This window comes from Ischnura elegans, chromosome 5, assembly GCF_921293095.1.
Source record: "Ischnura elegans chromosome 5, ioIscEleg1.1, whole genome shotgun sequence".
In the NCBI taxonomy this organism is placed as follows: Eukaryota; Metazoa; Arthropoda; class Insecta; order Odonata; family Coenagrionidae; genus Ischnura; species Ischnura elegans.
In genome coordinates this window covers 31,929,541-32,073,719 of record NC_060250.1, presented here as the reverse complement: position 1 = coordinate 32,073,719, position 144,179 = coordinate 31,929,541, and the positions used below count along the sequence as shown (strand labels likewise).

The window sequence follows — 144,179 nt, the reverse complement described above, 5'->3', positions numbered from 1 at the left end:
TCAGGAGACGCTCGAATTGGCCAATTTTTAGGAGATCAAGTACGATTTATGACCCGAGTGCCCTCGATGAGATATGTAAAGAGAGCACTTCAATTTCGGAATAATATGAACCCCACTCAGGTCGAAATTAAGCGATCCTTTAGGCGTCGCCTTCGATGTTAAGGAATAAACGAAATGTCCACATCCATACCGTAATTTTGACTACAATTAAAAAATTTTTTATTAAGTATTTCTTCAGATTTTGTCATTCGCAAAATATAGCTCCCAAATATCTGTAAAACATAATGTTCACGAATACGATTCAAACATTCGTGCCTACTTCCGATTATGATGATGCGAAATGTATTTGCAGGAACGTGTCGAGCCATTAAAATGGAATTGTAGAAACTTCCAGTTTCAGTGGTATATAACATATTTTCACTGATATATTTTTAAAATTCGAAGCTCTTCCAGTTCGAGAGAACGATAATAGTAGGTAGTTTAAAAATTTTCAAATTTTACATATTTTCCTTATCACAATGAGTAAATACGGCTAATTTGAAATATCTCACTGGCAATTATGCTCATAAATACATTAAGCTCCCAAGTTTTACCTCAGTTCTGTGATATTCAACTTTTATTCACGAGTGCGCAGCGAATTGGTGAAGTTAATTTAATGTTTCACATTTGAAATTGGAACCATTAACAGCAAATGTTTAAGTTATGGAGGAATATATATTTCCCTGTCTTCACCCCTTCGTGAAAACATGCCTGATGAGCGGAGACAGGGCGAGGGGCCAAGGACTACAAAGGTTGCGGGCGACAGGGAGGAGGTTGAGGGTATTTTTATTCCGATGCGCTCTGTTGACACAAGGCGGCAGCCACTCTATTTGCGAGGGCTCTTCTCTCTTCCGATGTCCGATGCAGGACGGGAAGAGGTCGGGGGAGGATGACTCAAGACGAGTAGGAAGTGGAAGAAGACTGGGGATCACAAACAAGGACGACAATCACTCGACCTCTCATCGAATTGGTGGCCCATATATTCGGGTTGAGAAAGATTATCGGTTGAGGGTGTGTACCTACTCATGGTGAGTAAACCTGGGACATGAGGATTGCAATTAGCAGGCAAACGCTGCCCCTGCGCGGAAGGTCAGTCTCAAGATGATGACATCTCGGAGCAAAGGACGTGTTTACAAAGATTCGTGCACATCGTTCGGCCCTTATTGCGACGGGAGATAGTTATGAGTCACTCTGGCAAACGGGAGTTAATCGACATAGCAACCACGCGATCGATTTCCATGCATCACGCTCGACGTGAATACAAGCATACGAGCGTGATGCGCCCGCTCCCAGCGAGCTTCCCCCGCTCTTTTCAATGCAGGTCCACAGAGGGATAGGCGCGTTTCTAATGTTAAAATATAGAAAAAAAGGCAGGGTCTTATGTACAAATCTAATTGGAATATTCATGTAAAAATTGAGGTCAGAGGACCTCTTTAAACACAACATTGAAAGTAATTACACTATCCTCTGTTAAACGCACATGATGACTCATACTTACGTATCAACAGGAGACTTGAATGTGGAATCAGCCGCATTTTGATAAAAGTTATTTAAAGAATGCGAGATATTGTTGCAAATGAACAAATGTATCAGTTTGTGCGCCGTTAACGTCAGGAATTTTTACCGGTTTTTGTTTTTTTTGTTTTCTTTTGTTTTTTTTTAATTATTTAAAAACCAATTTTAGGAAACAATAGCAATATTTAGGAAGTAAGATATACCGTCGCATGTTCTCTGATAAATTCTGTGCATTTTGGTACCTCATTTGTAGAGCTTGGTTGCGTATAAGTTGAGAAAAAGGTATCTATACAGTAGAAATAATATAGAAGATTAGAAACCCAAATCATTTACAAGGATAATTCAATGGAATTAGAAAACATAAAACATAGACGTTAGCATGGCTTTATATTTTAAAAAATACCGAGAAACAACGATAAGGAAAAAATTTTCCGACGAATTAAAAATTCAAATCCTGGGTAAAGATCTTAGGATGTTGGCACTCACGAGCTGGGATCGAGTAAATCCGTTTGATTGGGAGTACCGTAAATTATTTCATCGCATACATTAATGATATTTTATTTCACTAATGCTATTTTATTTCACCCAACTCTCCGTTTACTATTCATAAGAGGATTTTATAAGCGATAGAATATACGAATACTGAGATGAGAACGCACCCGCAACAATGGACTCCACATTCGTAGACGGTGTCGTATTCCATATTATTTCCATATTCCTTCTATCAGCGGCGTAACTAGAAATGTGCTTGGGGGGGATGAAGAGGCCTAGGGGGTGATTCCCCCTCCAGGTAACGGGGGTTCCGGGAAAACTTTTGAAAAATGACATGCGAGGAAATACATTTTACATCATTATGGCACTTAAAACTTAACTTTAAGCAGATGCAGTTATTATTCGTCAAAACTACACATTGATTTTAAATAATTCATTTATTTCTTTGAGGCTTTGGGGGGGATCTATCCCCTCATCCCCCATAGTCACGCCACTGCCCTCTACCCTATCTCTCGCTCTTTTTGATAAAACTCGCTGTCGTACTTCGAAGACTGCGCTAATAAGATTAGATCACCCGAAGATTGACAATAAGATGGTCCATGAAATTATAATGCGATAAAAAAACGCTTTCTTTGTTTCCACAGACGGTATAATAATCTCGGAATGCATTATATTAAGAATAGCATAAGAAATCATTGCCTAATTTGCAAGCTATTTCCGTGTTTTCTAAATAAGGGATGTTTAAAACTCAATGCAATCGATACGTATTAATAATAATCGATCACCAGACGTAACCACACAAACGACCAAGAGGAAGACAAACGTGGAAGGGAAAAGAAATGCGAACTCCAAGGACAGCGCCATCACGATGCGATCATTCCATTCCCAAAGAACGCCGAAGCCCAAAAATGGAACAACTCTCTTGCTTCCTCAGACCGCACACACAAACATCACCTGACGTTATGAGAAGGACCCCATCAATGCAAAAACATCTTGAATCTAGTCATAGAGCTATTGATTATTTTATATTTCAATTTATTTATATTTTTACCTATAAGAAATCATTTCATACTTAGGAATTAGCTTTAAAGTTTATCTTACTGCCCAAAATTATGTATACTAACCTTTTATTTATTCCCAGTTGCTTGCACGACACAAAAATGTTTTCTACAATTAATTATATTTTGATTGAGCGGATAATTGAAACTTGGACGCTTATGCTTGGCATAATGAGATGCCAATCAAACGATCCCTAATAACAAGTATCACAAACCAGAAACATAATTGCGATTTAAGCTTTCATTACAAATTGCGCTTGATCTTACTCCATTACATTACCCTGCAATAAGATATAATATCAGTAGTTTCAGAGTGTTCAAAAATTTAAGTGTTATTAAAATAAAATCCTAATGGAAACTGGACATGCGGTGTTCTTCACAAGACAACAATAACGTTATTTTGATTTTGTGCCAAGCACAGGCCCACCAAATTAATCTCTCGTGACCAATAGAGCATACTGTTTGATATACGTGACATGAATTTTCATAAAAATGAAGTATTTCCACTAAATACGATCTCAAACACGTTGTAAAATAGCCATGAATTCTACACGGTGATTTTTTATAAGATACCCATCGAAACTTACCACCATTCACAAAAGGGAAGAAAAAGTAATCAGTAATGAAACTACAACACATTCAGTAAGTAGCATACGCAGAGTCAAGTCTAATTTTTTTTACATATAAAACAAAAATAATTATATAAATCCCATAAGATAAGGTGAACCCATTTTTCCATAATATAAACGAATCCCATTCCGTAAAAAGACGAATGATTCGAAGAGCAATTGCTTAGCAGTGACGGGGCAGCCAGAAGATATGAATGCCTGGATCAGCTTTTCAAAATGTTAACAACTTCGAAGAGGCATCATGGAGGAAACGCTGAGGCTCATTATGGACGCTTTTTCCTCGAAATAATTTGAGCTTTTCCACGACTCTTGAGTTTCTTGCGTTTGCACAGAATTTTGACCCGTTGAATCACAGCCCCGCGGTCTTGGGGGAAAGTTTTCATAGAAATTCCAATCTCCTCAGGCAGTTCCGGGAGAGCGGTTTGCCTATCCGGAGGATCGTATAAACATGGACCTTATCTAGCGACTCGCCAAGGGAGATGCAGCGCCAACCTATGGGTTTTCTCAAACCATCCTCGCATTTCTAATTTATAGTATAGGTGATAACTTTAAATGGACGTCTATTTATGTAAAAAGTATAAGTGATAACTTTAAGGAGTCACCCGTAATGCGCAAATAGGGTAGTTTCCTTCATCAAAAAAACGAAATGTATTGATTGCGATTCCTTACCCACCATTAGTGTATTCATAATATACAAATTATTTGGTTTTAGAAATGCCGGTTTAGACGAATGGTAATGTTCAATTTATCCTCATTTGAAAAAGGCCAGATTGGCGCCCATGCGATTCCACTCTTCGTGAAGTCACAGGGACCTATTTCTATACGAGTAGATAGGAGTTTTACATCGTCTGAGATTACCAATGCATGCATGAGTCACAGAGCTCAGGGAAACATCTCTTAATAATCACTTATTAAAATTGTCTAAGGTCGGAAAGTTTCCTTCGTTTGATAAGGTAGTAATAATCCATATTAAAGCCAAGCGCTACCAGCTAGCAGAGTACTCAGCTACCTGCTAGCAGCCTGCGTCGTATCAGCGCTCAAGCCTCGCCTCAAGGTCACCTCACAGGGCGGCAGCGGGAACCAGAAATACGTCACACGGACTTTTTCCCATCACTCCTACTTAGCCGTCGCGTTTCCGCGCGCTTGAAAATTTTCACTTTTCGTTTAATCGCAAGAAATAGATATCGTCATTCAAAAATGTAAGAGCGTGAAATGCGTACTCCAGGAGTAATAATCTTTCGATTGAGGCAATAAAAAAAGTAATAGGAAACAACCCTATTGTTTTTGCGCTTTACTCTCCGGCTGTGGCGCAGTGCGCACGACTTGGATTACTAGTCGCATAATACGCTAAGCAGTCCAGACCATCTTGTCCGGCATAGTCCACAAATTACCGCCCAGGGAAATGATGCCTCGGGAGCATAACTGGCTTAAGCCCTCGGTCTGAAATCGGGGTTGGGGGGGCTGGCTTCGCATCCCAGTTTATGCGAATCATTTTTTTCGATCTGGAATTTTCACTAAAATTTCTAGCTCACCCCGTCATTATGTAGTTATTTGAAGGAAGCAATCTACAGCTTAGGTTATAGGCGCCGTAGGGAAGGAAGGGTGAAGAGAAACTCGACGTCAGCATTAGCCTGCTCTTAATGAAAGGCGCCGAGGGGACCACTGATTGTATCGTCCCATCCGACGCACCGAGTGCTCTACTTGAAGTGTCCTCCACTAAGCACTCAAGCTGAGATCGGGCAGTCTCTGACAACTGTCTGACTCCTTCGAGATTTGAAACCGGGCCCATAGGGAGGGAACGGTTAAGAGTAGTCTCTAGGCACCACATGACTCCTAGGGCTAGAAAAATAGTGTAAATTACATATATTTTCGACCTTTATGATGGCTGGCCGTATATAAAAGTAAAAGATGCTGCAAAAATGGGCTCCACTCCTTTGAGATAAGCGCGCGAGCTAGCCTCTTCGTAATCAAGGGGTCAGGGTTGACGAATCGGTCAGTAATTATAAGTTTCCCGAATAATTTCGGGCTTGGTGCGATCAATGGTACTAGATTATCGGTACCCCTACTACGTTCAATAAATTTTTACATCTTCGCGATTTGTGTACCTTATGCAGATAACTTTATATATCATTTCTAAAATTAATATCTATAAATGTCTCGCAACTCATGAAAAATAAAATATACATTCTTATTTCCCGTAGGATTTCAAATTGCTATATTATCTACGTCAGCCCGAGACCCATGGCTGAGATATAATAGAATACATATCGAAAACGGAACAAATAAAGAAAGAGAGAGGACGAATTTCGCTTGAACGGGGTTACATGGACAGTCCATTAGGAGTGTGCAAAATGTACTAGAAAGGAGGGATTAATGTAATCAGTTAGTATTCGGGTAACCAGATGAATACTCTAGTTATATAGAAGGTCCTCTGCATGAATTTTGAGAGTTTTTATCGGGAGGAGGAGGAAAGATATTATTTCCTTCTCTCTCCACTTTCTCCTTCCCTCACGTTCCCAAAAGAAGACGATCAGAATGACGGCAAAACGTCATTGATAGGCTGCACTGCGAAACGACATTGGTACATTCTACAGTGAAACGTCATCACTTTAACGCTCAACCGCCTAAATCGCGCTGCGATTATAATGTATCCATGAATAATAGATGCTATATTTTTCTGCAGGCAATACTAACAAAAGATCCACCAGCAGTGCTGAATGAAAACATTGTTTTTTTAATTATATTCACAGCATACATTAAATGTATCTCATTCAGTAGAAATGCCTCCATGAGATGTATTTGCAGCATCACATCGTCGACTAAATGAGAAGGTAACAACGTGAACGTTTCAGCGGTGGTGCTAAACGACTTTCAGCGCCTTCGAGGATAGGCCGCACACCTCTCAGCTTATTGCCCCCTTTAACAACCTACCTTCCTACGCTCTTAAGTCGAAATACGGCAAACGCCTAAAGATTTTCACGGAGACAATAAGCTACAGTCACGGTATAGGTAATTAAAAACTCGTTTATACATCCAGATCCAGGAAAGGGCGATATATCTGTGGGAGGAATGCCGGTTTTCCCGAACCGCTCACCCTCCCCCTCGAAAAAAAGAGGAGAAGAAGCCACGGTTGATTTTCGCTTTTGTTTCCTCTCGACGATGGTCGTAGTGGTGGTGGTGGTGGTGCCACAAGGCCAACCGTCATTTGTTTTTATTTTTTAGTTCGCGTGTCTCGAGAGGCAGGGCGCCACCATGCGTCGCGAAAAACCCTTCGAAATCCAGTTCCCACTCCATCTGAGATTGGCGCGAGAGGCGACTGCGGGCTAAAGCGGGCTGCTTCGCATTTATCCAGGTAAGTGACATTTCCATACTTTCGGACCGTCAGCAGTGCACGGTGTGTAGCAACAGTATCGTTAAGAGTGTGAAAGTGGGGATTGACTTAAGAGTGTCATTCGAGCCTTCGAGAAAAATATCAGTTCCCCAGAGCGAACGGGAGTGATGCTGAGCGTGTGCTACAGACGTGGTGACTTCCGTAAGTGAAGCGACATCATTTTCTCCACAACAGATGCGGCTTGGACAATCGTTCAAAAAGTAACGAAACATTCATAAATTCGCAAGGTTAAGTCTTCATCCAACTGTGGTTGATTATTTCTCGTTTTTATATTCACAAACACGCAAGTTATATCATTTTTATACCGCGATTTAAATTCATGCGTAGAATGTAAGAAGAAGCTGGTGATACTCCTCCTTTAACAGCTTTACTTTCTACTAACATCAATTTGTCGACAGGCGAGGGCCAATAATTAAACTGAAATAATGCTTTCTTCACCCTTCCAAACAAAACTATCTCTCACAGTAGTACTCGACATAAAGTAGGTAAGTTACTCTTTCATCGCTTGTACGTCTTACCATACCGCTCACTTCCATCCCACTGACTTTCACCAGACCGGATTCAAAAGGTTCAGTGACACCGCGATCAGGACCTTATGAGCTCTATCGCTATTAAAAGTTGTTCCGTCTTTAGTCGTCTAGCAGTCAATATTTAGAAACAACTGGATCTTTCGTCAGTTTCAAGTTTAACTCCAGGAACGCGAAGGGAAGTGCATTGTAAAAATTTAAATATTATTAATAAATTGTGAATAATGGGCCACACTCCACAGCTCAGAAATAAGGCGAATAAACAGTTACGAATGTCACATGTGCAAACGTCATCACAGAGACTTATCCAACTCATGCTTCTATATAAAAGATACTACAAGATCTTAAAAATACAAAAATTAATATTTGCCATTACTTATAAATTTTTCACACGAGGAAACAATTAATTCCGACACAGTAAATGTTATTGTCAATTGATGAAAAAATAATGTAATATTTATTAATTAAAAAAAATTATTGATTCATAGTAATATTGTCTACATTTATCGCACTTAAAACCTAATTATATCAAGAAAAGGACCGGCGCGCCGGCGGCGACGGTATACCTGCATGAAAATAGCTAAAATTGGGTGTATTTAATACTATGCTCTCGATTAAATAACCCGTATTTCGAGGAAACTCTCTTGAACAGTGACCGATGAATAATTCATATTTTTCTTAGAAAAAAACACACAGTAAGAGAGGTGTTAAAGAAGGCCTCCACTCATTGCATCGCCTGAGGTGGGAATATTGAATTCTATCTCCGTAGTGAGACATGAAATATAAGCGTTCAAAATTCGGCTTCTCAAGTTTGATATGAACTCTGACTCCATGATTTAAGCACATCTTAAATGAACTTTTTCGCAGATCTGAAAATTATAGAATTCGAATACATGGCGGTAAAACATGCAAACAGAAACTGATTTTGAGTCAAGGACAGCGACTTTTAAATAGGCTAATACTTACTGAAGATAATTTTTAATGGTGGCATTGGCATGCTGGAATTCTCAGTTAGATCAAATAACAGTTCTTGTGACGGTGATAAATACCAAGATAGTCACCGCGACGGTAAAATTGGTACAAGCGGTAATAAAAAACAATACGACAAAGCAACGATTATTAAAATGTAGAAGTAGAGGACATATATGACCATACCAATAGTTCATCATATTTCCAAAAGAATATTATCCATGATAGATCATCTATTCTTGAAATTGCATGCGTAATTTTTTGCTGAATTATGTGCGCGATGAAGTAAAGGAATCTGCTTGAATCCAAAGCTAATAGTTCCTGTGTGAGTGTGGTTTGAATGGGAACCCGGAATTTTTATTCATCCGCAGTCTTTAAAGCACATTCATAAGGAAAAGAACCATCCAAAAGATGGTAAAATTTTGGATGTTTTGTATGAGACCTAATTGAATAGGATAGAAATCATCACCTTTCGTCCAATGTACAATTATTAATGTCCGATTATTTCGGATGAGGATGTCTTGCGACAAAAAAAATTAACATTTCAAATATTTACTGTGTATGTCCACCTCGGGAAAGTCAATCACTAATTTTTTAGTGATCTTAGGCCCCTTTCAGACGCAACGGCTTTTCGCCGGCCGCCGTCCACGGCACCGCGCCGTGAAATTCAGGCAGCTTTCAGACGAGACGACTTTCCGCCGGTCGCCGTTCACGGCGCGGCGCTCCGTGAAATACAGAGAACAGTACGGCAAGCAATCGGCACGGCCATCAGCGACATTTAGTCAATAGTTCTTGAGTCGTTATCATGAATAGGTGCGAATTTTAAAATAATAATTTAAATTATTATTTTAAATGTTTATCTATAGTGCTGATATAAATTTTATTTATGATGCTTATATATAAAATTTAAATTAGGGAACCTCGATACAAATATGAAATCTGTAACTAGCCAATGAGTGACTCATTTGATAGGTTATTATTATTTAATTTCTTTTTAAAATCATTTATTCAAGCATTATTTTTTTAGACAAAGGAAACATAAAATTTCATTACTAAAGAAAGATAATGTAATAGATCTTAACACTTTCATGTGAGCTGGGGAGTGCATCATAATGATTTTTCATTCAGTCCGATTTTAGAATTTTTTATTGTTCACTTCTCAAAACATTATCTATCAGAAATTCTTTCCAGTACTTTCAAATAATTAAAAAAATCAAACAGGAAGAAAAAATACAAAGAATATTTATAAAATACAAAAAAATATTGATAAAGTTGAAACCTTTCGCTGCATCCCAAATCCCAAAACACTATACCACTTCTCTCACAGAATAAGTTGACTGGTTTGAAGGCGTAGAATTAAGTGATGCTGGAAAACGCTGTTGATCCTGCGAGAGGAGAAGAAACTGCTCGCAACTGCTGTATCCTCTCCAGAATGTTCAATACCTCGATTTGGGAGTTAACTGTTTCCACATCATTGAGGTTATGCATGCTTGGTAGAGTTCCTTTAAAAAGTTTAAATGACTAGGCTCCTCTTTTCCTCAGGCTCCACTTTTATGTCCATGTAGGATTATAAAAAAAGGATCACCGAGTTACCTCGAGATATTTACACCACATATGCAACAAAACCTATAGAGAGTGATACCAAAAGTCCACCATGCCATAGCGACCACCCGCGACGCCGAAGTAATGATCGATTTTTCGAACGTGCGGCACAGTTCGGAGCTTTCAGCTGGCCACGGGGAATACAATGCTCGACGGATGTTGGAAAGTGAATTTTTTAGCAAGTTAATTACGTATAAGATATAATTTATTTAGTGCCACATTCAATTTACATTTCACATAACCTAATTCCTTCGTTATATTTATCGATATTTATCGTCGATACGATACAAATTGTATGACTCGTCTTCGACTGTATTTTTCGTCGAAACTTTGTGTTTACTTGGGATTACAAGAAAAGGATCACCGTGCTATCTCAAGATATTTACATTAAATTACCTCAAACAATTTAGAGTGTCCATCAAAAGAAATCAAATACGACCATGAGAATCAACTAAAAATTAAAATCGATGTTTTTGCCGCGCGCGCAGTCCGCGGCAGCTCCCCGATGGCATGGAATGTCTTGACTCGGGGTAATTTACGATTTATATGTACATCAAGTCATATAGACTATTTTTGCGCACATCGTTGGTCTTATTATTTACTTAATAGCATACACATATTTTAGCCTTTTTTCTCTATTTCTCCGTTTAAATAAATGATTAACTCTAGATAGGTTGATAGCTGTTGGACATATCGCACACGTAATTGCATGACTTGGAATCGGTAGAAAAGCGTCAGCGTCCACTATTAAATCTCCCATATCGTTCAAAAACACAATTTAAAATATGGGAACAATGAAATATTATTCATGTCCGCATTTCTTCGCTGATCACGCTACTCTGAATTCTATAGAACTACACGGCGGACGGCATAAATCGACGCGTCTGAACAGTCCAATACACCACAGTGTTTATTTCACGCCGTGGACGGCGTACGCCGGGCCGGATTGAAATGGGTGCCGTGGATACCACGGCGGCCGTCCACGGCGTCGTGTCGTCCACGGCGTGATTCGACTCGTCTGAAGACACCCATTGCTACCTGTGGTTATTTAAAGGCATTGCGCCGTGCCGTGGACGGCGACCGGCGAAAAGCCGTCACGTCTGAAAGGGGCCTTACAGGAATTCAATCATAATTATTGATGTACTAGTGCTCTAGCTGCTTTTACAATCAATTAACTCAATCATTTTGGTAGAAATATTACAGATATGCAATAAATATTTAGTTTAGAAAGTGGCTCATTTTTTCATTGTTGAAATGCCTAAAATAATTAGTAACTAAAAAAAACAAAACCAACATTATTGGGGGCCGGTAAGTTAACTTATGTCATGGTAGAAAGAAATAAAATGAAACCAACATATTTTTAAAAAATTAAAACGACTATATGATCACAGATACTGATAACACCCTCGAACTATAAATATCTTAACTAAACAAAAGTATTTCCAGATCGTAAAAAACTCCTAATCACAGTTCGGGAAAAACACTTAAGTTCATTCTGTCGACTAAAATGGATTCGATAATAGGGACGCCTCTAAGCACTCAAAAAGTCGAATCCGTAAGTCTTTCTGAGAAATCATTCAAATTCAATAATTCAAATCCTTGTTAATTATATACTATATTCGCACATACTACCCTACAATTTCGAAGAAATGCTAAGTTTGTCGATAATATTGAAATTGTTAGAAGAATTTGAATATCAATGTTAAATTTAAAAGGGTAAAAATTATACCACGGACATTAACTCTCCCTTAGGCTTTGACGCTAACATAAGTTCTGGGAATAACACTCAAAATCACTATACTCACTATTTTTTGGTAGCGCCGATTAACAGATTTGACTCAACAAAATAATCAGCATAACATAAAACTGATGACTCCTTAGGGATCTGAAACTATCAAGCAATCAATAAGTTATGGTATGTAGAAGATGAAATACGTTTTAGAACGAGATTTAGAGGCAAGCTTCTTTCCCAAGGCCTGTTGAGAAAATTACGGTGAAAATTACGATGGCCAACATGAGATTCATCCAATGTTTTGCCTCATCAGCACAGATTTTCCTTCAAAAGCCATATTTTTCCTTGCGAATAATTCTTTCGAAGTCGTGTATCTATAGTGGTCACGAAACAAATCCGCCTTATCTTTTTCATCATTTTAATACCTCAATATCCGATTTTGATGCCCGCGGCAATCGCAGGATTCGAAATGACGACAAATTCCTGAATAAACATTTTAAAAATCCATCAAAAGTGCTTAGAAGCAGCTCGGTGCTCTATGGATAACCCTCCTCATTGATGGTCGGGGAGGTTATAGTTTTAGAGCAGCCTTATACACGTGTAAACAGAGTTTTTATTACGATGACTTGATGAATATTGAGCACTCAAGCATGTGTTTTTTTTCACCAAAAGATGCGATATTTTAACGTCTACAGAAACTCTTGGAAACACATCCTTGCACTAAAAGCTTTAATTAACATGAGCTGTTCCGCCCTCGGGATCAGCCTCGGTGAGGCAATAGGAACCCGCTTCTGATGCGGGCAATCAAGGCTAGAGAAATATAAGTCACCGTTCCACAGAATTTTTAGGCGCAGTGGTGGCTTCCACTATGGGCGCCTTCGGGCAGAACATGCTGGAAACGGGATGATTGGGCGTTGAAATCAAGCCATATGGATTCCCCACACTTAGGGCGGGAAAATGTTTAGCGGCAGCCTAGAACATGCGGGTCTTGCGAAAGAGCATTTGGGAATAACGTAAGGGACACATGTAAACATAGCGTCTCCGACCCGATTGTCACCACAAATGATCACCTCTGCGAGAGGAAACTTTTTCCCAGCTGTTATCGCTTCCACTTCTATGAACAGACCTTGTTTTTAACTTGCGTTAAAACAACATATGCCGTGCTCGGCAGGTAATAGAAATTCCTAAAAGATCATTCGCTATCTCGGTGGCACTTTTGATGGGATTTTTTTCACGTTTATTAACGTATTGTCTGCTTTTCCGGATCCTACCATTGCCGCGGGCTTCCAAGGTGGATATTACAAAGATGAAAAAGATATCTTCGATTTGTTTCGTGACCACTGTTGATACACGACATCGAAATAACTATTCTCAAATAAAACCTTCTCGGATTTGGCACCGGGTAAGGCTGTTTAAGGCCTTACCCAGAGACAAACCCGAGAAAACGTTATAAATAGAACTGCCTACTGATGCAAAGAATCGTCTCCAAATTTTACTCATTAATCCAACCACTGCATGCACTACATTAAGAAAGATCTTCATACAATCGCGTCGGGTAACATGCTATTCTAGAACGAGTTAAGTTTTAGCTAAAACTACGCTCTTTTTGAATGCTTTATAATTAGGAAAATGGAAAAGGCCACCCTTAGCAGCCACTCATTCCATTCATCTAACCATTAAATCAGTACAAATATAAAATCTGAGACATCTTTTTCCACAGTCAACAGCGGTTCTCTCAGCACAAATTAATTATAATGGACATTAAAATTATTTTTGCCACAACTACAAATCCTCAGGAGATTGTTTATACCTGAATGACGTTCATGTATTCTCCCTTTCCAGGATACAGAGCTGGCTTGACTAGCGATGGGTGAATCCAGGCTAAAAATCCTGGCGAAGCTCTCGATAGTGTTCCTTTGGGTGAGCTCGATTCATGCAGCATGTGATGTTGAATTGAGCGTGGAGTTCGAAACGGCAACAATTTTCGAGAATGGCACCGCTTGGGACGGCACCAACCTCTACCCCAATGGTACATACTGGACTGAGTAAGTCATGCGGCCATAATTATTACCTACTTGCCCATTATGCCTAAATTTAATCCACGATGCTCAAAGAAAGGAGAACTCTGGAGCAGATCAATAACTATCAACAGTGATAAATGCAATTAAAATAAGTGTATAAACAATTCATCAGCTTTACAATGGTAGCATTCAATTTTTACCGAATATCGCATAAACAGGGAGCCATGGGCGGTGTTTGAGGGGGTGGCGGGCAGGGAGAGCCTGGCCTCCCCCATTCGAAACGGTAATTTGTCCGAAAAAAAGTACGAAGCATGTGCATTCAAGTGCAATTAAAACAAAAACATCAAAAGTTAAAAATAAGGAAAAAACATCATTTTCCAGGGGAGGACCCCGGGGACCCCACGTTTCACTCGGGAGTTTTTCATAGCCCCTACACTCCCGGCAGGATTGATAAGCTCCCCCTCCCAACGCAAAACTCTAAAATCCGCCCATGCAGGGAGCCTAGTGGACACAGCACTCGCATAGAAGCTCTGATCGAGGGGTTCCGGGTTCAGAGCCAAAGTGAAGCCTTCGGAAACCCGAAATTAAAATCCTTGAAGTGCGAGGTGGCCCAGGGAAAGGAACTGGCATACCTACCCTAAATGTGTGATTTCACATGCCTGTGGCTTAATACGAGGTGAGCTCTATCCTCACCTATCCAGATCAACCTTCCGGTAAAATAATTGCGTTAGACAGTGGTAGCATAAACATTTTTCGGGTGGGCCAGCGCAAACCTTCGACTTAAGTCACGAAGTTCATGCATTATAATTGGTTTTTATGTAATATGTTTAATATCATCACCTGTAAGATGTATTTTTTGGCAAAACACGGCAATATTGTTCACCTGGAATCATTTACATTCCACGCGATTCACCTAAGCTATAATATTTTTAATATTGAGCAATCACACTGGCTGAAACACTAGAGTCGCATTTAGGATGAAAGGAGGGACTACGGACTAACCTAACCCCGGGCAGGATAAAATATCAACACTGCATTACTGGGCGAATTATCGAAAAACTTCTTAAATTATCTTTCTCGTGGTTCTTTTTTTTTCTTTCGAGGTCGAATCTTTTGAGATAATTATTAATTCTTGAAGTTCGGAAGCCGATCCTCAGGAGTTACGTCACCACGGCCTTCACCTAAGAAACGGCCAACACCTGTTATCCTGAATTTTTAATTTTCTACATTCCAAAATGAAAGAAAATTTGTCCCAATTCTTCGACCAATTTTCACTCTAGCGCGAAAAGCCTCGCAAATAGTTCCAAAAAAATCTAGACTTGAAACTGATGAAAGCACACAAATAGTAGTTTCAAAGAAATAACAATACTAGTCGTCAAGTAACTGGAGGATGAACCAGCTGAAGAAACACACAGACGGGTCAATCTCAGAATAACCGCTAAGTTTTCCTCCTTACGAGTTCTGATGCCTCTCACGGTGTTTTTGCACGTATGAGACGAAACAGGTTTCGCGGAAATAAAACGATTTTTAGTGAAACATTTGTTTCGCTTATCACGACCCAAGTAGCGCATGATTAATGCATCGGTGATAAATCAAAATAATTGTGAGCACATGTTCAAAATTTCATGTAAGATCGCTATTTGTACATAAGTTACAATGTTACATTCAAAGGTCGAGAAAATGTCTTCAACCCTTTGAGTTTGCTTATAAACGCGGCCATTCCATGTTAAAGCAGTCAATCAATAGATTTTCAAAGGTTCAAAAATTTAACTCATTAATATACCTACATTTATAGATGCAAAAGATGATTTTTCAAAACAGTTAACTCCGACGAAAGGTTTTTTAGCTCCTACAAATTTTGCGATGGAAAGACATAGATTCAAGATATATTCCCAATGAGTGCGTGGCTCAAAAGCATTTTATGCTTCCATTCCAGGTTTCTCTCCTGAAGCACGTGAAATGATTTTATCTCAACATATTAGCCATAGAATAATTGCACATTTAAGACACATTCTCATTTTACAGTACAAACTTGAAATACAACACTTTGATGAGAAAGAATATTTACTGTGACGTCTACTTTCACGTCAAGGCCATTTCGATTTTTTAGGTTACGAAAATTTTAAAGACAGGAAAACTTTTCCAATATAAGAGAGAAAATTTACTGCCACATAACGTCCCTAAATGTAGATGAAAAATGAATGTGAACGGTATTTAACATGAATTTCTCGCAAAGTTAAGCTTGGAGAAGTTGACTTCGTTTTGGATGAAATCACAGAAAAATAAAAAAATCAGGAAAAGAATTACTGGAGGTATTCTAAATGAAAGATATCAGGCGGAGAGCCTCAAAGGAAATATCCACGGACCGAAAATGATTTGACTACAATACCCGTTATTCAGAGCACCATTAAAACAGCAGAGCGCGTGTGGACCGTACGTGAGAGGGCAAACCAGCGCTACTGATCACGTCGAATTCAATCTTCAACGGCGACGATCACAACTTTCATTTTTTTCAATCAACAGAAAGTGGATTCTTTTAAAAGAAGAATTCGAGAAGAAGGAAAAAAACACTGAACCTAATTTTTATGCGGACTGTTCCATCTACCAACCCTGTCTCTTGGCAAGTCGAGACCGATCACCCTCCCCCTAAAAGGTTGTCAATCATAGCAGGAATACTAGGTTTTGAGATTTTACTGTGGATTTTACTTGGCGTTGGTATGATCCCTTTCTTTGAAAGTATTTACTGGGTGCTGATTAGCAGGATTACATCCATTTTATCAGCAGAGACTGGGTAGTTTTAAGAAGGAGGCGTTCGCATAATTGGCTCCTGCTAAACCCAAGCGATTACTTTAGTTAGCCTACGAGGTCCTATAGCTAAGACTTCGTTTTTTAGTTACGCATTGACCACTTGATTACTTAAAATTCTCAAAGTTACATCTTTTGATTACGGAAATAATAGGTATATCGATTTCACAAATAAGAAATACAATTTTTACACCATCATCTGAAGCTTCAGGTCTAACTTAACTTATGATCATTCCACTATCAAGCATGAAGTTGAAGTACTTTTTTTTTAATTATACGCCTATGCAAATCAAAATGTTGAAAAATTAATGCACTCTTATAATTTATTTGACCCACTTATTTCCTTTCAAAAGCTAACTTAGCCAATAAATGACGTGGTGAGCATTACGAAATTTAATATATGGAGATAACCACCCATATGGAGATAACTAATGGAAAATTCGATCGAATCGTTGATATCTATTTTCCAGCATATTACTAAAGACTGATCGAGTGCTTCCTAATAATGTGTTTCATGCAAATGATATTTAGAAGGAAAATGCGCGTTTTTCGTAGCATATACTTTCCCTGCTTTGAATAAAAAATACGATGGAAAAATGGTCGACTACCGCGAAAGTTATCTTACTCTTTACTTATAACCTTAGTCAACAAAGATGGAAATATATATCATATTATCAGTGGAAATAACGCATTCTTTAAGCTTTGCGGTCACAAGAAAGGTCGGATAATCATTTCATCGCAAGTAAACTTTCCGCTCTGATAATGAGGTCGACGAGAAATAATTAATGGAGGTACAAAATGAAACACATACAGTAATTCACTATTTTCTCACACTCCAGATTTTCACTTCTCGAGGGCTGAATTAATGAATCTCATTTCGTTTGAGACCAATGTTTTCTTTCCAAAGCAAACATTGTTATGCTAATCTCCCGGAACTTCCCAATTATAGGCTATTTGTACGATTTAACTGAAATAATATTTTGAACCATTGCTCATAACTTAATTAGGACCATTTTAAAATTATACGTTATGAATTATCTCCCATTAAACTGAAAAATTTTACCTAGAAGTATTTTTCACGACCCAAAGCCCTCCTTAGTAATAATTTCTTTCTACTCTAGAATTTATCAGCGTTTCATTTCTGCGTCACGTCGTAATTCGCAATAAAATAAATTCAGCGATCGCTTTCCCTATATGAAAGTCACTGCGTAAGAAAAAAATTTCAAGCGCCCCACATTACCCGAGGAGGGTATTAATCTGGTGTTAATCATGTTTGTTTTAGACATATTCTTTTTTACTATGATCCAAAATCCGTGTTCACTTTTATGAGTGACTGCTGTTGCCCGAGTAATCGAAAGAAAAGTTAACAGGACACAAATAGCTCTAAGTTCCCCATATTTTCTGGTTCTATTAGAAAACATGAAGTTCCATCTTGCGTTACAACTACAACACTAACAAAAGTATAATAATATGAAAGATTGTCACCTTCAATGTCTTCTAGTGAGGGAGGAAATATTCACCAATGCACTGAAAATTACAGAACTCGGACGACGACAATCACTCACGAAAGTGAACTCAAATTGTGGATCATAGTAAAAAAATATTCCAAAAACACTCATGATGAATGACCTCCTTATACCCTCCCGTGTAATGTGGAGCTCTCGTAAGGTTTTTATTAGGCAGTGACTTCCATATGGGGAAAACGATCACTGGATTTATTTTACTGCGAACTACGGCGTGTCGTGACGCAGAGACGAAACGCTGAAAAATTCTCGGATCGAAAGAAATTTTTACTAAGGAGGGATTTGAGTTGCGAGGAATATTTCTAGATAAAATTGTTCAGTTAATGGGAGAGATATTGTTAAGTATACTTTTAGAAGGATTCTAATTAAGTTGTAAGCAATGGATCGAAATGTTATAGCATACAATAACCATTTTCTTCTTTCCCTTCAACAGTTTCGAAGACGGCAGCGTCAACGCGACTAATGTCACCAGGGGTTGTCCTTGCACCCTCGAGAAGCCATGCCTGCGGAAGTGCTGCCCGTACAACCAGCAGATGGTGGACTTGGAGTGCGCCGAGGACACGAACGGAGAGTACGAGGGACAGTGGTTTCGACCCGAAGTCTCGGATGACGGCAACGTGACCCGGGAGGTCGAAGACGCGGGACACTTCCACGTGATAGTGTCGCGGCCCTGCAGTGGCTACAGCATGCACCCTGACGTCGAGAGCCGTTCCGCCTTTTACATCAGGGACTCCGACGGCAAACTCTGCCTCTTGGGAGAGGAGGACAGGAACAAGACGTGCTTGGATACTAAGGATTTCTGTCTGGATTACGTCCCGGATTCCGGCGTTTACCTTCCTTTCGTGTGTCCCGAGTCCGAGGTCGACTCGGTCGAGGTGAAGAAGGAAGAATTTATCACTCTATACGAGCCTATCTTCGATTACGCTTTCACGGCTGCGATTTCGGTGTCGACGATATTCTTAGCCGTGACTTTCCTAGTGTACGCGTTCATACCGGAATTGAGGACTCTGCCTGGGAAGTGTCATATGTGTCACGTGTTCTCGGTCTTCGCTTACAATGCGGTTCATTTGGTGTTTTCAGTGATGAATACAGTGCTGATTCGGCACCCATGGATTACGTGCTATATAATCGGTGAGTTATTTTTACGTAATGAATTAGATCGTAATTAATTAATACCACAGTGACCCTACATGAGGGAGGTTTCATTGCTAACGCAACGTAAACATGATATGATGGACAGAGCTCTCAGGAAAATTAGGATTTAGGACCTTAGTTTTTACGCTTATTTTTACCATTCCAGCAGGAAGCACGTTGTTAGGTTTAAGGTAAAAATATAGGAAACTTTTCGGCATTATTTGTTAAAAAGCTGAGATATAAACATGCGGAAGTGGGACGCATATTATTTTTTATGAATTCGTTTTATATAAAGCTATTTTGTGAGGCAATTATCTTCCTTAAAATTCAGTACGCTCGTAAAAAGCTCTGAAAATAAATATATGTGTGTTAATGGCGGTTCATTTACATATTTCAGCCTGGTTTGCAAAACTATATCATGAACTGGAAAACTTGGCAGGAAAGTCATATTTGTCAAGTCATTTTTACTGATTTTCAAATATTTTATCAGCTTTCCCATTGAGGTTAACGGGCTTGAAAAAGATACAGTCAAAAAGCCGCCAATCCCCTAATTGGAAGCAGTTCATTAGTGACGTGGGTAGATATAAACCGCTTGCAATCCAAAATTGAGAACCAGCTGCGAGCGGATGGAAATGTGTAACACTTCACTTAACGACATGTGGAGTTATTAAGTGGAGTTTCATATTAGACATATGAAAATAACCAAATATTTTAAATAGAAAAATCATTCGCCAAATTTTACGAGATTTTACAATATACCAGGAGGCTAAAAACAACTTTTTTAAATAACTCATTACACTTTACATTACTTTTATTTTAGTATTGCAAACTGTCAACGTTGAGCTTAAGACCCGCTTTTTCACTTTGAGACACCTAACTTTACAACAATTTATCGCTTATGCATATCGGGTTATCGCTTCATCAGTCAAAATGAAATGCCCGTAGATGCCTTCCATGAAGTATCTTAGACGTGTTGACAAATGCAATAATTTTCGTCTTCTTCACAATTACACGGTGTGTGAGAAGCTTTTGCAGAAGAATTAAGAGAGTAATTATCTTCAGGGCGATTTCCAGTCATTACGATGGCAGAAAATATGTATTGTTCTCTCCAGAAAGTCAAATACGATTAGCTCAACATTCATCGCATACACAGAATGTGACTTACATCTTCAGACATAATATCTACCTACAAACAAAGGCAAATTCCCACAGCTACAGCATTGCATGAATCCATTTACATCCTAAGAAGTCTCGCCCAAAATTGCAAACGTGAACACATCGAAAGAATAAAAAAATCACTAAACCTTGAAAAAAAACACTCTTTGCCATTAATTATTCATAGCTCGACCAAGAGGAGAAGTGATTTTAAGTGCAATGAGTTCTTTAAGACAGTTGTTTATGGCCTCCTGTAAGTTTGGAAAATCTCGTAAAAAGTTGCGAAGGATTTTACTATTCAAAAAATTTGGTTGTTTTCATGTGTCTAAAATTAAATTCCACTAAATAACTCCACTTGTCGTTAAGTGAAGTGATATTTTAAATCAAAGATGATATACGTCACACTAAACACTAAAGAGAAGCAGATTATAAATCGCTAGTAGTCATTATTCAATTTAGTCTTACTTAATCTGAAGGTTAAGGAGCCGATGACATTCAAAGTCACTATTCACTCATCAAAATTATGTAGGAGTAAAATGAATGGGAACTCTTATAGAAAATAATTTAGTACCGATCAAGGTATTTTTACTCGAGTAACAGGTGATATTTCCCATTTCATTTAGTTTATAATTAAAATGGTTGCTTTCGTTGCCAAAACAATAGAAAAAAGGAAGCCTTTTTCGAGATCACTTAAAATCTTTCACGAAATTTTCAATCGAGGGAATGGCATGCCTTGTAATCTGAATGATATAATTTTTAACACATGCTAAAAAGGTTTGCTGAGATCCTCTTAAATATGAGATTAGACAATAATAGTAAAAGAATCACATCCAAATGAACTAATTTCAGTTCTCAATTTCAGATATACCAAACTACTTCTTCTACTTCACTTCATTTTCCTGGTTGAATGTCATTTGCTACGACATATGCATGGCCTTTATGTAAGTATGACACAAAAAGTTAATAGTGACATTTATTTTAATAACATGTTAATAAGAGTACGAATGAACTGCTTTAACTGCTGACTCATTCGGCATCAAATTTTAATTCATTCCAAATATTTAAGCTGGAAATTTGCAAAAACATTGAATCCAGTGGTCAATTCAAATTCTGAGGTCAACTCCAGTCCGAGTCGACGAGGTCGACATTCCGCCTTAGAGTACTTATTTTCTATGAGAATCTCCTCTGTAAATAGAAGCAAATGTTTTAAAAAAATAATTCAAGAATCAGATGACCTATTGTTAATAGTGTAAATTTAAACCAACGTACTTTCATTCGATTAAAAGATTAGTAAATCATCATCAACTGGTTTTCCGCCCACTAGCAGGCCCCAAATACCAAAGTTAACTCCACCTCCTATTGTCACGTACCTTCTCCTAGGCTCCCTCATGCCATCTTTTTAACCTCACTCCGTCTGCCAATTTCAGCCTTCCTCATACTCTTCTCTTTTCTCCTTCCAATGCTCCCTCGACTGATGTATTGAAAATCCCATTCCCTCTTAAAATATGCCTGATCCGACTCCCCTCTCTTTTTTGTATAGATCTCAAAAATGTCCCTTCCTCCCCAACTCTTTGAAGCACCTCCTCATTCCGCATTAGGATATGAATAATATTTTTTATCGTTGCCATCACCTTGTCCAACAAATTCCATATATTCTACCCTACAAGCTTGATTATATTATGCAGCAATAAGAAATTGCTCCGCGATTGGATCTCTAATTCCAAGTGTAAAAAAATAAGTATTTTATTTCTCAATGTAAAAACTCATAAGACTCGATTAATTTTAAAATGAGGCAAGAACTGATAAAAAAATATGCAAGAAATCACATGACAATCAAAGGACGAAGAAAGCTGCCATCGCTCAGGAAAGGAAGCTAATGCCTTCGCATTCAGCGTATCATCAGTACGGAGGAACATTTTTTAAATTTATCCTTCTAATCCCTATCTAGGATCTAGGCCGCTGCACAACTCGGTATTTTATTCAATCACAGCGATGAACGGAACGCACGGTTGAATTACCGCAACAAATCACGACCACAAAACCACTCCATTTAATAAACCACACAATTTCAAGATATATCACTTTTCAGCGGTTTCTAGCGTCTGATTTAAGCGATGCCGCCAAAGTCGTTCATCATTGTATCACTTTTTCAGTTAAATGAGGCTGATCAATGTAGAACACTTACTATTTTCCACAACTCATCTTTCCTTGCGTTAATTATTTATTTTTCAATAATGTAATCCGTTAAATAATGGAGGAGCTTTGATCGGGAAAAATCCATGGGGATAGGAAAACCGAAGGAGGACGGATCAATGCTTATGTTGATTTAACTGTGGTTTGAGGGGTTGGACAAGTAGAGAAAATGGAAAGGTCCAAAGTAAGAGAGGAAAGGGAATGAAATAGTATGGTGAATGAAGGGATGCACGTTGGAGAAAGATAAAAAATTACTCATGAGAATCAAGCTTACTAAATTCAGGCCGATGGACTATCTTAAGAATAATAAATCGAAAAGTACAACTCTGCAAGTTAAGAAATAAATTAATAAATAATGTTGGAAAAAGCATAGCATGCAAAATTTTACACAGCATAAATTCCTGAAAATACTATCATTTGCGTCAAAAAATTCTCAGTTTTTACTATAGCATTTACATGGGAATCAGGTCGTATAACCATATATTTAAGTGCCAATGCGGGAATTAATAATGGAAAAAAATTAAATGTTATTAAATGACGAACGAATGCTTGTCTCTTCTAGATGGTAAACATTTTTATAGTTATTCGTTCAAGCTACTTAAAAGGACAGTGCAAGATTTAATCTAAACCAGTTGACAAAACAGAAAGCTATAAAGTATGTACAAAAATAACGTCGAGATCATGCGGCTGTATTTCAAAGGTACCTTATGATTGAGCATTGAAAAGAAAACGGCATTTGGAAAAATAGTTAATTCCAAGAAATTTCATGACAATAACCTTTCGCAGAGATCCTTCTCATGGTTGCTATATCAATTATGCTCGAAATCGAAAAGTGTTACCCCAGAGAATCTAGGCTGTGCCGACTACCTCGTAAAACTAGCAGAATAAGAAACGCACGGACACGACATTTAAAATCTCACCTTTTAAAGTTACATTCACCCCTAGTGCACATGATTTTCCACCACTCGTATTTCCAAGAGCTGTTGGATGAAAGCTATATAGAAATGAGTCCACTTACATATCTCCAGAAACTCCACATCCATGTAATTTTCAATACATATAAAGACGTCATTTGTGACGCGTGGTCTGGGTGATTTACAGGTTATTTTTACGAGAGGTGCCCACATTATGCGAAGCAAATTATGACAGCGAGCAAAGGAAATGCAGCACTCATATTCATTTCAATTACACAAGGGTAAACTGGGCATCATAGGTAAAATCATCGTGATGATAGGATTTTACAAACCCCACGTGAGCAGGGCATAACCTCAAGATGACATACGTAATACATAATTTGACAATATTCCTTTGTAGTCCATTTATTATTATAGTTAACAACTAAACTCAACTAAACTTGAATAATTATGATCCACACCAATTGATGGCATATATCGCATGTATATTCAATCACAGCACAAAATTCTCATCAGATTGATTTCATACGATTTACGATAGTCATCACTTCTCCCGATACACAAAACTATTTTCCTTGCCACTGGATAATTTTCAGAGTAATTTGAGATGCTTTTCGAGTACTGAAAATCCTAATCCTAACAATATAAGAAATACGCCATTTAAAGATGTGAACCAACAGACGATCTTTTACAGTTGTTTCAAAAACGTGTTACACAAAATTAAGTTTTAGTGATTACACGTAAGGCGTAATACAAAAAAAGCAATAGAATCAAAAAAATAACGTTCCTCAAGGCCGTTTCACACGGGGCACGTTATTGACCAGGTTAGCACTGAAAATGTTGTTGAAATTACGAGAATGCGAGCTCGGAATTAGAGCAGGCTGTTTTGCAATATCGTACCCATGCATTCTCGCATGCGTTCTAGCAATAGGGTGGTTTCCTACTATTTTTTTATTGCCTAAATAGAAAGATTATTACTCCTGGAGTACGTATTTCACGCTTTTAGATTTTTAAATGACGATATCTATTTATCGCGATTAAATGAAAAGTGAAAAATTTCAAACGCGACGGCTAAGTATGAATGCTGGGAAAAACTCCGTGTGACGTCGTTCTGGTTCCCGCTGCCGCAAGTGAGGTGACCTTGGGGCGAGGCTTTGAGCGCTGATACGACGCAGGATGCTAGCAGGTAGCAGAGTACCCTGCTAGCTGGTAGCGCTTGGCTTAAATAAGGATTATTAATACCTTATCAAGCGAAGAAAACTTTCCGACCTTAGCCAGTTGTAATAGGTGATTATTAAGACATGTTTCCCTGAGCTCTGTGCCTCATGCGTGCATTGGTAATCTCAGGCGATGTAAAACTCCTATCTACTCGTATAGAAACTAGGTCCCTGTGACGTCACGCATGCATGGATAAAATTGACCATGGCCATTCGTCCAAACCGGTATTTCTAAAACCAAATAATTTGTATATTATGAATACACTAATGGTGGGTAACGAATCGCAATCAATGCCTTTCGTTTTCTTTGATGAAGGAAACTACCCTATTCACCGCTTTACACGACGCAATTTTGACTGCGCCTTTATATATACGTCAGATTCCGCACTGACGTACGTACGTTTGGAAATATTCATTTGCGTTCAATTGAAAAGTGACAAATTCCAATTGAAGGCATCGAAATTCATTGGATATGAAGAAATTCAATTGTAAATTGGCACATTCAATTGAATTAAATTGAAATTTTCAATTGAATCGGCATATTTTTTCCAATAGGGATTCCCCGTGTTAAACGACCTTAAGAGCTTCCCTTGCAACAAAAGTTTGCCATGATGCTGGAGTAAAGGTCTTTGGACCTTTTCTGTCTATGTGGATAAAAAATTGAGGAAGAAGCAACAACCCATAGACGCTAGCATCATCGAGTGACTCATTGTCAGTCCTCCACTACAAGCTAATTTTATCGTCTTTGTTGAAAATGGGATACGACTATGCAGTCCATTCTTATATTAGTCTATGAACAAATGAACACGTCCGGGCTCTGAAGAGTAAAGCTTAAGAAGATGGAATTCGAGTCCACAACCTTCGGGGACAGTGGCGCAGCGAGGGGGGGTTTTGGGGGTTAAAACCCCCCCAGAGCTCAGAGAAATTTTTTAATTAAATCCATTTTACTTAATGGATTAGTATTACTTTGATAAAAGTCTTAGGATTAATCAAATATCCCTCAGAAAGCAGTAAAACTCGCCATTTGGAACCATTAATCTTAAAAATTTTCTGGAGGAAGGCCCCCGCAACACCCACTTACCCTGGAGGGTATGCAATACCCCAACACCCCAAAGTATTAGTTGCGCCTAAAACCCCCCCCTAGCCTTAACTTTTGGCTGCGCCCATGCCCGGGGAAACCAATCCGTCGCGACAGAGATCGTCTTACAATTGACTAAAACATAACATTTGCATGTAAAATATTAATTCAACTTCTAGGAGTTGGCATGAAAAAAATCATCATCGATTGTTAAAAAAAACCGAAAATCGGTGTTTACGTAGCTCTCTACTCAGCCATTCGAGAATACGAAATGGATATTATTAGTGTTTACAATGTGCAAATGTATATACGTAAATAAAAAAACAGCTGTAATAGGGTTGTTCACCATATTTTTTTTATTTAAGAAATCGAAAGATCGTGCTTCAGAAGGAGCAATGACAATAATATTATGCTATTTTCTTCATTGTACATGTTTAGAGAAGGCTTTAAACAGTGACAAATTTTACGTTACGCCAAAAAGCCCTACTTCCATCTTGAATTGATGTGTGACGTCACAAGCCTGTAGATGCCCTACTGCAGTGTTATTTAAGTGGCTCAGCAGGGTTATTCCACTTTTTTTTAAAGATCTCCAGCGTCTGCCGCCAGATCAGTGTTTAAAGAAAATCCAATTATATCCTTTAATAAGAGTAATAATAAGCAAAATTACCCTTACTTGTACATATTTATTGCTCATCATATCATAATAGCACTACAACGTACAGATTTCACGAGTTGTCTTTTTGATACATATAATCAGTATATTCCGAATCAACTGATTCAATGAAAAACTTGACTCACAATAAATATAAAACACTAATAAAACATGGTAATCGGTTTCCCAATCACTCTGCACACGCTAAAAGAATTTGCACTCCTTGAAGTTCGAAAGATTCTCCACACCTCACTTCTCACTCATCACTAACGACTTAGAATCAGTTTACGTTATTTCACATTGACATTTCGAGGACAATGAAATGAATAGGCTGAAACAAATAGCTAAACCGGTTATTGTAACATCAAAAAACTTCGAATTTCACTATTACTCTTACCGTAACCAAAATATGACCAAAACAAAAACAAACAACAGCGCAACGAAATTCGTGAAATGTAAACACTCGTGAATGCTCAAAATGAATAGGTAATAAAATCAAACGGAACTTAGAAGCGAACAAACGATTGAAAATTAATATGCGTTCGATGTATCCCTAAAGCACAACTAGATCAAATATGAAACATATCCCCTAGGCAATAGTTAGATACCTTAGATCGAAATGCATAGGGTTGATTGAACTAGCATGGAAGAAATAAATAATTTCGTCGAAGCAGTTACATTCACAACTCACTTCACTCTTTACTTCATCGTCTATATGCAATCATTCACTTAAGGGTACATTAAGGGCACAAATTGTGTTCACTTGCACTAGAGGCACAATGAAAGTTCACAGCACGTAGTTTCCTAGCAAATGCAGTTATACAAAACTTTCAATTCCTGTCAACGCTACATACGTTGCCTGCCTAACTTGAAGAATGGATTTCATGTCGCCTTGATCCATCCGGAAGCTTCATGCACAACATAGGCCATTTCAAAATAAGGAAAAACCTTGGCAAATGTCCAGTCGGCATGCAGAGTACTCAGCTTGGCATCGAGCGATCGAGGGTACAGGCCAGCCGTACAGGCTTGTGTCGTCATCACCTCTATTTCAAGATGGCCGACCGTTTTTGGCGGCGTTTAAAATTGTTCGAATTTTGATTGCTAATAATTCCATCATTACTTTTTCAACGCATCTGTCATTCATCCCAATCGAAATGAAATTACATCAGAAGTGATATACATTCGTTTTTTTAGACCGTTCTGATAGGCTTGAACAACCCTATTTAAGAAAATTTATGATGAACTGTTTATTCTTTCACAGCGAACTGAGGCCAATAGCCTCACCGATTCGACAGCACGAGTTCAAAAGATTTGTTTTCTACTCGGTGTACGCATGGAGTGCACCTCTCATAGTATTCTCGGCCTGCGTGCTTTTGGAACATTTGACGCTGACGGAGGCAAATCCATTCCTGAGACTGGGCAACCTCTGTTCCGAACCGAGTAAGTATCCTTGCGACTTAGAGTCCCATAAAGACTGGGAAAGTAATGAGTCGTCGGTCACGCATGGTTGAGCGCAAGATTTCTAGTCTCAAGAGAAATTTTTAACCCTTTTCAGCACTATTTCAACACTGCCGACAGTTGCACACAACGCAAAAACACAATGGAAAAAAATACTTGTGAATGAGTGAGATATGCAAATGTTCATAGAAGACAAAAAGATAGCTTCAGGGACAAAAGGTTTCCTCCAGTATTTATCCATTTCTGATTCCAGCCGCGACACAAAAAATTAACGACAAAAAGTTTTACAAAATCACATCCGTTAACCAAAAAAAGATAACTTTCTCTTCAATTTGATAATATATTGACAAATACTCCCAATATCTAAGACGTAAATGTGCTAAAAAAAATACGTGAAGTAGGTTCGTTTATGTTGAACTTAAAAAGTTTTACATATTTTCTATACCTGATCTACTCTAAAAATTTCACCAATATCCACCATTCATGATGAATGCTGGAGACTAAAAGAGGCCCATGTGACAGCTAAAATGCTGGATATAATTTCCATTAGTTTCAATCAAGAACCAGAATGTATATAACTTTCATGAATTTCAAATTTAACATGCATAAATTCTGGTAAAAGAATAAAATATCAGGCCAGTTATCTTATCCAAATATCAGTCCTAATGTGTACAAAACACCTATATCATGGTTTAGATAACGAAGAAGAAATACCTCAACTACTTCACATTTAGCAATAGTCACCACTCACCATAGTGCGTTTTAATTAGTTCAATTTTTTAAAGTAATCCAGTTCGACAATTCAGTCGCACTTAAATTTCAGAGTAACTTTCATATTTTAGGAACTGCATCAACTAAAATTACATTAAGTAATTGTAGGGTACGGTACAGATGCAAATCTCAAGAAAACGTTTGAAAATTAAGTTATTTGTTCGCCTAGAGCTCACCAAATGTTAATTTATACAATTATACAACACATTAAATCTACAGATCAAGAGCTATAAATTTAATTCCTTAAAATTTAATCAAACTCGCTTAGGTGTTATTAACAGCAAGTAATTAAATGGTTCGTTTGGAAACTGCGCCTAAATATCTTTAGCCGCTGAAAGTGACGAAAGACAATATGATAAATCAAAGAATTACATGGAACTGGGAACGGTGAACGTCGTGTAAGTACTCTGAATTATTAAAATAAAATCCGAGATAAAAAAATAAAATCTATTCCAAATATTAACTCTCATGCAAGTGTTTCCATTTCAACTTCAATCCTATTTGAGTCATAGTTACACCCTAATAACATCCATTTATATAATTAGGTAATGATATATTTAATATAATATAAATTGAATGGGTACTTCCGAAAACTTTTGGGAAACTTTCAGTGTTTTATCACACACTGGTGGCACAGAAAATGTAAAATATGGGAGAGATCGAAGAACAATATGTTTCATGTCCGTTCATTCCCATGTTCTTTTTCATTTCAGCGATCAGCTACTCGTGGCTCTATCACATCGCTCCCATGTCATTCCTCATGGTGTGTAACGTGATCCTGTTCGTCATCACCGCAGTCAACTTGTACCGAGCCAAGCGCTCCACGGCAGTGCTCGCGGAGAGCGGGAACAGACGCAGCCAGGACGAGAACCGAAGGCAAAGGTAAACCAACCCCGTCCATGCGAATCAGACGCGCTAGATTCCAAGACGCTATTCAATAAAGAATATTCGCCAAGGATACTCTTTTAAGTTCAGTAAACCCATTTTTAAACCTTTTAGCTCCACCTACTTGGATTGGCCCCGGCGAAAAATGCCAAAGGTATTACAATAAAATGTAAAACCTTAGATTACAAATTTCGGTTATGTCATTTTCTAGTATAAAAATATAGTACAATGTTGTTTTTTAAATTTTACTTTCTAAACATTAACTGTATAATTAATCCTGATTTTTCATTCGTGAGTTATTGGTGTATAATAATTAATTTGAACAATCAATTACCTCAAAGCCGATTTTATGCCTCTTGGCGCTTTTCGGCTGTGCAGTAGAAGCCGATATATCGACCAGCGTCACTAAGAGGGTTAAATAGCTTTTCGGAGAGTTCGACGTGCGATGGATTCAGCATGCGATCTGAGCCGAATTTGCGCACGCTTTTTAAAATTTCAAATGTCGCCAAATTTGTTTTTGCTCGCATATTATGCGATTAATGGTATACTTCTACGGCCTGCTTGTTAACGAAACACTTTTATAGCATCGCAAAATTTACGTGCGCTGATTCTCTGTAAACTGATTACTCGTCCGGAAATAATGCAGATTCAACGTACAACGGAATTCGCCTGACGTTCGATATTACGGAACAAATTAATATCGTTTAGCGAGGGTGCACTGAACACTAGGGTAATGATTTATTTATTTCAAGAATAAACGTGAATTATTAATTACCTTCGATAGATATACAGTACCTGCTGCCCGAAAAAATAGTATAAATGATTTATTCATTTCCAGTTCTCATTGATACAGCATAGGGAGCATATCCTGATACCTACTGTCCTATGGGCCTAAGAACCGATGAGTGAGCGACATCGAAAACTAGTGTCCACCGCATTTCCATTTTGTACCATTTCCGTACATTTCTACTCATTTACATACCACTTACAACTGTTTCCGTGCATTTCTGGCTATCCTGGAAGTTATTCCCATTTCACGACAGATTTTCAATAAGCTAAAGCTATTTCAAAGATTCGCAGTCTCTTCGCTCAGTTTAGCCCCAAGGGATGCTCACTTCATAGGCTTTATCGTGTTCTTGTTTGTAAATGTAACCCCATGGTCAGCGCCGGATCCAGGATAGGGACAGGGGGTCTCGGTGGGAGGCCTGGGGGGTAACCTTCCAGCATTAGTGGGGGTCCGAACAAAATTACCATTTTATCTAGCGTAAATTGGATACCCAATTCCTGGCCCCTCTACGGATCCGTCACTGTCTCAGGTCCTTATTTAACACAAAAGAATGTCTATTGCGTCATTATTTCAGCAACCTACTGACTAAGATGAATGTTTACACAAGTTGGATCATATACTGGCGTTCACTAAATGGAAAACACGTGTATGGACAAAAGTTGAAAAATGATATCAAATTTTCGTTAACCTGGTTTTCACAAAATTTACCTTGCTTTACCTCAATTGAAGCCGCTTGTCCATATAACAGTTGGACGTTAAATCAACCGCCTATGAGATTATCGAAGACACTAATCACTAATATTATAACATATCCGCAGGCTGGAATTTTCACTCCGCAAACCGGCCAGTAGCGAGCAATTTTCCTTACCGCTCGCCTCGCGACCCAAATGATACCGGAACCCACTGGATAAATGTCCCAGTTTTCTCAGGTTAACTAACAACATGCGGCAGGTGGGAAAGAGGATAATTCTTAGAGCACTTCAGATTAAAGTGGAGATTAATGAAAAAAACACATGTTCGCGAATTATTTTAGTAGTGTTAGCTTTACAGATTAAGCGAAACGACAATATAGTTTTGAAAAGACCTGCAGGACTTACAGGAAACCTTTTTGCGTCAGCTAAATCAAATTTCGATTCTGGTATCATTAAATTACTTAGGTAGCTTATTTAATCTTGCCGCAGAAGCAACACACTACAGTAAAAAATACACAGTACGTCGAAATATAAATGATTCGTTTGCCTGGATAATCAACACTCCCACCTTTTATATGGTAAGAATGGCATAATTTTTTATTTCCGAAAGAATTTTTTAGAATAAGTAAGAATGATGGTGATTTTATAACTTACATTCATCTGAGGTACCCGCATATGAATGTAAGTTATAAAAAGTAACTTTCAATTACGGCGATGAGTTAGAAAAGGCAAATTCTAATTAATAGTTTTCTTAGACGATCTTTAAAACCAAGCTCTAGGCTGGAGTCATTTTAACAAACCAAAGAAAGTACAACCATTAGAATGAATGCAATTATTATGTTTCAACTATTATTGAATTTAAAAAAGTATAATTTTCTGGAATGAAGCTTACAAAAGATAAGAAAGCAATAATGCTGGTTACAAAATAGACCAACAATAAATTAAATAAAAAGATTTCTTTGGAGCTATATAGTGAGCTTTAAATCGAAATAAAAGTATTTTTCACGAATGCACTCTCATTTATGTTTATTCAACGTAAGAAACGGTGATCAAATTGCTAAATATAAATTGGTAAATGTATCGCCACGATCGTGGTAAATGCATTGATACAATCAGCCCAACCAGAAATTCTATTCGTCATGACATACCGTCCCTTGCATAGTTCACATAATTACCATTTCTGGCACAATGACCAAATGCTCTTTATTCATCTTTCTGGTAAAATATTTTTGGAGATAAATCTAATCGAAAACGATGAAAAAGGAAAATGAATTTCCTCCGTTAAAACATACAATCGATGCACGAACTTCACCCATATTTTCTTATATTTCAGATTCAAGATGTACCTCAAACTTCTCATAGTTATGGGCCTCAACTGGTCACTGGAACCGGTCTACTGGTCGTTGCACAGCTGGGTATCTAACGGTTTTACTCCTCAACTCTGGCGAGTACTGCATATAATGGTGATAATCATCTACCTACAAGGCTTCTTCATCTTCCTAATTTTTGTTTACAACGACAGAGTCATCAAACTCATAAAAATCAGGCTCGTTCGACTGAAAAGGTCGAAGAGGGCAATGGAATTCTGGAGTAACCTGAATTGCTGCATTGGGAATGAGTCCAGCAATAACAGCAGCCAAAGCAACGTTGTAATGAGATGGTGATTGCACCATAGACAGCGAAAACATGTGAACTGTGTTAACAAAATGAGTGAGCGGCTTAGTGGGGAGAGGAGTGCTTTTTTCCCCATCTTATCATTAGCATATAGTGATGACCGTGACGCCATTGTTCTCACTTGAAGATAGTTCATCGTTTCATGTGCCGCGAAATGAATGAGAAACGTTTTGCCGGGAACGGCATCAATTTTAAAACTCTAAATGATCCTCAATGGAACCTTATGGACCTCTACCGAAGGATGACGGAATATGGCAATTTTCCTATGGTAAAGTTGTCAATTGTGAATGACTGATGTAAACTATTATATTAATTTCAGTTCCCTGATTTTTTTAAGTTATGAAAACACTGTCCAAATATTTTATACTCATATGTGTAAATAGATACGTGTGTATTTGAATATTTTAATGGTTATACAATATACAAAAAAAACTCAGCTTAATATTTAAGCCCTATCAGCCATAAAAACCGCTCGATGGCACCTTCCAATTTCTAGAGGTGTTGTTTTCACACAGACGCGAAGAGAAGAGACACGAGTTCTCCATTGGTTAACTTCTTAAGAAGGTTGTAATTGTAAAGAAGGTTATAAACCCTGCTGGGTAATTACGCGCAGGAAATAGTCCATTTAGAAATGGAATGCTACGTCGTGGATTCTAAGCGCGTAAAACAACCCAGTTCATGCCTCTTCAATCATCATTTATTTGCTCAGAATTCAAATACAAGTAAGTAATGTTTTTTCTTTCGGAAACGGTCGATTCTGCCAAAAAATAGACTTTTTGAGTGAAAATTTTCAAATTTAGGACACGATATCTCTCTGCAATCCTCTTTCTGCAGTAATACAGCCCCGTTACGAGTCATTCTACTTCGGAGGGGGTGGATAAAAAATAATTGATTTGCGGAAAATATCCGACAGGCAACAATAATTTCATGGAATCATTGAAGGATGAAATCCTTGATAATTTTCGACAGTTACATTTAGGAAACAAGGCCTTCTAGAAATTAAATGGTGTCAGTAAGGAATATCTAAATGGTGAATTGAGAAAGAGAACGACTGCCGAAGTCTCCAAATATTGGACTCGAACGTCAAATCCACCATATTTTTAAAAAGAGGTTGCCGTTAAAGATAACTCTTGATAATGATGTGAAAACATTGAAACCGGTTGAGCAAATTAAAAAGTGTGGAAAATTACTACCGCTGTTCGTATCATTACTATCGATTAATTTCCAAAAAGTGAACTCGTCGACGATCAATCTGAAGTTACCGTATTAAGAGATGCTATCCGTTTACCGCTCATTCCGTATTCATGGGGAGTTGACTCAATAGAACAAGAAAGGCGCTAAAAAAATCAGTTCCTTACGAATGAAAAACCTCAGGAGAGAAAGTACGCTATGAGAAAAATTTCTTCAAAATCACTATGAGGCAGCAGGCAATTTTCTCGAAATTACTGAGAAAATTACCCTTAGAATGTATTCCATCGCGATGTATTCTCTCGGACAGTAAAATTGTTATTTCATTCCTCCTTGTCATGCTGAGTATACTTTATACATCATTAATTATAAGGGCGAGTTACTTTCATTATTGAGTGTGTAACTTGGGTATAGGTATAAGTGTAGAATTTTCGAAAATTAACGAGGGGAATAAACAATTTTCATTCAAAGTATTCCACGTCGCTTTGGAGAACTCTGAAAAGTACAATACGGATACTCTTTTAGAGAAAATTGCCAGAATGATTCCAGAATTTTAGATGCTTATGAGAATTCTCGATTCCCATTCTCGATCTGCAGTTCCTTCGGCATCTAAGGGAAGCCCCCAGTTTTTCGGGGATCCACTTTACTTTTTTCCAACATTTTAACCGAGGCAAGAGGAACTCGGGAGAAGAGTCAGCTCAGCCAATCAGGTGGCCAGAATACTATAATTATTGAGAGATCACATTCAATTCCTATATCTTCTGGAACTGAAGCTAAAAAAAACAACTGCAAATCAGGGAGATAACTTTTTTTCACTCTCACTCAGCGACAAATCACAAAGGTTGGTTTGAATAGGTGAGGGCACAGCTCACCCGAGACTAAGCTACAAGCGGGTGATTACACATATTCAGGGTGGCGGGTCCATTTCCTTTCGATGGGCGACTTCGCACTTTTACCAAAGAATTTTAATTTAAGCTCAAGTCAGGGATTGCACGAAATCTCATGTAATGAATGTGACACTAGCAATAGTAAGAGACAGGGGCGCAGCGAGGAATTCAGGCTGGGGAGGGTTTAGTTGCAACAACCGGGGTGTGTGGGGGTATGGAATACCCACCAGGATAAGCGGTAGGTGCGATATTAATGAATTGCGGAATTTTAAGATAAATGGTTCAAAATTGTGAGTTTTACGGCTTTCTGAGGGATATTTTACTAATACTTACACTATTCTATTCGTAATATCAATCCAATTAAGTAAAATGGATTAAACTTAAATATTTCTTTGAGCTCTGGGGGGGTTTTAACCCCCAAAACCCCACCCCCATCGCTGCGCCACTGCTCAGAGACGTAGAACGATGGACTCAAAAAAGGCCGACAGGAATGCGATGGATAGCATAAACCATGGTATTAACCTTGCTCAATATTCTAAACAAAATTGATTCGATGAGCGGGAGCGCTGTTAAGTTTCAAGCACAAGCTCACTGATAGGACGGCTTATCTAGACGATCATAGAATATATAACCCCAGCTTCCTTAAATTATTGCGAAAGATTTGAAGGTAAAAAAATTACGAACACGTTTTTTAAAAATACGTAGGCAAATACGAGATCTCCAGACCAAAAACCCCTGGAATATCTGCAATGACGTCGCTAACGCAATGAGGGTTGCTAGAACTGCTGGGGGATGAGGAACGAAATATTATGTACGAGTCGACTTGAACTTTTACTTCACCAATTAAAAACACACACCACTTTGATTATAACGCTATTAAAAACGAAAACTAAAATAAAAAAATTCAATTCCCCATTTAATCGAAGCAATGGCCTCATATATCCTGAGTTGTATATAAAAATATCAATGGTACCCGAGTTTATAATCACAAATCTTGGTATTCAGCTTATTAAAAACACTTGTCCGTTTCCACACTCTATTATTTTCACCGACCATGGTTTCGGCAACTTGTGCCATTATCAAGGTACAAGTTGCCGAAACCATGGTCGGTGAAAATAAAAGAGTGCGGAAACAGACAAGTGTTTTTAATACGCTGAATATCAAAGATTTCCACCGCATCACGCCGGACACTGTATCTTTTATACAAATCTTGGTATTCATTTTCAGGATTTTTTTCTGAAAAAACCTCAGAAGCATGAACAAGCCATCTCAGGCCAACCAATGGCCTTCACAAGTTCCAAATCATCTGCATTACTATCTAACACACCTATCTGTTCAATACCACTCATACACACAAATAGTTTCTCAAACAAATGACGCAGTCATTCTTAGGTCTATTCTAGTACTTTTTATTTTTCAAAACTCAGGATAGAATATTTAATTCTTCAGGGCTATGAAAAAAAATAAATAAAAAAGAAAATAGAACAAAGGAAAAAAAGCGATTGTCACATTCCATTCAGATCTATGAGTATTTCTATTTTTAATCGGTTACAAAATTTCACTGTCACAATTTGCAGGATTGAAGTTGATATCCCATCAGTGAGTAGTAATGGAGCTGTCAGGATTTCTTTTATCTTCATTTCTCATTTCCTCTAATAATACAGATGAACTTTGATCATTTTAAATGTCCACAAAAATTTTTTCTCTTGGCTATATTTTCTGTTACACAATTCAATTCATATTGTTTGTGGAAGGAGATATCTATTACGGTAATGTTGGCAAAATTGAAATGCAAAACAATCTATGATTCCATGATCATAGAACTCGAGTTATTAGGTTAAGAACTTTAAAAAATACGCCAGGAAAACATCTTTTTCTTTAAATAGTTTCATACTTCCCTTTTAATTAAATTATGTTTCAGTTTCAGATGACAAGATGCCTGAGAACAAGATGAAGATATGCTGGGGGAGCACATATTCTTTGGCAGTAGTAACCATTAAAAAATACAACAAAGATGTTTTTAAATACCAGATTGCCCTCCAAGAATATTTATGGAGAAAAATGGCTCAATAATAACTGATTTCACCACAGTATAGTGAATAATTTTTCCAGAGTACCCTATGTTAGGAAGGGTTTTTTCACATTCAAAATTAACACTAGGTGCATTCTAATGAAATCAGGCAGATCTTCATGGCCCCAAAATAATCTAATCCTGAAGAATTTGAGTTTTCCCCAGCATATAGTTTGAAGGAATAATTCTTGGGTTTCACATCAGGTGTGGTTTTGGGTAAATAATTTGTCCCAATGTTTCCAAGGCCGGGTCTACCATTTTCTTCAGGGGAAGAAAGTGGAGCCAAATTCTTCATGGCCATTTATTTATAACTAATCCTATTGGTTTTCGAACTGATGTGCAAAAAACATACGAATAATATTTCAACCACGTGATTAGTACAGTTTCATCACAAACTAAATACCGATTAATAGCATATTACATCGCAAATCCAATCATGGCAATTAAAATAAAAAACACATTGAGAAATGAAAAAAATGCACACAGTTAAATTCCAATTGCTGACTGTTAAGAAGTCCCTAAGACCAAAACTATGAACTTAATGGAGGTTATTATGACCAAAATAGGGACAGAATAAAAATTTTGTAGTTACTAAGGCCATTAAAGTGGCGAGAAAAAATCATTAAGGTTAAATAAGTATTGCCAACAGAAAAGTGAATTAACTCGACTCACTTGATGCAGGAGAGTAAATCCATGGATGAACAACTATGTAGACCATGTTTTCCTTAAGAACAGAACCAGAGGATAAACCTTTGATGATTATTTCTACCTGATTGAGGGGCAAACCTGTATATAAAGTAAAATTCTACTGACAAGAACATAAATTGTAAAATAAACAGAAATATAACCAGAAATATAACAAGAATAACCAAACATAATCTATTCATACCCTGCATGTTAATTATTTTTAAGTTTTAATGTGGTTTCAGTTCATGATAGTAATTCCAAAAAATTGATAGTTTGAGGCGTGGCTTGGTGAAGTTTCGCAATTTTAAATTTCACAGGTCTGATGACATCTCACAGCGACGAAACTGGTCGTTAGTAAAGTCATATGTGAAATTCTAAAAGTGTTTTATTTAAAATGAAGAAATTTCACCAAGTTACGCCTTAAACCATCAATTTTTTGGAATAATTGTCATAACTGAAACAACATTAAAGCTTAAAAGTAACTGAGGCGTTCAATCTCGATTATTAAGCGAGGCAAGCAATTATTTAATTACATATTTATCATGCAGTGAACTTGTCCATATTCACAGAAAACTCTTTTAACATGCTGAATGTAGGCCAAGGGCTATCACTGCAGGTCTGCTCAATTTCCTCAGTATGCCAACACAGCAGCTGGTGGGTACAAATGACTGGCATTACGGGTACAAAGATTAAATGATAGTTCTTCCTCTTTTCATCAGGGAAATACTTAATGGAGCACTGATGAATAAAAAGAGATGCAGTCAACCAACCATGTATGAAAAGTGATTTATTTTGAGCAGAGAAAATATCTCTGCATTTTGACAGAATTGATTCTCAAAATGCCATTGTCAAGTGGAAGTCGACATTTATTCATTGGGGTTCCATCCATTCTGCACAATACAATAGGGTGACAGTGTTGTTCCTCCATCATTAATGAATATTCTTCCAAAGGGACAACTTTTCTCCTTACCTATATCTCTCAAACAGGAGATGGAGATGGAAATGCATCATATTGCAATGTGGATGAATGAATCATTTGAGTACATACAGTCCTAATTGACTCCTTCTCTATCAAGCAGATCTGAAAACTAATGCCGCCCTTATATTTTATCACTCTTTGATCACTCCATTAAAAATACCTGACCAGCATCAATCCACTCATATATATCACCAAAGATAAAAGTGACTCCTGAGTGGACAAATAATATTTGAAAAATTAGTAATGAATGCATGCTGCTACAGCAATCATTTCACATGAAATGAAGAGATGGCTGACTTTAAGTGACAATCCTGACAGCTGCTAAAATTATCTATAATTTACATCCACAGTCTTAAACGCATGAGATAAGAAGGGCCACAAAGTCATTTCAGGCGTCTAAACCACCTGATTCCTCAGCTACTTCAATTACACAGGGTAACAAAAATGAGTCATTCATTCACAATTTCATGCCAACTAACTGGATATTGTACGTGCCTTAGTAAATTTGAGAAACACTCAAGAGTGAAAAAATATTAGAAAATAGCAAAAAAAATATTGGAATTTGGAACTCGGTCCTACAAAAACATTTCATCGTTAAAACATAAACATTTCTTCTATTCACACACATGAAATATCTCACTCTAGGCCACTTCTCAATTCTTTTACCGACTTTGATATGGCACTTGCAGCCACATCATACACCATTGTAGCGTATAATGCAGATGTACATCATGGCATACGAAGTAAATACATACATTCACAACCAGGAATCAGCTTTAAATAATGAAGAACAGCAAAGGAGAATTGGTTAATAAATTTATTTAACAATGAGTACATGAAGCAAAACATGCTCCCAGCCTCTATAGTAAGTTGTACAATTGCAAGAGTGATCTTAAATTAACAGAAATAATTTGGAAAACTAAAAGTAAATAACTGTAATGGAATTAATATTCCTCCTATATACATCTTAAGTTCGTAACACAATTTATATTGAATTTATACAACATGAAAATTGTATTTTAAGCAAAAAGAGATTTTTAAGAGTACAAAAAGGTATCATACCAAAGAATTAAAACACAACATAGAAATACTCTCAAAATATGTGATTAGATGTTTTCTATGGATATGTCCGTATTGTTCATTGTACAAGAATGTAATTTATAATATTGTTTATCCGATACAAGGACAGGAATGTATAATTACCAAGTGATTATCCTCAAGAAGACACCAACTGCTCAAGTATAATGAGAAGTTACTAACTAAATAACATGTGATAATAATGTACACAAAGGTAAAAACAAAATTCACAGGCACAAATGTAAGAGTTTTCTTTTTTTCTGAGCCAGGGCATTTCCTCATTTGATTTTCCTCAGTTGACATACCAAACTTGAAGTATATAACACTCCATCAGAATTAGATACACTAACAACTTAGACAGCGGAACTCTTGGCTTTAGAATTAAAACTGGTCATAAAAAATCCACATTTTTTTATAAGTCAGTCATTGAAACAGCAAAAATGTAATGATTAAAATATGATATACTCAATATATGTACATATGATTTTATTTAGTAATAATAATGATTGCACCTTGAGTAACAAAAAAAAACTAACACTATACTTGAAATATTACTGATAACCACAAATAAATTACATAGGCTGATATTAACAGCCAATAAATGCTTTCTGGAGAAATTTTTTGAACAGCAAATAATTCTAATCTTCTTATTTATCACAGTAAAACATGAATCTAACACTAAATAGCAGTTTTATCATATCACAGTCTGCCATTAATAATGATAGTAATGAGAATTTCAAGTAAAATAGAACTTCTTTAAGCTTTTCCATCCATGCATACCAGATGTTTTTACACACCTATTAAGCTACAAACAATATCTCACTTCGCATAAGCAGCACACACAGAATCAATGCCTCTATGCAATAAGCAGTCACTGTCACCATAGTGCTCAAGTTTGCGTATATAATCATAAACCATTCTGCAGAATATTCACCATCATAATAATATCATGTATGATGTCACATTTGAAGTGAATTATGTAATGAAATATCACATGTGATACTTATTAGGAATTGTGTTTTCAGGATTGAGCAATATTTTAACCTTCTCGGATTACGCAATGTTTAGAATGTTGATCATTTTATCGGCATTTTCAAAAAGGTCATCTACTTCCATAGAAAAAACTAGAGGAAATTTTTCAGGGATCAATGAATGTTATAAAGGCTATTTAATAATGACATTATAAAATTTTAAAATTTATCCAAAACTACTCGACTTATAAGTACAAAAAATATCTTTCCTGAGTTATTATAACATATGAAAAACACTGACAACGGTACTCGGCTGTACACACTAACAATGTAAGACAAAATTTATAAAAAACCATCATTAAAATTCTTTTAAAAATTATGTATGTAATTGATATTCCTGGCATATAATTACCATTAGATATTCTAATAACTGGTCCAACATTATTGTCTTCATGCTACATGAAAGGTTAAAAGTTTGATTCAAATGCTTCCCTCTTTAAAAATACTATTTCTCATTCCTGTGCTGTCATTGATCAAGATTTGCAAGTTCCATGTTGTCAGAGTCTATTGTTCTTCTTTCTGATGAACTTTCCCTCTTCCTCAGTTCGGGATTGTCCATTATGGTAATTCTAGCAAACTCTTTAGAGCACTGAGGGCAATCCTGGATGGCTTCCCTGAGGTCGAGAAGAAAAACAAGGTGAGCAAAGTTGAACACAGAGCCTTTCATTTAACTGTATCCTTTCAACGATGATAATATCATTTACCACTCAAGCAGTTGCTCTGGTGCACTGAGTGTGCCAGTGGATATACTTATATTCTTAACTTTTTATGCTAGTTCCATAACATCCCGTGTTTCACAAATCTATGAAAAATAATGTTTTCAATATACCCATCATTTTTCACATCCATAGTACATATTTCAATTATGGTAATAAGGATGACTTTATGAAAACTCAGTCCCAATGGCACATTGAGTATGCCACATGACTTCTTGTGTGATAATATTGAATATTCTTTCGAAGCATTTCGTCTCTTTACAATAATCACACTAACATTTTCTACAACATTTACGTCTGTTATACAAAAACACAATGATTAAGATAATGTTTTCAATCCTTTGTTGCAATGGTGCACCATTGTGATTGCTACAGTAACAAACTTTGAATCTTTTTCATCCAACTTTTTCTAGCCATGCAACATTGATAATAATGTTTTACTGGCATTATTTGGGTTTCGTACCCGTGCCTGTGTAATTCAAATTGTACGGGCAAAGAAAAATTTTTTTTTACCAAATTTCAATGGCACAAGGAGTTCCTTTGGACTAAAAAAATTATAAATAGGGAGAAATGCACCAATCAATTTTAGTTCTATGTAGTCTGCCCAATTGGAAGGATAAATGATATTGACATATTCAACCATCAGGAACACCTATGATAACTCACTGAATACACATGCATATTCATTTAAGAAAATAACAGCCACAAACTTAAAAACTTACTGAATCAGGGAGAAGAGATGCTCCTTGTGCCTAGATTCAACTGTAATCTCTTCTTTCAGCCTATCAATGTCAGACTCTTTTTCCTTCAGTTGATGCTTGAGTTGAAATATTGTGTCCTCCATTGCATCAAGCATAGCCTTCACAAATAAAAAAGCAAAACATATTAATGCAGTGAAAAAAATAGCAACTCCATTTAATAAGTATGGATGGAGACAAGAGGACTCATATGGAGATAAAAATATTAACTAAAAATAACATTTGACAACAGATAGCTTCCAGCGATATTTCAACAGAAAACAATAGCCCCAAATAAACATCTGGAAGGTGGGAAATCAGCAAATGTATATCATAGTTGCCTCTCCATTCGATGTTTCCACAGCCGAAAACAACATTTGAAATGAAATACAATCGTGGAGCCACTTCAATTACATAATTTTCAACTACAAAGATTGATGAAATTACATCAGTCAATTTAGGGGTTAGATCAATTCCAGGGGCCACCACAGATTTATGAACAAGATCCTAAATCAATCACTGTGAGGATTATTCAGTAAATAATTCATCCAGATTTGAAACCATGGCTTCATATTGTATTCAGCAGAGGCGACTGACAGATAATGTCATTTGTGCCATGAAAGCATGTTAAAAATGGTAGGCTGCAGGGAAAGCCGACATCAGCTTTATCCTGCATTTAATGAAAGTGACTTGTGGGCATCAGCATAACATCCCATACGATGGTCATGGACCCTTTCAAAAGACTATAACGTTATAGTTAATGAGAATCATCTGAATGAGAGTTAGAATACAGTCCTGTAAAGCACAAAAACTGCTATTGTATGCATTATTATGTTATGAATGTGATATTCAGCTGTTTGCATGTTGATTGATGTGTGCTGGGTGCTGTTACCAAGCACATTTGGTGATTCATTTGTTCCTTTAGGCATACAATGTTTCTTTTTTAAGAATAAAAAGTACAGTTCCTGTCTTGCCTCGAAATGACTCAGTTGAGTCTTTCATCGTATCCTCCCAGAAAAAGTAAAAATTCAAAGGACCAAATAAAAATTTGGGAAATTCTACACACTAAGTCTATGAATACCCTAAAGACAAAAATTACAACAACTAAACCAAAACTGCAGTTCACATACCCTGGTTTCCTCAACACTGTCATTATATGACGGAGGGTCATCTAAGCAAAAGAAATCTCTCGTGCATTGTGCTTTCAGCAACTCCTCCTGACTGAGCAAGGAATCAATGAAATTCTGAAGGCCTACCACTCTTTCATCTAAGAATGTTGGGTCAAAGTTATCACCAAACCATCTTTTTCTCGGGAGTGGCAGTTTTACTCCAGGATAAAGGCCTCTTAACTGTAAAATACAAAACACAATTTACGTACAGATTTCATAGATGAGGGTATGAAAGTTTTAGATTCACAGAGTGCAAAATGTGATTAATACCTTGGAATAAAGTCTAAAAAAATCTGTGTATCTTCTATACACAAACCACATATCACCAGTGCTCATATTTTCTATTCGAAGTTTGAATACCTGCAAAAAATGAGTCACCCACGATTATGAATTTCTTATGCTTTAAAAAGAGTACCTTAATACATACATATGTTATAGGATTAGTGAATATGAAAAAGAAATAGTTAGGAAAACTTGAAAATAAGTAAATAATCCTAATACAGTGATAAACTATCATAAGAGATTGTCACTTATATGCTACAAAAATCTCTATTAACAAGTATAAAGGCCGTTTTACACGGTCTACGGAATTGCGCAGTCTGACGTACGTTTGAAGGCGCATTCAAAATTGCGTCGTGTAAAGTGGTGAATTGCTAGAACACATGCGAGAATGCGTGACGGCAAAATAGCCCCTGTTCTAATTTCGTTCATGCATTCGCGCAAATCCACACCATTTTAGAAATTAATTCAGCTCTAACCTGCACAATTCCGTGTACCGTGTAAAACGGCCTTAACATCCTCATCAGAGCTGACTCAAAAGAAATTCTGAAGGAAATGCAAAAATGACCACATTGTTGCAAATGTCTGTTGAAAAGGTTAGGAAAAACTTATGACTCTTCCACAAAAATAATTTTAGTTAAACATGGCATGGATCAACTGATTAAGTACTTGAGGAATATTCCTTCCCTACACTTATGCTTACACACAATATTCATAACAAATTCTTGCATACTTCACCCCATCTTCAGGCAATTCTGTGGAGGCTTGATCATCTAATCAAGAAATGTGATAATCTCCTACTGCAAAATTTTAGCAAATACTCATGAAATAAAAGAAAACTCAACTACATGATATTCTCACCCATGAGATATTTCAATAATTTACAAGGAAACAAAAATAGCAGGAGAATAAATTAAATGAACTTCCCAAAAATATACACTAACTGAGACGCTTTTACTTGAGCATTCCATTGTATGCAAAGGAATTGTCATATTATAAAGACCGATTCTGACCATTTTACTCTGCCAAAATGGCCATACCACATCCACCTAATCAGGATACCAACTTCCTGCCCACTGAAATGGGGGTGAGTCAGGGGAAAAATCTGGAGGCACTGGCTCAAAACAATCATGGCCTAGTGATCACTGGAAATTTTTGAGGGTAAAGAGGACCTGTATCCAGTACTACTGGCACTTCGCTCTCGGGCCAATTCTAGCTCACATTTGCCCAATCAACTATGGATAAGAAAATACACTTCCATGATGTATAACGAAATGAATTAGATAATCATTTCGAATTTGCGAGAACAAATGTACAACAAAGTTTGTTGTCAGGTTTCAGTAAGTCGATGAATACATTATCTATCTATATCTCTAGGTCCTTTAGCATTTTGTTGACATTTAACTGACTGCATAACTAAACTGGCTGAAAATACAAATGGCATTAGAAGAAACATTTGACGGGAGCTCTACATTGTAATGAATTTTTAGGGCCAAAATAATGATGAAACCGACAAGAAAAGAGAAAATAGACTGTACAGCATCAGAAAGAACATGTAAAAGTATTTTTTGGAGAGTATTAAAAACATGTAAGGACAAAAAATAAATAATTCAACCTTTTGGCCATTGTGGAGCATGTATGGATAAAACCTGGCCTCAAAATAGTTTTCAAGGGAGCAAAAATAGTGTGGAAAGAGAAATGTTACCATGCAAGACTAATACATGGATCCAAAGGTGCAGCAAGTCATGGGGTTCAAACACAGCCAAAGGTGTTCGAAAGATGGATATCCCCTCAAAATGAGCCCCCAACATTTTTTTTTTCTGGCTATGGCCCAACAAGAAGACACTGCAATTGCGAAATCGACTAAAATTATGGAACAAGAAGTGGGATATCTGCTGTGCCATGCACGGTAGAGAGCCTACAGTAAAATCACCAATAAATCAGCAGACAAAAGTGAGAATATATTTGTGGTATGAATGTGGCTGGAAATGCAATTAAATACCTTGAATCAGAAGATACTAAACTGGCAAAACAGGTGTGCGTTATATAGGTGCAAGTATAAATATAATGATGAGAAACCAGAAATCTTGGGAGAACAAAGGACAAGAATACATGGCCAGAATGAATAATGGGGAGGGTCTGTAAACTTTCAAGATATATGGTGACAAGGGGCACATTCAGTGGCAGCGAGCACACAGAGCTCAGCATGGGAGCACACCGCAATGTAATAGATTCTCAGCCTCCTTGCGTGGAAAGGTTGAAAGAATGCTATGGAAGGGCTTTTGATTCATGTAGAAACACACTACTGGCCACCCAGAATTGATATTTGAACTCCTGTTGATCATCGATTCGTATTCAGCCAAGTAACAGCTGAAAAGACACAGCAAATGACTGAGCGCTCACACTAAGCTGCTTCGCAGCACTTACATTCGGGGGAAACTCCACAGCTGTTTTGGAAGTGCTCAAAGCCCTCATTCCCCCTGAATAGGCACTATGGATTCTTGAAGAGAGCATAAGTGATTCATAACATGAAGATAACAACAAGTTAAATCACTAAATATACTGGAAAATGGACGATTTCATTTTCACTGAACACTATTAGAAAAGGGCTTCAGATTAATCATTCAAAATGAGCTTTTCATGACTTAGTGAGGAGGGTGGCAGGACCTGACTACCTGTAAAGGTCTACCTGTCCAGCATCTTTATAATGAACAGTATCAACTAACAAAGAGATTTTAGGGGGCCTCTCCTACCCTCTCCTTCACCCACTAGCCTTTTGTATGGCACTTTCTCTATGAGCTAAGTGTCTTTAGATGCATAGTTTCCTCATTTATAAATAAAAATGAGTGGTTTTATAAAAAGGACCCATGCCATGAAGAGAAAATTCCTCATTAAAACATTCCTTGTCAAAAAGCACTCATATGACCAATTATATACATGTCAATAATTGCGTACTCTCCTTATTATCAAAATCACATTTATGTTAGTGAGTTAAAGACACTCTCAGACGGAAAAGCAATAACTGATGTTGGAAAAAAGCTCGAAGCATGCAGAAATCATAATACATTCCTAATAATATTCCGGCATTAACTGGTATTCAATAAATTACTTCGAGTAAACTTATTCACTAAAATGTGACCCAAAAACTTTCTTTTGCCTTTGAGGTATTTCCTCCATAAGAGATTAAGAATAAACTATAATTGAGGAAGCAGAAAATTATTTTGACGTGTATCATTCTCACCGTAAATCGAGCTCTCTCTTCCATAACTTCATAACCAACGATTGGTATAAGAAGTTGAGGCTGAGAACTTTCATTATCTATTGAGCCTAAGTCCACACTTTCAGTACCATTGGATGGTTTTATCCGACTGTAATGAAGAAAAAAGGCTTAAAATAACATTACACATAACTACAACATGATTATAGACTTTAAAGAAAACCTCTAACCTTAGGTCAGGAATTTCTTCTGGAAGTTCTGCCATTATTGTAGTTACTTGAGTTTATGATCATGAAGGTTATCCGTTAGAAGAATCGGAGACACCGTTGACACAATGATTCATACAGGCAACTTCACTTGTGTGCATTAATCACGATATCACTGCAGACGCCTTCGACTCTAAGTGAATTATTTTGCTAATGGGTCCACGAAAAACCTTTCCAATTGTTGGCATAATCCACAGATATCCATTCGCATGCGATGAGAATTAAAATTTATCGACCACAACAGACGGCACTGAATAAAAACTCATTAGCCGTCATACCTTCTCAGATTCATACAAATAAGTGTTGCGTTATTATTTAGAGCTAGACTTCCAAATTTCAAACCGAAAAAAATTATGAAAACGGAAAATCAAAGCGAAAATGAGAAAAAAACTTTCAACTGGAAAACTAGGGCTTCCGCATTGAGGCTACCCGTTAGCTGAAGGTTACATGAAAACGATCAACTAATAGAAGCATACACTTTACTTGCGAATTCATAGTCACCTTCATAAGACATTATTCATTTCACGGAGAAATATCATTACATAGCATACATGGTCAAATACGTAAACATTAGGGTCTGGCTAAAATTTGTCAGTGCTCGGTTCGCTTGGTCTGTTATGGCAACCGCCATGCCATCTATCCGCAACGAACGTAATTTCATCGAAAATTTTGTTTGTGTGGTGTGGTTGGTGTGGTTTGTAGTGATGGGCAAAGTCGATCATTTTAGTGATTCAATCATTTTGACTCGAGTCACATAAGTGATTCAATCAATTGATTCAATCATTATGATCGAAAAGACTCAAATGAATCAAGATCGAAAAGACTCAAAGGAATCAAGATCGAAAAGACTCAAAGGAGTCATGATTGAAAAGACTCAAAAGGAATCATGATCGAAAAGACTCAAAAGGAATCATGATCGAAAAGACTCAATCAATGGATGTAATAAATCACTTTGAATAATCGAATAAATACTGCCTCATCTGCGAAGAGCATGGGTAACGCTGATTGCTATCCATATTATCATTTCATATACTATTTTGATTATGAATTCCTAGATGAGTATATTAGATTGATAAAATGAAGGAAGTAGTGTCATGAAAATATTTAGGAAGGCAAAACTGCCACAGTTTCTCAACACTAATAAAATATAATTTCTAACTACGTATCTCAAAATATACCACAAAATACACCACACACTATGCATGAATCTGATCTGCAGGATAATTTTATGAACGGCACAATAAAATGTAACCAGCTTAAATTATACTTCTTAACGTTCTCCTACAGGAGTCATCTTAATATTTTTCTTTTACGTGTATTGGTGTTATTAATACTGATAACCGCTGGAAAACATTTAAGAAAAAGATTATACAAGTATTCAGTTCTTCATAACATAGTATTTAATTTTCTCACAACTATTTCTGCCGAAATAGATCAAGCATCGATCGTTCGACATTTTGAAACAAACCGGAAACCGGGATGATTGATATGAAACCGGAAGTTGGAGTGATTGATGATTGATGATCGACTTGTTTAACGAAATGAATCATGAGTCATTTGATTCACCTAGTGATTCAATCTTTTTGATCGAATCGTTCATGATCGACCCATCACTAGTGGTTTGTGTACTTCCATGACGCGAGAGCTGCGTGGTCGTAGTGTTTACATCAGTATAATTTATAAGTGACGATTACGAACGCAGACAATGCAGAGTTATTCTTGTATGGGATGCTTCAATAATCACGCAAAAACAATTCTTTGAGGATATTCAGAGGTGCTGAAAGACTATTTTGCCGCCTGCGTTCAGCGGCATCACAAGCATCGAAGTGGCAATGGAATAGGAGAGAGAAAAGAAGTAGTGTTAAAAAGTTCAATCGGTATTTACCGATCTTAACCTCAGCTCTGTATATTCATAAACAATGGTGTACATACATTTCCCAACAAACCTGACTGAGGAGGAGATGATGCTTCAGACTAAGTACCAGAAGTTAAAGAAAAAGGTGACTTAGTGAATGCTGTCATTTACATACTTGCGTTTGACGAGTTAGTACTTCATTAGCATTGACATTTGCTCCTAATTATTTGCAGAAAAAAGCCTTGGTCGCTTTGAAAAGCCCTCGACCCGAGCCTGAGAGAGCACCTCCTCCAAAACGCCCCGCTGAAGCAAGGGATGCCCGAGAAGTTGCTAAGAAATTATTGAAGTCCGGTGCAATAGCAGCAATAACAAAAAGCCCAAGTAAAGCAGATCAGGTGGGTTTCAAAAGACCTCGTGGAACGAAGCGTAAGCTTTCTGGTAGTGAAAGAACGATCAGTGGCTATCAGCCATTCTCTGCTACTCATCCTGAAGACAATGAACCAGACACAAGGCCAAGAATGAAGGTGAGTGCGTTATTTTTTCCCCTGTGGATGAGTATTATTGGTTGGAGGTGACATTTGTCTGTCCTTTCTTCAGAATCTCTACGAAAGTTTTGTATCAGCCCGCGATCGAGAGGAAAGAGGTTTGAGTGAGAACCGTGACGGCCGCAATGACAAACCTAGACAAGGGAATACTATTTTTGTGTCTGGATACAAGATAACTGAAGACTTCTTGAAAAAAGCCTTCAGCACGGTTGGGAATATAGTTAATATATCAATGGAGATAGAGAAAAAGTGAGTACTTACATGTATCATTGGCATCTATTATTGCACAGTTTAAGTAATTGTTATGGTCACAATCATAAATTGGTCAAGAATAATACAATTCATTAAATGCTTTGAAGTGGTGGACTGCTGGGAATTATGTCATGCTCAGGGTTGAATGACACAACCCTCGCAAGTGGTGAAATATATTATCCACTTCATTGCCATCCTTAAGTGTGTGAAATCTGATCGTGATTTTGTGTAAGGTTGGGAAATAATTTTTGTTCTCAAGCATGGTTTTACTCTACCCTACAACTATTTCATTATCTATTAGTTTTATGTGTATTTGTGTAACCCTTCACATAACCACATGCTGCCTCCATCCAGTATGGCTAAGTTGATGAAAAACCGGATTAATTTTTCATGCTCTTGCCCCTCTACTTATACCTTATTTCTTGTATACTATCTTCTATCCTTCCGAATGCTCATGTCCCATTGCTTTATATCTGTAAAGGCAGTGCAACCTCTGTTCAAAGACAAAGCTGGCTTAAGGACAGATATCAATTCCCCGGCAGAAGGATATCCATCCTCCACTACTCCTCTCCCACTTACGGACAGTTTCTAGACACAAATTTACTCTTTACACGGACTCCATCGCCATGGGTTTTCTGACCAACCCTAAAAAAATTGAGTCTTTTTAAATAAAATATTCATTCAGCTGGCCTACATGATAATACTTGCAGGGTGAAATTAAGAGTTGTTATGGGGTTTTCTTTAGGACACCTCTCATTTATGGACACATTTTCGAGGACCGAAAGTGGGTAAGTCTTCAACTTCAGGGCACAGAGACCTTTCTTGTGGTATTGTGCAAACTCCATGGTTAACCCTAATTGCCACTTGCAAAGGTTATAAGATTATCATGGTGAAGGTATGAATGCATGGTGATGAATGATGACCATTGTTATCCCACCTCACTTGTGCCTAAAATTGCTTAGTTTGGGTATTCTTGAAAACAAGTCTATGAGTGTGTCTAGCTTATTTCCCAATTAGAGAGGAATTTAAAATCATTTGACCACGAAGGGAACAATGGACCTTTGGCTTTCCAATAAAATTGTCATGGAATATATGGATCCTGGATAGCACATAGGCTTGTGCAGTGGCCCAGAAAGCTAAAGGTTTGTGGTTTGATTGCCAGTCGAGGGGAGTTTTTTCCACGGCAATTAGTATGAATCTTAAGATTGGTTTGGTGCATCTCTCCTCTCAGTTGATCTTATCACACCTTCATATTTTGTCTTTTTCACATCCTTCTTCACCTTTTACACCATCATCATCATTAGTCAACAATCCTAAGATTGGTTTGATGTAGCTCTCCATTCTTCTCTCGTATCGGTTAGCCTTTTCATAGTGACCTATTTCTTCTTTTATACATCCCTAATAACCTGTCTTTATGTAACTCATTCAGGGCCAATAATTGCCCTTCTTCTCTTCCACCTGTCCTACGATAGTTTTCATCAGGTCATCATGGCTCATAATGTTACCAGTTCCAAGTATTTTATTCGTGGTCTTACCTTTCCATTCTTGCCTTCCACCTGTTTATCAACGACTATCTTCATCAGGCCATCGTATCTTAAGATGTGGCTGATTAGGTTATTTCATCTTCTAATCAAGGTTTTCAATAGGTTTCTCTTCTTTTCTACTTGTCTTAAGGCTTCCTTATTACTTGGTCGATCCATTTGAACCTACATTCCTCCATAGCTCCACAATTCAAAATCTTGTACCGTAGATTTCTCCTCTGCTTTCACTGTCCATGCCTCTCCTCCTAATAGAAGGATACTCTTGTATGTAGTGCAAGTTCTGATAAATTGATTCCTTACTTCTATGCTTAAATTTCCCTCGGCAAGTAGATCTTTTGGTCAAATACTCTCTTTACCTGGGCAATTCTGTGGATAGTTTCTTGATAGTCTCTTTTTTGCTCCTTCCATCACCAGCTATCCTGCTTCCCAAGTAACAGAATTATTCTACCTAAAGGAAGAGCTTCCAGTTTTTATTTCCCTATTTTAATGTTAGCCTTGACTTCTTCTCTTTTAATTGTTACTATTATCTTAGTTTTCTTGATGTGTACTTATTTTCACCTGATGCCTCAATTCATCCTATATTTTGGCTTCTACTTTTCCATCAACAAAAGTGTTAACCTCTTAAAGGTAGACTCACCATCCTCTACCTGGTAGATACAATCAGTGGCTTTAAGCTTAGCCAGGAAAAACATGGTGTTTTATTTGGTTGAAATGTATGTTTGAGCTCTGTGAGGAAGGCACTTTCAGTGCTGCATTCTTTACTTAAAGTAAATTATCATAAGCATCTTCATAGTTTAGCAGGTAAATTTTGTTATTACAAAGGCTGAGACCATGCAGATTGAGAGCATACAGCTCAAAGAATACCTTCTCAAAGGTTTTTTTACTCAATTTTCCTTTTCTTACATTTTCCCTCAATTTGTTTCAGTCGAGGATTCATCACTTTTGACAAGATGGAGGCATCGGACAAGGCTATAAGTGAGGTGAGTGAAGACCTTTTGGCATGTGTTTTCTGACAAATTGAGATTTGGACTTGCCCCATTTCAATTTAATTATTTCTCTATATGTAGTGTAACAATAACTAAGGGAAATGTGACGGATAAAAAGTGAAACCAGCAAAGGTGAAGGAAATAATGGTGTTAGTCCTCACGGACCTAAGGATTAACTCTGTAATTTCATACGTAATGTATTTATCAACATGACCAGTTTTCTTACAGAGCAGCCTCCTGAGGTGCACTTTTATAATTTTTTTCTGGAAAATTTTCATGCATAATTTTTGTGGAAATTGTTGGGGAAGTAATGGTGTTGTGTAGGTATTTTTTTAGATAATCCATGGAGTAGAAATTGGCTAGGATTTGTAATGATGTACTGCCTACAGCAGTGGGGGGTGGGTGAGCAGTTGCAGTCACAACATGTGTTTTGGAGGCAAAAACACATGTTGTTTGTGTGTTTCGGAAAGGACACAGGCAGTGTAGAAGGGGAATGGGATATGAAAGTTTGCTGAAATCTTTGAGGTTCAGTAAATATTGCTTAGTGGAAAATGAAAAGTGTGGCCTATTATTATCATAGGTACAAAATTCCACAAAGTTAACTCGCCAGGGATAAAATTTATTAGCACACTGTGCGTAACAAGTTTTGCTGCTATCGTTATTTTCAACCTCAGCCAAAACAGCAGTGTCTAATCTGTTGTGGCCTCGGAAACTGGGGATGCATCAACACAGGTGAACAAAATTACCTGAGATGTCTGTTTCAATTTGTGTGTATCACGGCAATGCACTGGCTCAAATGCTAGCAAGCCTGGTATTGCTTGGTAGTAAGTGTGAGTGTAGCAGTTGAAAGGTAAAATAAATGATGCAAAATACTAGTACATATGAAGTAACATTCCTGTGGGTCAGAAATGTTGACGATGTTTTGATGCTATGCAAGCTTGTGGAGTGGGTTGCAGATTAGTAATTATAATAAAATAAATTAACGCTTTAACCAGGTGCAGTGTGTTAATAATTGTGGTGGTACAATGTAAAATCCAACATTATCAAAATTGTGCTATTAAAATTTGTGAATGTTTCTCTATGTTCCTTTGAGTGAAGTAGGTATTATCCTTAGTAATTGTTGTTTTAGAATATCCTAAATTTTAATGTGTTGCTCTCTTCTTTCAGATGGATGGGACCATAGTGTCAGGCATTCAGTTAAAAGTCTCTCTTGCTAGAAGACAACCTGTTATTGAGCCAATCAATGACGCATCATCCTCAGCAATTTGGTCTACTATAGGTAATATATTTTTGTGCTCAACCATAAGGCTCAAGTATTCAGGAATGAATAAGAATCAATTTTAAACAAAAGAAAAGAGATACTATTTTCACGAATCTAAGACAAGATTTTTCCCCTCCAACGTTTGCAGAAAATAGGGTTCGTCTTACAATGGATATTAAACTCTCGACTTCAGTTATGGGTTGCATAGCCTAAATTTGGATGCTTGAGTTTGCTGTCAGATTCATTACAAAAAACAATGTTAAAATTAGCTATACCTCAATGTTGCTAATTTAATTTTGCATATACGTATGAAAGCAAAACATATCTTACATTTGTTGTTGGCAGATATAGATTTTGCCAGCATGGCAATGTAAAATTCCAGAAAAGGGTATGTCATCGTCTTATCTCACTGTTCCTGATGCTAGAAATTCATATAAGTAAGAAGGTGCTTTATGTTGATTTTAAGTTAGCATCAGTAAAAGTGTGAGTTCCCTTGGTTAGTTTGCTGTCAAATGAATTAGGATGCAGGAAAAAGCTGACATCATGGATTGAATTGTGAACCTTAGAGCAAAACATCGACGGATCCTCTTAAGCCATGATAACCTAAGGCCAAAATTTGAGCCTTTTGGTAAAAACCTTGCATCTTAAGGATTTCACCGTAAGTTTCGAGGTACTTGTGAAAAGGAAACCAAAAACTGTAGTTGCTATAACTATAGTTCTAACCGTTATTCAAATCTCTTCATTTATTTTAACTGTAATCTCACTATATTGAAATAATATTTTAATGAATGGAGCTTCTGAGGTATAGATGCTTAAGCACTTAGAAATTATTTTCAAGCCTTATGGGGCCTGATTAATCTGGACATGGTTCATCATTGGAGTATTGATGTTATTTCTGCGTAATCTATGCAAAAGGGTCTCAAGGAAAAAGTAATAATTTTATGATGAACTATTATAGTTTCCCTTCTTTTGATTCTCTAATATTCTGTGCAGAGATGGGTTGAATAGCAAATTTCTCCAACTCGAATATCGAATTCGATTATTAAATCATTGCTCGAATACCTCGAATACTAGAATTTCGCAAAGCATATTAAACGTATGTTTCTTCTTCTATTTCTCTTGATGAATGTATAAATAAAAAGGTTTACAGTGGAACCTCGATCTATCATTTTTCAAGTGGATGAACAGAAAAAAAACTATGATTGCGGGAATGTTTGACTAGGTTGCAGGAAACTCAGGATTTTGGCGAGTCATTGTGATTTCCTTTTAAGGATTCAAACAGGAATTAACTGAATAATTGAATATTTTAATTTTATGGAAACAATTTGGGCATATAGTTGATTCAACTAACATCTCTCAAATATCCTAAGGGGCACACCACCTTGCGAAAAAATGATTTCATGCCGTCTCGGAATTTACTCTGCTTCGATGGATTTCTGTCTTATATACAGTGGAACCTCGTTAAAGCGAGTACGGGCTATAGCGACACTCCCGCTATAACGAGAGATAGCCGATGCACCGCCAATTGACCCTATAATAAGCGTGTTAAATAATTCGTTTTTACGAGACCCTTTTGGTGTTGGCTCTCGCCATAGCGAGGGTTTCAACACTGGAAAAACTTACATCAAGACTCCTTAATCTCTGTAATTGCTAGCGATCTGTTATAAATTAAGTTAATGGAGTGCTCAGTCACAAATTTATGTGGTAAACTGTCGTTCGATAAATAAGTGGTTTATTTTGGTGAAAATATTGTGGCATTAGCATTCGCGAATGCTTCATCTTCTTTTGTTCCTCGGGCGGCAGAAAGCAGTCGGCAGCATACCCGCACGTCCGTGAGGTGCGTTAATAGAAAGCATTTGATGGCAGAACAACATGGCCAAAAAAACACCAAACACGTCTAAGCGAGAAAATAAAAATAAAGGAGTAATATGAGAATGTCGAAATTAATTTCTCTTCCTATTCGCTCAGCAAAATTAAAAAAAGCAAAAGCGCCCAAGGAATGCAGACGATGAAGAGTTGTGAGGAGCTTTGTTCGGGTGGTTTTGCCCATTCAAATCTGCGGGAACTTCTGAGAAAGGGGCCACGCCCAAGCCTAAAGCGGAGTATTTCAGGGATAGATTGCGAATGGAGAATTTTAAGAGTGCGGAAGGTTGATTATACTAATGCAAAGCACCAAATCCTCTCATAATTGCTGGTGATGCCTGCGGTGTAAACCCGAAGTCGTGGAAGAAAGGACTCCGATCATAAGTATCTTTAGAAGTATTCCCCGCGTCATATAACATAGACGAAACGGAACTTTTTTACATACAACTCCCCGACAAAACCCTTGCAGTATGAGGTATTTCTTGCAATGATGCCTCTAAAGGTAGGTAGTGCGCCTTAGCGATGATGTAGGATGTACGAAGCAGTGATACTCAGCGTGAATTGTCCGGATGGACGTATTTATTCTCCGTTGCGGATTTACAAGGGTGAACTATTCGCGTCAGTGGTCGGAGTCGTACTGGCGCTCTCTTTTGTCACGTGGGTGGCCGAGCATCCCCTGGTGGCCGCTGGAAGAACTCACAGAACAGCTAACTCTCGTTTGGAGTGACGTGGTAAACTTGGTGTATTATTTCAAATACGTCGCGAGCGTAACACACAAAAAGAAACTTTTTTCAACAACGGCAATTTTAATCACATCATTTTTCAAGCTTAGCAAACTTTTTACCATAGACTATGAAGGTATTATATTATCTGATAGAAAAAGTCTTCCAAGGCGGGAACGTTATGCAACCTTCCACCGTTTTCGCCTGTAGAAACAAATGTAATGCGTTATTTCACTTCACTGCCGCTTAACGTACAGAAACAATAAACATACACCAATGGAAAAATTTGAGGCATTAAATAACCGCGATACTGTTTTATCAGTTAATTTTTGAATTTTCAGTGGAAAATACCAAATTAATAGAATGATCACGCAAATGAACTAATTAAGTGCATAGAAAAATGGCTTCGTCGGTTGTGCATTGGCATAATGATTGACGAAACAATGCTTTAGATGATTTTTATTCAGTGCGGCGCTTATAAATTGTTTGAATAGTTAGTCGTTGTTTGAGTAAGGAAATTTAGTGATGCAAAAAAACATCGCCTTTCGTCTGGATTTATGCTTACGTTTATCGGATAGATGTTTATCTGTCGCCGCACCACTCCTGTTCTTGTATATCTGTTCGTAACAGGTATATTGGCTATTATTTGCTTCACCTCCGGTAAAGCGACAATTCGCTATAGCGAGTGTTTATTAGTGCACCGTGGGGTGTCGTTATATCGAGGTTGCACTGTATGCATGCTTATCTACCAAACGCCATTTCAGCGGGACACCCATCTGACACTCGGCTTCATCCAACTTCTTATTTTCAACAGGTAGCTCGCTTTACCACCATTCCTACTATCAAGTGCTAGCGGACAATCCAAGGCGTTTTGCAAAATACACACGCTTCTCCACCAGATTTTCTTCTTCAATTATTTTCAGTCCATCTTGGGAAGTTCTCACAAGATAAGCGGATGAATTCGAATTGCTAGCAGGGAGAAACCAAATATCCTGAGAAAATATCCCTTCGACTGTGACAATAGATATTTATAGCATAACTCATAAATTGTAACTTGATATTTTTTTTGGAAAAAGTACTGCATCAACTTCCGAGAATCTCAGCTGCAAGAATATCGAGTTTCACCAGAATGCTAAGTCTTCGTCATATTTTGACATTAATTTCCTTGCGTAAAATGCTTAAATAAAGTTAGAAATATGTCGTGTTTGGTCTTATTCTTTTTTAAATTACGCGCACATTACTAATATTTGAATCCATTGAAGGTGTAATATAAGATGCAGAAAGTCATTGTTAGACACCTTTTGGGTTATTAGATGACTCATGCAGCAGTTGACCTCCAGAAATGGGGAACTTCGAAGCAGGTAGGCAGAAAAAGGTCAGTGGGGGAGAAAGAGGGAAGGGTAAGACATGATTCTATTATTCTCCTGTAACTTTGATATTTTCTTTTGAAGCCGAACTCTTTCCACCGCTCTAATCTGCGAATTTGATGTAGTTAGTCAACTTGCCTAAAACGGTGCTGCATGCACTAAACGACTAGAGTTCTCTACATTTTCCGAGTCAACTAACAGCAACGTGCGTGCGATGGGATATGATGCGAAATTCAAAGTATTCGAGATTGTACCTTTAGCATAATTATTCGAGATCTTTAATATCGAATACGTTCTTGTATTCGAGTATTCGCAGAAACTATTCGCACATCTCTAATTCTGTGCTATGTTTTCTAATCAAGGTTCTCTTTTTTTCAGCTGCAAGCCATTCCCAAAAAGGTGGACATAAGGACAAAAGAGATCTGATTGGATATGAGGAATTGAACATTTTTGACTGAATATAATTACAGTAATGTGAGCAGATACCATTTCTATGATGGGCGGTGGGTCAGGCCTTACATGTGATTGTGCGGAAAGTTGATTCATTGCTCCTCCAAATGAAGTACCGAAAAGACATTTAATTCACATTATCTTAAATGCTATCTGATATATCATAACCCATGTAGTTATACTTCCTTTTCCAACTGTATAAACTATAAAATGAAAAAAATTACCTTTATTACTGTTATTTTGTTTATGAAAAATAAATACTGTCATATATAAAAAAGAAGCATCTTTTAAGTAATGTGTTATCAATGCATTCATTCAGTTTTTCCTTGAGATATTCTGACTTTAAGGTTTCTCAGACTATCTTCTTTTATTGCTCTCCTTATTTCTTTGAAAAATTCAAGGTAATGATGCAAATTATGCCTGAAAAGGATAATGATGTCAATATTTTTCATAAGAAAATTCATCATACAAGGCTAAATGTTTTAAGAGAACATAATGCTAAGAAAGAAAGGTAGGAAAAGATAAGGAGAGAGAAAGACCATAAAAAAGGAAAATAATTGAAGCAATATTATCGGTGTGGTTTAATGCAAGGACAAAGAAGAACAAAGCATGACCACTTGATATACATAATTAAAATGTAGGAGTTCAAAAAAATAAATCAAACTACATAATCTATATTGTATATATGTTACTTTTGAAGGACACCACAGGTGATATAAATATAAATAAATGGCCACAAAAACATAGACACAATTTAAAGAGAACTCCATGTGAGTTCTCTTTTATTTGTGTCTATGTTTTTGTGGCCTATCATGGCATTTATGTATTTATATATAAAGAACGGCTGCACCGATTTTAATGAAATTAGGATATTTGGATTTGTCTCCGTCCCAGATAACATATAAAACATTAAAAAATAGGAAAAGTTCGCAAAAAACTCATCTTTACCTTAGGGATGCTTATAGGAGTAGTTAACACAGCAAAAATTGTTAATTCGGTCAAAACTACAAATTAAATAACTATATAATTATACAGTAAAACCCCTTATTTACACTTTTCTAGGGACCCAAGAAAAAAAGTGTAAATTGTGGGAAATAGAGAATTTTCACTTTTATTCACATACTGGCTTTGGAAATGTTAATTTTTCAATTGTTCACTAAGCATTATTCCATAACATTGCTTCCCTCCGAAGCACAGCTGGCAACAAAAATTAAAATATAATCCTGTTTTGTCTGCATTAAAAACATCTTTTGGGCTGTAACCTTCCAGAAGTCTAATATATATTCAGATTCTTTCCACTGAGTTGCTGTCTCTAAGTTAACATCTTTGCTTTCACCACTCACCATCTTGTATACAAGACTGTACCTATTTTTGAATCTATCCAACAAACCATTATAGATGCCGTGGAATCTTTGATTCCCAATCTTCTGGGGAAATACTTTTTCTCAAGGGCCTTTGGGCCTGTTTACACGATACATTAATGTCTGCTTGCATGAATGATTTTTGTGGACCGGAACGGGACAGGAAATGTACGAATGTAGGCAGGGGCAGATCCAGGATTTTTCTTTCTGGGAGGAGCACAGAGGGTCTGACAGGCAAAAGATCTTGTATTAATTGAGATTAAAAACAAGATATAACATATAACAATGACTTTACTAAATTCTCTTTATTTTTATATCAAAGTTATTCTCATTGAATTAAATGATTGAGCCTCCTTGAGTAAAACACAAAATAAAGCGAACGTAATGATGACCATCAGGAACGGATCCAGGATTTCTTTCTGGGGGGCACAAGCAAGGACATATCCAGGATTTTGTTCTGGAGGGGGGCACAATGATACCACGTTATACAAAACGAACGCAATGATAACTGGACCGTATTAAAAATCTTGCATATTTTTAAAGTGTCTGGGAGGGCACATGCCCCCCCATAGATCCTCCTGTGATAACCGTATTCAAATTTTGTCTATTTTTTAAGCATCTGGGTGGGGCACAGACCCCTAAATACGGCTATGAATGCATGAACCAATTTTAACAGGTTCTATTTTCTGTTCATGCATACGCACAAGTTGGGTGAATTATACACGGTGCATTTTCATGTTCATAATTTAGACATTAACTTGTACGGGTTAATTTACTATGTAAACAGGCCTTTAGATGACACCATTTGCAGGAACATTTGATGATCTTGCACCTAAAAATTACTCTTTTAGAATTCGTTCTATTTCTTCTTACCTAGAATTCTTCACATATACTCTCTTTTCTGATAAATTTCCGCACTGGTTTGCATATTTTACAATGGCATCGCGATTTTTCACCACGAATTTGTTTGAATCGATGCGTTTTCCGGTGTGGGAATCAACTAGCTCTAAAATTTTCATTTTCTCGTCAATTAAAAATGTCCGTTTTTCACCTCGAATTTCCATTTTCAAGCAGGATAAATTCTATTTCCCGTACTAATTGAGGATAACTTGCCAACACACGAGTGTCTGAACTACTCCTCGGCGTTCAAGTGCGTAGTACAAACGGTCGTGCGACTTCATAATTTTTTAAAGTTACAGTTGTTTGCGATACGCTGCTATGTGAATGGGATAATTCAAGTTTAAATAAGTTTTTTTAAGTATTTAATTAACCCATCTACGCTACGCAACTGTTGAATGAAGTCAGCGCAAATGATAACAAGTTTTATAGTTCCGGCATTTATCACGTTTCAGCACGTCTGGTTTTCTCTTAAACTCTCGTATCAAATTATAGGCTACATAATTATTGTCAACATTGCTTCAGGAGTTCTTGCATTGGATACATAGCTCGATTGCTCAAAACACCTACTTTCATATCGTGAATCTTTCCGCCGCTGACAAAAAACGAGATGACGTAGTTCGACTTTCCGACGTTAGTGGCGTTCTGTCCCGCCACATTCAAATTCTTCCCGAAAATAGTTGTCATTCGCGTCTCTTTCTCTTGGATTTTTAAATACAAATGCGCGAAAGGAAGCCGAAAGATAGTTTTTACGAGCTGATATGCACGATTTATTGTTTTAGTAGGCAAATAATTTTTTTTAGCCGGCACGTCGTGATGCACATGGCGGGAAAACGAAAAAAACACGGCGTAAATACAGGGTTCTATTTACATTGGAGAGATAGGAAATATGACGGGACCCAGAAAAAAACTTGCAATTTGCGGGAAAACGTAAATTCCGATAACGCAAATACGGGGTTCTACTGTATTACTATACTAAATAGCTGATAATGAATGTGATTCATGCGACTATACTCAAAGGAAAATTCAAAGATAAGGAAGTTCTCATTCAGAAGATTCTATGATCCCAACTTCTATGCCCTTATGAGATTAAACGAATTCAATATCCAATTCGCGTTGCATTCGTGATGATGATTAACAAATCACAAGGTCAATCTTTCAGTGTTTGTGCTCATATGCTCGTGAAAAACCCATGCTATTATGCGTAGTATGTTCACGAATTGGTGAACCATCCACTTAATCTCTTTCATTGCTTCTCTATATTTATTTCGATTCATCCGCTACATCTTGCGCCCGATTAAAAACAAAAACTGTCACATATCAGAATGAGCTTCACCAAAGAGATTAAACCTGAATGTGTAGGGTACACCGCGGCACGTTTATGCAGTGCACTTCTCCGAACCGAATTATAACTAGTGCACCACGAGTCATGACATATTAATGTTGCTCCATAGGGGCTACCCATTTACACGAGATTTTAAGCGTCAGTCAAGTATTGGTCTAGCATGGCGTAAACTTGCCCAAAGAACGGGTTTGACTTTATAAACTGCTTTATAATACCACAATGTTTTAAATTTCCTAACATAGAAATCAGATAATTCATTGAAAAAATCCGCGTATACATGCCTTGGTCTTCGTCCCCAGTGTCGTTTGAATAAAGAAAATATCTTTCTAACAAGCCATTTTAAAACTAATATTTGTATTTTTATTGAATTTTTTATTATTTTATTACAATAAGATAAAAATTATTAAAATCAGTACAGCCGCTCTAGATCAATAAATGGTGTAACTAAACTTCAGTGATTATTAGGCGGTACGAAGTTTGCCGGGCCAGTTAGTTAGGAATAAAACAGAAGAGTTTTACATAGGGAATACTTACATCATCAATAAAACCCGAGCAAGTAACTCCTTATTAGTGATGAGGTGATGGATATACGCTCTAGTATGCTGACTGCAACAGTAGCAAGAACAGTCTTTTAAAAGTGGTCCAAAATCATCAGCATACCTGTGAATTCAGCCAAAGCGAATGTTATTATTGCAGGCCTAATAAGGAGTCAGCTTCAAAGGAGAAACGCCCACAATACTCACTTTTTGTTTTCCAGATTAATTTCATACATATATTCTTTCAATGAGGAATCATTATCAGATTTCAGATGAGCAGAATCCAATTCATTCATTCCATTCTCACCCAAACTAGAGGGACAGCCCTTTGATTCTTCCCTGCAATTATATATTTTTAATAAATGATATTATTATGTGCAATATACAGGCCTGGTTACATGGTACACCTACAAGTTAATGTATGTTAGCTTTGGTAGAATGGAACATGTACGAATACATGAATCAAATTAGAACAAGTTCTATTTATTTTCTGTTCATGCATTTGTACATTAACTTGTACGTGTTAACATACCATGTAACCAGGCCTTTAGAAATTCAACTGGAGTCAAGGTTCAGTGGAATAGGACTTAAGTTCGTAGGTTTCAGATTGAGCATAAGTTTAGGCACTGAATCCATTAGTTTTGTCCACATAAGGCAATAAGAGACAGACACTGACAACAATACTCAGAAAAATATTGCAGCCACATACACCAATTTACATCTGGATACATGTAAATCTACATTGTTATGCTTTAGTAGCCCTATTGCCACTACAGCAACTTGGGTGACTACAAACTGTCCATTTCAATAGTACGGCAACTCAAGTTTGAAAGCTTGTATCACAGGAACAGTATGTAACACAATAGCCATTTTGAGTTTCAACACATCAAATTTCCATTGGATTGATTCCTTTCATCCTGAGTGGAGTAGTGTTTCCTATTCTGAGTGGGAAACATATCCCACACAACACAAAATATCCAATGGATATCCATAATGTCCACCACATATCCACATCCATGGGAGATGTCTAATATAGTATATACAATGGATATCCATGGCTGGATATCCATCAAGAGTACAACAATGATCATACAATGGATATCTATGGCTGGATATCCATGTGTGAATATCCATCAGAGTACATCCATGGATTTTCATTAGACTTTCTATGATAGAAATATATTATTGAAATTACGGCATATACATATATATTATGTCTATGTATATTATTTCTACCGTATACATACATTTTTCTCAACTTATACACAACCAAACTCTACAAATGAGGTACCAAAATGCACAGAATTTATCAGAGATCATGCGACGGCATATCTTACTTCCTAAATATTGCTATTGTTTCCAAAAATTGGTTTTTAAATAATAAAAAAAAAACAAAAACTGGTAAATATTCCTAACGTTATACATTAGACATCCAATGGATATCTAATGAATATCCATCGAGAATTCTGTGGATATTTAGTGGATGTCCAGTGGATATCCAAATGTGTCCATATGTGTGTAGACAAAAAAAAGTCTAGTAAACTGATACCCCAGCAATAATGTTTCTACCTGTAGGATTAATGGTAGTACAGTAGATTCCCGTTAATTGGGACATATCGGGACTTGCGCACTTTGCCCCAATTAAGCGGCTGCCCCAATTAGGCGAACTCTCGTATATGGGCATGAAAACCTTTGAAATGGTAGAAAGAAGACTAAAGAACGTTTATAATGCAACCTAAGTTTATTAAACCATTACTTTGATTAATAAATCAGCGAGTTTAGTTAAATTATTATAATTTTTAAGAATTATAATAATTTAGTTAAAAATATTTTTCACAGCCTCCGGCGACACCGAATGAATGTCTTTTACTTAATCCTATTAAAGGAAAGTCCTATCCTCTTGCAGATAGTATAACAATAAGAGCTTTCAAAATAGGGAAAAAATAGGAACATTTGTGAAAAATAAGAGAAAATCAAAGGGGAAAATATAAAAAATAGTATTCTGAAAACAAAAAATTTTAATTTCGTCGCTAGTATAGAGTCTATGTCGCCGACTCATGGCCCAATAAAGCGGCTTGCTGTCCCAACTAAGCGGAGGATACTCTAGGATATTGGACTCTATTGGGTTCTGTTCTTCAAGATCTGCCCCAAGTAACCAGTGGACCCATTAAACGGAATCTACTGTATTTTAAGTGTAGTATCCTTTGAGTTATACTTACCATTCGACAGTGTCAAGAGGTGTGCCTACCATGCAGGATATTAAGCCAAAGAAGTACATAGTATGAAGTGATGTAACAAATGGTTTTGAGAAAAAGACGCGAAGAGCGTGTCAGATGCAACCGAAACTATAGAGCGTTCCACATTTAGTTGACAGTATGGGCTCTTATGGAGAATCGTTTCCCATGTTAATCTCCATAAGACCAGGAGCGCGGTGTTGTCAATAACATGGCGAAAATTAATGTTGCGTTATGCACTGATTAAAAATTGCATTCTAATGTAGAAAGAGATGCTGCATTCATTGAAGTCAATAGTTTTTCGATAAAAATTAGAACAAAAGCTATAAAAAACATTTCCTTAAATTTCCGTCAGGACGTGTATTTTTTTACTTTATCTTCTTCTCGCAGTTTCTGCCTGACCGTTGTCTGTATTGGCTTGAATCTTTTGCACAAACTTTTTCACACAATTTTCTCTTTGAAGGTATTCACCAATTGTACAAATATTGAGTTAAAATGTTGTTATGCCGACGTAACACCCTTTAGGACAAGAAAAGTTTGATTTTTGCAAGGTAAAAAGTAGTCGCTTACTAACTTACGTTTATTACGTTGTAGGTCCCTATATGCTGCGTATAAAATATGAAGAAAACTACAAAGTTATTTTTGCTGAAAAAATTATTAGCTTACATCAATTCTGAAGCGAGTTACAATGTTTTGATCTTAAGAAAAAATATTACGGCGCCGCTGGGCCGGGCGTCTTGCCTTTTCTTGCGCGCAGAGGGAAAATTCTAGGGCGGAAAAGAAGTTTTTGTCAATGCATACTATGAAATGTATTTATCTATTCGTTTGACATCCTAAACAGAGAATACTCATACGTCGTAGCAGTGTTTTTATCTGAATACATAGATACACGAAAGTAAGCAAGCGGCTTGGAAATAAGACGCTCATACGTCGTAGCAGTGTTTTTATCTGAATACATAGATACACGAAAGTAAGCAAGCGGCTTGGAAATAAGACGCTTTCGCCTTGGGTGTTTCGGTCCCATCGCGGAAACCAAGAAAGAGAATATCTCATAATCTGTGCGAAACACTACCCTATCCAGTGCAAGCCTTTTACAAAAGGGGGCTTGGGTTTTTTCTGAGTTCCTTTCATAGGGTACCATAAAACCTGCACCAGAATCGACCCTAGCCGAAGGGGCCGAGGGAAGAATTTACGAAGGCGTTCAGTTTGTCATTGCATTTTTTTTGGAATGAACAAGTGTTGTGTGGTCTGCTGAATTTGAGAATTGTGAAGTGTGTTTTACACTTATCTCTGCTGTAACACGCCCAATCAATATGTCCGATACAAAGAAGAGGAGAAAATGAGAGAAGCTCATAAGCCGCGAAAGACAGTTGGTGCTCAAAGTCTTCTCGTACTTCAGGAAATCTCTCAGCATTCGTGAGGCCTGCCGAAAAGCTTCGAAGGCTACTGGGTGCTCGGAGTCCACTGTTTACAGACTGAGAAAGGAAAGCTCCCGTGGTCCATTGGTAAATCCTTCAAAAACTAAAGAAATTAGACAGCCTTACAAAAATTCGAGAGCAGTGATTTTCGACGATTTTGTGAGATCGGGAATTAGAAGGAAGGTACATGAATCCTTCGTGAAAAATATTCCTCTGACTTTAAAATCCATCTTAAACTCGGTAAATATGGATAGTATTCTCCCAGATTACAAAAGAACAACACTATATCTTCTTCTTTTGGACATAGGCTTCGATTACGAACGCAAGGGGAAAAGAATCATCCTTACCGAAAGGGATGATATTATTCGTTGGTGGCACAATTAATTATTTAAGACAGCTAAAAAAAATATCGCGAACACAGGACGAGTGTATTCACAGGCGAATGTTGGATTAATTTTGGAAAAATAGTGAACATTAGTTTGCGAAACAAACAATTAGAAAATCCGCGTCAAGCTTTCCTTGCTGGACTAAATACTGGGCTTGGCCCCCACTTCCCGAGGATGTCGATTTGCAATTATACACACAGGAACGGAAAATGGGTTCATAAAAGGAGCATCGTATGTGTTTCTGTATAAAAAGAACTCAATGGATGAGCATGAAGAAGCGGGTGGCGAGTGTTACGAGAGATGGTTTGAGCACTCACTTCTTGCAAACTTATCCGAAGGATCAATTAAAGTGGTAGATAATGCCTCTTATTACTCAAGGAAATTGGAATCCTTGCCTACTACTAGGTGGAGGAAAAAGAACATTAAGGAAATTAGCTTTGAAGATGTCAGCTTGAAAAGAGATCTTTAATTTACAATAAACCAAGTACGGGAAATTTTTGAAAAATTAAAGATTGATGATGTCTTATACAACATCGCCTTTCATGTAATACTAGCCATAGCCAAAAAATATTGCATAATATGGAAGGAATAGAAATTTTGTCTCATTCAGGAGTGGCGATAATTTTTATTATCCTTCAATTTATTGTTATTTTTTTACATTACAGATTATTCATTATTCAGCTTGTGCATTGAATAAGTACATACATAAAATAACAAAAGACTTTTCCTTATATATTGCAGCAAAGGTATTGTAATTTACGCTAAAAAATTCCTTAATTTACGCCGTCTTTCGTGCGATCCCTAACTCCTTTTTGAACTAAACCGTTTTGGCGCCATATTATGTGTGGTTGCATACGCTGTTAGGATGCCTGCCGGCAGAGCGGAAGCTTGGCAACACTGTTTTCCATAAGGCCCGTACTGTCAACTAAATGTGGAACGCTCTATAGTACTACGGGGTTTAAAATTTTGGCAAAATGGTTCTAATTCTTGCTGCCCAAAAAAAGGAAAGCGGTAGAATGCGGAAATTAAAGTACTATTAGCCTAATATCACACACGGTAAAGGTGGTACTGAGGATTTTAAACAGACAAATGGAGGCGAGGGCAAACGAACATTAGGGTAACGATTAGTTTTATTTCAGGAAAGGAAAGTCAATCCTAGATGCAATAGTGGTAATGACTAATGAGGTCCCTGGTTTAGAGGTAACTACAATACAACAAGGATATGCATCCCTGTTTTGTGGATTTTGAAAAAGCAATTGATAGAGTAGACTGGATAAAGTTAATGGAGACCCTTAAGAAAATAGGCATACTTTGGAGGGATAGGCAACTCAGTCGCAAAATGTATATCGCCCAGACTGCTCAAGTGAGGATGGCAGATAAAATCACAGTGAGCTAGCATTGGCTGGAGAATGAGGCATGGCTGTCCATTATCGCAATTGCTTTTTAACCTGAATACTGAGGAGATGGTAATAGAGGTGTTAGATGAGTTGGAAGCTGGAATTATGTGGGGGGAATGATGTGTAGTTCGCGGATGATCAGACATTGATTAGCCAGTCAGTGAGAGGACTGCAGGCTCTAGTTTTCCACTGGCATTGAGAGGAATATGGCATGAGGAATAATAATATGAAGACCAAAGTTATGCATTTTGTAATAATTGTAGCCTAGGAATATGAGATTCGACTTAAAGTAGGTGGTAAAATACTAAGTTGGTAGAGCAATCCAACTAATTGGGCAACACATAGGAAGGAAATGGATCCAGCAGTAATAACATCAGAGAGAGAAATTCATTAGCAAAGGAGGCACTCATGAATAGGAAGCACACATGAGCTGATGAGAGAGTCGTTATGTAGGAATTTAGAGAAGAGTCTGATCTGGAGTGTAGCACTTTACATGCGGAAACATGGACACTTAGGAAGTAGGATGAGAAAAGACGGGAGACTTTTGATAAGTGGGTATGGAGAAGAATTCAGAGGGTGAACAGAGAGGAGGACAAATGGAAAGAGAGGAGGAGGAACAAAGAAGTGCTTGACATGGTGGGAGAGGAGGGACAGCTTCTAGATGGGATAAGGAGGAGATGGAAGGGTTGGTTGCATAAAGAGAGTAACAGTCCACACTAACTTTTTCTATAAATGTCCCAAAGCTGTGAAGATAATTCTTTGGGAACTGCTTAATTATAATTTATTGCTGATTTTTTCTATAATCTTGTCTTTAGCCATACCTGTTGTCATCATATTTGCTATGGAAAAGCATCTTGCAAAGAAGTTTTCCCTCCAATCACTCCCCTCCTTTTAGCCCTGCCCACTCATCCGCAAAGATATTTGGAACCAAGTATACTTCAAATTAAAATTATGAACAAGAACCACACGCACCATAAAATTTTAACATGGTGCTCCCTGTCTGGCTCACCAATAACTAGTAGCCACATCTATTTTTAGGATCTTTCATGTGTTTTCAATGAAATTCTGTCAAAACTCCTATTACTCACCCTGGCTTAAAGCAGAAAGTCAAAGCTGCACCTCTTTCTGTGACTATAAAGGGGAATGAAGAATCAAAGGCATCTATCCCTTCTTCAACTAGATGTAGGACTGCTTCAGGGCTCCAGCATCCATGTACAACACGGAACTTATCCTCTGGAAGTACTTTCTGTAAGAAAATACCACAATTACTGAAAGTGAGTCAAATAAGAAAAATATTTGAAAATGGCAAGGATACAATTGACATGGATACTTACAATTGTTTCTTTTATTACAGGCTTTGCCTTCTCATATTCAAAGAATTCAACCTCTTCACCATTTCCATGCAATCCATCAATGACATATCCATCAACGTCACTTGCTGAAACATCCTTAGCAAAGCTAACTCTTGAACTGATGTCATAGCCTCCTTGCAGTAGTGCCAGAAATGCACTATTTTTCAAAACCTGCAATTGCAATAGATCTTCAATGAAATAAGCAAATGAAACCGGTACTATTCATTAACAGAGGTAAAAGCTTATGTATCTCTCTTTTTATGCAACTTAAATTACTGATGAAAGGTGAATGATGCCATTAGCTTAAAATTATGAATAACCATTTACCCTAATAATAACTCACATTACCCGTGATAATAATTAATATTTTTCATGGAGCCGAATCCACCTTTGGCTGAAAAGGAGCTACCCACCAGAGTAGGGAAAATGGACACTTCTCTTGATTCATTCCATCTCCCATTCCCCCATCTGTATAATTAATTTCCTCCTTCCCTCTCTTCCAACCAAATACATAATCCCTATCTACCAAGCGGAGACTCCCAGCCCAACCTAAACCAAACTTTTCCGACTTCATCTGTTTGTACATATTTTTAACTAACAGTAATTTTTAAGACAAAATGTGAACTGATTTGAGGCATTTAAAAGTGATCTCAAGGGACTTCATTCTTTCAGTAAAGATATGTATAACGAACATACATGTTAACATGGGTAGCTTCTATACAAAATTAGCAGAGAGCTACTAAATGAAATGCTTGGTTTTTAGTTTCTCTTTCTCTACCTTCTGCTGGCTGAATTCTTTCCATACTTTTCATCAGTGTCATCAACCATTGCTCCTCTACCAACTCCACCTCCTACTTTCGTCTCTCTATTCACTCCGCTACACATTCTTTTTGAATTTCTGCAGAATTTCTTTGTGGTAATAGCTCTCATGTTACATAAAGTACATAAAATAGTACATGTACCTTACTTGTCATCATGCTTGAAGTTATTTTTAAAATAATTTTCCTTATTTTTCAGTTTTGAGGGATTACTTATAGTCAAATGATGGTTGATATAATTACTGAGGAAATGCAATTGAAATATATATTATTTTAAAATCAATTTAGCCACTAAAAGGAAATATATATTCAAATTAACGTTTGAAGCCGGCAAAATTTTTGAGTCTGGTGGGTTTTTCGTGCTCTAATTGGTCTGTTTATATGAAGGCATTGTCTTAGCCATAGATTTTCTCTAATTAACTTCCATTTTCAGTATCGTAATATATAAATATGCATCCATTGTTAAATATCATTCATTATCCCAGTTTTGCAATGAATTAGTCTCCATTAACATTTATTTTGCCTGATTTTTTGCAAAATTTTAAACTTAAAGAGCCCTGTGAACTGTGGCTCCAGTGGTTAATATTATCCGGTTTCAAAAAAATTTGGCATGCAAAATCCAGATACCATTTCTCAATTTTCCCATGCAGGACACTTTTGATCCAGGAAAAATGCCTTTATCGGCTTACACAATGACGCAGCCCTTGGGCCATCTCCAGAGACAGGGATAAATAAAAAAATTAATGTTACAGCTAGGAACACTTTTGGTAGCATTTTTGTAACAGATACGAATTCCCTCAAAATTACAAAGATGCATATATACACTACATATTTTACACTGAACCTCTTTCATAGAATATAAAGGGAGCATTAAAATATTATTACCTCCGATTTTTTGTGTCTATCCAAGCACTTATGAAACATATCAAGGGATCTTTTCATGCTTTTCAGTATTCTTTTGTTGGTGCTGTTTATGTCAGTTTCCCCATCTCCTAAGCACTGGTACATATCAGGGAGAAAAGATTCCATTATATCCATATATCTGTAATAAGAACGGAGTCCTCACTGTAGTAGAATATCAAATAAAAGAGTGTAACTTCAGGTAAGGGTAACACCTACAATATTTATTCTGGATATGAACTGATTATTTTAGGATGGAACAGAAAAGTTCAAAACAGAGCAAGAAAACATTTTCCTTCATCTCTTTCACAACAAAAAAAAAAAACTAAGTTCACTGACTCTTGATAATATCTCTGAGGAGAATAATTTAATAGGGACTGTTGAATAAGAGGCCCATCAGATACCATCCTTATGCCTTGTAATGCCAGCTGTTGACCTTTGGCATGAGGGATACTAAAAGGAAAAATTTAAAAAGTTGCGATCAAAAATTCCATGATTGCATTTTTAAGGGACACCCTTGTACTAGTTGAACTTTGGCATGATGGATAATTCTTTCGCCTTGCCAAACTGCCCCAGCCCAAAAATCCCCTGACAACCATATATACCGTATAAGCGCGTGTAAGAGGCGCACCTTTTTTCCCAAACATTGCAGCCGAAAATGGGGGTGCGCCTCTTACACAAACTTCTTATCTTCCCCCCCTCCCCTACCCGGTCGCAAGTCCAAGGGGAACTGAGGGGCCTTGGTTTACAGCGTGAGTCAGTCATCTGAAATCCTGCGTCAAAATCAAGCGGCAGGTAGGGGAGTTTCTCCCTTAGTGACGTATTTTTAAAATGCTCCTGTTTGAATTTCTTGTAAGCATCGCGCCGTCACGTCGGTACCCCAGAGGTGAACATTGAAAAGATCGCGCGGGGTGATTCGCTCCGGAATGCGCGCTAAATTTACTGTCACGAGTGGGCATCCCGCGGCATTTATACTGCATATCGTAATCGCTTATCAAACGTATAGAAACGCGTAGTTTTGAAGGACATACCTGATTCGTCAACATCTGTCTTGCCGAGCAATTTCCATTACGCTGAGCACCTGATTTTTCAAAAATTATCTTCAGACGCTAATATGAGGATTTATGCAACTGAAAATTATATTGGTGTCAAAACCTGCGGTTTAAAAAATTCGAACGAGTGTGTTCATTGTTGGACTAGCGCTGAAGGAGAGGTCGAGGGGAAGGAGCGCGCTCCATATTTCAAGCTACGAGGCTATGAGCGAAGGAGCAAGGGAAGAATACGTCCGATCTTGCATGTGACGTCGTTGCCTTTAAAGTGAAGAGGCGAAGGCACAGCAATGCGATATACGCAGTTTGCGTTGCCTGAAGTTTCCAGTCCGTCTCGTCTTGTTTGAATGCGCTTATGCTACGCTTGTTTCTTCCGAAATTGCGCTGTTAGGACTAAGTTGAATATTTGTAGCCTTGTTTTAGATATAAATCTTTGTGTCAATTAATTAGAGCTCAAAAAACTTAAATGCTGTCAGATATACGTCGCGTTAGGTCTAATTCTTTTTACAACCTCGTGCGTGTCATACAATTGCTGAAAGATATCGAGATATATTTTCGAGCTCAGAAGGTGACTCACCTAGCATTTGACCTCCAGAAACTCGGAGAATTGAACCTGGTAGACCGAAAAAGGTCAGTTGGTGAGATGGGGTAGGGATGAAACGCGTTTCCATTGATCCCCTATAACTTGATAATTTCCTATTTTCCTATAGAGTCCCGGAAAGGAAAAAAACGGCCCCTTGCACACACACCGAATTTGGGCGGCCGATATTTTACCGGCGAAGCGATGCACTCACGCCGGATTTTACCGGTCAAACGATAAGTTGCTATGTTTTTTAGCCGGCGACGGCGATCCACAGTGACAATGGCCGGCAGCTAACCGGCATTTAGCCGGTGCCGGCGCGTGTTCGGTACGTGTGCAAGCTCCAATGCTCTCCCATTGTTCACTATTGGAATGTGGACGGCCGATATTTTACCGGCCGTCCAAAATCGGTGTGTGTGCAAGGGGCCTTAAATCTACGACGTGGTTATTATCCTACGGCGCTGAGATTACCCCGATTGTTGTCCAATCTCTTGGGAAGGTTCATGCTATGTGCCTGTCGTGTTTTGCCTTAAAATTTTCCACGGCTGCAATTCTATTGCAATACTCCTGCGAGAGCTTTTAAACAAAATTGTTCGTGAGTAGGACAAGCAACGTAGAGCGATGACGTATGCGAAGAAAGGATCGGAACTCTTTCTACTCCCTCTTATGCCGCTATTACCGCCGCAGTTATCAAAATTTCCTCTTTCAAATAGTACTGAAAGAGGAAATTTCGATAACTGTCGAAATTCCAGGCATACGTCTGCAACACCGCACGATAGGATTAAAAAAATACCGTCAACTTTTTTTCTTTATAGCTTCCTTCCTCAAAATAGGGGTGCGCCTCTTACACGTGTGCGCCTCTTACACAAGCTTATACGGTACTATCAATTCTAGTTCAAAGAAGCTAACTGTCCAAGGTGGCCCTACAATCACTACCCCTATGAAAAAATTGTATAAACCTGTTTCAAAATTTTATACATTCTTATACATTGCCATATACAATTTTTTCATAGGGGTAGAGATAGCTTGGTGGCAGGGGGGTTATGACCTCGCCTGCCAAACTGAAAGTTGTAGGTTCGAGTCCCGCCTGGATAAGCAGCACTTATCCAGGGCATGGGCGTTAGTTGATGTCCCTCCTCGTTGATTCCCCATTGTAAAGGCCGTAAAAGTGCTGTTTACGGGGAGATGAAAAAAAAATAAATAAAATATTAAAATATATCAGAGTTTGCCAAGGATTGCCTATTTAGTCACTTCCTGAAGAAAATAAACTTGTAGGATTCTACAGATCCAACGGTGGTCAAAGTAAATAACCACTTAGGGAATAGTTGACTCTGTTTATGCATGTAATACCATTTACCACCCTCCCAGGCAAGATCAACTGGGTCATTCATCAAATAGTGTTAGTGACTGACATTGAGCCTCCTCACATAACAGACACCACTAACAACACACAGTGATTTCCTTTTTCCTGATCCCTATTTTTTTTGAAATCAATCCTTTTTTAAGGTATCCTAACATTTACTATTCAAAATCCTTAAAATAGCCTGCTTGCCCTGTGATATTTCCTTATCAATCCATCAATGCTATCTTAGTATAGTGAAATTTTTTATACTTGCCACTCATATTTGATTTCTGCAGTGATTTAAGGGGCACCTTGAAAGCAGCAGATACAGTAGAAAAGGAAAGTAACAAAGATGAGGAATGAATATGGGATATGGAGTACACAGAAATGATCTAAATAGGAAAAAAAAACAGAAGAGCATTAATGACCACACAAAAGGAGTTGTGGTTTGGGTAAATAGTTTGAAAGAGATGCACATATTTCCAAAAGGCTCTTTCATTTGCTCAAAGAAAATCAATAAAGATACATAAGACTTTCTCTTCCACCAAGTTGGAGAATTGGTGTGCCTCCTATCGCCCAAGTAATTTGAGAGAGCCTATTATGAAGAATTATCACCAAAATAATGCTTTCAGGAGTTTACTCCACTCACTTTACTCCCAAGTATCATTTCCATTAAGATAAGGTTTACCTTTCAGGATCCACTGGCTCCCTTCCACTTCTTGACCAAATGGATACTTTGTCTAATTCATTATATCCGACAGGAGAAGAATTAGCAGGATCCTGAACTGTACAGTAGATTGGATTATTCTGTAACAAGCAAGGTAATTTTTTTCAGCACATCAAATAGGCCATGACTCTCAACTCCACAAACAGTAGCATGAAAAATGTAAAATACTAATAATAAAATGTAAAATTGTAACAAAATTATTTCAGTTACCATTGTATGATTTGTATGTGTATTTTTTGTGAGTTTATGTTCCCACCTGGGAGTCTAAGTGATTCCCAATAACTCCTATACAGGGTGTCTTTGTGTGTGTGAGGTGAATTTTTGGAATAAGAAAGGTGACGAGAGAATATGACTTGGTGGGAAGGAGAACAGTTGATGAGACAGTGGGAGACGGTCGAGACAGAGACTGAGGAGCAGTGGTTACGAGAAAGTGGCCGGGAGAGAGATCTTCAACAGTGAACGACTAGTGTAGCTGGCTTCCTTTACACGGAGTGATGCAGTTCTTCCGTGGGCATTTCACCGGTTTAAGTAAGCATAGAAAATTCCGAACCATAGAAAATTGGACAGTGATGTGGCACTGTCCGGCACACTCGTATCTCCTGATTGCTAAGCTATTGGGGGGGGCATCCTCCTGAGCAGGGGCAACCGTTACAATATATTACCAATATATTTACATACCGCCCAAATCACTCAAATAGAAAAGAACAGAGCGAGATACACTAAGTAATCACAAATTCAGGGTTTAAAAATATAAATACAACACCATAGTTTGGAAAGAAATCAATTAAGTGCAATATTTCACTTTGAAGGTCAAATGAGAAGAACTTTTATGTGCTCAAGATCATAAAACATCGAAAAAGTAATCCAGAATAAATGGATGCTGACTACAGGAAAATATAAAAATGTAGTCACTTCTGGTATACATTCACTGGGCATTAAATACTTGAGTTAGCCCACACGTTACGCTAGGATCAGTGGCAAAGTGACGGGTTAGGGGGGATAAATCCCCCTCCCAGAGCTCAGCAAAATTTTTCTTATAAAAATATTTGAGTGCTGAAAATTTTGCAACTAATATTAGGGGGATGGATGAATCATAAAGTAAACATCAAACTATTCAAAGAGCCTCGTTGGACAGTTTGTAGGCCGAGAGGGTGGCGGGTACGGGTCTATTATTATTATAGAAAACATTAATTTTAATCCATTTTACTTAATTGGATTGATGTTAGGTACTTATAGAATCAGGGGCGCAGCCAGGAATTAAGGCTGGGGGGGGTTTGGTGCGACTAATACCAGGAAGTTTTGGTGTGTGGAATACTCACCAGGATAAGCGGTAGGTGCGTGATTAATAAATTGCGGAATTTTAAGATAAATGGTTCAAAATGGTGAGTTTTACGCCTTTCTGAGGGATATTTTGTTAATACTTACACTATTCTATTAGTAATATCAATCCAATTAAGTAAAATGGATTAAACTTAAGCATTTCTCTGAGCTCTGGGGGGGGGGGGGAGGGTTTTAACCCCCAACACCCCCTCCCCTCACTGCGCCACTGTATAGAATAATGTAAGGATTTATAAAATATCCCTCAGGAACATACAAGAATTGCCATGAGAAAAAATTCCCCTGGACCGGGAATCGAACCACGGACCTTTGGCTTTCCGCGCAGACCACTACGCTATCCAGGTTCTTTAATTCTCATGGCAATTATACCGAGGCTCATGGTACTAGGTGTTAGGCCCTCGCGGTCCATCAAGGATGGCAACGCGAGGGAGAGAGGACTTCCAAGAAGCCACAACCGGTTGAGAGCCTCAAACCTGCGCTAAAGCCGCGCAAAGCGGTATGTGTAATATTTCTAACCCTGCCGCGTGAACGGCGGTGAAACATACAAGAATTGCCATGAGAAAAAATTCCCCTGGATTTACCGTCACTGGATTGAAAAATTCCCCTGGATTTTTCTCATGGCAATTCTTGTATGTTTCACCGCCGTTCACGCGGCAGGGTTAGAAATATTACACATACCGCTTTGCGCGGCTTTAGCGCAGGTTTGAGGCTCTCAACCGGTTGTGGCTTCTTGGAAGTCCTCTCTCCCTCGCGTTGCCATCCTTGATGGACCGCGAGGGCCTAACACCTAGTACCATGAGCCTCGGTATAATTGCCATGAGAATTAAAGAACCTGGATAGCGTAGTGGTCTGCGCAGTGGCCCGGAAAGCCAAAGGTCCGTGGTTCGATTCCCGGTCCAGGGGAATTTTTTCTCATGGCAATTCTTGTATGTTTCACCGCCGTTCACGCGGCAGGGTTAGAAATATTACACATCCCTCAGGAAGCCATAAAACTCACCATTTATCTTAAAAATTTTCTGGGGGAGGGCTCCCGCACCTCCTACTTACCCTGGTGGGTATTCCATACCCCCCAAGCCCCCAAGTATTAGCTGCATTTCAAATCCCCCCTAGCCTTAATTCCTAGCTGAGCCCCTGGTTAGGATGACATGAAAATTTTACAAATAATCCTGGCCTGTCCTCCACGTCTCATTACAATATGACCCAAACATCATATAACAGGAATGGTCCATTCAATAGCAATTTTATTATTAATATTCATTACAGTTATGAAATGTGACACCAAATATCTCATGGATCGCACTTTCAAATGATAAACCTTAGTTTAGAAACTATTTTCCCTGCATTTTTTTATGCAAAATGATTTGATGAGCAAGTATCTTGAACTATCACTTGAACTTAGCAAGGGTAGGTGACATGAACAGTTTAAAAGCCCGCTATACATGGTGAATAATCATGCAAATGATCATACTGAATGACCATTCTAGCATTCACAAATTCTTCTGCTAATCACAGCAAATGATTTCATTCCCATGATCATTCACCGTGTATAGCGGCCTTAAGAAACATAGAGTTGAATGGATAAAGGGTCCTTGGAGACTACTTCCAGCACATCTTATGTTAGATGAGGTAATGAATGTAATTTCATGTCATAGAGTAGATTCAATCATTTGAACCCATTTAACATAATTAACATCGTACAACACATTACATGTACAAAAGTATGGTTGGTACAATAATAGTAGCGAAACTTCTCACATAATAAGAAGGAAATGACCATAAAGTATAACCGTAATACAAATTATAAAAGAACGGCACTTGAAATCAAGAATATGATTGTCATGGAATATTGAAACAAAATAAAAACGTCTCATAAGGGCAATGTATTCTTACTTTCATTCCAATGAAATCTCCAATTCCACGCTTGAACTCTTGCAAAGGTATGTGGCATGAAATAGTTGAAGAAAGAGGGAGTTGGATGCATAGTGGGTCCTTGGAGACTAATTCCAACACATCTAATGTTAGGTGAGGTATACATCCCCCCTGGTTAAAAAGCGAAACAATAATAAGAAACAAACAGACAGCGAAATTAAAATTAAAAGGATAAATCAGCAGTCAATATTTATCGTAATTCTGAGCCTTGTCTATATACCTTGGAATGTAATAATAACACTGGTGTCTCCAAACATATATCTGGGATCCTCCTAAAACAGCTTAAAGAGCCCAAACGAGCTCTTGAAGTATTTGAAACTGCACTAATTGCAAATCTCATCTCATATGCGTCCAACTAATATAATAATAAATATTTTCCGTATTATACTAAACACTTCGTAATTACTTGCCGTGTGAGCGCATTAGGGCAATTTCAGTTTCCAAATAGCGGGCATGTGGTCGATAGTCGATATACTGTATATCGATTACAATACCAGGCGATCTATTCTCTCGATCTGAGGTCGGAAGAAAGGTCGGACCCAGGGCCTTGGTCGGACCTCGGACTCGTGAGGAAAAAGTGGCGGAAAGCCGATCAGAATGGTCGAACAAACCAGCGAATCGTTTCTTCACTTAGTACATTCGAAAAATTATTTATATTTAAAGATTAAACAGGGAAAACTCAACGCTGCAACTAAATGCATACTTGCCTTAGCGAAACTAAGAAGAAAATCCCCACATTTGCTTACAAATAAACTTTAGAATGCATACCATGGAAGAAGTACTTCAAACCCATAACTTTTCCATTGCTGAAATGAATCACTAAGGCCAATCCTACACAATTATGTATGAAATATTTTCATAGAAAATAATATGGAAATAATAATCAAAAGGTTAAATAGTTAGAAATGATTCGTAGCCCTTAAGATGGAGTGGCGGTCCACGTCCTGACTGCTGGCACCGGTTGGCACGATCAAAACGACTGGCTAGGCTATGAATATGATTCCTCATCTATACGTGGTTTCAGTGGGCTAGTACCGAGGTGAAAAAGTCAAAATAATGACGCCCTGCAAAGGTGTTAACATTTTTTAACTTAATAGGTATTTAAATTAATGATTGTTTCGCGAATTTATAATTTCATCGGGAGACGAAATGCTTGAGTTTTGAATTATCATTATAAAATACAACTTCTTTCATTGCCATAATGTTTCTTTGATCATAAAAAACATTAATTTTCATCATTTACATTACGATTTATGCACATATTTCCTCAAAATAAATTTATTCTATTGCACTTATGCCTTAGTGCCATATTAACAACATAAAAGTTAATATCCTACAACACTGTCGTAAACCGATGCTTGATTGGTTAAAGTACTAATATTTCCACAATATATATGCTTTTAATTAAAAACGAAACGAATTACAAATTGGAAGAAAACATACCTTTGCATTTCTGCTCCGTTTACATTTTCAAATTGTTGCCAAAATGATGTTGCCAAGTCTCAAATTTTGTTTTCCATTTTTAATTATTTTTGAAGTATTTAAAATCCTTTTAAAGCAAAATGGTCGTCAATTTGTTATAATTTTTCTTACCGTACCAATATTTTGGAAAATCGACTATTTTGGTGCAATAAATCTGACAACACTGAGCAACCTTATGTCACTACTTCCGTCTACTTTGGAGAAATGGTCATCATGGCAGGAATGGATGAGCACGAAAGGAAAATTGTAATAGAATTTTGTCACTTGCTGGAGAAATCTAAACAACTATTTAACGGACTCAGGTATTTAACGTTTGTACATCCTCATGAATTTTCCCTTTCGCATATTGTCTCCGTTTTCGGATTTTCAGTGTGTCAATGAATATTTTTCACAGCGGCTTCTTTTGGGTTTTTCTATCAGTCATTCGGGTTATTTATGCAGATAATCTTTGTTTTTTGTGTTTGTGTGTGAGCCAAACTCAGATTTATGCAGTGAAATATTGTTTTTCCCTTGATTCATGTATAAATTGCGTGTTTTTCGTCCTAGTATTTGATGGTTTTATGTTAGCTCTTTAGTACAGTATCGGTGTTGTTATTTACACACATAAGCCTAACCTGCGGGTGTAATTGATGGAGTTTCGTTGACTATTTTACAACACAAGAAATTTTCATCTTCCGTTTTTCCGCAATAAATATTGGAAATATTTTCGCCCTTGTCTTCAGCTAGACAAATGAATTGAACTCCGTTTGGCCAATTGAAACTCATGTATATTTATTTAATTTCAGAGATTTGCCGCAGTATGGCCATAAACAATGGCAAGCCTACTTCGGAAGAACGTTTGATGTTTATACCAAACTATGGAAATTTCAGCAGCAACATAGGTGAACATATTTTTATGCTCTTCGTATTTATACTAGTAGTAATTGCACTATAAATCCTATTTCTCTTGTCGTTGCATGCTGTGGTTTTGTTTAGTTTTCCAATTTTGATATATATCGCTGTACTCAATGTCATGCTACTGTTAGTAAACACACCTTTTTTGTTAAATTCGTTGTTTTTAGTAGTATGCTGTCTTATAATCGGTGCCCATTTATTAATTTACTCATATTCTGTTTTTGCGTCGTTTTAATTGTAACCCGAACCGTCATTGTGGCTATTTTAGTGGTGTATTAATTTGCTTGAGCTAATGACCTATATTTTCGATTTTATTATTGACATTTTTTTATTCTTGCTGGAATGCCAAGTACGTAAATACAAATTTATTGCACTCATTATAACGGGTTTTTAATTGATAAAAGAAGGAAAAAATGATACATTTATTGGTAGAGACTTGCGAGTTGTTGAATTTTGTGGGGAAATTTTATAATTTCAAATATTTTTCCTTACTTTAAAGGCATTGCTGACGTTTGTATATTTATTTGTTTTTCATAATATTGTTACTAGCATTATCATTTGATGGCAAACTTAAAATTTGTTCAGGTTGTTGTGTAGATAGGAAATTTTCTTCACTTTTCATGTTCATAGTAGAACGTTGCATTGTAGTAATTTTCAAGGTATTTTTGGCTCTGTGATTCATGAGCTTGTGACAATAAGTGCCTTGTTCAATTTAAGAGCTTATCAATTAATAATTAGTATTTTATAGATAGCAGCAGTTTCAATTGGCCTCATCCTCCCCCTTTTCAGTTTGATGTTGAAGAGAATATAATATTTGCAATCAGCTCTGACTTTTGGGATCAATTTGTGTCTCGTACCCTTGTGCTCTCATTCATTGCTGGACTTAGTAAATACATTTCTCCTTGGTCCTTACATATTTTAACCCTAGACATGTAAAACAGGTGTAATGGTAAAACACATTGATACGAAGTACTTGGCATTAATGTCTCTATATTTCTCGGAATCTGCTTTACTATCTCTTAAATTGCTAATTTTTTGGAATCTATTCTTAATTCTGGAATATCAATGTATTATTTTTAATTTAGCGTTCGATTTTCATTGCTTAGTTTTCTAATGCTAAAAATGATTTTCATTTGGGTAGTATGATCACGGCATTAAATAGTACATGTTATATTGCTAATGATTGAATATATACCATCACTCCATTGAAAGTATGTAATGTACATCATATCTTTCATATGTTTTGAATAGGATTTAGATAAATGTAATTCAGTGCCAATTCTTTTTCATTTGAGTTCCGATTCTGGTTTCTAGCTGAAGAACAGGTTGAACTGAGAACCAAAGTGGCCCATCTTATTGATTATTTTTTCTTTTGTTTACCAAGTAATACTTCACAATTTGCAGATAGTTATACACAGATAATTAACTTTACCGTCAATGGCCTTGTATGCTTTTTAGTTTGTTAGCTTAATTTTCCTTGTCCTTTTTCTCAACAATATGCTACCCTATCTTGTAGAACTAACAATTGAGTCATTTTAAATAGTTCATCCATTAAGGTGTGATTTTATTTCAATTTTAGCTTCTTTTTCTTGTACATGATATTATCATTTATTTTGTATAGCATATTTGGTTGATTCATACACTGTACACATCTAGGATAACCAAAATTGAAAAAAAATTTATATATATTCCTGGTGTTGGGCAAAAAATAAAAAATGGACAACTTGGTGACAAATGTTTTGTGTTTCACATGTGCAAAAGTCAAGTGATTGCCTTATACTGTATTTCGACAATGTAGTAGCAGTTTCGTCTTTCATTATTTACTTCCATTCTTAAAAAAATTTCTTTAAACTCATGTAATGCCTCCTTTGTCTAATACAGGCAATTTTTCAATTTTTAATTCTACTTGTCATAGCAGATTAGGGATGGCCACTATGGGAATTTAGTTCTTGTGATTGTTTTTATTCCCTTCAGAGCAAAATTCAAAAAATATTTCTCATACAATGCCTGAGGTAGCTCGGGCAGAAAAATTTCACTCACAAAGAACATTCATGAAGTGTATTCCGCTTTTTTCTAAATGTAGTTTAGTAAAGTGTATCTTGACAAATTGCTTAAGTTACCTGTCCTTGTGTTTATGAGTCAAGATATTACCTTCCTAAGTTCAATGACCACAACCTATTTTTGGTGAGGGGCCTTTGACTCTCAGGCCCATAAGGAAGCATCGTTGGCAGCAGGTCATGAAGGAATGCTCGTGGGCGATCCAGGCTTAAGTGAATAGTTAGCAAATGCTGACGATAAGGCTGCATGTAATTCAAGGCTTATGATAAAGTTTGCTAGCATTACCTTTTGTGTATATTTTTAATAAAATTTCCTATAACAGTACCACAATTCACAAAAAAACAAGAATTTGGGATGCATTTTTCCCATTTAACTGTGTAAAATTGTTATTTTTGAGTATTTTTCACCCTTTCAATAGGTAGTAGAAGCTATGTAGCTTATAAATTAATTGATATGAGGATAGTCTTACTATAAATCCAATGTTCTGAACAAATAGTGCTATCTTTAACATAATCAAAACTATATCTCAAAAATGCAGTGCGTTAGTGCATGTGTTTATACATTTCAGAACCTAAAATATTGAAAGGGGATATAATTGTTCGTAAGATTTCACCAGCATCTTGTGAAAAGCCCTTCAAGAATGGTGGCAATAGAGTTTAATAACTCTTCCCTGTTGCCCCTCAAGTATTGCTCTCCTGCAAACAAAGAGAAGCAAATATGTTTTTCCATGAAGTGAGCGACACTTGGAACTAAATCAAAAATCAGCAATTGGTAGCTTCATTGAGTACTGAACTGTGGAAAACAAACTATTATATTCTATGGGCAGTGAAATCCTAATCCTATGTCTGATAAAATTTGTTTGCTCTCCATGCCAAGTCAAACACAATATTAATGCCACTTTTGTTGCTACCTACTCCACTATCATTAGGGCCCATACTGACAATAAAAAAGTATAAGTAACAGATGGTCAGTATGTCAGAACCTGTATCTCCACTCCTTTTTACCCTCTTTATTGTTGGCATTGTGGATAAAATAAGATCCTTCCCTCTGGGATATCATCCACAGTTGCAGTGCTCTCCTCGATGCGGAAGACATAAAACTTTTCCTGAAAATTAAAAGTATGGGCAACTGTGCAGATTTGCAAGGTGCTCTTTTCTCAGTCGAAAACCTTTCCGGTAATTGCCAGCTACTCATCAATCCAAATAATCTGCTGCCATTTCTTTCAGCCATCACTTTTGACTTGTGTCTAACATTTGGCATCTCACAACATTTAACAACACGCTAATAGGGTGAGAGCAATTGCATGAATGATATATCAGATGATGGAGATTACTGAGCTATGCTATGCCCTTAAATCTGTTTTTATTGGATGTGTTCAACCCATCCTTGAGTATTGCTCTCCCATCTAGTCAACCACTTCCCCTACCACTCTAAAAATCTCAGCTTTCCTCTTAACTTCTTTTTATATTTTGTGCACCAGCTCGTACCATACCACAAGCTCTTCTCTCGTAAGGATATATTTCTTTAGCTCGGCCTACCTTCTCCCATCTATCGCCAAATCTCATCTTCTCTCAAGTTTCTTCTCTCAATTATCGTTGAGTCTTTCCGCTGATCTGATCTCCTTTCCTTTGTTGCACTGCTTATTGAAGCCTGCAGAACCTGCTGTACAAAAACTGTACACTAACCTTAATTCCTAAATTGTCAGTCAATTCTCAGCTATCCCTATTTTACAGTTTACCTACACTTCTTGACACCTTCGTTGTCACATCCCTAGACCCTTGACTTGTCGTACTCATTGTTTTGTTAGTTATTGTTTCTCTAATTGTTAATAACCCAATGTAAAGGCCTTAGAGTTGTTTTTGGTGATGAAAAAATAAATATTTGTGTTGATAAATCTGAAGATGGCCATGAAAATATTGAATATGAAATTTAATTCTCGAGTATCATCTGATAAATCCATCAAATGTGACCACTAGTTATCATAAGACTTATCTTTCAAGTTAGCTATCGTAAAACTTGCTTTATCTCTTTATTTTTCACTCAAGAAATATAACATATTTGTTGTTTATTCTGTTGTGGTTGTTTCCTAGTGATTAGTTATATATGCTGTCTTAGAATTAAAGTTAAAATAAGAGTTAAATGTAAAACATAAAAGATCATATGTTACAAAAAATACATTTCCTTACATTGAGAGAGTAGGTATAATAATAATTATTTATTTTTCAGCAAAATTGACAGTAAGATGTATCAGTATGGCAGTAGTATTGGGGAAATTTTCACGGGGTAAAGCAATGGGTAAATGTCATTTTGACACCCTGAGTTGGTGGGTAGAGTATTAGCATTGAAAATTTCCGTGTTCTTAAAAACTACTTTGTTTAAAATTATGTATTTGTGAGTACAGTTTTCTGGAGCTCTCATGTGAGGAGTTAGTAATCTGTGTTGAATTTATAAAAACGAGAGCAAAATTTTATGTTTGTGATCAACTTTGCATTTGTTGTTATGTCATGCTGACCTACCATCCTACCAAAGGAAATTGACTAGGGTCCCTGTGAATTTTGGTTGTGTATGCAAAAGCCTGAGTGCCCCTCTCACATGGTGTTCACAGCTTTTGCAGCCCATAGTTCCGTTTTTTCTTTACCTACCATCTTTTCTAGATTGATTGTGGCATTAGGTCAATTGAGATACCACTTTTTACTCTCTAAATCATGTTATGCATATATTTTTACGGTAAAATAATATTGATTTATAACCATCGCACTCAGTGCACAATAATGGATGATGAATGGTCTTCTTAACAATTTTTGAAGTATGTATTCATATTTTGATGGTAATTCTATAATAATCAGAAAAGCTGATCACAACTACAGTAGAAGGTCGATAATGCAGAATGCTTGGGACTAGACGCATTCCTTATAAGTGATTTTTCTGGTGAATAGATCAGAAGGATGTAGGCAACACTGCAATGAGTAAAACATTTTTTCGGAACTTGTGTTGTTGTCCGGGGAAATGATGCAATATTCAGTAAAGGGTCAAGCAATGAGAAAAAAGATACAACTAAGTTCATAAAATTTATAATTAAATGTGATTAATAACGTTTCAAAAAATATGAAAAAGTTCTCGGTCGGTGAATTACAAAGGTAGATGAGTTGTGAAAGTAATCTTCATGACATCGCCTGTAGATGGAAGTAAAATGGTGCAACATTTTTACCATCTGAATAGAAAACAAATAATTTGCATCCCTAACCCATATTTTTCAAAATGCACCTGTCACGAAGTCCTTATCATTTTCACGATTATCAACATGAACTACGCTAATTATCAATTACTCGGATTGGAGGAAATACCATTTCTAATACATTACCGTAAATTATAATCATTTGTGAATTTTATCTTAGAAAAATTTAATATGAGTTGTCGCTCCCCTTAAAAGTGTGGAGAACGCAAGTATTTTGGAATTGCTATTTCACGTTAACTTTGTAAATAATTGGCGACTAGTACATATGCATAACTCATAGAGGCCCTTCAGGCTGAGGGCTTAGTGGCTGGGGCCACCTGCTTGACAACCCACTTGATAACATAATGTAGGGTGGCCTTTCATTCCTCTCATGAAACTGCTTACCTCAATCCCAGGTTTCAGGAAGGGTTTAAAATGTTTTGAGAACATCTGGTTGTGAAAAGGGATTGAAATATCAGATATAAAAACTACAGTAAGGTTTCCGTGCTTGAAGCAACTTGCTATTTCACTCGTGGATTTTCAAAAAAAGAACTTCTGGTCAGAAAAGAGTGCTTTCATGTAGGAAACATGAATCTGAAGAAACATGTGTAAAAAAAATTGATTCTCACAACTGTAAAATGAGTATATTTAGATAAAAGACATCTGTAGAATTCCACTTCATGCTGGATGGAGCTAAATGAATGAAAAAGTAGGCGATCATATTTCAAGTAGGAAAATAAACAATTATCATTCATAATCAAATCAAGAAATTCAATCAAGAAATTATCATTCATGTTCCACAAATTTTTCATAAAACTGCAGATCACCTCGGATAGATTTTTAGCAATTTTGGGTGTGTGGCACACACAATGTGAACTTCCATTCCTCTCATAATTAAGTCTGGAAAATTCAAGGAATGCATCGTACATTTATGCCATTAATTCTGCTGTGCAAAGTCACCACATCTAGGTATCCCAAGTCACGTAATGAAATCTTTTTCAGAAGAAAACAGCAAATTAGTTGACTAGCTCTAATGAGATTGATGCGAAGATGGCCAGGCTCTGAGACGGCAACTAAACGTAGGTGGCCATAATTTCAGTGATGTAACTTTAAAAATTGGAGATTTTGAAAAACTTTGGAGAACCTTAAGTTGTTAGAGATCATTCCGTTATTTAGATTTTGGGTTAATTGATCTTCTACTATACTATTGAGTAGGTTTGTATGCTGCTAAATATGTGATCATCAAGACAAGTTACTATGAGGTACATATTAAGAAAATAACAGGAATTTTTAATTTTGTGAAAAAAATATTTATTCGTCTACATTAATGTTGTCCCCTTCGAAATCATCCCCAATAGGTATAGTGCACCTGTGCCAGCACTTCTCCCAATCCTCGAAGCACTTCTCAAACTCATTGGGATAGCCTTTAGCTCTGTTAGCGATACAAGTTCTTTTAATGCCATCAATGCTTGTAAGACGATGGACCTTTAAGGTTCTCTTTGTTGTTGGAATTAAGAAAAGGTTACAAGGAGCCTTGTCTGGCAAAGATGTAGGGTTGGGCATTATGGTATTTTTTTTTTTTGGCATGCAATTCACGAACAAGGAATGAATTTCATATATCATTATACATTATATATTTCATATTTAATTCGTTGACCTACACTCCTAGAACTATTTTAACATGAATTAAACGAGGTCAAGATAAGGAAAAAAATAATAATTTAATGTATTGCAACATTATATTAAAAAATTGTGATGCTTGGACTTTCACAACTTCCGAATAATTTGAAAATTTATTTCCTGTTATTTTCTGAACATATCTTGTATATATGTCGTTTATTTGTTAATTTTTGATTTTCTTCTGTGATCACAATATTGTATATTCTGGACCTGATTTTCCTGAATTGGAAATTTGAGTTACATTTGTTGTATGATGTTTAAATTCAAGCTTTTGTGTTCTGGTGATTGAATAGTAATGTTTTCTGCCGTTCCTTATCTTGGAGCAAAGGTTTTCTGCAATGGCTTTTAAAAAATTTATTTCTACTTTCCTGTAAGTAGCACATAAAGGCCTTTACAACCGGGACTCCAACATTAACAATGACCAACACAAGCACCTAGGCGGGACTAACTCACGCCCTTTGGTTTAGCAGACAAGGACTTCACCAATGGCCACCAAGGCCTGATTTGATCGCTTGGCTCAATGAGTTGGTCATCAAATGAATTATTCGCCCTAATTAAGAACGTACAAAATATATTAGCCGAAATACTATGTGCCACACAAATTTTTTCCAGAGATTTTCGCGGAGACTGCTCAAACATTTATCTTTTAAAAAAAGTGCAGATGGTGAAAATAACATATTTTGTGGTTAATAATAATGGCATCATCCCTTCAGTATGCATTAGGTCAGAAAAATAGAGCTATCGTATGTATTCAGTTTATAATAACAAAGGAAGTCCTGTTGAACGCCCAGGAATCATTGAAGAGAAAACTAAATTTTTGGCGCTGTTGCGTGAAAGCGATGTTTAATCTATGCTAAACACATCACAACACATGTCACCAGTCTAGACTGGTGATGTGAGTGGCATCAACTATGTCATGTATGAATGATTTGATATGCAAAGCATTGGAAAAAGTAATTGGGATTCTCCCTTTTCTTTAACAGGCAAATTTTAGATTCAAAGTATGGTCTTAAAAGGTGGCAAATTGGAGAAATTGCATCCAAAATTGGTCAGCTGTACTACCACTATTAGTAAGTTTTCTGTCTAATATTTTTGCTGGAGATTTTCTGTATTTCTTGTTGCCCTTGTTGTTACACATTTCATTCTCTTTCTGGTTTTGTCTATGCTCTTAAAATCCTATCTAAATCTAATCTAAAAGCTATCCTTGAAATTCTAAAAAAGTTAAGTTAGATATACCATGGCATAAGTTGATTACTTGCTACTTGTTGTAATTTCTTTTATTTAAAGTTTTATTATTTTCTTACTTGCAGTTTACGCACTAGTGAAACTAATTATCTCAATGAAGCATATTCATTCTATGCTGCCATCAGAGGAAGAGCATACTACTCAAGAGCTTCCAAAGAGGATAGGTAAGAAATATGCGTTTAAGAAATATAAGTAATTATGCGTTTATATAAGAAAAATAAGAAAAATAGTTATCCTTGTCCAAATATTTGAAATACGTTTTGTAATAATGAATGCAATCGGCAATAGAACAAATAACTGAATACAAAGAAATTTTACTTCTCATGTGTGCTAGCACCAGACCTATGTAAAAAGTTTAAGATGGTAGCCCCAAAACTACTAAAAGGGGTACCTATATATTCCAAAATATTTAAGTATGTTCTAAAATGTAATATTTGATTGTAAATGGAATAAATTATATATTATTATTATTAAAAAAATATGGAAACCTATTTTTACAATGCTTACAACTCATAGTGTATAGATATTCACATGCCTTCTTTCTTTCTTAGGTCTGACTTAATGGTGAAGAAGCTACGCTACTATGCCAGATTTATTGTCGTTTGCTTGCTCTTAAAGAAGATGAAAGTTGTTAGAGAATTGGTCATGGTAAGCTCACTATGCCATATTCTAATTTTTTTGGTTTATTAGCCGTGTAGAAATTATTAGTGATTATCTCCAGACAGTATTATTTCAGCATATTGAATTTATTGTGTCATGGTCAGTCATAACTAATAAATTCTATGCAGAATATATTTGTCCTTGTTCAGAAGTTGATAGTGAGACAAAATACTTAGTACATGTGGGAATTTTAGTTTTAGTAAGAATAGTACAATACCTGTTTGTATCCCTCATTTTTGTTCTGCGACAATATCATGTCATAGCATCCCTATCTCCTTAAGTGTAAAAATACTATGGTAATCATTTTGATTTGGTACATATTTGTGTGATGGGTTGAATGCTGGCTAAATACATCTAGGCCTGGGTTCAAATCTTTGTATTTGTAGAGATATATCAATGGAATCCTAATCCTTATTTTTGCCATTTAGTGTGCTTTGAATTATTCTTCATCTATGATACATATGTCATGTTGAAAGTGCGCTTTACATGGTACATGGCTGTAAGAGCATCTCAGTGCTGATGTATTCCTGGTGTTTCTCCCATTTCATGTATTTTATACAATACTGTCGTGCATTGATCTACCCACCTGTCCTTGATGATTCGAGTGAACCTTTGCTTTAGCTGATACCTGTAGGAAATTTATTGTGTCTGTGACTGCTTATTCTTTTAGAAGATACTTTAGCAACTACGCATTTTAAGACTAATACTTCACATGTATTTTATTGATAAATTTTGCAGTTTCAGGCCACATCTTTGGAGGTTAAAAAGCAATGTGTGTTAAGGTTTAAAATATGTATTTTTCTGTTCTTTATAATTTTTTCAACCCTTTTAGCAGATCACACCACCGTTTTTATTTGATTATGGTGATTTGACTTCAACTACTGCTTAAATTTGCAAACAACTCAAAAAGTAGTCCTTATTCACCTGTTGTTCTTGTGTAAATATTGATATGTAATGAGGCTCCTCAGTTTTTGGCCAAGCAGCATATATTTTATAGCATTTATTAAAAAATTTTATATGCCTGAACAAATTTCTCCATAAGACTTAATGGTAAATGTGGATTTTCAAATGTGATTTCCAGAATGCGTGGTATATAAAGCATATTTTTTTGGTGATCAGAAGAGTATATGTTTAAATTTTCATGAAATCAATTTATTTAAATGGTGGAATCCTCAAAAGAGCAGGAATATGTCTTGCACATATGTGAGTGATCCATGTTTGAGAAACACTAATGCAGTTTTAACTTGTAATGTCCTTGTGTATCTCATATCCTTTCATGCATAATCTGTTGAATGTTTGTGCTATGAAGTCTAATGTGTTGTATTTTTATTTAGGAGTTGGATAAGCAAATCGTTGACTATACTAGTACATATGAACCAGATGATCAGCTGGAATGGTCTTTGGTGCTGGAAGAAATTAAATCATTCATTAAGGCTGATGGTGTAGTTAGTGTTCTTCATGCAGACTCCAATGCTATTATACTATCTCACAGGTATGTAGTGGGCTGAAAGCTTTATTGATGATTCCTACTCCTTTTTTGGGCATTTCTTATTACAGCCATTTTATTATTGCAGGTTAAGTCCTCTGACTACGCCTCCTGTGGAGAAGTCCCCTGTAATGAACCTTACCCTGCAAGAAATTCTCATAGTAGGAAACTGTAATGATCAGGTAAGAAGACTTGTTGCTTCTTTTAAAAAATCCTATAATCACCGAGTGTGGTGACCGTTGGCATTGCTTCTATCGAATTTGTGTCTGTTAATCATCAGAATGATTGTATCTTATTTATTCATTCCATTTCTATGTCATCATAGTATTCCAGTTCTGTAATGTTTATTTACTCATGCTGCCTTTCATTTTTTGCAATTAAAAGTGTCACATAATATAGCAAACATGAAACGATATGTTGCGAGTTGTCAATGACAAACTATAGCCTTGTTAAGCTGCTGTTACAGGGGAAGAGACAGAAATGGGCAGTGGTGGGTCCAGGATAGGGACAAGTGGGGGGGGGGGGGGGGGCCAAGTGGGGGTAACCTCCTAGCTGTAGTGGGGATTGAAACATAATTACCATTCTATCTAGTGTAAATTGGATACCCAACGGGGGGGGGGGGGGGGGGGGGGGTTGGCTACGGTCCCCATAGCCCCTTTCTGGATCTGCCACTGGATAGTAACATACCAAAAGCGTTTAAAATAGGCCCTAAGTTTAGAGCTAATTTGTATCTGTAATTCGTTAAAGTAGGCAAAGATATCAGAAAGTATAACTTAATACTTTTATACAAAGTGGCAGTCTCAAAAAATTTTGATTCTATGTTGTGTGCGTTTCATCTCAATGAGGGGGGAGGGCCATAGCCCCCTTAGCCCTGCCCATAGATCGGCTACTGGATATGGGTGATATTGAAAATGGTGCTTGTATATGCCTAAATATCATGAAAGTGTTGGCAAACCGCCTTTGTACTGGGCTGTATTATTGAATTTTTAGGACAGAGATTTCTTCGAATAGTCCAATTTTCTCTTGCCACTGTTTGAATTTTTAAATTATTATTCCTAGACATAATTATTTAATCTTTGAAATCAACTGCAATAGAAACATTGCTATAATAAAATCAAGGCAAGGAAGATGTTTCTATGTTCCATGGCAAATTTCAACGTTTTGACAAAAGTAGTTGAATAAAGTTGCCATCTCTAGTGTGAAAGAAACTTCAATGCCAATCTCTAATACATATTATCAATATTTGTGCAATTTAGTGGGGTAAATATTTTTCATGTGAAATCCTCAAATTCCTAAGTACTCACAAGTTAACACTCCTAATTTGTTCGATGAATAGCGAGTGCTTATTGAAACAGAGGTATTAGAGTCATCAAGTTCCATAAAGACTAAAGTTAGGGAGTGTGAGGGAGAGTGCTGGTTTTGATCCTCTTTTCTGGTCATGACCCTTGAGCACCCTCATAATAATCGAACGAGGCAGTTGGCAAGGTGGCATAGAAACTGCAAATTATACCAGACTTTCAGGAACATATTGGAAGTGCTTTTCATCATTCATTAACCTCTGGTTCTTGTGCCACTTTAATCTAGTGGTAAATGGGTGTATATTTTGCATGATGTAATTTAATGTACCATCTCAGTTGACCATGTGTAATTCATATTAGCTCAGTTGAATTTATGCTACAGTCAGGTTGGCTGTGTTGACGTCAAATTTATTTTTGTGTCAATCATCTCTCTCTGCAGGTGAAATTCAGTGAATTGACAATGGATATGTTTAGAATCATTCAAACTCTAGAGAGAGAGCCACAGGAAGACTTCAATCACATTTATGATGCATCGCCTGCCCCTGGAAGACTACCTTTTGTGAGTAAAATGAATTTTTGTTTATCTTTACAGCTCCAAAAATGTTTCGTGAGATCAGAATGTTCTTAGCTATATTAATTTCAGTTTTAAATCTAATTTTTCTTTTTTAAAAACATAGGAAAAAGGCTACTGTGGGTCTAGCAAAGGTTCATATCCAATGGTCTCATGCCATGAAAATGGTGAGAGGCCTATGAAACGAGAAAACCCTCACAAGTATTTGCTCTACAAACCAACTTTTAGTCAAGTGATGGTGTTCTTAGCCTCGGGTGAGTAACACTAGGGATCAGGTGTTGCTATTGTTCAAATGGTATTTATTGATAGATTTTTTCAGTTCACTCTGCTAGTTTTTAAGACTTAGCCTTCTTTAAGTTTTTTTCATTAGGTTTTTTTTTAGGGATGGTGTGTTGGAATAGTAGAATCACCGAATACTTTGAATAATAAGTTTTTTTACACTATTCGATGTTTGTTGACTCAAAGTTATTATTTGAATTTCAAACACCGCACAGATTGCTGTAACATAGACAATAAAGCCTTGACTCTAGGATGCCATTTATCCGTGGTTTATAATTTATGGACAATTCTATGATAGTCTGTGAGTTGCAAACATATAGATTTGTTGGGGCTCACTTGTGGCTTGGGTTTTTTGGGCTTCAAAAAACTGATTGGGGAATGCCCTTCATAGCTTCTCCCCTTCTCCCTGATGAGATATCTGCAAAGCCCTTCTCTTGGACACCACTGTTGCAGCTGCCTCTCTCTCAAACACATGTTAGAGAGAGCACATGTTTGAGAGAGCACATGTTTGAGAGAACACATGTTTGAGAGAAATGGTGGCACCTCCTTCTACCTCTTCCTTCAGAAAGGTAATTAGGTTGAAGATTATTTCTCTCGCTTGACTATGAATGGCCTTTCCCCCGAGTTTGGATGTTTTAGTATCCATGAGAATGATATGGAGTGGATATGAAGGAGCAGTGATATGAGTAAATATCTGAAAAAATGAAAAAAGGTTAATTAAAATACTAATGAATGAATGCATTGTTGAAAAATGATTAGACCTCAAAAGGACAATTTCTTGTAGAAAAGAAAATGAATATTGCATGGCGAAGAGTTCTGAAAAGAACTGTATTGAGTTTTATTGTCACTAGCATTGCAAACTCACCAAAATTCGCAAGGCAGAGGCACTTAAGAGGCACTCAAGATCTAACCTTAAAACTGGGGAAGAACTTCTGGCCCCGCAAGCTTAGCTATTAGATGAAGTTAAAAGGCAGGCAGTAGTGTGTCATCCTGTACTGATTGTGGGAGTGTTAGGAATTAGGAAGGGATTACCATTAAAGCTCTACACAAAAAAACCTTCCGCTCCCTTTCACAAGCATTTTGAGTTTTGTGGCCCTAACCCCAGAATTGCCCACTGTGCAGTGATACGATCTTTTGATGGGGCTATAGCTTCAAATTAGAGGTACAATACAGAGACAGCTTGCAGGTTAATGTGCAGATGTACACCTTGCTGCATTTTTACAATAATATTTGTATTTAACACTTTCGCTGCGGCGGACGCACCGGTGCGTCTTGCGCAAACTATTATGCTGAGCGGAGGACGCACCCGTGCGTCCTGCTTCGACCCGTTTTCAAATGCCCATAGAATCAGCCGAGAACGTCTTGGGCGCTCCAAATTACCTCTCGCTGCTCTATTACATTCCGTACTATTCAGTATTGGCCGTCGTTTCTAGGAATCACCTTTCATTATTTAGGTAAATACCTTTTCATCTTTTTTCTATTTTTTCGTAATTTTTATGATATTTTAATTTTTCTGACCTAAATTGTCTCGGAACCGGAGATAAATGGGTCTCGTATGCATTATAAACTCTTCTAAATATTATTTATGTCCAATAAAGTTTTATTTTCAGTTTATCCGAATATGTGGAAATGTGTAGACATATCCGAAGATTGCAAAAATATGTGAACACATGGGTTTGGACAATTGTCATGGCTGCTTCTTTTGTACATAAAAGATATTACGTTTAGCTATGATAAATCCTTTGAAAAAGTTATACGCGTGATCGAGCCAGGTTCGATGCCAGAATTTTCTATACATGTCCCTTTATCGTGCATAACGTGGAAAAAGTTAGCTCTAAGAAATTATCACCATAAGGCATATCGAGGGACATTATGTAATCCCATTCGATAATAATGAATTATAATCCATTGCACTCTTCTTTTATTCTTCCATATAGCCTATTGATTACGTAAACATGCCGTAATGTTGCCGAATTTTGCTGAAATATAATGAAAAATTTTGTTGAACATTCAATCACTTGTTCCGCAAAACCCCGAAACACAATATTATAAACAAGTGTCTCGTTATATTACGGTTCAATCGCAAAGGCTATGTACTTTGTTAAACTGACAGATAGGTATATAATTACCACTCTGCGTATACATTACACACGGAACTGAAATCGACCACCATTTCAAGATTAAATATTTTACACAGGATCCATTTGCATTGACCTTGAGAATGAAATTCAATGCCGGTAGGACGGAAATGTAACACCGGGAATTCCAAGACGATCACGATAATGTGTGAAATAAAAGGGTAATATTTCGTCTCATTTCATGCGGATATCGTTTCGTATGGCCTATAAAAACAAAGTCGTCGAGGCATTCCTTTCACTCTCATCCCTCCACGCCCTCTAGCCGAAATATCATTGCAAGTACGACGCTGCCACAGGAAAGTACTAGGTGCTCGGGGCCTTCGGAATAGATTGATATGCTCGATTTTCGGAGATATCTATCCTCTGAAGTGTCATCGGAGGTGTCACCGGTTATCTGAATATCTTGATTTTTTCCCATTACATTAGATGGCTGAGGAGCCAGTGGCATCAACGTCTGGTTCAGCGGGAACGCGATGAAAAAAGAGATGAATATCCTTAGAGAATTTTGAAGAAAAAGACTAATTAAGAGTTTATGGATATTTTTGATGAGGAGATGGACAGCAAGGAAGATAATGCATCCAAGGAAGGAATTCCAGAGTAGTCGTCCAAAGAGAGTCAGGAAGAAAACGCCCATGCTTCTTCATCAAAACTGTTCCGAAAGCACTCAAATAACTTCGATTTATGGTACAAAGATGAACTCCAAGTAACAGATATCCCTTTTACTGGCACCTCAGGACAAAAATTAAATGTTCCCAGCGGGAATCCTTACGACTTAAGACTCATTGCCAATGATGTTTTTTGAGTTGCAACAGAAACGAATATCAATGCTGAATATGTGGTTCGAAATAATACTTCTCCAAATTCGAATATTGTCTTGGAATAAGTCTTGAGTCGAAGATAATTGGAAACTTTTTTGACCTTCTATTTCCGATGGGTTTTATTTCTCTTAGTAGATTATAATATTATTGGAAAAAATCTGAAATATATTATCTCCCTGTTTTTTCCATATACATGTCTCGAGATAGCTTTTGCAAATATTGCGCGCTATGCACTAAGATAGAAATGTGGTTGAATGCGAACACTTACCCAGTGATCCATTTTACAATATACGACCCTTGCATGATACATTCTATGCAAGTATGAGTGAATTGTACTACGTGGAAAGGGCTGTGAGTCTAGACGAATCCATGGTTCTATGGAGTTGACGTTATCCACAGTTACTATTAAAACAAGTCATTCCTTACAAACGTCACAAATATGAAATAAAATTGTACATGATCACTGAACCACGCGGTTTAGATTTGGATTGCTTGATATATTGTGGCACCGAGTGTAAAAAAGTGGGAGGAGCATGGAACGCAGAGAAAGTCACTCATAAATTGTTGGCAAATTTAAAAAATAAGGGGCACGCTGTGTACAGGGATAACTTTTACGACAGCGTGAACCTTTTCCAATGTCTGCAAAAACATGCTGTACAGAGAAAACATACTTTACAGTCATTCTGATAATGAAGAGATGTGAAGATGAATTCCTCCGAGTATGGACACGATTTTGCGGGCAGGCGGGGAATGGTTTCAACTAAGCCCAGTATGGTGGACGATTACAATAAACATTTTGGAGGCAAAGACACGACCGATCAATTGTTGTCATATTATCTTTACGAAACAAAAACTCGCCGTTGGTACCTAAAGTTGAGAATATACTTAATTCAGATAATAATGATTCATTCTTTCATTCTATACCAAAGATTTAGTGGGAAACGTGTACATTTGTTAGAATACCGCGATGAATTAATAAACTATACTATAAACATTGCTAAAAGTCCAAACTGAGGTAATGCCTTCAATGAGTTCCCCTAAACATGGTCACTCACCACATAATTTGGAAATGAAAAGAAAAGGAAGAAAGAAGTGCCGAGTATGAGCCAAAAATAGAGTGAGGAAATATGTCAGCACTTACGATCCAGGTTGCCCGTAAAACGCGGTTTTATGCTTTAGGATATTTTCTAACATCTTATATTTATTGCTGACTTAAATAGCGCTCTTCATTCTAGTGTTTTTTTCGGGATGATTCTTGAAAGTTATCCCAAAACTATGAGTAAATTATGAGTTCGTAATTATTTTACGAGAAAATTATATTTTCATTAAAAAAATTATCATTTTCGAATACTCTAAATTTTCAAAACATCTATTTATTTGCAAAATCAGTCGAATAATAAGAACGTTAGATGAGAATTAAGGGAGATAAAAATATTTGTGTAGCGGGTTGCATAACGCATGTGACACGGGTTGCATAGCTTTGGCAATGCTGTGAGCGGCAGACGCACCGGTGCGTCCTTCGTTTTATTTGTTTAAAACAATCATAGGATTTTTATTATTATTTTTTACGGTATCCATAGAGACATATCTACTTGGTTATGCAGAAAAACCACTGCCGCTCACAGCGATATTTTTCATCAAAATGGCCAGCAGCGAAAGTGTTAACTGCTTTGTCATTGATATAAAGTAAGGGAAATTAAAGAAATGTACTGAAAATCAGTGTACAAAAAGGCGAAAACCAGGGAAATGGAAAATCGGTATGAACCCTGTTGGAGCACTGACTCACTGAATTGAAATGGGCTCCATGAAGACATTGAGCCATTGATGGTGTAGTTCAATCCATCTAAAGGCAGCCAGTAAAACCCATTGCTACTTGAAATTGCAGGTCTACCCTGTGAACAGTACATGGTTGTAACAGAACATCTGAAAGCAACCAAATTTATTCTATAATATATTTCATTTTCTCTTCCCAAAATAATGATAAATATGTAATATTGAAAAGGTTATGTCAAATCTATTTGCATAAAATATTTTCAATTTATATCTCTGCTTTTGTAGGTTTCAAGGAATTACCACCAAATGGTGCTCTATTACTCTACCTTTCTGCTGATGGCTGCTTTTCTTCAACCAAACATCCTGAAGATGGTAAGTGATTACTCAAACTTCAAGTGAAACTTCAATGATTGAAGGATCACATTGTGATGGTATTAATTGTATCGTATAATCTGTCTGTTTGTTGACAGTGGGTTATGATTTGGGTGGTGTTGTAACAAGCAGCAAGAGGGAATTGGATCATTCGAATAAAAAAAGTTGTCAGCTGAAAGAAATGAATTGGTGAGCTAAGTCTGCATTTTGTTAGTATGAAAATCCATAGGGCATGCATAGTCGTGTATGCTTTTTGGCTGTGATATTGTATATGTTGCATTAAATGGATAGCTATGTCCATAATCTGTACATAGTTTTTGTTCGTATGTATTGATTTGGTTCCCTACACGTAATTTATGCTACACATCAATTATAATAATCCCGCATTTTCATTATTTTTGCTGAAAATTATTTTAATGCTCATAGTATTTTAGCATTGGTCATTCAGCCTGATTCTAGTTGTAATATAGTTTTTATCAGCAATTAGTTTGCCATTGGGTGTTGACATAGCCGTTATTTTTTATGACTTTTTATGTAATTCAAGAGAACTCACCAGACCAAGTAAACCACTTTTTTATTGGTTATATGCACCTGGATTATATTTTTTTCCTCTCTTGTTATCTTAAACTTTGCTGCATGATCAATTGTGAAATATGGATAATTGAGGAACTTACCAATTCTTTTAAAAAATAATGGTAATTGAGAATGACAAATCTTGCACAATGGGAAGAATCTGAGGGCTAGGTAACACTTCGTTCTCAAGATAAAAATTCTCTAAGTTGTCTAATTTCCAACAGTGTGAAAAATGGTCTTTGAAAGGGGGTGGGTGACTCTGATGTCACACCTGTCATTTGGAGGGCTCCCAGGCTGTTTCGTTGCTACACCCCCTGTGGCAAGTTTGCTTTGCCACTCCAGGCAATTTCAACGGAAAACTGAGGCAGGACTGCTATTCTAAGACCAAATTATCATGTGATTGCTTTAATGCTTAGATACACACTCCAAATCTTATTAAATTTACAGATTCTACTTCATTGAATGATGGCATAATGGACAAAACAATGTCCGTGTCTAATTTCAGTCTATTTATTTAAACACAACTGGGTTCAATGCTAGGAGGCCAACCTTCCTTGAGAAGTTGCTCCCTGAATAATGATGTGCAAACTTTGAAATCATTCATGTGTTAATGAAATAGTGTGGAATAAAAACACACTGCATTATTTCCCTCTTCTAAGACACTATAATCCCTATGCCTGCAGTTCCAATTCCCTATCAGTTATGGAACCTGTGGAAGCTAAAGTTTCTTGTGGAGCTCTGTCTATTTTAATATTAAAGCAACTCTAGTTTGAAAGCTTAATTCTTAGCTACAAATAATTGCTTGAAGGCAACACTAGAATCAATAAAAAAAACTTTTACTTTACTCTGGATAGGTGAAATCAAATACATATACTCTTGGAAATTTACCCAATTTCTTTGCGTCAAGATTGAAAAAAAGGCCTGTTTTTGGCACAAGAGTTGATTTATCAGTAGGGCACAGTGCCTGGCAAGAAGGAACCTCATTAAAATTACCTAAATGATTTATAAATCTTACGGGGTAGATAAAGGGAATGATTTCTTGTGGTTTTAATTTTAACCTAATTTACAGAAAGAACATTAAAAGATGTTTTTGTGCCATGACAATAATGTTTGGAAAAAGATATAGGACCCACATTAAATTGTTTCTCAGGGGATAAACTGGAGATAATCAAGGCCTATTGTGGGCCAGCAAACTTCTGTAGAGGAAATTTATCCTTCCTTATTTGTATAAAATTTGCCCATGCAACAATAGGTCTACTCAGTGGTTATACTGTCATACATTGGATCTATTATATGCAGTTATAAATTCTGAAATCAAATACAATGCAGCATCTATCACCCCTCATCTTAAATTTCTGGATGAAGGTGAATCTACATTGAATTTCCTTACATGGTAAGTGAATTAAATTTGTACTTTCCTTTATAATTGTCCCGATCGATTTCAACAGCTTTTTATCATTTTCAATAAGTTTGCTCTCCTTATTGAAAATGATGCTTAGTCGTTGACGCAGGGCAGTCGTATAGCTGTGTGGAAGGTACAAAGTTGTGTCATTTACCATGTTGAATTCTTAGACTCCCAATCCGTTAGATTATCCATTTGTCATTCCCTTAACGCCTGCCTCCACCCCCTATCCTATCTCCCCCACTGCATTTTCCTACTCCCCCTTCCATACCTTGTAAACCCTCCCTTACCTACTCTCTTCATCCTCTCTTCCTACTGGTTTTTCTATTCTCTATAGCTGTCAGTGGCTCTATTGAAATCCACAAAATTGCTACATTTTGCTTGGAAGAAAGGTTTTGCTGCATTTTGCCCGTACAATTTTTTTTTCTACCTGAGGAAATAATCTTCAATGCATTCAACTCAACACTCCTCAGTTCTCATCCATACTCGTATGAATTCATTTTGACACCATTTTGATTTTCTCCGCCTCTCCCTCTCATCTGTCCTAAATTCATCCTTCACTCCATTATCAGGGGAGATGAACAATGCTGTGATCAGTTAGGCATAGTTCTCCACTTAATTCTCTTAATCGCTAGTATTTTCATTTTGATGTCATATTCCTTTTCTCTTTCTTTTTTTAATGACTTGTTCTACATAATCATACTAGGCCTTTCTTTGATGTTATTGATATTCACTTCCCTGTTGGTTGTGTTCATCAGAACATAATGTGTCATCTTGTGGCTGATTCGTTTGTCCAGTTGTCTCCTCGGTATTCTTTCATGACTTCTCCTACCCTTATCAGCAACCTACCATTATTCACTCTGTTGATCAACTTGGTATTTACATTCTTAGAAAGTATTGCATTTGATATGCAAATACCTACGTAACTGCTTTCACTGCCATGTCATTGTTAAATCACAGTATACTTTTTTTCATTATTGAAGCCACCACTAAGATTTAATCGATGGCTTTCTCAATTTCAACATTGAAAATGAAGGCAGACTGGGTACAACTTTGCGTCATTGTTTTCCATATTCTTTCTTTGTCACTGTTGAATCCGGATTTAATTGCTTATACTTGATAGTTATAAAGACTGAGGAAAATTTTATTTGTAAAGCACGCCAATATTTTTAAGAACTCCAACCATTGAATTCCAATCCATTCTTTTTATTATCTTGACACCTTGTTTGATTTTCTGAAGGAATCTTTTGATTGTCAATGAGGAATGGCCATTTTGATTTTCACTCTTTAAATTTTTTTGAATTGTTTCCTCAGTCTGGTTTGATGGTTAAAAATTGGTTTTATCTCTTAATTTAAACGATTTTATCTTCTTTCCCTCTATTATCACCATATTATGCATATTTTTCCACTTTGTTTAATCAAGCAGTTGGCTTTATTGTATTTGTAGAATTCTCCATGCACTAAATCTTATGTCCTCGATGTCTACGAAGCATTCATTCTCACTATACAAGTTTTTTTCCTGTCTGAAAGTGACATGCTCTTGATTGACAATCCTGGAATGTTATTGTGTACTTGAGGTTGATGTTCTTCTCTAGTCAGATTTCTCTCTTGAAGGCATGGTGCAGTGCCAAGTTTGCATCTTACATTTGATAATTGTGAATCGAACATGAAATGAAGATAAATTTTTGATTACTTTCGATGGATTTTATTTCCCTTTATGCTATTTGGTAAGTTGTATGAATAGTGCATACATATGTATGTATTAATATTTTGTTGTAGCGATAATCTGTTGCAACAGTTTGTGATTTCATTATTATTATTATTATTTTGTGATTTTTGTTGAGTAGCAACAAAAATATTTTTGTTGACCGATTTATTTGCATTTTTACTGACAGGAATTTTTCCGTCTTGACCTCTTGTTCTAGTGGTTTTCATTTTATGTTTTTAATTCTCAGGGAAATACTTGTTACCTTTGTGTTGTCTTTATAATAAGGAATTAGTTTTTTAGCCTGTTTTCATATTCTTGATGTTTTATTTTTTTTTAGTACTCATTGTTCCACAAACCTTGTAGTTTAGAACTCACCTTCATTTAAATTTTTAATTATGTGCATATGCTCGTGATATTTTTTTAAAATTTACTTTCCAGTACATAATTATTTATCTTGCATGATTTATCATACATTACACTTTTCCCATCAGGTTGCATGTGATATATATTGCCATTAAGACCTTTTTCAAAATTTTGGTGGGAATTTGTATTTTTCATTTCATTTTAATGAGGAATTCTGTATCATGTATCTGAATAATCTTTCAGCTTGTATCCTGGGGATCTCTATGCATTCACAAGGAAGCCGTTTTTCTTCATTGTGGACTCAGATAATAGCTTTGTGTTCCAGCACATTCCTCGTTATTTTGGGCAACCACTTATCATTCTTATGTCTCCTCAAGATACTCCACCTGCATTTCAAGGTAATTTTCTCTTTTCACTAAAATTATTGAAATTATAATCTTGCAGATTTAATTGATAAATTTCTTTTTTACTCATAACCTACTGTTGTAAATGGGCAATGGAATTTGGGATGTTGTAATGTTCAATACCACCAGTAATATAATGATGACTTTTCGTTGGCCATGTTTCTTTTTTGGTACACTTACGGCTTAATCCAGGTACAGCTTAAAAACTATAAAATTCATGCTTTGTGATTAGAACATTTTCTTTCCTCTCAAAAATGTGAAATTGTGATTCTTATATATTTTTGTGTGTTTTTGAAATGGCCTGGAGCTTAAAGGCTTTTGTACATTTTTATAAGTTTTGGACACTGACTGTGGCATCTACAGCTTAAAGAGTATCGAATTCATACTTGGTGATTAGAACATTTTCTATCCCTCAAAAATGTGAAATTAAGATTCTTATGTCTTTTTGTGTGTTTTTGAAATGGCAATGATCTTAAAGGCTTTTATACGTTTTTATAAGTTTTGGGCACTGACAGTGGCATCTACCAAAATTTTTATTGCTACATGGATATCTTGCCTTTGGGCACTTTCCCTCACCATAAGGATAGCTAAGGGTTTAACTCCACCAGACCAGCCCTCGTGGCATGGGGTGCCTCCTGCACAGGGTGTCTCTTCTGCACTGGCTGGCGGCTAAAATAGTGATCTCCCGCAGCCCAAGGGTTAAAATTTATATGATGCTCCATGTGAATTATTCCTAACATTAAAAAATGACTCTCTGTAATTTGAATTTTTGGTTTTATGGCATAGAATTTTTCTCTTACATCTGAATTAAATTTGTACAAAGTGTATTTAATTTTCTTATGATAGAATTTCATTTATAATTATTTGAATTACATCATATGGAAGTCTTCTTCAACAGGATAAAAATAAGAATGAGTCGATGAGAATATTGAAGTAATAGGATTTTTTTGTGTTACTGGGGTTAATCAAATCGAGGATAACCACTGAATTTACTTCATTAAAACACATTATATCTTTATAATTTTTCTAATTTCAGACCACCAGCATAATGGAAGCCTTTTCACATTATTTCTCCATAGTCCTTTGACAGCCTTTTGTTTTATTTGCAACATAATGAATGTACCAATCCATCATTGGGAAAGGTGTCAGTCTTTCATAGATCGATTTGTGACTGAAGCTAGTCGACTCTTCACGAGATGCAGAATTGGTAAGCTCTTACTTCTATTTTTGATACTTTGAAAATATGAGGAGTAATTTTGAATGTCTTTTTTTTTAATGCCATGCCATTTTGGCTGACAAAAAGCTATGTTACATTCTTATGCATTTCTTATAATTTAGGACAGATTGATTCCACTACTTGACTGACTCTGGTTCAGTTCTTGTTAGAGAATCTATATTGATAGCAAACTATGTATCAATTGCAAAAGGCTTTTGATACATGGCGAAACAATATCAGTAGTGAAAAATTCAATTAATCAAACATGATGCATTATGTGTTTGTCTTAGCTCTTGATATTCAGATGATGGCGTTTAATTGAAATCTCATACCTGCCATATTTCCTTTCACGTGCGAATCTTTTATTTTTATTTAAAGTGTGTGAATAAGGTATAATATCAGGCTTTACTCAAAAGCCTTTGTTCTCAGTGAGTGAAAAATGTTGAAATTGCCTTGTGTACAAATTATCTCCGTACTGATTCTTTTTGGCTTTGTTCCAAATCCAGTTCTACGCTCAAGAGAAGGTGGAATTAAGATTGGTGAAGCCAAACCAACCTTGCCCTATTTTTTATTTTGCCAAGGGAATAATAAAAAATAGGGGGCCACAGATGCCTCATTGACTAAGCCCATGATGGTGCTTGTAATTTGTTGGTTTTGATCAATTGTTTTGTGTCAGTACATGAAAGTAATTAGAAATGGAATGGTCTGTCTCATTCTGAGTTGCCCTTATGGTAGAATTTATTTTGTAAAAAGGAATATATTGTCACATACACATTTGACTGTAGCCCATATTGGATTATTATAAATAATGCTTTGTAGGAGTAGATCAGTATTTCGTCTTTAAATTACAAAAACCAATGCTGATTTCATATTATGACTAGCCAATTCAGGTTTGGATTTCCAACTTTTTAACATAATATGAAAATATATATGTGTATATATTATATATATGTTTATATATATATTATATATATATGTGTATATAAAATATATATGTTTAACATAATATGGTCGAATTGTGATGAATATATGTTTAATGTATTTCAAAATTGTTTCTTACAGAGCCAGGATTCCTACAGTTCTTTGGCGATGATTTCCTACGTCTCTTAATTTTGCGCTATGTTTTCTGTGATGTGGTGCTCCATCTTCATCGGTCATTTAAGGTACATTTGTTTATTTCTGTTTTTTAAATTGTCATTGAACATGCTAAGTTTATTTACTTCTACATTTTTAATTTTCAAAATGTGTTAGCAAAGTAAAGTTTGTCAAACAGTGCATTCTAAAAAATGTACTTTGTAAATGTAAATATATTTTTTAATGTGAAAAGTATGAAAAGAGTTTATCATATGATGATGTGACAGTACATAATTTTTAAACGAACCACAGTGTTTCAGGAACCAAAGGATACAGTGTAGAAGAACCTTCGTGATATATCAGTCATACGATGTTAACCCGATGCTAACGATGTGAAACCTCAGTTATATGATGACCTCACTTATACCCCAATCTTTTTTTGGTCCCATGAATAACCCCATATGAACCCATGTATTTCCAACTTCTGTTAAGAAACTTTTCACTTGTATGACGACTTTGGTTACAAAACGTATTTTTCCAGTCTCATGGCATAAAATACCTCACTTATATGACGTGACAGAGAACTGTTCTCTAAGAAGATTGCGGTAGACGTGCCGATTTTAGTCACACGAGCGGACATATTGTGTGCACATTACACAGAGAGATACCAATAAATAATGAGAAGTTATAATAATTAGCGATGCTGTTTATTTGATATTAATTGTCATTATAGTAGATGATCATTAATCCAGAGTTATGAACTAGGAAATATCTATCTCTAGCAGAAAATTTTTGCCAATGCTATGTTTTCTGTCGCTCCAGCGAAATATTGCCGAAATGAGCCGTTGAACATCCTCCTGTACCAAAATGTTGGCTACCAAGGTCATTCAAAAAAGATAATCGTATATCTAGTATGCATGTATGTCGATGATGATTCAATATGATGGTAAAATCAGCATGCATTGTCTCATTCCGCGGGCTAACCCCACATCAGCGCAGTAAAGGAGACTGAAAAAAATCAATACCTTGAGCTACCTTTACTTTTGTTGTTTTGACAAATATTTAAGTTTTATGCAAAGTATAAGAAGGTTTTACAGGCGGTCCCCGACTTTCGTACACAATGCGTTCCTGAAAACTTGTACGAAAGTCGAACCATTGACTTCCATACTAATTAGGGGTTACGTTCCAAAAGAGCGGAATATACGTACTAAAACCTTTTTTTCGCGGATTTTACGTCAATGGAATTAATTTTAATAATACGTCAATAAAACTCATCAAATCATCTAATTTCAGTCAAAAATACGCTGAAAATGCAAATAAAAGTTTAAAAAAACAAGAACTCCGTTGGCTATCGAGTGAAACTTCCTCTTGGCATTTAAGTTGACATTCCACTTATTACGTCCACTATAAATAAAAAGACATATCAAGAAGCATAACAATTTGTAGTTGTCGAACCCGCACTCTGGATACCTTTTAATTTTTACACCAAAATTCGACATTCGGCAGGTGAAATTCGTGATCGCGTTTATTTCACAGGTTATTCAAAAAAGACAAAAGACAACGGAATTCGGCTGATATTTCGTGCAATATCGTTTCTGAAGGTGTACATGAATTAAACAGCACTCAAACGAAAAAAAACACAATTAAAAAGACGATCTTACTAGTTTTATTGAAAGCTATTTGATGATGTCTAGTCAACTTCTTTTGAAAAATATCTTCAATGAAGGCTTTCTTATTCTCTCGATAAAGGAGCTTATTGCGGGCAGTCTCTCTCCCAAATAAATCACCTAGATTAGAGTCTACTACCGACAATTCCCTTCATTATATACGTTCGTTTTGTTCGCATATGCTGCCATTAGAAACAATTGAATGTTGGGATGCGCTATAAACATCGCGGGAATTTAAAAAAAATTACAGACCAACGTCCGAAAGTCCGAATTTAGCGTACGAAAGTCAAGTAAAAGGTGTCAATTTTGAACGTACGAAAGTGCGAATTGTACGAAAGTCGAGTGTACGAAAGTCGAGGACCGCCTGTATTTAAATTGATAAATGCGTATACCAGACAATGCCATCCTATGATATAAAAAAAGTTACAAATATGGTTCAGCAATTTTCGGCAATGCGGATGGCCCCACTTGGGGGGGGGGGACATGCACCCCCCATATCTATTCGCCAGTGCATCTGTGGGACGAATGGAGCCAGGGAAAAGCTGCTTACTCAGTGTGACGATCATAATTGACTCAACTTGTATCTCAGTGGATTGGTGCATGGTTAGACCTTGAACAGCTATTACCTTAACTCTGCTTAGTGGGAAGCTTTAATTTTTAACAGAACGAAAGCTAAACACTCAAATTCAAGACATGAACATGAAAACAGTTCCTTTTGTCTCAGGAATGGCTGAGCACCATTAGATCAAATTTAATATTAAAATTTTCAAGTATTATTATCAGAAATTGGAAAGCAAAACATTACATGAGGATAAATCATGCGGTTTGTGTGTCGAAGGTCCCGGTGCTGCATTCGTGGAAGGATGCCGATATAGAAGCACTGCCCGGTAGATTCAATCTACTCTAGCTAAAATTTCATCTGAATATTCTTTTTTAATCAGCAGACATTCAAGGAGGGGAGATTTTTCTAGGCTCTTAAGCTGTTTTTGGTCATTCATCATTCGCGGTTGTAACAGCAGTTGTGCAGTTAGTTAAATTGCTCATTTCAAAAAGTGATGTAAACACCGGAAATATCTTAATTTCGTGATATCCCAGTTATGTGTGTTCTGCATTATCTATTGAATGATATTTTGAGGAGGAAACCCACTGCTGAGGTCATTTATGCCATGAGGTAAGACTAAGGAGGGAAGGGTTGACTGAAACCCTGTGTTGGCACTAGCCAGTTCCCATCTGCTTAACATCCCATCTGCCCAACAGAGTGACTAGAAGTGCCCTTCACACAACACTCAAGCAGGGACAACTTCTCTAAGTTTCTGCCACTACTAGGAATTGAACCCCTGCCCACAGGGTGTAAAGCCTTCCTGATGCATTAGTGTAATTTTTCTCCCGAACAATAGGGTTAATTTAGATGGCTTACCTTGGGTGCCTCATTTCTTCAATCTCCAGTCTTGGTTTGTCTACAAGTGATAAAATGAATCGCCTGAAAACTGGTGTTAAAGAGTCAAATTTTTTCGAAAATCGGCTTCTCTGCAAACATTCAGTATCACCATTCTAAAATTTCTCCTGTGTAACAGCCCTTTGGCTTGGTGCCAGAAATGCTAACAGTTCAACCAAGAGGTTTAACCATGGGAAACATAGTTCAGGAATGCTAAGTTGTGTTTTTCTTAAGGTAACATGTCATCTGTGGTGTTGCTTGCAAGTAAATAAGATTATTAGGCTTCATTTTCTTACCTCCAAATGAGTAATTGCATCCTAAAAACAAGACCTGGTGGATAAGAGATTCACGCTCCTTTACCATGAAACCTCTCATATGAAACTTCCTCACTTATGAAACAGTTTTTGGTTCTGCGCGTAAAGTTTCATAAGTGAGGCTCTAGTGTATAAAATTGCATCAGCTCCCCATGTTTGAATTAGGTTATTGCATAGCTAATTAAAATAAAAACTTTGTTTTATTCCACCAGTTCATTTTTAGATACGACTTGTTTTGATGCAGTGGGGTCTTCCTTGGATACCTTTGGATGACGCCCGTGCATTGAAACTAGTCGCATTTAAAAATAAATTGGTGAAACACAACAAAAGTTTTCCATTTCGTTGACGATAAAATGAACTTCCACAAAGTTGAGCCTGAGGCGATAGAGATAATCAGTTTATACAATTTATTTATGCTGACTTGTGGAAATACAGACTCAATCCAGAAGTTGCTCCGAAATACATGCCCAGCAACATTGCTTTCTTGAAACAATTCCTGGAACGCATAAATCTTCAGCGTAGTTTGGTGGGGCAATAACATTTAGTTTTGCCGTTTCATGTGAATATAGTGTAGATTTTTTAAATCATTTTGTAATCTTGTGATGATCATTTTTCATCGATTGTTCACAGGGTCGACAATATTGGCCGAGGTGTCAGCCACCTTTACCAGATCTTGACCTCTTAGAGCACCCAGCCTTACAGCATCTCGTTCTAGACCTTGCTCTCCATCTTGAGGTAAGAGGACACTTTTCGTCTCCTGACCATCCTGGAGATGTATTGGACTGATTGCTGGCTCTTGGAGGAGGTTCAGTGGATGTTAGAACACCAGACCTCATCCTGATAGAACTTCCAGCGGCTTCCATCTCACCACCAGTGGGCAAAGCTCACTCCTGTAGATCTGCCATAACAGCTGATGCACGTTCAATGCCTCATTGGTCGTTGGATACTAAACAGTGGGTGAAGCATGCAGATTTACAGAAAGCAGTGCCATTTCGGGAAGTCTCGGCTGAAATGCTTAGTCAAGGTGCACAATGCTTGCATCAGGCCTTGGATGCATCTTGTGAAGCTAGGCCGCATTTCCTTGAGATGTCTTTTGCATTGTTCTTGTGGCTCAGTTGGTGCTGTATGTGTTTGTTGGAAGGGTTGCAGGAAGTTTGGGATTGGGGGGACAGATTGTGGCTAAGTGGGTGTCATTTGTGTACGTGTGTTTTTATCATTTCAAAGTGGGTGAAAGTGTATGTCTTTGTTGTTGGATTTGGCAGGTAAATTTGTGTAGCAAATACTAGGGGTTTGGCATAGCCTCCATTCTCTGTTATATTTGCCTGAGCTTGTACAACAGTAGAAATTTCTGGATTAATATTTCTTTTATGGGAACTACGGTATATATATACACTTCCCAAACCTCAAAAAAGAATATATTACCAGTGTTTGATAGAAGTTATGGGGCATGCATTAACCAGTGAGTAAATTTCAGTATAAATGCCTCTTGGGACAGGTCGCAGTGGGCAGTCTGGGCTTTGCTTCTAATTGTATCATCATTATGGAATGGGTCAATCAGGCAACCTGGCATAGTGTTAAAAGCAAAAATATTAAATAAACTATTCCAAGAAGTCTGCATTTGGCATGGAGGGTCTTTTGCCTTATGAGGGCACTTGGCTGTCCAATGGTGCTATGTGTGGCTGCTCGCATATGATCTCAAAACAGTGTAGTGGTGGAATTTGCCAGTTCCGCCAGGCTGAAGCCGGACGTAGATGTGTGGTGTAACTGTACCAGGCTTGAATGTTGATGACCCGTTGCTGTGCATGGGAGAAGATGAAGGCATTTTAATATCTTTTAAGTGGCCGAGTATGACATGAAAGGCTTTATGATACTGAGTGTTCAGTTTTTGGGAACAATACAATGTTCTATGTGAATTTTGTGATACTCATCTTCCATGACAGACTATGTTTCCTTTATTCTTTTTTTAGGTGAGACCTATGTGCCCAAATTACATGTTGTAATTGTGATGTACTCACATTGCTTTGGAACATGTTTCTCTGTTATGAAACTTCAGGGAATTATCGTTATTGTAAATAGAGTATCAACTGTTCGAAAATCATGAGGTAGTAATTTGGTGGGTGTATCAGCATTCCAGTTTAGTTTGGTGAACAGACTTTGTTAAATGTTAGCTTTTTTGTTTGAGATTTATTTCCATTACATGGAGTGTTTTATTTAACTCGATTTGAGATTTTATTTAGCAATGTACACCTTTTAGTTTTTATTTACCACCTGTTGTATTATTATTTATTTTGTTGAAATTTTATTTTATTCCTGAAGAGAAAACTGGTTTAAAGCAGTAGTAATTTTATAATTTTTAAATAAATGGCTGTTGAAAAGACTATTTTTTGCGTACCTATGTAAAAGAGTAATTTATATGAGACTCAAGATTTTCTAAATACCATATGATTCTTTTATTGGAAGGAATGCTCCTAAATATCATTACTTCTTTGAATCATAACTGTTGCTTGCAAATATCAATAAAAATATTCACACAATTTTATAATATAACATTGTTATCAAAAGCAACTATGATTAGTTCATTATTTGAGATTTCAGCATACATTTTCCACTAGTCATTGAAAATATGCTATTGACGTAGATTTTTGTTTTAGTTATTTTTGTTAACAAGCTGCTGGATAGCATATACATAGCTGTTTATTTTATCTATATTTTTATTTGATTGTTTCGAGTTCCTTTGATGTGTTTCTGAGGAGCACACAGACCTATTGTGCATTAGCCTTTTTGGCTAGAGTATATAAATGCCAGACATAGGTATTCAAGTTTAGCCATTTAAATCTTAATGTAAGTTTTGATATTATGTGAATAAGAAGTATAGAATGAATTGATATCTTTTTGGTGATAATGTGTTTATTCAAACATGGTGATTAATTTAGAATTGGAAGCAGGAAAGACTTACCTTTCACATTTAGTCAACAGTCCAACTGCTGCTATTTCAGTGACACTTTTCTAAAAATGAAGTTTTAGTCCCTAAGAAGTTGAAGGTGGTGATTATGTCATTAGCTAAGGCAATAGTTTGGTCTAGTTTTGCAAAATCAAATGAGACTTTGGTTTCATCTGTACTTATCATTGTTGAAGAATCACTTTGATATTAATCATGTTTCATCCTGAACTGTTGGAAGTTTTTAAGAAAAATGGCAATGGCTTATCAAGAGTTTTCTTAAGCCATTAACTTTGAGAATGTCTAGTACAATTATTTCTCCAACCTTGGTTAGGCAGATGTTTTTGGATATTCTTTTACTGTTGCTAAAGGAAGTATATTAAGGGAAGGTACTAATTCTGATTAAATTTTAACGTAAGCCCATATAATACCTTTTCTAGATCCATGTTGATGTTATCAAATGGATTTTAGAAGCAACAATGTTATCTATTTGGGTATTTGTAATCAAACATAAGCTATACTTCATAAATATGATCCTCCAAGCTTTTTGGCAAAATAATGAGGAATTATTGTTTTAAAGACATTCATTGTTATAGTGAAAATTTTCATGTTCCATCCTGTTGACTGTTTAAGGGATGTATGGTTTTTTTACTTCTCTCCCACAGTCACCAGTATGGATAGGTGAAAGCAGCAGTCTTAACCCTAACTTTTGATCCATTCAGCATGTGGATATGGATTTACTTTTAACTTAACTAGAAACTTGCTGCAGCTGCATTATCTACGGTAATGGTGTGTTGTGTGTACTTCATTGGGTATATATCTATAACAAAGGAGTGAATATTAGTGTCAATTGGTTGAGATATCCATATTTATGTTAGTATCGTAGAATATTATTGAATTGTGACTCATTGTAAATATTTGAAAATTAAGTGTTTCAGTGTTATGCACGTAATTGTACTATTACTTTCCAACGTAATGGTTCAAGTGTAATGGTGCTCATACTATTAATATTGCTTGACAGTTATTTGAGGATAGAAGTTTTATAAACTTAACATATTTTTATTTTGGGGAAAACCTTAATGATACTTAGCATTCATTCTAATCATAATTGTGTTTCTTGTGACTACAATGTTTAAATATGATCTTATGGAGTGACCTATGTGGCATAATATTAATATTTTGATAGTGGATAGCCAATGATATATATTCCTCCTTTAGTATGGTATTCTTTCTAAAAAGTACACCAGCATAATTTTTACAGACTATAACTCCAGCAGCTAATTTTCTATCGTTTTGGAGAAAAATGAGCTGCTAGTTATACTTGCAACAACAAAAATGTTATTAGGCTGTCGTATAAATATGGCCTGATGAGTACCTTTAAAATAATATGCTGTTGAAATATGCAGGTGGCCATCCTATTGTGGAGAGCATTAATTTAATGGAACTTAAATGACTCCATTTTTCCATGTTTTTACGTGCAAATCCTCAATTAGCCTTGCTAAAGAATGTGTGAAGTAACTAAATTACATTATTATGTCAGTCACTATTGGTTTTTGCATTTTTATCGAATGAAATGCATGGCTATATGGTAATTACTTCATTGAATTGAGTCATGTACTTTGATGATTTAATGTTGGGAACATTTTTGTCACTGTTACACTATTTTCTGTATTTATCATTGCACCTGTGAAATAGTTTTTTTGTGTGATAGGTTCATGGTAAAGACTTTGCCATTGTAAAAGCAATAAACTTTCTTGGGAATATATTAGATCTAGAGAACAAATGAAAAAAGATGCCCTCATTTTAGATGACATTTTTGAAAATTTGAAGAGTAGATTTATCTTAGTTCTCAAAGTTTGTGTTTTGTTTCACCTCTGAACCTAAAGAAATCCTTTATAGTGCCAGTTGATCAACTATCTGGAATCCAATGACTTCCATGACCTCAAAAGTGGGATATTGATGCTAGTGTTCCATTCTTTTTGTGGACAATGATTGCATCTCATGAAGGTAGAAAATGCTCCTTATAAAATTTCTGTGAAACATAGGCTCTTGCTCCTGGTTAAATGTATTTCCCAATTTTTGTTTCTTTTCTATGGTTGGCATGTCCATTATTGTGGAAGTTTATGATGAGAGTATTTTGAAAATCCTTGCATAGGAATGGAATAGACGTAGGGGGTTTAATGACTGCTAAGAGTTTATGGTCCTCGTGACGTTTTTCTCAAAGCCACATGGAGAGAGTAACTATCACATATAAATATATAAATAAATAAATATATATATACATACATTCATATATATTCTATAATGTGTTATTTTCAAAAAGTATGTGCATGTACCCGAAACTGTTAGTGATCTTATGCTATTCATATGATAAAAATTTAATTTCACCAGGTTTCCATATCTCTAATGTCCAACTGAGTGACTAGTATTGCATTGAATTATCTTCTGGCAGTTTTAAATGAGGGTTTATTGACCCATGTTCTACATATTGCAATAGATTTTTGTGCTGTTATTTTTCTTGGAGTATTTGAGACGGTTTTGAATAAAATGGTTCATCTTTCCAGAGGTAATTCAGATTAATTTTTCACGTTGCATAATTTATGGGGACCATTTAAACAAGTTAAGGGGAGTGAGTAAATTATTATTTGACTTGAAGGAGTAGAATGATGTAATGGCTACATGGAAAGGATTTGTATGATTTTTATTTTCACAGCTGTGTAGAAAAATTTTTTATTTCAAAAATTTTCTGTATGTGGTAGCATTTTGCTATTAGTGACGGCTGTATGAAAAGAAATAATTTTTATGTTGGTGCTTGAAATGGTAATAATGGAGAATTTTTGAACAAAGTGGGGTTTAAAAGATATAAAATTGCTATAATGATGAAAGATTATCACCAAATATATCAAGTGTATTTCCCAGTGCTCCTGAATTGTGACATTCGTAATGTAAGATTTCTTGTTTGCAAAATGTATGGAACATCAAGTTATGAATGTAAATACATTGATGCACTGTTAAGTTCAACCAGTAAAGGTCATTATTATTTCCTTTTTCATTCAGGTGCAACATCCATTCTTGAATTGAGCATTTGTTTCGCAGTGGCATGCAGGTTTTATTTCAGCTCCTTAGCAGACATTTCAGAAGAAAATATTTTACATATCGAATTATTTCCAACATTTCTTTCTCTGAAAACTTAATATTCATTTCTGCAGGTGAGATTTACGATCTTGTTGTATAGATTAACCTCATAAAATTAGCTGAACTTCTTCTGCATGCCTCTGTGTACCACTGATGGAATATGTGGTGCATGCCTTCAACTTAATAATTCATCATTACATTAATGGAATGTTATTCCTCTCTCACTTGTCTCACTGCCAAATGCATATTCTTTGGATTATTCGATCATGAATCATTGCTTGAATCCAATTTTGTTTTGTGTGCATCAGTTCTCCTACAATATGGACATTATAACCTTATTAAGATGGCTCAAAATTATAGTAGTTTGTGTTTTTTAAGGGTAATATCACCATAAATATTTCAAGCTGTATGAGTTAATCATGCTTGTTTAAAATATATATGCTCTCATATGAATTTAAACATCCAACAATTTATGTATGCATGATAAAACTTATGGACAACATATTTTCGGTGATAGTTGCCTATCAACTAATGTTTTGTTATGATATGATATGAAGTGCTTAGTGTTGTATGTATAATAAAAATTCATTCTTTTGATGCATTTTAAACTCTTGTTTGTTATTTTTTTGTAGAATGTATTGGAAAATATTATACCTTTTCAAAAATTCTTTATCCTATTTATTGACCACAAAGTAGTTTTTTTGGAGAAATATAAAAAAATCAATTTAGGACTTCTCCTCTGGCTCTGCACCAGGTTATTGGTTTCATTTCTGCCTGAATATTATGCTATTCTGTTAAATATTATTCTGCAGGAAAAACTTTAATCTTACATAAATTTTAATTTCTGTGTTGAGCTGCAGTGTTTGGACTCTAGCTTTAGTAAAGGATATGTTCTGTCTTTTGAGGAGTGTTAGCTTATCACTGGAACTGTGGACCTTGTTTGATCATAATCTCTGCAATTCAGTTATGGCTTATGCTGATGTTGAAAGGAATAGATGCCACATTTAATGTTACTAATTGACCTTATGTTAAGTCAGTTAAGAGTTTGTTAAGACGGCATTTTTCAAATTTCACAGTCATCATTTTTGTGAACTAGAGAACTGTTTCTTATGTATTCCAACTGGTAACATGTGATGTATCTGTTTGATACCACGTATTGATATTTGTTTCATAAGTTGTCCCTTGAAGTGTCTTCCTGCTGTTTTGCTGTCTGAGAATCATCTCATTGGTCTGTGAGTTGTATGTTGAGTTCAAAAACTCCCTTCCAGGCATTTTAGAGATGATAACCTTCTTTTCTGGTTCTTCATATTGCGTCTCAAATAATATTGAATTTTTTAGTGATCGTCGTGGTCTTAGTAAGTGGATTTAGTTACCAGGTTTAGATACCACTCAGCTTCAGCCAGAGAGTTGAATTGGTTATTCTTTATTAATTTTGTATGAGGCAATTCAAGGCTCTTCCAGTCTGCCTGAGAGTCAGTCTGACTGTGACATAAGGCAATAGGGGATTACATCTATACATGAGGGGATTGTGTCACCTTTGATGTCATATTCTTGACTGTTCTTTTTTTGTGGTCCTTAGAAGAAACTTGTCCCTAGAGCTGCATCTGAGGAGGATATCATTTCCAAAACACCTCAAAGAGAATTAAAAAAAAAGAACTCACCGTATTAGGCGATGAAGTGATCATTATCAAACTGTTAATCGGAGTTTAGGCACATGCTTGGATGGCCTTCGTTAGCTTTAGCAAAAATATGGCAATTAAGATTCGTTATGGTTGTAGTGAATAGATTTTCATTTAAATTGCCCATTTCCGTTCTTATTTTTATTAATTAGAGAGATTCAAGTTTGAGTCTATTTTCATCACATCCATTATCGCAGATGAATTAATTTTGGGTACAGAGTATAATGAATATGATTGCTAAAGAAATAAGTAATAAAACAATTATAGCCAACACTAAAAGTAATTTGTAGGATTTTATTATTATTACAACCTGAAACAGTTCGACTCAATGAAATATTCTTGCAGTACTTCACCTTCTCTACTTTTTTCAGTTTCTAATAGATAGACTTCCGAAGGGATTTTTATTACATCACTGCACATTTGAGTGGTTCAAGTTAAATGCCATGTTTTTTTCTCCTTGATACCCATGTTATGTTTATCCTGGATTGCAGCTAGCTGCATGTACTTCGAAATTATTCAATAATCATTATCCTCGCTAAAATGTGCATGTATGAAAAAGTCCTTGCATTGTACCATTCTGTTAACTCTTTGCACCATATGATCCTTACGCACTCAGTGTTATGTATCAATTTACCTGTAATTCATAGGTACTGAAAAATTTGTACATATTCCCATTATGTACCAAGCTCCAGTAACCGTTGATAATAATTGACTGTTTATTAGAATGATTAAGTAGCCAGAAAAATGTTTTATACTTGTTAATTTAACATTTACTTGTTCCTCGTGTTTTTAAAACTAATTTAGAGTATTCCATTACGGTAAGTAATGCATATATATTTTTTTAAGTATTTGTGCATAATTTAGTCTCTGTTATTAGGTTTGGAGCTTCTATCTATATTTGTGCACACACTTCACGCATTTCAAGCTAGGTGTGCTAAAATAGGCTAGACTGGCTGGTATTAAAGAGAATATGTAATTGGTATTTCCATTTTTGCGGCATCATTTTCCTTTGTGAGGAAGATGATGACAATGACTTAGCCATGCCTAGTCTTCTTATGAGGTGAAAAACAAAACATCAGGCGTGTGAAACTGAAAATGAATTGGGGTAAACTTCCACATAGGTGAAACTCCTGGTGGATCCATAATTTGAAGGATATAGCTTCAGATGTCACTTATGTACTTTCTGAATCAGCATTTGATAATTCCCTCACAAATACAGTTTTAATTTAATGCTATAGCATGTGGCTATCTAAGATGAATAAATCCTAGTGACTGCAACTGTATTTTCTTAGTACATGCTTCAAAAAATTGTCTTGAGTGCTACCGTACAAAACATTCATTTTGATGATTTTTAAAATTTTATTCAGAATGTAATGCAAAATACAAGAGGAAGCTGGTGAAAGATAATTCCCATCTGTCCAGTTTTATGGGAATTTTTTAAAGTTTGGAAAACTGTTTTGGTGTCAGAAATAAGGGAAAAGCTTTAGCAAAATCATAACTAGTAATGCATATGGGTTTTCAGTGCCTGTAGAATACTTGGAAAGCTTTTCAGTACAATGAGGGGGAAGACACTTTTGATAGGTTCATACATGTATTAGGAAGGATATTTCACTTTTGATGTACAGAAGTTTCCTATTTCTCGATATGCTGAAGGTTTTGACTGTAACCACAGAAATTTTGAGATAAATGATTTAACTGTAAACAGAAGTTTTGACCTCTTAATTTTGACATAAGCAAAATTTGGTATAATAAAAATTACATTCTCATGGATTTTTTTATTAATTTTTATTTAAATTGCAGAGAGAGTCAATTTTTAATTTCCGTCATACTTTTAAAAAAGTTTTACTACTTAACATCCATTTTTGCAAATTGTTGCTGAGTTTCTCTCCACTCTCTCCTCATTGTGCTAATGATCGGGGCACGTGCCCCCCCAGACACTTAAAAAATAGACAAGATTTTTAATATGGTCCCATCTTCATTAATTTAGTTTTGTTTTGTGTTACGGAGTATTATGAAGAGTATATTTTGTACTGTAATTGTTGTTTGCTGTTCTTAATCTCAAATATCAGAAGACCGTTTGCCTATCAGACCTATAAAAAAATCCAAGATCAGCCCTTGCCTTTGTGGTACCTTCAGAGAGGCTTCTTGCTGTCTCTAATGGAGGTAATAAGAGTCTTGACATCGATTGAGGGTTCAGGTGCATAATTATAATCCTCTACACAGGATACAGTAGTTCTGTAGGGTGGTTTGGTGCATTACAGCAACTCAAGCAGGGATGCTGACTTACAAAAAATATTGGGGGGGCCCAAACTGGAGATTTTGCACCGGGAAATTTTTAAGTTGTGAGTTTAAGTTTTTTAAGCATTTTAGAAGAGTCATATGATCGACCAATGATCCCATAGGGAACATTACCAAACTAAGCACAAGCTGTATAATTTTGCTAAAATCACCCATGTCAGTCACGCCATCTGTCCACTACGAGCACCCGAGCAAAAGAGGCCTTGCGTACTCCGAGACATGTCAGGGTGGAGGGGAGGGATTTTGCCAAGGAGTGGAGGGGTAAAAAGGGCGATGTTCAATCAGCTGCGAATCTGCCCTAAAGTGCCTCTGCCAAACGTGTCTGTCATCCCAGCTGGGAAGGAGGGGGGAACAGCGTGCAGGCCGGAATTTTCCCCTCAATCTTCTGGGTCAGAGACATCACTGGGAAATTCATTGGAATTCATGGAGGGGAGAGACATTAGGGTGAGGTGTTGGAGGTAGAGAGAATTGTGATAGGACTTAGGTAGTACTTCTCACTCCAAACTGCATACTTGTGCCTCAGCACCCATTTCCCCTTGATTACCAAGGAGTAGGTATTCCTCCGCCATACTACCTATAAAAGTCTTGCTCTCCAGGTATGGCTGGTTCGAACCGTTGGTTTCGGAGGCTGATTTCTGGAGGCAGAATTTCCGGAGGCAGAGTTTCGGAGACAAGAGTTTCCGAGACTTAAAGAGTCTCTGAGCCTTTGAGTAAAAGGGCCTTTGCGCGAAAATCCTTCGCACGAAAAACCTTGTTCTGTTCTGCGGATAAGTTCGGAGGAATTCAGAGGAATTTCTGGGTGGGGTACCAGAAATTTTGGGGGGGGTACACTAAAAAATGCCACATCTCCATGATAAATTATTAATTAGATAATAAACTTATTTTTAAAACCATTTTCTTTTCAAATTTATGTGGTTATTTAGTTATAATTTTTCAAGTTTATTGAAATTCTTGCTCATTGAGGGCTATTAACTTAATATATATATGTATATATACAAATAAATTCACAGGTAAGGAAAGAAAGGGATAGGAACAGGTAATAGAAAAAGGACGAGAACAACGGTGCTGTGGTAGATGGAAAAAAGCCAGAAATCAGAGGGTAAAAATGCAGCCTGACTGGGACTCGAACCCAGAACCTCCTGGTTGCCGGCCAGGTGCTCTACCAGTTGCGCTACCAGGATACTTAGATTTACCATGATTTCGGCGGGGGTTTATACACAGTAAACTCCCTTTGCTTTGGCCCACAAGAGTAACCAATAGATGGCACTGGGGCAGTTCACCACTCACCAACAGAAGGAATGGACGAGGACACAAGGATGAAAGGAAAGGTACACACTCACACGATAGCAGGAAAGAGACAGGAACATGCGTTTCGGGGCACGCAGAGCCCAAGTGAAATAAGCCAATATGGCCGATACACTACTTCATTCATTCACACGATGCCTTAAGCGCAAATATACAAATAAATTCACAGGTAAGGAAAGAAAGGGATAGGAACAGGTAATAGAAAAAGGACGAGGACAACGGTGCTGTGGTGGATGGAAAAAATATTACCTGTTCCTATCCCTTTCTTTCCTTACCTGTGAATTTATTTGTATGTTTGCGCTTAAGGCGTCATGTGAATGAATGAAGTAGTATATATATATATTTATAAGTGCAATAAAAATATTAATGATTCCTAACACTCATTATTAATGCACTAGGAATGCTTAATTTCTCAAATTTATTAGAAACATTTAGAGGTGTACAATTTTGACACTTGTATGTAATTGTGCGTTTTCGTGTCATTGGCATTCCGGGGTATGGAAGAGGACAGAGGCACCGTGTTAGGGACAAATCTAGCAAACCTTGGTCACTTATGAAATTATTCGATCTTAACACTTTGAGGTTTCAAATACTATTAAATGTTTTTTTCATATCTTACTGGTCTAGCTGCTGTCAACTGCTAAAATGTGACTTCATTCAGTTTTTTGATACATTGTGAACTAATCAGTGGCGCCGATTCCATGGGGCTTGAGGGGGCCCGAGCCGACGCAAATATTGGTTATGGGTGTGGTGAAAAAATGTGTCAGGCTTGTCGATTTTCCACGGAGTGTCCAGATATCAGGAATCGAGTTATCAGGGTTCTACTGTTGATCATATGACTCTTCTAAAATACTGAAAAAACTAAAAACTCATTACTTGTAAAATTTCCTGGGGCAGATCCCCGGCTTGGGACCCCCCAATATTTTTTGTAAGTCGGCACCCCTGGAACTAATGTGCAGCTCAATTCCCTGCCACGAGACCCGTTTGTTCTTATATGTGTGTAATGTCTATGTAGTTTCTCAAACCACAATGGTCGTTCAGAAGCGGATCACCTCTATGTAGACATCAATAGATTTTACCCTCCAACTCTAGAAGAAGGCTTCAAGAAGGTATAAACGCAGTTATACTCCCATAGGCATAGGCGCAGCTAGGTATTAAGGCTGGAGGGGTTTAGGTGCAACTAATACCGTGTATGGGGGTATGGAATACCCACCAGGATAAGTGGTAGGAGCGAGATTAATAAATTGCGGAATTTTAAGATAAATGGTTCAAAATGGCGAGTTTTATGGCTTCCTGAGGAATATTTTTTTTAATCCTTACATTATTCTATTAGTAATATCAATCCAATTAAGTTAAAAGAGGTATGTACGCAGTCATATGGTGTGGGAATGTAAATCTCAATGATGGATCTCACTGGTTGAACCCAGTGGGAAATGCATGGCTAGGTAGTCTGTAATTCATTTTTGTCATTCTCTAATGAAAAATTTCCTAAATGAAATCTTCCATCTGGTTTGTATTCTTCATAACAAAAAACCCATGTCAAATAACATGCATATATCATTATTATGAGTCTTCAAATCTTAGGAGTTGTTAGCATTTGCATTATTGTTGCAGTCTGATAGTAATAATTTAGGTAGTGTCACATTGTTTGCAATGTGAAATTTTTCATTAGGATTGATTTTGGGTCACACTCACTCTGCATATTAGTTTATCATTTTATTGTAAACAATGGAAGTATATACATTATCACAAATGAAAGGTAATAACAACTATCAATGACCCAAAAGGCACATATATTTTAACAAAAATCGCATGGATAAAGTGAAAGTTTCAGGGAGGGATTGGGTTGGGGGCATCATGGAAAACTAATTAAGGCAAAACTTTTACATATTTTTGCTGTGAAGGGAACTAGACTACATTTCGTTACATAATTTTCTTTAGCTTAGCCATTTGTTGGTAAACAAAATTTGATCAGTGATTTTATTGTTTGTTTTAAGTAACATTATGGTTGACACCAGCGTTGTTTGAATTTAATTGCCTGCTAGAGTAGTAAATGCTCTGAACATGAGTGAAATGGAAAATTTTCCATGATGCCCCTGAGCCACAAATCAGGTTGGGGGCAAAATAAATTTCACAACAACACATATGATAAGAATAATCTCAATGAAGCGTTCCTTTTTTTAACTATAAAGTTGATATGCTTCAAGTAGCCATTACAGCTCCATACTCCATGCTCCAAACTGTTTGTTTTTTATTTAAATATATATGTTTATTCATATCAATGTAGATAACATGTATTATTAGAGGATATGTCATCCCTTTAGCCGTCATTTTTTTTGCATTTCCATCTTATTGTCAAGTCTTCAAGGTGCCGGGGGCAGGTAGAAGTCCCACCTGTGTCCCTGGCGGGTGTGTCCCATGGTGAGAACCACAAGGGCCACGGCCATGACTAAAGCTATGATGATGGCGGCCTCTGTCCGCCCATCCCCCTCCACTCGCTCCACCGCTGTAAGCAGGAGTTGCCTCACCGTGCTGACGGCTGCATTGCCACAGGCCCGTGCCAGCCGCCCACTCAGCTCCCCGATCCCTGGGAGCTCGGGGTCCTCAGGGTCTTCAAAATCCTCCTTACCCTCCTTGCCCTCCTTAGCACCGCTCTCGGATTGGCTTCTCCTCGGCGGGGGCCGCCGCCGGGCCGTTGGCACACTCGGCATCCTTCTCCTGCCCCCAGTCTCGGAGGAACCCCTGCCCCCTGTCGATCTCCTCGTCTCCCGCGGCGGGGATGAGGAGGAATCCTGCGAATCCCTAGGTCCCCAACCGCTCTGGAATTCCGAAACCACGAGCTTCCTGGCCGATATCTCTCCGACGCACAGGAGCGCCACTGCCCCCATATTCGGGGCTGGAGGCATTGGTGTCCCGTGAGAATCTTCCGTGGATGGCGGAGGGGGGAAGAAGTAAGGCGGCGGTATCGAGTAGGGATATTGTGGAGGCATCATCGGCATCTGCTGCTGGACCGTCGGTTGCTGCGCCGACGGTTCGGTAGCTTGGGGTTGTTGAACCGGCGCCGCGGGGACCGGGGCTGTTTGTGCCGGCGGGGCTGGGACAGTCTGCGCTGGTTCTTCCGGGGATCGTAACTGCTGGAAGGAGGGCGGTGGGATGGAGACGGTCTCATCGGATGGGGGCTGTGGTGTCGGCGGGGTCTCCGCCGGCTTTGGAATTGGTTTCGGGGGCCTGGGAGGGGCGACCGGGGGGATTTCTGCCGGTGTCGGCGTCTGTTCTAATTGTGAGATCTCTTTCTGTGGCTCTATTACCTCCTCCACGGCTTTGACGTGTCGTTCCGTCACGAGAACGGGTCTTGGCGGCTCCGGCATCGGCGGTTGGGCCTCAACGGAGGGAGCTGGAGGGACGGGAGGAGGCGGGGGGGAGGAGACGGCGACTGGGGCGGGGTGCTCTTGCGGTGCGGGGGCGGGAGGCGACGGGCTCTCCACGGGTTGCTCTCGGACGGGAATGACGGCGGGAAGCGGGGGGATGGACGGCGGGGCGTCCTCGGCGAGTCTTTCTTCTGCTGCGGGCGTAGGTGGTGGCGGTCGCGGAACTTCTTCCGAGGGGGCAGGCACCCTTTGTTCCGCGGGGGTAGGCACTCTCTGTTCCACCGGCGTCGGCACTCTGTGCTCCACGGGTGTTGGCACTCTCCTCTCCGCGGGAGGGGAGGACTCGGCCAGTATGCTCTCGGCCGGTATCGTGCTATGCTGCTCTATCTCCGCTGGTCTCTCCATCTGACCTGCCGGCTCTCTCTCTGAGGCGGCAGCTGCTCTTCGCGACGCCGCTTGCCTCCTTTGCCTCCGCGCTGTCGGGGGCGGAGTGGGTGGGGGCGTGGGCCAGGTCATGGGCGACCTCCTGCCCAGCACCTCGGAGGTCTGCTCTGACCCCGTGGGGGGAGCGCTTTCTTCCAGCGCGCCGTCTTCCATGCAGTACTCATAGGGCAGGGGATCTGTCTGGATGGCTATGGACACCTCTTCCGGGGGTATCCGGTCGTGATCCGTGAGACTTTTGGCCGAGGTGATGCTCTCAGGGGCCCTGTCCGAGCCTAGCGTCAAGTGTCCTTCGACGACCTCCTCCCAGGAGCTGCGCTCCGCCGAGCGGGCCCTCTCCCGCCTGGGGGGTCTGGGAGGTGGTGGTAGCGGCCGGGCCCTCATCTTGGACACCACCTCCCCCGCTGTAAGCTCTTTCACCCTCTCCTCTCCCGATTCTATCCCCATGTCTTCGGAAGGCGGGATGGATGCCGGCAGCGGGGTAGAAGGTCGGCGCCTGACCGGGGCTTTGGGTGGTCCAGGGGTGGCGTATCCGCTCCTTGCGGGCCTCTGTGGGGGTGGTGACTCTGGCTTCTTCGGCTTCCTGCGGGGAACGGTGAAGAACTCGGGCATCTTGTGACGCCTCTGCGGGCGCGGAGGGACTGAGGTGGACATCCTGGGAAGGACTGGAGAGGGCTCCTCCTCCTTCTCTTTGGACCTCCGCGGGAGGCTCCTGGTTCTCCTCGGCGCTACGGGTGGCGCCAGATCCCTCGACGGGCTGGCGTACTCCGGATCGGGTGAAGTGAGCGGCTCGGTTATGGTCACTTGAGGGAAAAGTTGTGCACTTTCTGAAAGGTGTTGCTTCAGTGACACGTTGGTGGATGATCGGTCGAACTGTAAAAGAAATCGTGAATATTACTATACGGATTTGCCTATTTTTCCGTTGAGAAAGCGATATTAATTTGAAAAGCAGTCGCATAACTGACGTGATAAATACATCGTGGAGACATTAGTGAAGACAGGCGTTAAGTCTCGTTCACAACCAATAACTTGGCTTAACTTGACTGTCAGATTCGAGCCCAAATTCGGATAACGTCAAGGATTTAGCCAAAGCAGGACATTTTTAGGAAATTTAATATGTGACCGCCTTCGTTCATTTCAATGAGAACGGCTCAATTCCATAATGTCATCGTTGTTACCTCGAGTAATGACTGAATCATTGAACGATTCATTTAAACATCCAACAGCTCTCCGAATGTGGTGATTTTCATTTGGAAATACAGATAACCTCTCCTGTCCTTACGTCTCCGTGCTATTGCTCTCACCTCCTCCATGCGGACCTCCTCGGTGGAGATGCATCGGCTGTCGTCGAGCGAAACGGCCGAGTTCTCGTAGGGGGCGCGGCGCCTCCTCTTTGGCGGCATCGGAGGCGCCACTTCCACATTGGCTACCTCCTCCACCTCCCTGCTCCCGGCCTCCTCCGGCTCCGCCTTGTCTTCCTCGCCTCCGCCGTCCCCCAGCCATCCGCGCAGCCTCTCCCCCACATACCCCCTCCAACCTCCGTCCCCAGCGGCCTCTTCTTCAGCCTCCAGTCCGCCCATTCTCTCCCGGCCTCCCTCCGCCATTACGCCCTCTGTCAGCACCTTCTCCTCCTCCTCCGGCTCCTCGTGCTCCTTGCGACCCCAGCCCTCTTCCCAATCGTTCCTCACCAGGTTCTCTGCCATGATGGCCCCGTCGATCACCACGGGCCTTCCGTTTCTCCACCTTCGAATAAGAGGGAAGGATCATTAATGAAATTGTAAAAAATTGTTTAAATAGCAAGGCTCACTGCGTATCACTTGAATGAATAGGCCTTTGTACTATTCAACAGTTAAATTTTTATGGAGAGATATCGTGGAACAGCATATCAAATGATGAACAAAGATATCATATAGCCCATTTCATTTTATTTCACATCTCTACTACACTAGTTTCGAACCTGAAATGTAGGGCTGTGAGTATAATATCTTTGTTTATCATTATTCAACAGTGATTTTATTACCCAACCAGTAGTAATAATAATAGTAATGGGCTCTTCTACCATTTTTTTACTGCCGATTGCGATTGAGATTGAAAAATAAAGAGGTGCGTTTTTCTATTTTTCCATCCATCTCTTACTTCTCGAGCTAACCGCCGCGAAATATCGACAGGCTTACCCCTTTTACCGATGAGCTCATGACGTCACTAACTCTTGCCGAGTGGCTCACCGCTTCTGCGCTACTTTTCGGACTCGCGTATCGGTCTCACGTGATTTATTGGAATTTAAAACTCTAATGAACGATTATTTCCGTTTGAAATACTTAATGAATCAGAACTTAAATTACGTCACGAACTGTTAAAAGAGCGGCAAATTTTGCACTTTTCGTTTTGAAGTTATGAGAAAATTTGAAAGCTATGAAAGACTATTTTTCATTATAACTTATCTACAGCGGCTGACAACGGGTGGTGGTGACACTGCTCATATTGAACGCTCTTAACATTATTTATTATTTCATAAAAGCTTATGGTAACCTCCAAGAACGTGAAGAATATCGGCAGATGAGTCTATAGAAGTGACGTTTCATTGAAACCCATCTTGATGAGTTCTTAAATGGTGAATTTTTTTATAAACAGAGGATTTCCGCACATCGTATGACATGGTACTACTAATATAGTGTCATGCCGCATGGATTACTCGGTAACATCAAAGTTGAATGACCTCAGAATATAGTTAAGTGTGTATTATCGATGACGAGTTCACTCGAACAGAGATGCTTGAATTCGGTAGCTGTATCGGAAATGATTTTCTTGCGGAAGAAACTAGCATTATTCGTTTAGTACCACTGTATAAATGGAAAATGAGAGGTTATTAATTTCAACTAGTTTGACTTCATTTCCTCAAGCATTTGAGGTCAAGCTGGTAGCGGGTGCTGAAGATGAAATGGGCGGATAGAGCCAGAGACGAGGTGTCTTACCAAAGAATGGGATAGGAAGAGGAACTGTGGAGCAGAATACTCTTGAGAAGGATTAGCGAATATGATAGAGGAAAATAATTGAGATAAAAGTTCCCTGCGTAAGACAAAGATGTAGTCATCATTCGTAACAACTTAAGTATATGTAAGAGGTTATAAGGAAAAAGAAAATCTGGGTACCGAAGGAAATACCTTGGGAAAGCGAGGACTGTGCTTTACCAATCTTAGGATGAAATACTATGAATGAATAAATGAGTCTTTAGAGCACCAGAAATGTATCGAAGTGCATGATCTAAATATATTTGTGGTTGGCAGACTAGTAGGCTGAAATTTGCTTCGAGGGGGTGCTTGAGATGTATGAGGTTTGCCTTTACTGTCGAATGATTCGTTTGTTTTTGGCTGACATTATGATGTGTAACCGTATACAAAAATGAGGTGTCATAGGATAGGTGTCCTTGGGTTAGTTTCTTCAGAAAATGTATCGCGGGTAGTCGCCGGCGGGGAAAACATTTCGGGAGGGCTGCAGCATCCAAAGAAATGAAGCATCCATTGCGCCCTACTGCCTGCGTGCATGGTATTAGGTCGTGGTCGTTAACATTTTCGTTTTGGTAAGATAAATGAATGAGATGGAATGTCGATCACCTTTGAGGCTCCTCATCCTCCATTTCTTCTTCCTCCTCGTCCTCTGCCCTGGGGGCGATGTCCTCGCACTCGGCCGCCCTCACGATCTTACCCTTGCGACGGAATGGACGCTGCGGCGGGAACGTCATGAACCCCTGGTCGATGACCACGTGGCGGCTGGTGGAAGTCGACCTCCTCGAAGGCCTCGTGGGCGGCGTCATCTCCACCTTGAAACAATTAGACGTTGCGAGGCAGGATATAAATATTGCCTTTACAAAAGTCGCATTTTTAGACTTTTCGCTGAGATAATTATTTTCATTCCATTCAGAGTGCAATGGTTTTATTTACATGATATGTACTTGCGACTGCTTCACTGATTTAATTCATATCCAATGTTAGCGGTTTTAATTAATGATTGAAGTGGCATACTTGTATTGCGCTTTCCATGAGTCATTTTCATAGTGAAATATATGCTAGTAGTAAGAAATATAAATTTAGAATAAGTTAGCGAAACTTATTGATACCTATTTGGAGTCAAGGTGGTACTCATAGTGGAGAATTGTCGTCGATATATGATTGTACCTTAATAAAATCTAAGTAGTATTATAAGGTGGGCATAATAATTATTTTACCTTTCCCTTTTCACCGGGGACACTGAATTGATCTTTTGAATTCAATTTGATTCCTTGAGAGAGAGAGTTACTTTCTTAAATCTAGAGCAGAATATAGTGCTTAAGCTGCTGTCAATTTATATTCCCCTCTACCATCGAAGTTTTTACTCTCCCTATGTATATATATTTCCATTAGTTTATTTAGAATGGATGAAACTGATAAATTAATAATGTTGGCACGTAGTTTTCCGTTGCGTCCTGGATTCGCGGATCCCTCCATCATCTGGGTTATCGCCTCGTCAGATGTCAGAGGTTGACAACAGTATCGCCGGAATTCCATCAGGCATCTTCAGGCTTAAGTTCCGATATCGGCATTTTCTGCCAAGAAACTTCAACGGGGAAGACGGAAACCATCTGACTAACGCTTGGAAGAAATTGTTCTAGAAGCTAGTTAATTACAGCCCAGAAACGAAAGGACGTGGGCTATATAAACGCAACCAAAATGCCGATATTGGCACTTCGATCTGTAGACGCATGGTGTAATCTGAGCGAAACTGTCGTCAATCTCTGACAACACACGCGGCGAAAACCCGGAAGATGGAGAAATCCACGAATCCAGAATTCCTCGAAAAACTGCAAGCCAACATTTTCAATCTATCAGTCCATGGTAATTGAAACGTTCCGTTAAACATTAAATATGAAAGAACTTTACACTTTCCACACAGCTTCATAAATACCCCTTGCGATTTCAACGACTGGAGAGATAGTAATAATTAAAATAATGTCTGTAATGATCATAGGTTCCCCATTTACGATCATTTTAGTGTAATTGGACAACAGCTTTTAAAAAAAAACCATGCCCACGCGGGACTCAAACCCTCGACCATCGGTTTGGTTGGCGAGGACTTGACCCCACTGCAACAGAGGCCGGAAAACCATAGTTCCATGATAGATTTATAATCGGACGATCGGTTAATCGAACGACGGATCATTAATCGGTTCATCCCTGTACAATTGGGTGGGGACGAGACACCCGTGTCTCACCTCGACCATCTCCTCTTCGTCCTCCTCCATCTCCATCTCCTCCTCCATCTCTTCCTCCTCCTCTTCCTGCTCCCGCCTCCTCCTCTGCTCCTCCGCCCTCCGCATCCGCCCCTCCACCTCCTCCAACTCATCGTCGGTGGTGGTCGCCTGTGGGCGCAGGGCGTCCCTGATCTCGGACGAGATTTCCTCGCCGCGCCGCACGTCGTCCCGGCTCAAGCCCTTCTCCCGCAGGAAGAACTCGTCCGCGTCTATCTCCTCCAGCACCCCCGGCCGCCCTCCGTCCGGCGCCGACGACGAAGCCTCCTGCCCCCCCACGCTGCCCCCGCTCCAACTGCCCCCGGGGGCGCTGCCTCGCAGGCTGCTCGTGCTCCCGTTCTCCTGCGCCGGAGAGCCGCCACCCGTGCCGTCCTCGTCGTCCGCATAGCGGATGTCCGAGAACCTACCGGCAAAGGATAATGGAGGATTAAAATTTGGGGTGCGTGGTCAAAGCACAGTATAGTCAGGGGGCAGGTGTCATAAAAAGGGGGTCCCGCGGGATTCTGGATGATTGAAAACCACATTCTACCTCATGACTTTAATTTTTTTGGTGGAAACTGTGGTAGTCATTATCAAGGTCTTGAAACAACAACCAAACTCCAAATTTGGAGAATTAGAGAAAAACTTTTGTGGGAAATGCGCAGTGAATACCTCACAATAAAAATTTTGTGGGGTCAAAGGCAAGTGAAGTGGGTATGGACCGCACCATCATGAAACAAAATCAAACATTTTACTGCATATGATTCTTTATGATTTCAATATATATAATTGTAAGACATAATAAATAACAAGATCAAAATTATGCTCAATGGTGAATTTATCCATGAAAGTTAAAATTACATTAACTTAAAATTAAAAATATTGTATGATCATATTAAAAATAAGATCATACAATACTGTTACATATATTGTAACTCCAAAGGAAGGAAGAAGGATTTTATACAACAGGACAGAAATCGGCAACCTGCGGACCTTGAAGCAATTTGATGCGGCCCGCACACGGAATAGTTATCGATAATAATTTATACTTAGAATGGCTACCTTGCATTCGGAGGTAGTTTATTCTAATTTAGTTGAGGTGAGTAACTGTAATTAAAGAAATATATCGATAAATTTCAAGTATTTGCGGCCCATCCACCATTGTAAATATGATAATGTAGCCTGAGACTACATACTAATTTGAACTTGCATACAGAGGGCATGAAAAGTTCCCCCACCCTGCATTATGGAATTATCCAGCAGAACCAACTATATAAAAGGGACAGGTAGGGAGCAATTTCGACCATGACTTATCGGAACGTCTTCATGATATTGTATTAAAGGAAAAAAGATTCGGAATGATCGCAAAAAGTGTAGAAGTGTAAAAAGTGTAGTGTGTGTGTGTAAAAGTGTAAAAAGGGTAGTGTAGTGTGTAAAGTGTAGAAAAGTGTAGTGTAGAAGTGTAGTGTGTAGAAAATGTGTAGTGTAAAGTGGGTGTAAAGTGTAGTGTAGTGTGTGGCCGAGTCGGACATCGAAACGTCGGTAAAATGCAGTTCCTGACCTGGTGGCGATCCCGAGAATTCTTCACGCAGTCAATTCGTCGGGGAAGCATTAAATCTTTCTTAGTGGTGGAGTGTTCACTTTGAAATGATGCTGAGCTGCTACGTAGCAAACTCTTGGTCGTGGATAATAGTTTTCTTTTTTTATATGATCCACATTGTTCCCTCAGTGTATTATCGTGTGGAGTGAGTGAGTGACTTCACCTGTGCGCCCATCGGGTGCCGAAGGGCATCTTCTTCCTCGGCGGCGCCCCCCCTCCGATGCCCGCGGCGCTGTCCTCGTTGCCCGAGGACGAGGCCCGCTTCGAAAAGAACTCCCCCCTCGCCTTCAGCTTCCTCTCGAATATCCTCGGATAAGTTCGGAAGTCGAATAGTTGCGCGGCCGTCCGCTTCTTCTCCGCCCTCGGCTGCCTCTCCATCGTGTCCGCCGCCGAGGAGGCAGAATCTTGCGTCGTGGAGGCGGCCGTCGTGGACTCGGGGGTGGCCGACGGGGGCGCTATCCCCCCACCGCCCTTCCCGCCAACCCTCATCAGCCCCTCGGGAACTTTGAACGTGGGCCTCGGGATGGAGCGCATCTTCGTCCGGAGCCGACCCGCCTGGTTGCGGATCTTCCTCTTGATGGTGGAGGTGATTGGGCCCACACCTCCCTTCTGGGCTCCCGCACCACGGGCCCCGCGCCTCAGGGGCAGCTCCTCGAGTCCCGAGGAGTCCACCTGGCTTGTGGTGAGTTCGCAGTCGGTCCTGGACTCGGTGGTTGGCGTTCTGGAGAGTGAGGGTGGCGAGGGGGAGGGAGGCGTGCCCTGGATCTCCTCCATGGCTTCCTCCTCGCCGGCGCCGTCCACGGGTGGCGGCCCTGGGTCGTCATCAAGGCCGGAGTGCAGGAACTGCCGCTCCAGCTGCTCCCGGCCGCCGCTGTCCGTCGTCTCTAGTCGTCGCTTCATTTCTTCTGGGTCCTCGTCGGCCTCCCAGCCGAGGAAGACGGGCGGGGGAGCGGGGCGCGGGGGCGGGGCCGCCACGGGCTCGTACTCGTGGTCACTGCAATGAAATGCACATGTTTAATTATTATTAATGCCTGTCGAACACATCTATATCTTGCAATTTTTCGGTCAGAGAATAATTTGGCGGTTTAATGAATTGGGTTGAATTGTATGGAAATGCTGTTCATTTCAATCAGGCCTGACAATTGAATGAAAGAGTTAAGATTCACCAAGCGTTTTGTGGGAAGATTTTTTGATAAAAAGGTGATACGGATGTGCGACTTTTCACTCTTCAGCCCACGCCTTGAGTACTCAGAGAGAATATAGGATCTGGTGCAGAAAGACTTAATCCGTGAACTTAATAAAACACAAATGAAAGCTACGCGATACGTCAAAGACTTCTACTAGCTAACAGAAGGCGTTACGCATCTTTTAGACGAATTAAGGTGGTGGTCGATATAGACTTGGAGACTGTATATTATACATAGATTGCAGGAGAAATTAAGAATTGATATGTTTCAGAGCGACACGGAGAACTTCGTCTTAGAACCTCACGATATTTCTAGATTCAACAGAAATGGTAAATTATTAATGATATTTTGCAGAACAAATTGGTATAGGGATTCGCATTTCCCGGCGCAACAAATAACTTAAATAAGTGTATGATTAAGTACGTGCAGCTCCTTTCATTTATTTATTCGGGGTATTAATTACTTGTAGATCGTATGTAAGAATACTGAAACATTGGCCTTAGAATTTGAATGAAATGTTATCATTTCAACGGACCAAAACCTCTAAAACGGATAATTGATGTAATTAAAAGCTTAAAGTTTTGTCTTGGATGATTTGTGCATTATCCCGGGCAATGATGATAACTTATACGCATAAAATTTGCTGTGAAGGAATTGCACTTCAAGGATTAGTCAAGCCTACTTTATAATGACAACCTGTAGCCACGTGCCTCTTATAAACGAATTTAAGTAAGTTCTGGGATTACAGTTCCGTATTATTTTCTCAATTTTGTAATCGCATTCTTGAACAGTTGATGTGAAGAAAGATTCCTACCTAAAATATTCGAAAATGGTTGTCTGCTCTTTCAAGTTGCTGATTTTGCAGTTTCAGTGGGTGAGATCCCCAAACAAGAGACAAATTTCTAGAAATTAGATATTATAGAAAAGGCACAAAATTCGAAAAAAAATTCGGGGTGCAAGTTATAGCATATACCTCAATCCGGCCCACCCAATGAGCTTGTCAAACATACCGTCAATCGGGAGGTTCTCTGTCGGGCCCTTCTCATAACATGCCGCTCTCAGACGGTGGATTTTTATTCCTAAGAGTTGCTTTGCATCTCTCATTCTGCGCGTGATTTACAGTATTTTTTCCTTTAATGATCTCTGTATCAATAAATAAATAAATAAATAAGGGTTGATATATTCATTACTTTACTATCTCAAACTACAAAAAAATGAATACCAATTTCATGATTCTCCATAATCATGGCGATTCCTCAGTCATGAACTTACGTGAGGCTGCTCTTTGCTTTTCTATTATCTGCTCACGAAATTGGATACATGTTTTGAAAAGGAGAGAGCACAAATGGCTTAATTATTGTTTCCCTTAGGTCTATTTTTTGTTAGTAATTTTAGGTATTCTTAAGTTCAATTTTTTGTATCGTTTTGTTTTCTTATAATAATGTTATTTCAATCATCTGATCCACATGCATTTGATAAATGCACAATTTAATGTCCCATCTTCAGGCAAAATGAGACAATGAAATTCATATTAATTTCCAATAAGTAATGGATTCTTCTCAATATGATATTTATTATTGGAATTATTGCTAATTACATATTTATTCTTCACTGCAATAGATCATTAAATATAATTAATGATCTAAAAATTGAATAATTAATTATTAATGCATGGGTACTTTGGACGATTGTTTTATAAGGGTGGCGGAAATCCTGCCAAAATTCAAGAATTAGAATTGGAAAGTGTTTTTGAACCGTAGCCACCGAGAAACCTTATATCTTCGTTTAATCGCCAAATCCTGCTTACTTATTTGGAAATTGATCAGGTGGTTAGCTGATACTCATCAGAATCACTTTCCCTTTAATCCTCCAAGTATTTTGTGATTTTGTTGCAATATTTTAAAGTATATAACCTATAGCTGACCAATAGAATTTTTGAAGAGCGGGTATTTTATTTAAGATAATCTAATTCGCTTTACACTCACACCGACTTCTTAATGACCAAACGTAAGAAAATTAAATAAGACCCCTTGGTGATTCGCTCTATTTCAATTTTCTTTTTGATTTTTATAGATAAAATTTCAAGCGTCCCTTTTCTTTATTTAACGTTAGAATTTAGGAATATTTGTTACTCTTCTGCTTCTTTCCAGTTACACAGAAAAAATAATGCATTCCTGCTGCCTGAATACTTTTCAGGTTAACCCACAAAAGGTGGTGATTTAGTTGTACCTGTTAAGAAACACCCGTATTGGGGTGTTTGGACTTGTTTATAATACTGTAAAGCAGCATTGAACTGATTAGAATGCTATCGTGCAAACTCTTAATTCATCGTAAACACATCTGAGTAACTTTTCTTTCATTTAAGCATAGTAATTTCTGTATCTATTTTAGGACAGCTAATGAACGACTGTGTAAAATGCCGCTATAATTTTGATTCAAGGAACTATGCACTTAATTGTCGATTAAAACAAAAAGATATTTGTGAATAAACGGAAATACCTATAATTGGGTCGCTTTCTCTCGATGCATCTTGCCCCTGACCAATCAGAAAACGCAACCAAAGGTTCTCAAAATATGTTGGGGTTGCCTGCATTCCAGGAGTAGAGCGCTGTTGTGTAGCTCCTCGACATAGTCTTTATGGCAGTTCGACGTCATTTAAACAGAGGAGAAAAACTTTCCTTCTTCTGGCCCAATTTACGGAAATGTGCGTGGTTGATTATAGGCTTCAATTTATGTCCAAAACCTATCACTATGGCCTTCCGATACGTTCTTATTCCTCGAATCTATGATGGCATCACTATCTTCAAAATGGGTTGCTACCCTCGCGATTTTTAATTCGTGTACGATTATTTATTCGTACTGAATTATTTCCTTGAAAATAAATTTCACTAACTATATACCGAAATTAGGAATTGAAGCGTGACTTTGATTCAGGGTAAACAATTCCATTTTAAGAAAAAGTTATTATTAAGTGCTGAATGTAATAACTTACCAATATTTTGGGTCGTTTAGAGACGGTAAAATATGTTTTGGAAAGACATGAGTTTTTCCTAAACATATTTAACTACGAAGCTATAGGCGTACACTCTTTGCTCGAGAGTGCTGTGCTGTTAAGCGATCCAAGTCTCAGAAAATTAGACCTAGTGATTGGAATAGATCCAATTCTTCAGGAATACACTCCACTCGGCTTTGAGATCAACGGTTCATGTTTTTTTTTAAGTTTGGTATCTTAAATTATGGAGCTGCAACTAAGGTAGTTTACTGTGCTTGAAAATACCAAGGATACAATGCATTTGCAACAAAGCATTACTGCTTCGTCGTTTTCCAATCCTGAGACGAGATATGTGTAGGAAGCGTAGTCTTCTTTTTTATACTCATGTAAAACAATTCCAGCATATGCTGCGAGAAGAATACTTTATGGGACAATAATTAATCAATAATATTCTATTAGGCATGCGGTTAATTTCCTTTTATCTATTACTTAATTTACAAATTTTTATCACATACCAATCATTTGTATTATCTTTAAGGAAGCGTTTCGTCATTAATGTTTAATATAAGTGAAAAAATAATTTAAAAAATGGTAAAATAGAGATAAATATAAGTCTGTTGCTCTCAGTTATATTTTAGCAACAGATATGAAATGAAAACATCTCAAGACGCAGTGGTAGAGCGTTCTTTAATATTTTGGAATTTAATTTGGAATTAGGGAAAATATCTGTGGCTATTAACAATGCCACCTTTAGGTATAAAGCACTTGTGAAAAAGTATCTGTCAGTGAACAAGTTGTACCATTTATAAGCTTATGGCTATCGGCAATCAAACAGTATATATCCATCAGTTACTGGGTTAAATGTGCCAGTTATTGGTAATTCTGTATCGGTCAATCGTAATTTTATTTCCAAAAAATATTTAACAAATAATTGATAAACTGATAAGAAGCATGCGAAGTTCCGATAATTTATTTAGAACAAAATACCAGTTAATTTCTAGGTAACATTGATATATTTCACCCGTATCTGATGAAAGTTGATTATTCTGGTTATACGCTTTTATTTTTCGTGCTCTTTCCGTCTTTACCACACCCGTATTTTACAATTTTGAGTCAGAATTTGATAGCCGTATAAGTCAATAACTTTATTTGTCATGGTAAAGGTAACGAAGTCAACGAAAAAGAAAGCGAAGAAATAGCTGGGAATCCAGCGAAGAAAGGGAAAATGTTTGCAATGGTTTCGTCCGTGGAATGAACCCGCGACAGGTTCAGCGCGATGAAAGGGGTCGAGGAGAATCAGGAGTAGGAATGGGGAAGAGGCGTAAAGATGAGGGCACGAGAGAGAGAGAGAAGAATCGGAGGAGTTGGCAAGCAGGGGCTTGATTAGGGCGAACGTGGGGAGGAGGAGGCGAGACTCGAGCAGAAATAGGCGGACGGTGGAGTGAGCAAGCCAAAGTCTTAAAGCAGGAGGAGACGAATATTGTTTTCTAGACGGAGGAATTGGCTAGCGCCATACCCTCGTCTTCCGCCTAAGTAAAAACTTGCTTGTGACAAGGTCTATGGCGCTTGATTTTCACTATTTTTGCGCCAAGTAATAGCTAAATTGCACTCTCCTACGAAACTTTATTTATAAACGCAACTCACGTTTCACTTTTTATGTTATCATCTGATGCCTCTCATCCAGCATCAATTAATCGCATACATGTAGTGCTAATCATTTCGGAAAGCTGTACAAAACGCATTTAAAATTCATTTTAAACATTTAAGTGAACCTCTTCCGAGTAATTTCAGCCTCGGGCAATAGACATTTTGTATATCATAGTTAGCTTTATTACGGACTCTCGTGATTTGTTTTTTTTACGTTTGCCATTATAAACTCTCGGTGAAAAGGCACTTGGACATATTTACTCCATGACTTGCCTCTTTGTAACTCATATTTATGGAAGAACTTTGTGTTTAAAATTTTTGTAACGGATTTCCAAACATTTCATTGTTTGAAAATCGAGTTTACCAACTCGTATTTATGGTGATAGCACTGAAATATATCTTTGATTTTCCAGCTCTGGGAAGGCTTTTTTTAAAGGGTATTGTACTTAGTACATTTACCTAAGTGCGATCGGAAAACTCTCAGTTCACAAACATTTCATGGCCTTAATAAAGACAAGCAATGAGTAACGATGTTATGAACTAAAATAATTGTAGTAATAAGTAATAAAGTGCCTTTCACTGTCACTTCACAGAACCCCCTATTGCTTTGTGAAAATGTGCTTGTATCCATTTTACCCTTTGATTCTGTTTTAAGAGAACTTCCGTTCAGGTATCAGAAAAAAGTTCATTCGAGGATGCCAATAATCCTTTTCTCCTTTTCGGATGCAGAAGTAAATCGATATCCATAATAGTAATCTATGAAATTTGAATAGACTCCAAAACTAACGAATACTTGAGAATTTGCTTTGTTTTATAGTTTTCTATTCACATTCCTGAATTTAAATGTTATCAAGTTTCTTTTTTGGTAGAAAATGAATTCACTAAGGATTTACCAGAAAATTTACGCATCATCAACTATTGGGGGATGTAATTTGTAATCTTTGTTCACTAATTGCCATGGAAGCAGCAATAAATACGCTTGAATTGGCTATTTATGTCATATTTATGTCAGGTCGCCAATTTTATACCGAGCATCTCTTATTTTTTTATGAGACTTTGCGTCGTTGGTGCTAATTCTAAGGTACCCTATGGGTGCTGAATGAAATGTTGAGATTTAATCACGGTAGTAATTAATGGTTTGGTGGAGATATTCATGGAATTGTAATGCTGTTGAGCTTCTTTGTTATAATCGGCAAAAAATGCTAATGGATTCAATTATTGAAATTAATACTGAAAAATTTAGTTGGAAAATATTTTTCAACGAATAAAATTAAGCAAGAGCAATTATTTTGATAAACCTGGACGGTTTCCAGTTCTCAGCTACAGGTGGGAGAGGTGGCGAAGACTAATATTAGAATGAGTATTACGGCAATGCGGAACAACGTTCACTTTTAGTTGGCCATTTTGTTACGTCAATCGTGCACGTAAAATTAGATTGGAGATGAATTAGAGGTTCATAAACTCCGAAAAATTTCATTTTAAGTAGTCTGATCAATATACAAGGAAATAAATCAATATTCAAGGAGATCACCTCGAAATGATTATACTCCGGCCTCTAAAATCTATTATATATTGATCTTAAGTTAGCCAGCTGAAATTTCGAAATAATAAAACCAAAATTTCCTTTGCATCTTGAAGAAAGAAGCTGCGCGAGAGAACTCAGCCTCCAGAAAATTCTTTTCGTATAGGAATCGTTTTGGAATTTGCTATTGCATAATAAGACTTGGCATGAGTAAAATTATGCATGATTTATTGTATATCAGGTGAAAGTTGTATACTATCAAATGATATCAGCGTCCAATGACGCATGTTTTAAATCAAAGATATTCAATAATTCATCATATGGCAAGAAATGCTGTTAGTATATTTGATTTTTATTCAATTTTATATTGTTTAAAACATTTTTGTGCTTAAAATAGATAATCAGATAATTAATCGAACGAATGATTTTAAAATTCCTTATTTATTTAATTTATTCTTTATATTGGCTTATAAGGTACGGAAAAGTCATGGTAGAGTATGATGTTTACTAGAAGTGGAATGTAGTGAAGTTTTTACTACAAAAGAAGTATGTTGCCGTCATGTTTGTCAATATTTACGTTTCTTATTATACCGGTGAACTTTTGAGAAAGACGCAAAGTTGTGGAACTTTATTTTAGCACTTAAGGATAATTACACCAAATGGAAATCGTGAGATCTATAATTCGAACCAACAACGATAAGGCTGGGCTTTTATTTCCGAGATGCACGCTCTTTTTGAAAGAATTCCTTGTAAATTTTATATCGTATTTTGGGAAGATCCACATGGTCTGGTCTATGCAGTCATTTTCGTATTAAGAAATTTGTGCAATAAATGGCTGATAGGATAATTTTTCGACAAACAACCAGTTTAATTTAGAAATCACTTTTAGTATTCCATTTCACTTATATTTTAAAGTCAGCTCTATTTTCACTTTTATGTTTTTGGTGTTGTATGACTTTAATTGTAGGGCATGGAAAATATGACTGGAAGAAAATCGTTGATAAAATAACCGTCAGTTTTGGTGGTGGCGAGGTCAGGATATACCATTGCTCTCCGATGACTCTTAAAATGACTATCGCTAGAAGCACTTACGGGTTTTGAATTTTTCGACGCCGCACGAGTCATGAGCCGTTCACGTTTAAATATATCATATGATTTAAGTCCAAAAGACTGAAACGAATGCCGTATAACTTTAGAACTCTCATCATCGGTAACTTGTAGCCGCTATTGCGCCTCGTGGAGGATTCTAGGCAGCCAAAAATTTTCAAGTGCTACCAGCTTTGCCAGTTACGTCTTTATTCAAAGTAAATAAATAATTAGAATCTTAATTATAAAAAAAGTGACAAAAAAAACTCGAAAGTATTTTTTCAATGGTTATTTTGTTATCTCGAACTATGTATATTTAATCCATTAATGATTTATTTGAAATAATTTCTGCTTTTTATTCTTCTATTTAAAAATGTTTTTGAAAAATGGGTCGTGTTTAAATATTGTTTAATTTTTTGAAATTATTTCATACTTAAGGTTTCCCGGTTGAAAATTGGCTGAACGAATGTCGGTTTTCAATCTCTTAATCGAGGTTTCAAGTAGTTGTTAGTCAAAGGTGACGTTTAATCACTCAAAATTTTGAGTATATATATCATGACGCTATATTCCAAGGATTCGGCAGAAATTGAGAAGAAGTAATCACTTGGTTCGATTATGTGTGAGTAGTTTCACTTCGGTGGTTACTGAGAACAGTGGCTTATGGCCTCTAAGTATTGACTGGGGTCCCTCAGTGTAATTAATCCGAAAGGTCAACTTAATTCCTTCTTCCCGTTCCGACTTGGCATCAGTTGGTGCATTGATGCATGGTGTGTGGAATGAGAGGGGTTAACGTCCACTACCCAATGAATAAGATGCTCTCTCTACTACAACTAATCGTTTATGACGTTACAGATAAGTCGTGCCAAACTGACGGCCTGAGGGCAGTACGAGGCCTTCGATATTATTTTTGCTATCCACAGCTACGATATTATAAAATGAAATTAATAATTAAACCAAAGCAACCGTCACAGTACAGCAAGTTTGTTTATGTTTCCAATGCTTTACATCCTTGGAAACAAAACCGACGTGGTTCCTCTGAGGCTTTCCTAATACATTCATAAAAGCAATAATATGAAAATTTTATGGCAATAAATTTATCCAAATACACGGATGCTTAACTTATCCATATAATCACCACCGTACAAAATTTTGAAAATATTATATGACCCGCAACAGTATGGCGAATTGTATTGAATGATTACGTGTTAGTTTATGCGTTTCATATCATAGATTCGTAGGTACTTAAATTTCTCGGCACGAATTGATTTTAGCGCCAATTGATGGCAAATTTCTTCTGCGTTTCTTTGTGGTCAATGATAAATCTTCAATTTCACTTTCCTATAGTAGTACCTCAAACATTCCACAAACTATAATAAATTTCATAAATTATACAGGGGATAAGGGACTATTTCACATTCAATCACACCTTAGCGCATGCAATTACACACTCGCACACTTCATAGTGTACAATATGCTGGTCTGTATGCGTGTAAAATACACTATTTTTCCCCAGGCTTAATTTAAGGTACTTAAGGTATTGCCGAAAATGTTCGAGCCATTGCCTCAAAATTTCCATTTATAAGAAAAAAATCCTAGCATGCTCGCCTCTTCCGTCGAATAACACGGCTATTTTAGTATTCTACTGCACTTATTGGTGTAAGGATTCATCATCTACTTTCACTCCTGTCAGCTGTTATCGCATGCATTTTATCATGCTTACTTCCATCGCTTCGCTGCTCACTCTCAGACCCTCTAAATATCGAACTATTTCCATCCAGCTTTTCCTCCGTCCTTCCTGTGCCGTATCTTAGCCTACTATCATCTCCGGTCCAACTCTTAGCTTGGTAGTTTCCCTCTACCTTTTCCAACGCACAACTTTTTCGAGACACCATATGTTTCTTATCCTTTTCTCTCCTCTTCCACTTCTCATCTTGAGCACTTGAGCGTGTTTATTAATGTTATTCGTAATCCCTTTTCCACCTTAATACCTCATGCTTTCCTTTCTTCAATGAAAATTCTTTTTAATGTCTCCCTACTTTAAATTTATCAATGCTATAAATACGTCTACTCTCTGCGTCCCTTCAATGAATGTGTTATCACTAAAAAGCATTTGAAATGCAATTATGTCGTTTAGTGTAATTACAGCGTTTTTTTCCTCATGGTATCTAAAACAATAATGTTTATAGCTTCTTTCATTTGCTAAATGAGATAAGGTCGATTATTTGTTACATTTATGCTTTACCTACCACTCATGAATAGCCAGCCTATAAAAAGTATTTTTAAATAGTGGGGTATTAAGATACTACTTGCTTATTCCAAAGAGTTCATTATGTGATATGTTCATTATATTTTTGTGGATGCTACTTGTCAGGAGTCTGCTTACATTTAAACGATTTCTAAATATAAATTTTGGAAATGAGTATCCAAATTCCAATTGAAATGGGAAATAAAGTCTACGGGTCTCTTATTAACGATCTACTCTGGCAACCATCAACGATAGAGGGATGTGAAAGAGTTCACCTTCCAAAATTCAGGCTAAGAGTGCTCACATTTGAATGGTATATATGGTACTCATTTCTAACTCTTCGTTTGAATTTAGATTCAAAACGTGTCATAATTTGTTCTACGCATAGTGGTCTCGAATGGTGACAAATTTTAAAAAATAGTGTTGTAGATGAATGGAAACGATAACCAACGACAAAAAGAACAGGCCATCTCATCCAACCATTGGCTCATAACTCAAAAATGAAAAAATGCCAAAGTATTGTCACCCACCATTAATGAGTTTTTGATGTGATCAGATTTTTGGATTTATAAAATCGGTCAGATGCACCCGATACTTGACGGAGGGAGTCGTTGGCTAGAGTTTTTATGGCATCGAACCACGTGAAACCGATGCACTGGGCCGAGGAGTAGAATATAAGCGGAAAGCCACTTGGCAGGAGTCAATGACGTCATTTACTTTACTTTAAAAAGGTTAAGCTATTAGGTTTATCATCGCGAATAGCTTGAAATCAGGCAACGGATATAAAAAACGGAAAAACATAGGTCTCTTAATTTTTTTCAAATTCTAATAAAATCGACAGTAAGAAAAAAAAAGATGAAGAAATTTATTTTCTACTCTGATGAGAATAATTCACGGCATGCACCCGATTTCCGATCAAATATTCCAGGCTCATTGTTCTTATTCCCCCTACTTCCTCGTCCCCTTCCACGTCTTCTTGGCTCCTGCTCCCATTTCCTCCTCCTTCCCGGCGCATAGCGGACATCCCTACCCCTTCTCCTCCTCCGGCTCCTTTCAGTATGCGAGAGCTTGCCGAAATAGCCGCGGACGACTGCGGGGCCCCCTGGCGGAGGTAAATATATGCGAACCCCATAAGCTCAGTGGGACGCCCACGAAGTGAAGAGGGGAGGAAGGGAATAAAGGTGGCACTCCTCCTTGGATATTCAATCTTTTTTTTTTGCTTCCCTTTGACCTGCCGTCCGATGTCACTCGGTCAACTCAACCGTTTGCACGAGAGGTCATGAACATTTGTACCATCCATTCCTTCTCCGAAAAGGGAATAAACCCATAAAACTTCAAAAGCGTGCTGTTGTTGAAGGAACTCACTTTGTATTGGCCTCACTTGGGGGAGATCATATTTCCTTATCCAACATCTTCATCCTAGAACTACCTAAAAACCAAAGCTTCGTATACCGTATAAATTTGTATTAGTCGTAAACCTTGGCAGTATTCCGGCCCTTTTCGACTCCAATATTCCTATTATTTATTTCCCTTTAAATTTTTCAAGCATGTTACATGCAATGCACAATGCTTCCTTCTGCATGAGTGCTTTTCATAGTGAAGGATGCTCATCTTCGACATCACTAGAGTAATCCTGGAGCCGTGGCGTATCTAGATTTACCTCCTACCTGAGGTGAAATTCTCCACATGCCTCACCTTTCCATGATCCTCATGCACATTTTCAGAAAAAAAATTATCCCCATCTTCCGTGGAATTCTATTGCCATTTAGTAATTCAATAATTTCCTCGATTTATACGAATGAAACACTTCTGGTTACTCTGAACAGGTAGCCTCACTTGGAATATCCGAAGATGCCTCAAGATGTCATCTCCGTGACGAAACCTGTGCTTCCGAAAATAAAAATATACGGGGGTGTATTGTAACACCCACTCACTCCCTGTCCTTCCCCCAGATCTTTGGCTTCCCTCCGCGGGACAACACTCCATTGTATATTCTCCTCTTGAGGGAACCTTTTGTCACTTCGTCCTTGTCGGTCCTCAAACTTCCGTCCTATCCATCTGCACTCCACCCACCCCGCCCTTATCGTCTTCCCCCACTCCTTCCAGACCCATCCCCCCACTGACCACCCCCTTCCCCCTCCCCCACACTCCTATCTCCCTCCCCCAGCCTTATAAACATGCACTGTGTCACCATCCTCGCCACTGGAACACTTCTTTTTTTACATAGGCGCCCCCAGATGTCGGCACAAATACTTGACGAAAGATCCTCAACCTCGACGGCCAAAACAATCGTCCCGTGGATCGTCCGCGGAGGAGATAGGGCGGTCTTGCCTTGGCGGCGGCCCCGCCTGGGATCGAGTGGTAGGTACTCACCCCATGGTTCGGTGGTGTTGGTGCTTCCACAAAGCGGCTAAAGCCGACCGCTCCGGCAGCAGGCTGTCCGTCTGGAAGTACTGACACGCGCAGCGGACCTCTCGTCCCTCTGACGGGGTGCGAGGGCGAAGCCCCTCCCCCGGCCGCCTCCCACCTCCTCCTCCTGCCCCCGCGTCCCCCGCCCCCGGGGCCTCCTCCCCTCCCGCCCCCAGGCCACCCCGGGACGGCGAACGCGTCCCCATGCGGGCAACCCAAGTGCCGCCGATGCGGAGTGCCGGAGGTTGGAGCGCCCGGTGTTGGTCTTGGTGTGCGTCGTCTGTCGAGAAATCGCCGCGGCAAAGATGCTGGGCGAGCCAGAGGGGGGGGGGGGAGCAGTAGCCTCCTCCCTTCCCCCCTCTCTTCCCAGGAATAGAATCCCTACCCTCCCGCCCCCTCCTCTTTTTCAGGGAGGTGTCCGGGAGAGGGGAGGGAGAGAGAAGGATGGACCTGAGTAATCGGAAACTGCCGAAGTTGCACGCTCCGTGGACCAACTGTCTTTAACTGTCTTTCTTGCTCTGCCGAAGATTTTTCATCCCCTCTCCCCCGCATTAAGAGGGGGTGTGAGGTGGGAGCCACGTGATAATAGTGGCGCCGGTAGCCTCGATAGTACCCATCCCCCTCCCCTAAGCCCAAGCATGGTGAACTAAATACCGGCCGTGATCAATGTGACCGGTTTTCCATTAATGCCTTGCGTTGTAAGTTACGAAATAGACTCATCGGTTTTTTTATGGGTCAAAGAAACATTTTTTCTGGAGTAAAAATAATGTGACGGCTATAATCAGGGATAGATCAATGGCCATGGTATCGTGAACTTAGTGATATAACGAATCAATCAACATCGAAAATATAGTTATAAAGACTCCGGGGATACGTTGGAACTATAGTCTTCCTTGGACGAAGTTCCTTTGCTCTTTCTCATTATAATTTTGCATCACCCTGTCAACTCTTTAGATTCGACACTTCATAGCCGCAAACAGAATGGAAAATAGAAGAAATTTCTGGTACTCCTGCTGCCGAAATCATATCACACCAACTACTCTTGTTCCTTAGGCAAAAGATACCTGCACCCTGGGCGAAGTATGGACCAATGTCCCCTAGACTATCAGATCTGCGGTAAGTTGGGACAATATAAGCTTGATTCTACTAAAGCCACCATCTGCTACCAATATGCTGTATCACACGTTTCTGACAGGCTACTCAAGGGCCGCGATGTACTGTATTACTAGTTCATTCAGGTAATTTTGAGTCTGTTAGTTAAATCAAGAGCTTGGC

General features: G+C 37.7%; 6 protein-coding genes across 7 annotated transcripts; 3 read left to right on the top strand and 3 right to left on the bottom strand.

Annotated features, from left to right (window-relative positions):
* Nucleotides 1-6,985: 6,985 nt before the first annotated feature.
* LOC124158660 (G-protein coupled receptor Mth-like) lies at nt 6,986-33,305 on the top strand. Of its 2 annotated transcripts, none has more exons than XM_046533869.1 (7): nt 6,986-7,085; nt 13,797-13,999; nt 18,737-19,434; nt 21,455-21,533; nt 27,908-28,086; nt 29,589-29,757; nt 32,573-33,305. In XM_046533869.1, exons 2-7 carry the CDS (start codon nt 13,821-13,823, stop codon nt 32,901-32,903), a joined length of 1,635 nt encoding a protein of 544 aa, XP_046389825.1. In that variant the 5' UTR covers nt 6,986-7,085; nt 13,797-13,820; the 3' UTR covers nt 32,904-33,305. The 2 variants fall into 2 exon arrangements, with proteins under 2 accessions (XP_046389825.1, XP_046389826.1); XM_046533870.1 differs by lacking the exon at nt 6,986-7,085 and adding an exon at nt 7,188-7,265.
* A 6,223-nt stretch (nt 33,306-39,528) lies between these two features.
* LOC124158659 (sorting nexin-16) lies at nt 39,529-47,889 on the bottom strand. The gene is made up of 6 exons (XM_046533868.1): nt 47,182-47,889; nt 46,976-47,102; nt 43,726-43,815; nt 43,417-43,635; nt 42,272-42,408; nt 39,529-41,447 (listed from the first exon to the last, which is right to left on the bottom strand). The coding sequence occupies exons 1-6, from the start codon at nt 47,214-47,216 to the stop codon at nt 41,300-41,302; spliced, it is 756 nt and encodes a 251-aa protein (XP_046389824.1). The 5' UTR covers nt 47,217-47,889; the 3' UTR covers nt 39,529-41,299.
* A 935-nt stretch (nt 47,890-48,824) lies between these two features.
* LOC124158658 (negative elongation factor E) lies at nt 48,825-58,258 on the top strand. The gene is made up of 6 exons (XM_046533867.1): nt 48,825-49,217; nt 49,306-49,596; nt 49,670-49,866; nt 52,336-52,390; nt 53,564-53,675; nt 57,988-58,258. Exons 1-6 carry the CDS (start codon nt 49,137-49,139, stop codon nt 58,065-58,067), a joined length of 816 nt encoding a protein of 271 aa, XP_046389823.1. The 5' UTR covers nt 48,825-49,136; the 3' UTR covers nt 58,068-58,258.
* Nucleotides 58,071-78,140, bottom strand: LOC124158657 (queuine tRNA-ribosyltransferase accessory subunit 2). The gene is made up of 9 exons (XM_046533866.1): nt 77,889-78,140; nt 77,630-77,779; nt 74,363-74,481; nt 70,689-70,845; nt 68,968-69,156; nt 68,722-68,879; nt 62,406-62,537; nt 62,197-62,322; nt 58,071-58,479 (listed from the first exon to the last, which is right to left on the bottom strand). The coding sequence occupies exons 1-9, from the start codon at nt 78,006-78,008 to the stop codon at nt 58,371-58,373; spliced, it is 1,260 nt and encodes a 419-aa protein (XP_046389822.1). The 5' UTR covers nt 78,009-78,140; the 3' UTR covers nt 58,071-58,370.
* Nucleotides 78,141-79,330: 1,190 nt separating this feature from the next.
* Nucleotides 79,331-114,473, top strand: LOC124158656 (protein SCAI). The gene is made up of 15 exons (XM_046533865.1): nt 79,331-79,452; nt 79,936-80,031; nt 87,980-88,066; nt 88,307-88,405; nt 88,793-88,889; nt 90,236-90,393; nt 90,476-90,569; nt 92,125-92,244; nt 92,363-92,510; nt 97,550-97,636; nt 97,735-97,825; nt 101,926-102,080; nt 103,123-103,293; nt 104,365-104,465; nt 108,423-114,473. Exons 1-15 carry the CDS (start codon nt 79,355-79,357, stop codon nt 108,576-108,578), a joined length of 1,758 nt encoding a protein of 585 aa, XP_046389821.1. The 5' UTR covers nt 79,331-79,354; the 3' UTR covers nt 108,579-114,473.
* A 6,375-nt stretch (nt 114,474-120,848) lies between these two features.
* LOC124158655 (F-actin-monooxygenase MICAL3) lies at nt 120,849-143,172 on the bottom strand. The gene is made up of 6 exons (XM_046533864.1): nt 142,869-143,172; nt 129,980-130,810; nt 128,202-128,640; nt 126,568-126,773; nt 124,261-124,699; nt 120,849-123,829 (listed from the first exon to the last, which is right to left on the bottom strand). The coding sequence occupies exons 1-6, from the start codon at nt 143,108-143,110 to the stop codon at nt 121,511-121,513; spliced, it is 4,476 nt and encodes a 1,491-aa protein (XP_046389820.1). The 5' UTR covers nt 143,111-143,172; the 3' UTR covers nt 120,849-121,510.
* Nucleotides 143,173-144,179: the final 1,007 nt, after the last annotated feature.

Coding starts and splice junctions, on each gene's coding strand:
- LOC124158660 (XM_046533869.1), top strand. CDS start 13,821: ATGGGTGAATCCAGGCTAAAAATCCTGGCGAAGCTCTCGATAGTGTTC. Junction 28,087..29,588: donor CAACCTCTGTTCCGAACCGA/GTAAGTATCCTT, acceptor TTTTCATTTCAG/CGATCAGCTACTCGTGGCTC. Junction 29,758..32,572: donor GACGAGAACCGAAGGCAAAG/GTAAACCAACCC, acceptor CTTATATTTCAG/ATTCAAGATGTACCTCAAAC.
- LOC124158659 (XM_046533868.1), bottom strand. CDS start 47,216: ATGGCAGAACTTCCAGAAGAAATTCCTGACCTAAG. Junction 43,816..46,975: donor AAGAGAGAGCTCGATTTACG/GTGAGAATGATA, acceptor CATTTTTTGCAG/GTATTCAAACTTCGAATAGA. Junction 43,636..43,725: donor TTTTTAGACTTTATTCCAAG/GTATTAATCACA, acceptor TGTATTTTACAG/TTAAGAGGCCTTTATCCTGG.
- LOC124158658 (XM_046533867.1), top strand. CDS start 49,137: ATGGTGTACATACATTTCCCAACAAACCTGACTGAGGAGGAGATGATG. Junction 49,867..52,335: donor TCAATGGAGATAGAGAAAAA/GTGAGTACTTAC, acceptor AATTTGTTTCAG/TCGAGGATTCATCACTTTTG. Junction 52,391..53,563: donor CGGACAAGGCTATAAGTGAG/GTGAGTGAAGAC, acceptor CTCTTCTTTCAG/ATGGATGGGACCATAGTGTC.
- LOC124158657 (XM_046533866.1), bottom strand. CDS start 78,008: ATGAGATTTGCAATTAGTGCAGTTTCAAATACTTCAAGAGCTCGTTTG. Junction 74,482..77,629: donor GAGATTTCATTGGAATGAAA/GTAAGAATACAT, acceptor TGCTTGTTACAG/AATAATCCAATCTACTGTAC. Junction 68,880..68,967: donor CTGTAATAAAAGAAACAATT/GTAAGTATCCAT, acceptor ATTTTCTTACAG/AAAGTACTTCCAGAGGATAA.
- LOC124158656 (XM_046533865.1), top strand. CDS start 79,355: ATGGTCATCATGGCAGGAATGGATGAGCACGAAAGGAAAATTGTAATA. Junction 79,453..79,935: donor CAACTATTTAACGGACTCAG/GTATTTAACGTT, acceptor ATTTAATTTCAG/AGATTTGCCGCAGTATGGCC. Junction 92,245..92,362: donor CCCCTGGAAGACTACCTTTT/GTGAGTAAAATG, acceptor TTAAAAACATAG/GAAAAAGGCTACTGTGGGTC.
- LOC124158655 (XM_046533864.1), bottom strand. CDS start 143,110: ATGGGGACGCGTTCGCCGTCCCGGGGTGGCCTGGGGGCGGGAGGGGAG. Junction 130,811..142,868: donor CAACACCACCGAACCATGGG/GTGAGTACCTAC, acceptor ATTTCATTGCAG/TGACCACGAGTACGAGCCCG. Junction 126,774..128,201: donor ACGAAGAGGAGATGGTCGAG/GTGAGACACGGG, acceptor AATTGTTTCAAG/GTGGAGATGACGCCGCCCAC.